Here is a 144,179-nt window from a genome sequence, read left to right on the forward strand (position 1 = left end):
ACCTTTGCACTGTAGTATATTATTATTGTACTATTATACACGCCCGACAGACGATTTTCCGGTGCGATTCGTGCGAAATAAAGGCACCCCACCCATATGCAACACCGAGCGATGGTTGTGCCACGTCGGCGTCGACGGCGATGGAGTCCTATTTTGGGAACCAATTTCCTATATTATACTATAATATTTTATTAGTCATATTATTATAGTCATTATAATATTATATTCATGCGTTGTATTCGGCCGTTTCGTCGCGTGTCGCTTATAATATTATTTTGATTGTTGTGTCTTGTGCTATATTATTATGAGTATACAGTATATGCATATGTAGGTAGACACATTATAATATGAGTACAAGTGAAAACAGTAAAGACCGTATAAAATAAAAAAGGATAATTCAAATAATTTAACACGTCACAAAATTTTGTTCAATATGTAGGTTTGGATTGTTTATTTAGGTTAAACTTGACCGTGTACTTTGGTACCGAATTAAATTAATTAAAATCTACTATAAAGTATGCGTAATAAACATAATAAATGAACCAGGAAGTTGAATAATGTAACTTTTTTTACTGGAGCTCAGGTGATTAAAAAAATAAAATAAAAAAATGTTCATAAAAAAAAAATCGTCCAAAATACACTGTTGTACATAGGATATACATAGGATGTAAGGGATCTTATATAAATATATGGAAACATATATATAGATATCTACTATCTAGAGTTCGGTCTGCTTTGCTCCTACTTTACGATATATTTACCAATAAAATATTTTTAACAAAAACACTTTGTTCTTTTTTAGTTATTAATTAAATATTTAATATACCTCATATTTATTTAATTAAAAATAATAATAGGTAGGTATTCAAAGTAATATTTATTATTTAGTATAATTATAGCATAATACAGTTACTACTTTAAGTTAAAATTTGTTTTCTATAGTGAAAATGTTAAAAACTTATTTTATAAGTAGTTTATATTCTAAAGAACTTGTACATTTTTACTTCGCTCTGTTCAAAATTTAATATTATTTTAAGGGTGATATGTTCACGTTCACCCCTTCTCTATGCAATGTATATTGATCAGACTATAATAGTTGCTGTGTTTATCTTTGAGTAGTTCTGCGATGATCGTTTCAAGCACGTTAATTTAAAATAACAATATCTACTCTACGAGTTAGGTATTTTAGGTGATTTTTTGGGGGTGTCTAAAATAATCCATAATAACTCTGTTAAATTTGAATAATTCATGGATGTTTCAGATTAACTGAAAACTTAAAAATATACTTAAAAACATATAATCGGATCTAATTAAATTAATCCTATTTTATTGCAGTTTGGATATAGATGTTTTAATAGTCATGAGTATTCTAATACATTTGGTTTTTTTTAAGTCAGATGGTTTACAAACGTGGAGGACATCTCCTGCCCTCCAAAAGCAAAAATAAAAATATATCATTGTACCTGAGTTTTATAATCCGTATTTACGGTTTAATGTTTTTACTTCTTTAAAGTTATAAATATATAACCGTTAGTTGTTCACATAAAAAACAAATTGTGCGCCTAACTATTTGATTAACATATGGATTTAAATAATGTAAGTAATGCATATTATGTATTATAATAGGCTTTGAAATAATATACTTGAGAGAATTTCAGTCAACAGGTGTAGTTATGTACACAGCAGTATTATTTTTTAGTATAATACCTACTTATGTACCTACTACCAGAGACTAAAATTGTATACAGGTAACCTAGTACGAAATACTAAGTGTGTAATATGAAATTAAAAAGTGTGTAAATGGTTTTTACAGTTTGTTTCTTCATTTTATTTTTTATTAGTCGATTTGTATGATACATTTGTCAAAATTATAAAAAGTGGTAAATTATTTTGTAGTATTAACTATAAATTTTAAACTATAGAAAATAGATTAAAAAATTATTTTTTAGATTTTAAAACAATGAAGTTTAAAATTTAACAAATCACGATATTTTAACGAAAAATATTAATATTTTTGTTATTTTGATGTAATTTATAAAATATCAATCGTAGCGAATTGAATATTTTGCATATTACACACTTATTAGTAATTTTTATGATACACAATGAAATTAATTAAAAAGAAATACATTCGAGTATTGTAAAATATCTATATTAAACATAGATTATAGGCTATGTTTTAACTCAAGAAGCAAAGATTTTAGTCTACCCACTCACCAAATACTTTATCAAACATACAAAAAAGATGTGTACATATTATATTAAATAAAAAAAAAACACCGTACGCCTTTAGAGTTAATACCACGAATATAAAATATAATAGGTACGATAATTTTTGGTTTAGACACATTGATAATAATAATATACTGATTTTAAACTTATTAACATTTAACAATGTACTTCATAATCAGATTATTATTATTTTAATTTATATTATAGTATTTCATTAATTTTAGTATGTACGATGTGCGTGTATGATAAATTTTAATACTCACCCACTCAAAATTTTTGAGGAGCGGCCGCTTCTCTATACCTGCTTTACCACGCCACTGGGTATAATATTAAACATATTATTATGTATCATTGACTATCTAGTTACATAATTAACAAAAATTATGATTTACGAGTATATATTAATTAGTAACTATATTTTTGTGGAAATATATTATTTATGAATAATTTTATATCGTATATCTGTATAAAAGCAAGTAGCTAAAAATATTTATGTGAGTTAGTGTCCTTTAAATTAGGAGTTAAAGTGTTCGAGAAATCGCCATTTCATTACTATTACAGTGGATTACTGTTTAATATTTTTCATTAAAATTGCCTATATCTAACTCCTTAAAACAATTATTGCCGTAAAATCTTTATTATTTTACTTTTTTCGTTAGTAATTAATTGATGATTGAGATTACGTATTTATTTCAAACTTGGAGACTAGGAAAATTTTATTTTATATTTATCACTTATGTAGTTATGTGTTCAAACATTTAGTCTTCAGTACTGATGAGGCTCGACTAATGATTAGGCTACCTGTAAACTATGATATTATCGGTGGTTATAGTTATATACTTATATCTAATACAGAGCTGATGCTTCAAAAAATTCTCCAAGCCTTACTTTGGTATCAGTATTAATAAACTATACGCTACTATGCTTATTTCTCACATTAAAAATAAAAATGAATCTATTATATTAGATATATTATATTAGTTCCGTATAATAATATTTTACTTTTGGACGTTTGTGACAATAATAATAATATTAATAATATAAAAATACTTCTTTAATAGTAAATAGGTATACAAATATAAAATACAGCGGTGTAATAATAGTGTCTAATAAAAAATATGTGCTCTCTATAGAACACGTATAGATAGCAGTTATAGTTTATTTTGATATTTCCTTGTTAGCCATAAATTGCCGACTTAATATCATTGTGTTTTGATATTTACTTCATACATTTAATCAAATTTATCTATATTGAGAATTAAAAAAAAAAGCGGGTAAGGGGGGTACCGCTCTGCTATACATTACGTGCCGTGTGGATCACTATTATATATTATAGGAGTGTTAAATTTGAATCCAATGATAGGTATCATTGTATACGAAAAACGATTCTGAACGAAGATGATTTGTCAGCCTGGGATATAATTTCCAGTGGTTGGTGAAAAAGGTGATTTATGTTTTAATGACCTGAATACACCAAAATTTAAGTTCTTTTATAATTATTAAAATCTAAACTTATGGAAAATCTTATATTAAATTTTTAACTCTTGGCTACTTATAGAAAAATTTTTATGAATTATATCTACAAAATAATTTGCAAATATTCATGATTTTGACGAATTTTTGTCAATATTTAAAATTCAAATGCTAATAAAAAAAAATTGTGCCTATGTATTTTTATATTTTTTTGATCACTACAAGAATAACTTATGAGGAACTTTGTATTAAATTTTCAAATATTTTGGCTCAGTCAAAACATTTTATCGACACTTCAAAAAAAAAATTCTCAAAAATTTCGAAAATTTTAGTGGTCTATAAATAGCTCAAAAAAGTCAAAATAAATATTTTGAAAATTTAACTGTATATAGATAACACTAATATAACATTTTGTGAAAATTTTAAGTATTTACAGTTATTAGTTTTTGAGTTACAATTATATAAAAAAATCGATTTGGTCGAAAACTGGTTTTGTGTAAAAATTCCACTTTTTTTTTGTTTTTTCTTGAAAACTGTTGAAAAATGTTTACTTTTGACCTGTATAATGCACCAACGATATTCATTTTTCCATCGGAAACCACACTCCATGTTTGAAATTAAAGCATTATTTCGACTAGTTATGCTGTACAGACATCACACACACACAAAAAAAAACACATACACCATTGAAAAATCAATACATTCATCACTTCATTCAGAATTTAAAATATTTCATAAATGAATTGTATATGCATTGTATGTTGTATTTTAATATAAATTTTTTTTTTAATGTTGACTAAATAGCAATAAGCGTTTTAAATCAAAAATTGTATACTATTTAAGTTGAAATAACGATAGCTTATTCATTGAAAAAAATTATTCCTGTTCGAAATCTTAATTTTAACTAATAATCAGATTAATAATAAAAAATTATATGTCAATATGAGATGGTAAAGCTATGTCCTTATATCATGTATGTTTAAATACTAGTATTGAAAACTAGACTAATAGTATTCGAAGTTTATGGATATATGATTGTATGTATAAGTATAGTATACGTACAAACAATTAAAATTATTACACAAATGTCAAATGGAATAAAACTCAAGGAAAGAGGAGATGGATTTACAGAAAATATTTTTTCCAAATTAGTTTTGCACTGCAATATTTAACGAAATCGAAAAACGTCAAATCCTATCCTCTGCGAAACTATATGGTGTCACAACAAATCAAGGTTATTGCCCTTAACATCTGCTATATATCTGCCTAATATCCGTATCTTGTTCCACTTTTTTTAACACAGCGACATACTACTGTGACTTCGATGACACTTGAAATAATTTATCAAAATAATATTTTTAAATGTGCGATAATTATTATAATTTGGTTATTCTTATTTATCGATTTTATATACTTATATATATATATATATATATAAATAGTAAGTACAGTACACATTGTATTTTTGTACAGATTACAGTTAAATAAAATTAATTTTTTTAGAAGCATATTTACTTTAACTATACATTTTACTCATCACCGAATTTATTTGCCTTATCTTGGGATTCATTGAACCTAATTGTACTTAGTAATAAAACGTCTAATTTCAATGTTTACGTTAAATTATATCTATAATCTATATTCTATACTATACAGTAACATTTGAAAACAACTCAATCGATAAGTCAAAGGTAAACTAAAGTATAAACCAACACATTTACACATATAAATGCGATATTGAATGTCAATATGTATGAAATCAACATTGGATCTAGTTCGTTATAATTTAATTATATTAATGCCTTAATAGTTGTTGCATGTTAAATAAACTAAAAAGTTATTGTTAACATTTAGCAGACTGCGTATGATTTTATATTTTTTTAACTGTATTTACTGAAGTAAGAATTTAGTGTTTAAGTATGTCGTTTTCTTAGCCGTGTAAAATTTTATCATTTATAAATTAAAAATAACACGGTATTGACAATTAGACAAATAACAAAATATAGTGTCAAATTTGAATGGCCTTGTAATAATGATATTAATAAAAAATATAGTTTAAGGACATAGGGAAATAATTTATTTGAACAAGAACTACTACTATAACCTATGTATTATGACATAATTTCGAATTTTGATACAAGGTTTTTTTAAGGTCGCCAAGAAAATTTCAAAAAAATATTATATTGTTATTAGTGTTATGTTATAAATTATAATAAAATATAAGTACATCGAAAATATTATATTATATGAAATGATCTAAAACATTTTTATTATTAAGACATATTATGATTAATATTATACACATGTTATTTTGTCAAAGGACTAAAAATTCCAAAATAATAATTAAATAGAATAGATTTTCTAAAAAGTGATACTCGCAATCACCTCCACTACAATACCCATAATATACTTCATTGTTTAAAGAGAATATCATCTATGAGAGATTCACAAAATAATTATTTAATTTTAACACTAATTATTATTTAAGAATACGTATTAAAAATTAAAATTATATACATTTCTACGCTATATAATATATTAAAAATGGTATTGTTTTTTTCAAAAAAATATGCACATGACATATTCTAAAAGTTAATTTTATACTTTTACTCGTATATCATATATCTTTAAATTAAATGATCAATAACGAAAAGACAGGTAAAGATAGATTTTACATTAAATTATTATCTTGTATTTGTATTTATATTGAAGTTATCAAAAAATAAAATGGAATAATATATATTTATTTAATTTATTTATCATTATCATTTTTGTGGAGTATAATTTAATTTAATAACATCATAACATTATCATGACATTATATTATATTTATATCCATAGGTAACAAATTATAAAATAATACTATTAATTCAAATTTTAGCCTTGAACACCTAGTTATTGATTGTTTATTATCTCATTTAAAGACTTATTAATAATAGTCATGTGAATCGTGAATGTATTTATAGCTTATACAAATTACAAAAGATCAATTGTATATGAGCGCATACGTGATTTTAATGATTATTGATGAGTATACAGGATGATTCACAAAAAAGATCACCCCTATTTTTTTTAGGCAGTTATTGAAAAATCCATTTTCGGAATTTTTATAAATATATTTAAATATCGTATTTTTAAATTATTTTGATTTTTTGTTTAGGTACTTTTTAAAGAGTATTCTATGAAAATACAAACTTCAGGTTTTCAAATGATTATCCATTTTTATACAGTAGGTATAAATTATTATTTAGCAGATAATTTTTTTGAAATTGTTGATTTGTCTTAATCAAAATTTGAACGAGTGGTTTTTGAGTTTTCAACTTTATATAATAAGAATAATAGGTTTATCATAATTGGTTTAGAAGTTATGGGGAATAAGATAATTTGAAAATTTTAGTAATTTATATTTATCTATCAATATAATATAATATTTATAATTTACAAAACAGAGAAAGAAGTAAAATAAATACTAAATCCAATAAAATATATACTATATATTTTTAAAGATTATTATACTTAATATTAACATTTTAATGACTGAAAAACTACTCCTTGAATTAGATATATCAACATTTTTAGATTTCAAATAATAGTTACAGTGCCAATTTTAACTCGCTATAATGCATATAAGGGATTTAATTACAAGGTTGTGTGTTCGACTTCTACTATATGTTAATCGATTTAGGGATATCTTAGGTGTCACTTTTGTATGCAATAAATCATCGTAAGAACGTGTTGGAATTCAAAAAAAAATAATATACTTTTATAGTATTGCGTCGTAAATTTTGGGAGACTATTATAGTTTATAATGAGACCGACGACCGACGAAGAACTCTTAATAAAAATTACTTGATATTACCTCCATAATAGTAGTAAGCTGTTTTTAAGGCATAAATCATCGCATTAAAAATATAAATTGCTACATAAATCATGGTATAGTATGAATAGGTACTATGATACTTTAGTTAGTATAGGTACCTACTAAACCTTTTAAATTTTTCTTTTGCTGTCTTATCGAGGCAATTATATTATTCACTGTTATTGAAAAAACACATTGTTTGAAAAAAAATACGCTTTGCCCTTCCGTGTAGAGTTCAAATATATATTATAATGTTTAGTGTTCAGGTACAGCAGTAGACATTATTATATGCATATGCGAATGTTTACAATGGCCTAAAATAATAATAATATAAAGAAGACCCTGAGTTTCTTGATGAAAAAAACATCTGTATTATATTAAAATCCTATAAATTATTTAATCAGTTTTATACAAGTATAATATGAAGACAATTAAACACTTGTGGATGATTATTTATGTATACTCGAACCTATACTCAATAGTTGTTTGTCAACATTGTCGTTGATTAAAAACGTAGTTTATTAGTTGTATATATTATATATATTTTTGATTATACTAATATATCTACCTAATGTATTATATGTTTATAACAGACATAAAAATATGATTTCAATTTTGATGCCAGTTGGCAGTTACTAAGTTTAAGGTTGTAACACTTAAAATACTTATTAGTATAATAGTATTGTACTGTTAAGTTAAAATAAAGAACGATGTTGGGACACAATTCAACAATTTATACAATTTTAAAATATATACAAATTTAAATTAATATTATGTTAGAAAATAGAAACATAGTTTCTTAAATGCATAGAAAAACTATACTTTAGAAAAATGTTATCGCATTAATGTGATTTCGTAATAAAAAACAGAATTAAAATAGATAATTAAGTTGAATGTTTATAAGATAAAACATAAAAATATTTGTACAATAACAAGATATTACATACTTACATTCAAACAAATAAGAACAATATCTTTCTGAAAAACTATAACAAGTTCAACAAGTTCATCGCAATAATATGTACTTACATATAACTTGCATAGGTAATTTTAAAATGGTTTTAATTAATAAAAATTATATACACCTATATATATATATATAAGTATAATAATAATTAAGTTTAACTATTAATTAAACATTTTATTTTTCAACTATGAATTTGAATTGGAGAGAAAAAATAAAAATTAAGCAATATTAAGCAATATTAAGCCACCCTATAGAGCGAGGTTTGAGGCTAATATTTTAAAACAAAACAGGTAAGTATAGACATATAGTAGGTACACAGCACTATAATTACAGTACACAACTTCATTATAAGAGGATATTCTAACATTTTTATCTGTTAGGCTTAAACAGTGATGGTTATTATCATACCTTCAAATTAGATACAGGTTAAAAAGAAAAACACTATTCATAATTTTTTAAGTTTTAAGAATTAAGTTTTTCTGTATTTACTTTATTAAGTACAATTATCATGATTTTGGGCATTCTGTCACCAAGTTATTGATATTAAGTTTTCCTTACACATGTCACATGTTGGGACTGGTTATTTGGTTATGTGAATGTGAAAGGAATAGGCTATATGTGTGTATCTTATTCTGAATCGGGTGATTATTTAAAAAAAAATGAATTCATTTGAATTACTTAATAACCTTCTCAATAGTTTTAAATTTGTTTATATTACAATACACATAAATTATTTTTTAATATTATTATATATTTATATTTTATATATATTTTTAATATTGCGCGTTATTGAAACAGTAACTTTTTAATATATTATTTATTAAATTTGAAAAACAGTTCTAAATTAAAATGTGCAGCTTTTATATTTAAATGCTGTGTAGGTACATAAAAAATAATAAGAAATTAATAGTATAGTATGTCTTATGAATCATGAACATTTTTAATGGCGTTCATACCGAAATATTAAGAATTGTGATTACATTGGTTAAGTGATTTTTATTTGTTATGAACATTGATAATATTATTACCATTATTATTGATTCATTTACTAGGGTTATACCTAGTAACCAGCAACAGCTGTAGGTGCCCTCTACTTTGAATAGTTTCCCATTCTGGGATGATTTATGACCTCAGATTTCATGTGAAAACAAACACACCACAGCTCATACCTGCAGAAGGCAAAAACAATAGTTATTATTCATAGCCTAAAAAAATAGTGTGACGTGAAACTATACCTACAGGTGAAGTTATATACTTATTATAATATATGAGTCTTCCTGCGCATTCCTAGCCTTCGTCGTACAACTCGACTTAGGCTTTATTCAAAATTATACAAAGACTAAGACTAATATTATATGTACGTAATTACTAATTGCTATAATAACAATAAAATATAACTATTGATATTATAGTAAAATCATTTCAGAGCAATTTCATTTATCGTAAATATTTGTCACAAAAACACACTAGTTCATCTAAAACTAATTGTTAAAAAGAAACTAGAAGTAGACGATTTTACTAGTGATGTAGATATTGTATTTTTGGGTATACTATATGTCTCCATATATATATATATTTATATACCTATATGCGGGTGTACAATATTGGCGTAGGTGTGTTGTTTTGAATTTGAAAACGATGAATCATCGCGTTCGATAAACTGTTCTGAACGGATTGTATAATATTTATATTACTGTATATTTAAAAGTATAAAAAGGCAAAAAAAATCCAAGTAAATTTTTATTTTCAATTCTACTGGGAACTTGTGTTTGTCACTTAAATCAATTTCAAAAATATTTATAAATTAATAAACTAAAAAAAATTACCTTCACAAATTTCAGCTCCAAAAATCAGACATAGACAAGTAGTACAACATAATATTTTTTAAATTTATTTAAAATTTAGTACTTTAATAGAAATTTTGACTAGTATATTCATATTAGAATCATATCTGATTATGTATATTTATTGCAATTTACCTAATTATAAATATAATTCTATAATAATAGAATATCTGTCTTGTAATAAAATAATAGTTTTTTTTTCCGTGGGAACTTTTATTTTGTTTTGTATAATGTATATTGTATGCTATTATATAATACGATGTTATAATATTAATATACAATTTTATAGATGTGACGTTTCCATATTATTATTAGCTGAGTTTCATTTTTTTTTTTTTTTTTTGTTATTCAAATTTCAATTTAACATTGGAGTCTCATACAGTTAGTTGTCAGGAATTTGGTAAAAATACATCTTCACAAAACTCGATTATACACGTTGTTCTTGAACTGACGTTAATGAAATTTAACACTCAACCACGCACATTTTTAAAGCAATATTATATTATAGTGATGAATTATTTTGTCGTTGAGGTTTTTTTTTTTTGGAATTTTTTATAATATTACTGAACACTCAACACTTTTTGAACGTAGGTCGATTTCATTTACACCTTAATATACGTTATTTTATTATTGTCAACCGGACAGTGCCTTATTATAGAATTTATTTACAAGACATAATTTGTCGTTATTGTGACTATTGCAGCGTTGGATAATACTTTACGCGTTATATTGTGCTCTATTTTCTATAATTATCTGCTTAGTTTTATTCGTGTACATCCAAATCGTTTAAGTTAATATTGCAGCTATATAAATAGTAACATTAAACTTATATAAACGAGAACACTTACGCGCTGCGGGCATGTCGAATTGTTGATGCACAGCTTATTTTATTCAAATTTAGCGTATAAAATGTTTTTTTTTTTTTTTAATGAGTTCTTGTATTAATTCATTAGCAGTCATTTTTTTTTGTATTCGTTTTTATGACTTTCCGAAAACAATGAGAAAACACAAAAATATTATCTGTGCAGTTCGCAGATGGTTTCTGTGGTACATGTGCTGAATTCAATAACCTTTTTATTACCACGAAAAATGTTTTTGTAAAAATAAAATAAATAGTTATAAGGATAGTATATTAATGTACTTGTAAAACGATAATTTTAGCTCCCTAGTTATATCCCAAAAATAATAATTGCAGACAATTGGGACCTTGGGAGGGGGGGGGGGCTAGTGTCCTCGGGGTAATCAGTAATCACTAATAACTTAACCAGCGAACCCTTTAGTTACAATATAGAGATCAAATACGTATATGGTGAATAAATATCATATACTGCTAATTCTGTAAAAAAAAAAAACTATTTTCGATGTTTTGACTAGAAAATTCCATTTTTGACCAATTTCCAATCTTCAGTATAAATGTTATTAATACAACTTAAATAACCATATTATATTATTATATAATATACCTAATGAAAGATTATGAGCAACGAAACGCACTTAATTTATTAGCACGACTAGATTTCTCGCTTGGCCCAGAAACTAAAACTTACGATGCATGTAATATTAGCATAATATTTCGCATGCGATATAATACACAACGCATATCATACGAGATAAGCTGAAATAACTTATAATGAGAATGACGTTCTTTTCAAAAGTTGTTAACATTAAGTCTATAGTTGTTTACACCATTATTTTTATTGTCAGTGATTTTTCAAAAGCAAATTTTCTAATTATCTATGTATGAATAATTGCAATACGTAATACAATATAATTTAATTTAATGTCACGTCGGCGGAACACGTCATATAATAATTGAATACGAAAACAAAATCGATTAATACTTACGCCAAAATATAATTTAATAATATCGCATAATAAAGTTACGAATAATAACAGTAATGCCGTATAAATATATACACCGGCCGTTGAGAAGTTTTATGAAGGGTCCCCGGCCGTGGTATAAATATTATTATAGAAGACATATTATTACTATTACACACATATGTATGTGTATATACGTTCAGAAGGGTGCCAAACCCTCTCTGCAGTACATATAATAATAATCTTTAACGGACATTTTCCGTTTATTATTATTATTCCACGCTCACAGCAATCCTGTTTGCAATAAAATTCAAACATCTAATTATTATTACGTATAGTTGCGAAATCACTTCATCGTTAAATTTTTCAAAGCCAAGCAACATGTGGTCTGGTATCAGCACACACAATAATATTTATAATAATTTCTCACTAATCCTAATAAATCCGATTTCGTACGTTTACAATTTTTAATATGTGCACTTAGACGACGTGTGGGCTTAGTAAATCTGTCCAGTAAATGTGTATAGCGTGCAGTACGAGCGTTGTACCATGTAAGACCGTTTTTTTTTTCAAAAATGAGAAAATATAGTTTCCCGATCCAAATATTATAGTCATACATTGGTTTTTCAACATTAAAATTATTTATTTTACGTATATATGCAATGTCAATCGATACCAAATTATTTTATTTGTATTCTTATAATGTTATAATGTATCATAACGTAAATTTATATTGATAATAACTATATATTGTATATAAAGTTAATTAAAAAATTTACGATGATATATATTATTTGTATATTATACTAATTTAATACGTTTTATCACAATGATATCCAATTTTAATTGATTACCAAAAGATAATATGCGTAAAAATATATATAGATATGTGAAATCAATCTACGGCAATTATTTTCGTATACAATTTTTCATAGTGACGTGTAAATTCTACTTATAATTTTGCAGTTATACGATTTGGCTGAAAGTGCTCATATGCTATATATTTTACTGGATTGCAAAAAATAAAAAATACCCCCTGCACACAGCCGTACGATTATTACAATCGAAAATAATTTGAATTAATCAATCAGCCCAAAACGCTTGCAATGCGGCACTATTTTTAATTTCCTGGTTGTGCCTAATTTACATAAGAATATTTTAATATTTTTTTTTAGATATACTATCAAGGCATTATTCTCGAAAATTTAAAATGATTAATATCACTTAGGTACACTCTACGCGTACTATATAATATTTAAATTCAAATTATCGATTCGTACGATATATATAATATGAATTCTTACTAAGACCTTTTTGGGCTTATGGTATGCAAATGGGGTATAGTACCAAATCGTTATCCCAAATCCATACCACTCAGCATTCACAGTAATCGATCATTGTTCGTCTTATTTCCTCGACTACCTTAGTATGTACACATGACGAATCACGTGGCTCACTTAAGCAGATTTACAAACATAGATTAACTATAGCTAAAAAAGACTGGATCGATTTTCATTCTAGATAACAATATTTTCCTAACCTTCTTCAGTTTGTCAACTATATTCTGGTTACTGTTTTTGAAAACCCAAGTAGCGAAAGGACACGCTTGGCTATCGTACATATTAATAGATCCTAAACATAGGCAGACCTAATGACACGTACGCAAAGTTTTCGACTTATATTATATGGTTACGATTTTTACATGTTGTAGTGCGAGCAAAGGAATTCGACGCACGCCAGAAAAAAAGCCGAAAACGAACTATCTTCTACGGAATACAAAAATATGTGAAATAAGCTGTTTCGATCGCCCATCGAGACTGTACAAATGTAAATACAGACAATATCAATTCAAATAAAAAACAAAACACGAAATATACCAAAATATGTAAGTAATTTAGGGCAGGTGAAGTTGTAACTATGAACATTATATATACATACCGCGTATTATACCTACGTTAGCGTCTATTTAATATTACTTAAATTACTAAATATTACATACGTTATACGTACTGGTACAACTTATTGTCAAACATTGGAACGTTTTACGAATGTGCTCAATATTTATTGAAATTTAGGGCTTTGGCGTTGTACAGTTATACATTATATATTCGTTACTAGAATGCTGTGAGTGACGTAAGTCAAACGTTTTAAAACATTAAAAAAAAAGCTCACATTTAACAGCTATACGCATACGTGATTATAATAATTGTCTATTGTAATAAATAATAACATACTCTATAATAGATGACGAGTCTGACGAGAACTAGTTAAATCGGTAAATGATTGTAGTATAAACACATAATATTTGTTATTTTACAAAATGGAGACATATGTGTCATCTACTCGTACCTAATTTAGAATCGACGGTAGAGTTTATAGAATATTTCGAGGTTAAGAAAAATCAAAGAGAGGAATATGAGTAACACGGATACGACGTATAGTACTGAAACAAATATAAAGATACATAGGTTTCAATTTCCAACGTCCATTTGCCTGTGTATTTTATTTACACATGCTTTAACAACGTTTTGTTAAAAACACGTGAAATAGGGACCTCTATATACATCATGTAATGCTCATTCGCTGAGTGTAGCCTCTGCACCCCGTACCCTTTTTATACTCATATACTTGCCCTATGGCCTATATACAATACCTATCAACATTAAACTGACCCTAACATTAAAGCTAGTTGACATAGAGTATATATTATGTCTGTCAGTGGACAGTTATCACAACCTTCTAATAAGTGAAAAATGTTGAAAATTGTCTATAAAAATATAAAATTATAAATGTATAGTATAATATTAATATTAATATAATATTTATTTACATTGTATACTCTCAATATTCTATGCCATATATTTTCATAAACCCGTCGCAGAACCGGATTTAAAGCTCATATATAGCTTCATAAACCTACAAATGATGCACATACTAATATACTTATATATTAATATTATATCGTAATAACTATGCTACGATCGAACTTTCCAGCACAAAGACTATTGTCACCGCATGTGTATTATATATATATTATACAATAGTATATACGTCATATACACATATTATATGAAACTTTACGGTTATCCGACCTTGTCGTTATAATATTATATAGATGAATGTTTAATAATTGTTGTCACGCGGAAATTACGGATCTATGTGTACGTTTAAAAGAGCTTATTATACCAATCTGCAGTGACCAGCGTGTTTACTTACTCATCCAACGCATTTATACTCTTGGCAAAGCTATGTGATAACCTTATACTCACGAAATTATACGTACCTACAAATAAGGTCTCGTATTTACGATAATAACGACTACGTGTCCATAAAAAAAAAATAATAAATCACGTTAAATAATAATTTAGCGTACGCACTGTAAACAATGTAGTAATAATTGTATTAATACATAGTTGTTGTAATCAATATCATTAGCAAGCGCCAAGCATACTTAGAAATCGATAAAATAGAATTAATCGTGCGTACGCTCTGTGACCGAATATTTTGAGCATACATCATATAGGTACTCAATAGTCCACCTATATATCTCTTAAAATGGTTTTAAACTATATTTTGACGTCAAATCATTGCAGCAGTTGTGAATAATTATGATTGGTGTGTCGATACCTACTCACTCACGCCTATACCTATATTTGAATGTGTACGTCGTGTCCGATATGTATATGTAAATTTCCCGAACGTTTTATAGTAGATATTTTCCGGATTCCTAACCTTGGCAAACACAGTTCAAGGAAGTTTTTGGCATATTATATAATAACTTGCAAAGTTAATATAATTAAGATATAAATATTATTAAGATGGTTAGGTTAACCAGATTTTTTTATATAATATTAAACTTAACTCAGTAAATGAAGTGGCTTAGAACAAATGGTGAGTGAGGGGTGGCTAGAAATTTGATAAATATCAACAACTTGCTTGTTAAATACATTATAATGTGTAATATGTGGTGTGAATTTATTTTATGGCAGCTTGGACTTTGAATACAGGATCCAACCGATAACTAAATGAGTATACTTGTGAAGTATGTATAATGTATTAAAATATTATAAAATAAAAATAACTTATAGTTCATGATATCTACATTAACAATCGCATAGATAACTGCATCGATTGAACGTATAGTCTTTAAAAAAAAATATGCACACTGTATTATTCTACGTATACCTACTTGAATACTGCCTGAGGTCTTGCATCTCAATGAGCATAATCATAATTTATTATAATTTATAAATCTACGACACATACGCACGCGATAAACGTTTCGACATTTTGATGTAAACGGTCAATTAAATAACATATTAATATATTCATTTATTATTATTGCTTTCCATCAATTGACCGTTTATGTTTCACATATTATTATAGAGTAGACGATCACCAGTGGCGTAATTTGGAATTGGTTCTGGGGTGAGATTACTGAGATTGGGATATAAGTTTATACTATCGTTCTAGTGAGGCTATGCCCCCACACCCTCCTTGACCATTAAATCTCATAAATCACAATATTATATTAATTTAATATATTACAAATTAAATAAGTTAAATGGTATAATAATGGTTTTCTGCAAAGACAATATAGTAAACAATTGAATTAAACTAAATATATTTTTCATAAATTATAATATCAAGTCAATTTTCCTTTTTGGTTTTTTTTTCGCTAAAAAAAGCGTCTGGGGAGGATATATCCTCATACCCCTCCATAATTACGTCATTGACGATCACTAAATAAATAATGTTAGTATATTAATATAGTCGTCCGATATAATTTACGTATAATATAGGTATTATAATATATTAACCTATTTGAATCTGAAATACACCAAATAAATTGTCATTTATTGTTGGTAGGCACACTCTGAACTGATTGAAAACATTTTCGTATACACATTGAGGAGCCAAAATCGCATATCGTTGTAGTCAGTATAGTATCAAATATATATTTATATATTACGACACAAGCTTTTCAGCATTCAGGGTATTAAATGACGCGCGACAATGCGTTTACGCGAATATGATATAGTTAGTGTTTACAGTTGTTGTATGTACTATATAGTATATAATATAGATAGTATAAGATTTCCTAAATACCATTGAAATGAGTAACTATATATTACGTTAAAACTAGTTTACGATTAAAAAAAAATCATTTATTAAGGTCAAATTAATTAACACACATAATAATTGTTTATATTTTTGTTTGAAACTCTTCCGATGTATATAATACCTGAATAGTATAATACCTATAGGAATATCATGTTATTATAACTTATAAGTTAAGTGATTGTATTTTAGCGATAAGTTTAAAAGTTAAACGTATATTTTTTCAAATTCGGTTTCTAATTTTCCTTTCACCCAAAAATAACTTTCTATTTTTCAATTAAATATTAAAAAGTAGTTTCCTCTATCCTCTTCTCACCGAAAAATAATATTGTATTCATTTTGACCACTTTTTCACGTCCAACATTTTGGAAAACACTGTCTCAAATTTATTTGTATTTTATTTTTTCTTATCCTACTGCTGTGTGTATGAATTGCGACAATCTTGTCTGTGTATAAATCTGATATGGGAGTATTTAACGGAAGTCTTTATCTTTAAACGGACTGTGTAATAAATTATTTTACATCATGTGTGTTGTCATTATAATACGAAATAACAAATAACATGATCAATTTATTTCAGTTATAGTACATCGTTCCCTTTCATGCCAAATATTATGCTTGCTTTTTTTGCATTGTTTTATTATGGTAATTTTATCAAAAACTAACTAACTAAAAGATAAATTTACTTGTTGGAGTTATGTATAACAAAAACATGAAATTTGAAAATATACACAGATAAACGTATGAAATTTCTTCAGCGATTAAGGACGTAATCAAAATGAATTTGATAAATCAAATATTAAATACTAAGCAAAAACAGAATGTATAAACAAAAATCAATTGCTGATCTCCATACATGACTAAAAAAAAAAATTATGCTAAAAGAAATTATTCAAAAATTTTTGGGCAATTATAAATGGTTTTGTGCTGATTTTGAGACATTACTTTCTGAAATGTTGAATATGAAATTTGGGGAGAATGAATGGAATTAGTTTTAGGTGAAAAAGAAACCATTTTATCATATTTGGTTGAATTGACGACTAGGACAAAAAGAAGAAAGTTATTTTTGGATGAAAAGAGTTGTACCCGAATAATGCGTTTTTTTCTTCAAAATAATCTAATTTGTTGAGTTTTTACGGAACTGAAGTAAACTACTGTTTTAAATATAAATGTCGTAGAATGATATACAAAGACAGAGCGTCTACATTTTTTAAAAGATTTTAATGTTTTGAAGTTCCATTTTTATCGTTTTTATTGATGTATGTGGAGTGACCCGTAGGTCGGTAAATCGTACACATATATCAAGTGATAGTTTGCCATAAATTTTTTAAGACAATTACTACAATTGTCAAAGGGAATGCAATTTTTTGGACCATTATTTTGTGATAGAGATTATGGTTCTTAAATTTAAATTTGCGATGGAATACAAATTAACATTTACACAGGCGTATTGATCCCAACTTCTCAAAGTAAAAATAATATGTTGAACAATAATTTTTAATTTTTTATAAATGTATAAACTCTCTTTTTTGTAACTCAAACGAAGTTTAAGATATTTTTAAATATGTAAAAGTCGAATTCAGTCACGCTAATATTGCTGATAAGTGATAATAATATGTTAGATTATCAACACCGGGTAAAACGTTGAAAATCCGCTACTGCAGCAGATTAGCGTATGTGATAATATAGCGTCGTCATCGTATCTGCTGTCGTAGTGACAAATTCTTTGCCCTGCACATTATAAATGCCAATATTATAGTAATATTATCATATTATTATAATGATATGCAGAAAACAATTAAAGAGACTGTTGCAGTATCAGTGAACGACTACGGTTGTTATCGGTATTGACGGTACAATATTATATTTTATACGACGGTTAATAAAATGTTAACACGTAATCTCGGTATAGTAAAAAAAAAAATATCATATCCGAACAATACAGCATCGTTCACGAGAATACAAGTTCCAAAAGTCTATACCGACGCATATATCCGCATAAAAATATTAACGGATCAGCCGTCACTATAATTACATAATGCAACACGATATAATATTGTTATAAATCGTATTACATTATTATAATATTGACGGTGTTATTTAGGATGGATTTCATAATCAAAACGACGTCGAGTAATAGGTACATGTTTGTGTATTATAATAATACACCGATAAGTCGATAACCCAACCACGTAGACCGTACACGATTAAAACGGTATTATTATATTATCGGGTCCGACGCGTGATGTATATTACAATATTATTATAAGCATAATATATTGGATTGTTTAAAAACTATAATATGGTAGTCCTACAGGGATCACCAATACATTTTTATTTTTGAAAGCCGCACTAAATAGGAATCCAAAAAGTTTTTTTTTTTTGGTGCCATCGAAATTTAATGTATATATTAATGTCCAAAGAAAATCAAATGAAAATGAACAAAAACCTCTTTTGATTCACCACACTAAAATTAAATTTCATATCCACGAGTCACCCAAATTTCGTCCACGGGCCATTTGTCAACTTCTGACTTATATAATATGCATACATATTATAATATACAAGTAGAGATCGGTGGAAGGCCGCGGCTAAGACATCTTATACCTTAACACACTATACCTCTATAATTAAAAAATACATGGCGAAATCGCCAATGACCGTCGGCAATAATAACATTATTATATTTTTGCTATTATATGAGTATAATAATGACTATAGCTGACGCCGCGTCAAAAAGGGAAGTCTCGTGAGCAATATTCGCGCGTTTCGAATCGTCACGGTGAAATCGCGGTAGGTACTAAAATATAATATCGCATGGATAAATATAAGTCGTCAGTGTAAAATATAGAAGCGGACATTTAATTATATTATAATAATGCAATATTCTTAACTCGAAATCGATAATAATCAATATTTAATAGTTAGTAAATAATAAAATTTAATAATTAATAATATATAAACAAAAAAATGTAGCTGCAATATAAATATACTACATATATATAGTATACATAACTCGAGAATTCAAGTATAATTAATACTTAATAGTTATACATATTAATTACTTTTAATTTTTAATTTTAGAAACAATAATAACATCACTACTAATTGTATAATATGTGTATACTATTAAAATTAATTATACTCAAATTCTATTCATATTATAATGACATATTGTTAAATTTAACACTGATAAAGTTTCGGCCACGAGATACTTAGTCACATAGGCGTACTAAATTGTGGTGTCACGAGTTGTAATTAGTTATTTGATCAATATTATTATTACATTTTAGATCGGTTTATTTATACGAGTTGCAGCTCTTTCCCGGATTTGATTCGATAGATCGTTCTAAAGTCCTAAAAAATCTAAATCGTCTTCAGACTAGAGCTCGAATTTTTATGTAAATACCCACAGATTATTTTACTGTGACTTCATAAATTAATTTAAACACATGATACATTGGTTTTACGTAATTTTTAATTAAGTGAGCTATATTTGATTTTACACATATTATGTAAATATTATAGGCACTAAGTATTTTTTTTATAAATACGTGTTTTATATTATATTTCACAATAAATTCTATTTTTTTCACATACCTACCTACTTAGACTAATGTACTTATATATATTAGATTAAATTTCATAGACTAAGATACCAACTATTTTATCGAAATTAAATTAATTATTAATCTATTACAATCAAGATGACTAAATTGTTTTTAAGTATGAATAAATGTGTATCTATTTTTTAATATATTACTATTACCACTTTACCTTTAAATTTTAAATTAAACGTCAGAAAAGTTTTTAATTTATTAGATGAATCATATACTAGTAATTAGTATATTATTATGTATATATATATAATATATTTATTATTAGATATTATTGTAAGTTTATTCACACATATTTTACTATTAAATATTAATCGGAAGTAAAAACTAAGGAATACATTACAATTTCAGCAATATGGTTAAAATTTAAAACATTAATTAATTGTATTAACCCTATAGGTGAATTCTGCGTAGCTATACTTTTTGGTCTCTGCTTTTTTAGCTATAATTTATTAATTATGTTTGCTTAGTGTTAAGTAATATCATAACAATATCTATTATAATTAGACTCCAGTTATGCGTTGGAACTTGGAACCCGAGATTCGAGCCATGATCCTAAAAATTCTGCAGTAGAATTATGATATTCGTTATTAAGCCGATCACGATAAATTATGACACTTGTAAAATACAGTCAAGCAACGTACGTATTATTACTAGGATTATGAATTTTTACGTGTACATTACTGTATGGGTCGCAAATAGCAAATATATAGTTTCCATTTTTAGCTATTTACGCGGTTGTAGTCTAGAACTGAACATTTTGTTTATTGTAAAATAGGCTTTTTTTGCAGAACATTTAATATTCTGAATTTTATGCTGTACTTCCCTATGCATGTTATTTTGTGTGTCTATGATTACTCTTAGGTAATTTAAACTCATTTACTTGCTCAAAGGATGAGTGGTGGTCGCCTACTTTTAAAGTTGCCTTGTCAATCACATCATGTCTAGACATTACTATAGGTAATCACTAATTAGTTAAGATTCGTTCCGTGGCTAGACTCAATTAGTTTGTCTGTGATCCAAACTACCGACATCGTTTTCGGAATCTCTATGATGTCTGTTGTGAACGCAAGTGTTGTTACCATTTAACTCAATTTCTTGAGTTTCTGATATGATTAAATGTTTGAGTGCTTAAACAGTACATGAGTCATATGAGACAATGCAACTCTCTGTCCAAACATATCTAAACGTAAGTTTGAATTAAGCCTCAAATTGTGATGACAACTCCTCATAGTATTTTATTTTATAGTACCTATGCGTTTTAATTACGTATTTCAACCATTTTGACTATTTTCTGCGATTTTAACGATTTTTAACGATATTTATTGATACTATATATAGGTACATATACTGGTATAAAACGTCAAATCTAGTATTTTTTTTCTCCAAATACTCAATAAAAATATGTAAAACGTGACTATATTGTAGCATGTATAATATAGTGTGTAAATTAAAATGTCGTGTTTAGAATGGTGAATAGTAGCAGTGATGAGTTGAATTACATTCGTATATAATATAGCGATAACTATCATTTTTAATACAAAATTTAATTCGCCGATCTTTGCAAAATCATTAAGCTCACAGCAATGATGAATTTATTACTTTATCATCGACGGTCGTAAATTTCCCAGATCACATAATTATGTATTTATAAGTAGAAATTCACCGTGTGAATCACATCGTCTGACTGGTCGAATATACGCGAGTGTAATATATATATATATATATATATATATATATATATATATATATATATAGTAATATGATGAGGACGATATAAAATATAGGTATATAATTATATTATATATATATATATATATCGTGTGTGCAAAAATCATTACGTCACTGTTGATTCGTAAAAAAGTGTAAGTATACATCACGATATACAATTGATTTCATGACCACGTCAACGGTTGACGACGAATGTCATAAAGCAATGAGAAATTTTTAACACGTAAAATAACAAATATTACGTACGCCATCGGTGTATGTCATGATGATATTATGCCGTGTGCAGTATGCCCACATATTGTATAAAGAGTCATATTTATTTGTAATACGGCACGTGTCGCGTTGGTCTTCGAAACGTTTGTACACGCCGGACAGTCAACAATATAATATAATATATTTATTTGAGTATACACTGTTGTTATTATTATTATACATAGTGCTTAATAATCCGAATATGTTTGCGCTTTGAATACTTAAAGTTTAAAATATTTAAGATGTTACATATAATATTTGATACAGGCGAGGTATCCGGGTGGCCGATTGAGCGTCACGAAAAAATTATAGGCGGACAAATTTTCATGACGTCAACATTATATTATTAAAACGATCGGACATGATGGTTAAATGATAATTTTTGCTTTGCGCTCCTTACTATACAGTAGTATTTGGATTCTTTTCTTCGCGTACCTACTATAAAACATTCCTAGCTTATGAGCAATTTACTCTTGCTATGTACCTATATAAAAAAAAAATATATGTATAAATAGAAGGCCAGAGCGGCGTTTAGTGAATATGCGGTATAGATATATGTATTTATAGAAAAATTTCTGTTTTTTATGTCACTTTTTTTTTTTTAAACTGGTGGCCTAGTTTAATTGGGAACATTTTTTTATTATCATTTACACATATGTGATTTTCTATACAGTTGTAGTTATTATGACGTTTTAGGAATAATTATCAGTAAGCCCGTATAGTATAATGTATTTTTAAAAATATTCATGCTACCTACTTAAAAATATAATACCATAAAAAAAGTGGATGACGAATACATTTGGCTATAGGGGTAAAAACATATTTTTTGGGGGCGGATATCACGCCGTAAATCAGTCGATGTACGTTATGTATATAATACACGTATTATTATCGTCTAGCGCGTCCTGTTGTACGAGAAATATTATATGCATATTACATGATATAGTCGTAAGGCTTAAAGGTAGGTACTCCGCTCGAGAATTCGATACGTAATATAATATAGCTGAGCAAAAGCTACTGTATTTTCGCGATTTTTAAACGGTCACGCGATCGCCGTACCGATCCCCAAAGTCGGTTCGAGTTCAAAAAATCCAAAAACAATAAAAACATAATTAATATATCCGTTATCTACACAGAAGAGTCACGTATAAAATATATAATACGTGTCAAAAAATATAATCTCGACATGGAATAATAATCGTCAATCAAAAACCGATTAATTGTCTAAATATATTAATACTGCAACACCGATGGTTAAGGCCTTGGGTACGTTAATTCATGTGAGAAGACGAACGCTGTATACTATGCGACCGACGGAGTACCGGTAATTGACGGAACAACGTCCAAAACAATAAAATGTGTACCTTTGTCATGTTAATTTAATTTGTATTTATATATTTACAATTTACACACTAAACGTAAACTTTTTATCTAAACGACGCGGTCATTTTTTTTTTGTATACAACCACAAGTCCACAATATGACGTAACATAATTATTAGACCTAGGAACTTATATCATTTGGATGTTATCTTGTTGAATAGTTAAAAAAAATTGTGTTTTACTAAATGTTTGTTTATTAAAATATATTTACAAATTATTTTGCTTTCATCGCTTTTACTTTAACTATATACCTACTTTTACTATTCTGCAAGAAAAAATTGTTCATAATAGTATAATTAAAATTAAATAATGCAAATATTGCTGTTTCCTGTAGTATTCCAAAATTGTGTAAATATTTATGATGCTGTTCACTGCCAATTAATTTGGAATAGTAATTTAGTTAAATTAAAAGAGAAAAATTAGTGATACGAATAAAAATATGAAACACGAATTTCAATAATTTAGTAAACATTTTTTTTTAGTACATATTTTAAATTTTGGTTGAATTTGTTGGTGAATATCTGATTAAAAACTATATTTCCTTAATATGCTTACATATTCTATTCCATTTCACTCATATTATATGATACTGCAGATAGTATATATATATATACTTTGGATAATAGTGTGTAATATTATACCTAAAACCTATACCGGTTGGTGTCCACCGATATGATATCAAATCAAAACGTATATTAAAGTATATAGAGTTTGTTTTTTGAATCAATTGAATGTGAAAATATACGAACGTATAATAAATTATATGTAATAAAAATTAGGCCTCGTGCAAGTATAATTTAATTGAATCCAATTAAGTTGTATGTGCTTAATAATAATTCGATGTACGCATAACCCACGTTAAAAATTAGTCCAGTTATTAAATAAAATCACGTTCCTATTCATAGATGAAAGAGGGAAAAGGGTTTATAATGTTTATAAGGTTTTATTAAAGTGCGATTTCAAAGGGAAACCGGGCAAGGGTATAGCTCTGCTGTATAGTAGTATGTGTCGAGTGCATATCTTGTCACTGAGTAGTGTTGACTGAAATGGATTAGGTATGTATTAAATTAAAATTCAACTATGAATCATTATACACGAAAAACGATTCTGAGCTGTGACAGTACGTCAGAATCATTCTTGCTGTTTTATCTGATTTTTTTCGAATACCTAGTTATGTTTTTCCGTTGCAAATCTGAGATGAAATCTGAGATCGTTTATTTGAAAATTATTATTTACCACATTTCAGTTTTAATGATAAAACGTTTTTTAACAATAGCCAATAGTTATACTGACGATCTTTATTTAATCAACGTTTATAATAATTATTATGGGTGTATATATTATTGTGCGTGATTTAAGAAATAAATAATCAATTTCAATATTATACAATTATACAGTAGGTACATATAATTGGTTTATACACATACAAGAATACAACATACCTAAATGACAAATATTATAAATATATATTATGTGTATATCGAATACATTTATTACGTAAAAGAAAATTACACGAATTAGTTAATATATATTATATTACGTAATAATAATAATAAGAGAGTTTTGCCAAACGATAATTATTTAACGACTATCACGACGCAATTTCCCGCGAGAACAACAGATTTGCCAACTTTCAAGTTGCTGCTGCATCGACATTATTATATTGCATTCGTGATTGTCGCCGCAGCTTACGAAAACGGCTTAGACATAGATAAATACTGGTCAAGAAGGGGGGGGGGGAGGTCTGTGATCGTCTCCCCGTGAAAATGTCTAATCAATGGACATATTATAATAATAAGTAGGTATCTACTATAAATAATTATATGTAATTTGAACATCATGATATTATATTATGTAATTATTGATATACATATATATGTTATAAAGGACAAGTTTTTAGATTTACTGATACATCGTGTATTTTTCCCTGCCCGATAAAAAAAACCTACTGCAGACGTATGCGTAGTACATATAATACTATAATGTACATTCGGTATATCTCAAATTGACAAAAATGGTGCAATAATAAAATTTTGTCACGAAAAATATAAAAGATCCGGCAATAAAATATTATTATAGATATATCTTTCGACAGCTAAAATCGCAATTTAACAAGTATGCAGGCTCGTTTGTATACTGTTTATAGACATAACTCGCGTAACTGCACGTGTGGCGTGGAGCTGAAATACTATTACGCGTACATTTCAGCCCAATACAACGCAATAACGAACACGGATAGTGGCGCTTAACGTAATTTACGTGTAAAACGATTATTATTGATTTTTTTTTTTCAAATGACACATTTTAGTTCTGTGACGTGTTGACAACGACTTTTTGATATCGCTCACCACGCACTGCGTGTATAGGTACCTATTATAGACTCAACCTACTTATATAGTTATGTATAGTTATAGATTATTAAGTACGTGCATGCGTGTTCAGTGGAGCACACTAAGTTTTTGTGATGGCTGTCTAGAACATTTTTCAATTACATACCCTCACATCGCCCTACGCGCTTATATACAGAAAAATGAAGCCAAGCATACTTTTCACTTTGGTTACTTCGCTTTAAGTGATATTATCATAAACATCCCAGTCCAGATTTTATTACGACACTCAATAATTTCCCGAATTGAACAACGCGAAAGCGAAGCCTAACATGTTTGACACACTACACGTTTTTGTTGTCATTATTGGCCAAGAAAAATAAATTAAAGACTGTGTTTTTTCTCCATTATTCACATTCAAATCGCGTGCTAGTTTTTCGACAATGTTGGTTAGACAGTTAGAATCGTGGCCACGAAAATCATTTTTTTGATCTACGTTGATGATTTTATCACAAACGCTTCACTAATATAAGACTCGTAATAATATACAATCGTACCTAATAAGGAAGACAGGTTAATTGAGTGGTAAAAGCATCATTAACAAAGTAACAGCCAGGAGGTTATAAAGGAATAACGATCGAGGGATGCAATTTCACCACCCGACTCACGCTCCGAAAATAAGATCACGATTGATTTATACGAATTTAATAAACGAACACCTACGAATTCATATCTATTCTTATTAAATAACGACTTTTACGATATTGTTGCAGGTATCAAACGATTATATTTGGTCGGGGGCGAGTCCATTCGCGTTAAAGTTGTATTTTATTCAAAACTGTCGTACAAAACTGGCGAAATTATAAGAAAAAAATTGTCTAAGTCCATTCGAATCAAAAGTTTTTTGCCATCGCCGCTTGTTTATTGGTATCTATAATATTATTATCTTTAATACACTTTTTAGATATATATATAATATATATTATGACGTATATGGTATATACGTATAATATTTGTATTATATAGCGAATACACATCATACATAAACGCGCGTCACCGGCTTTAAGTCGGACCGTGTGTCAGTCTCTTGCGATTTATCGTCATTAGTCATATTATTCTCTTATATGTATATTTTCGCCCTCCCAGCTTTGTACGCTGCAACACACACACACACAAATATCTACTGCATGTAGTCGACGCGCGGTGGATGATGTCATTCAATCCGCTGCCCCGTATACACAACCGACTATATATGTATATAATGTGCCGTTGAAGTGTACTCATAATAATAATAATAATAAAGAGGAAAGCTGCAAGATGACTAATAGCCCGTACAAAGGGTAAAAAATATAACGCCGCTCGCACGGTTGTTTGAAAAGGGATTTTTGGTTTGACTCATCATCTCCCCTGCTCAATGATTCGCCGCCGCCGCAGACCCCCTCGCGGCGGCGGCTGTGCACCGGTCTGTAAACGCGGGATTAAAACCTGTCGAAAATCAATCGCCGGGGACTTTGTGTACGTATTATGTGTAAATCCGCCGTGAAAATTCGGAGGGCCAAACACCGCTAACGCACACACACACACACACACACACACACACACACTTAAATACTCGACATGTGATATGTATATATTGTGTTTATTGCGGTGCACTAAGGAAATGAATCGCGCGAATCGTGTATCAAAATAATGATATACGCTCGTTATATGTTAAGGTTAGCGTGTTAATCGGTTACTTATAAATGGGTACTAGGTATATAAGTATTAAGTACAATATATATATATATATATATATAATATGGTTATGATGTAATATTTGTGGTTCCTCAACTGTTGTAATGAGTCCGTTGTATATAAATATATATGATATATTATATGGTATTTGTATAGTTCATTCAATACGCGTGTGAAGTCGCTTTGAGTGCAAATCTCGTATAATTTTATTTTCAAAGCTAATAGCCGTTTCCGTCCGAGAAGGATTTCTATAAACTTTCCAGCCGATCGCATGACATGACGAATAAATTTCGTAGGAAAATCACACCAAACATTTGTCAACGTCGCCCAACTTATTTCTGTTTTAGCCGAAAGTTAATGATAAATGATAATATTATTATGTAATCCAACCTATTCACAATAATGCAAAAAAACTGCGTGCAATAACTGTCAAACGAATAAAAATAAAAATACATTAATACGTTTTACGGTCAACAATATTGTATAGGTTTACAAATAAACAATATGAAATACAGAAGTATAGACATTCAAAATTTAAAAATAACAGCTACGATGATTAATGTAATTTATAACAAATTAAGTGATGCCTATATCCTATAATATTAGATAACCGTTAATTGAAGAAAATCATTCAAAGAGCCCACCAGTGCACCACACACAATTTTTCAACGCCACGTTTAATTTTTTTCGATACCTATCTTCTAAAATACCTACTATACTTAGACCAATTTTTATTAAAACTACACTCTCCAGAACGAATATATCGATAAACTACTAGAAAGTACAAAGCAATTATTTACCCTTATTTGAATTTTCAAAATTCTTATTATATTTTCCGTAAGTAATAGAACTTTTGAATCTATCCTATCCCCATACCTACATCATGTCTACACATCTATTAGGTACCCGCAAGTTCAATCAAACAATTGTTGTGAAATGATATAAATATAACAATGATTCAAATTGGGGGCTACAACGGTTTCGTAATACAGTTAAAATATTAGATGATGCAAACTTCTTTTATACTTTATTATAATGTTTACAAAATTCCCCTTTTCTCAAATGACCTCAATCGTCTGATACAAAAATGTATACAAAGGGTCAACAAATTTTTTCATAAAAACATTGTTAAAACTAAAGCTATAACTCATTCTGAACTGACTACGAATTATATTAAACTAGTGTATAAGTATAATATGTACCATTAAATAAATTGCCTAATAACGGTGATAAAGAACAATACTCAATTAAAAAATTCACAAACTTGAATATTTTTGGTATTTTGAAACAATAATATACTTTTAAAACACCCCAATAATTAGGTCACTAGACTATGTAATATATTATCATATTACAAATGATCGCACAAAAAAATCAAATAAGTAGTAGACCATATCATGTAAACGCATGAATACACGCGCTTTGCTAGAATTTGTCGACCAAGATTTACTGTATCGCGTGGGCGCGTTTTCGGGTAAGATGAAAATCTGGGCGGGATTTGCAAGCGCCGTGATGCGCGCGAATTTCATCCGGAAACGTTCGGGGGCGGCGGAATATCGACTGCGACTGCCCACCACCGTAAAACGCTTAAAAATATTAATAAAGGTGCTCAAACGCTGAACGATTTTGTTTTATTTAAACTTTTCATGCGTATAATTTATGAGAAAAATTATTCGTTTAATTTTAATAATCTTACAAAATTTATACTTTTAAAAAAGTATTCTACTCCAGATTAAGAAATTATAGGTATGAGTTGCAATTTAAAATATATTACGGGTTCAACAAAGCACATATTTAAAGATAAAAAATAAATGTACGATAAAATGTTAAATTTAAAATAGTTGCTTTAATCAGATATCCAAATATGTTAAATTTCCCAAAAAGTAAATTTTGAAAATAATAGCTGCTAATATTTTTCGAAATAACGGCGTTCGCTGCATCAGCTGATACTTTAAAATTACCATTTATATTATATTTATACAATGTACATAGAATATATATAGTATATACCTATATACATTTTAATAATTTAATAATTTAAGTATGAATTATTTAAAACGACATATTATGGTATGTACACGACGTTATGTTATAATGTGGTTGTTTAAGATTATCACGGCCGTTGTTGGATTCGTAGCTGATAATAAAATTTAGGATAGCTCTAGAATTTAATGTTTACAAATTAATCCATTAAAACAGAACGTTTCTTTTGGTGATCCAGTGCTAAGGTGATGTATATGGTGTATATCTCAGCATTTTTTACCGACTAAGTCATGTACTTACAACGCAAATAGTGAGTATTGCTACGAGAAAATGGGTCATAACCGTAAAAATGATGCTTCTCACCGGAGTCTATGGGTGTGCTGTTAAGTCTCCAACTATTCATACAGCAGTGGAACAATGACGGGATGGCTCGAGCCGAAATTGTATCCGTATCCTTACCTAATTGAATTCGTGCGTATGGAACGTATCGCTTAGCAAATGTTTTCTTTATTGACACAATTGTAAATGCAGTTTATACCTAGTTACTTATAATTTTATTATAACTGCAAAAAAGTAGCTTGCCAGTTATTGCATTATTGCAATAGCTTAAAAAAATGATCAATTTTCTTGGTGACTAAAACAATAATAGGTACTGATATTATTATTATTACTATACCATTGTGTTAATCTTAATAACTGGTCGAAAACATAGCAATTGTATTATACAGACAAAAATACTTATGAAAATTAAATCCCAAGTCCATCTTTATACACCTTCAAACATCTCATATGGCGTATTAATGTATTATGGTATTATATCGAATTTTACTGTTGGAATTCCAAAATCGTTTTAGTACCGGTCTTCTTGACCTACTTTTAGCATGCTTAAGAATATAAGCGTATTAATAAAAATACAAAAATTATCTCGTCATCAATAATATAATATTATGTATTTAAAAACATAATGTATGAGAAAAATTACATTTAATTTCGTTATACTCATCTGTTTGTCTTGATCGCGTAACATTCGGCATGCAATAGCAATGTGCACATGAGCTGTACAAACGTTAGAAGTCGCTGTTATTCCGAGATCCGCTCCACTAGCAGCCACGGTATTAACCACACAGGGCATACTCATTGTGTTGCGCTTTGTCGATGGTTTATATAATTTACGTGTACTAGTGTATAGCCATTTTATTAACTTATTTATTAATTTATAAATAAATACAAATTTTTGTATTATTTAGTAATTATAAATTAAATAAAACTACCTATAATACATTGCGGTATAATTGAGCATTCCCATACTTTGGAGTCAGCATTCGCCACTGGTATATACGAAGTGTATGCCGGAAATACTATATAATACGTCACTTTTGTTAACACGGCTCGTGTGAACGATATTTTTTACTTATCAATTTAGTGATGTTATATAAAATATATTGTTAAGATTCACTTGGTAGAACATAAAAATAGGATATACATTTAGGAAAATCAAATCAAAATATTTTCACTAAGGGATGTATCAATCGTGACTTAGTTTCATTCCACGAATACACATCGTATCCACGCTTAGGTACATTATAACATAACGTAATATAGAATATAATAATAGGTACATACTTTATCATCGACATGGCAGCTCAAATATAGGTCACGATTGGCGAGTGTATACGATCAAAATATAACGATATTATATTGGTGTATAATCACAAGCGAACATACGCCGCGATACAAGACTGTCGTTGCTAGCAAATTTGATTTTTGATAAGTGAAATAGGCTACATCAATACACCGTAATAAACAAAAAGTTAGAGTTATGGGTCAATGAATAATAACTTATAATTTAGCGATTTCGACGAAAAAGTGCAGCTGTCTTCAGGCTCTTCTCGGAGAAAAGCGACGAATAATCTACAACACTGTAAATAATAATAATATTTATTATTACAACAATAAATTATTATTAAATAATATATTCGCAGTATTTCGGTTTAAGTTTGCCGACCTGGGTTGACGGCTACGGCGGACGTGTCTGATGTCGGTGTCAGTGTACCTCGTTTTATGGACAAATCCGACCGAAATGGAGAATTTGACAGTGGATTCGCGATTTAATCGGTTTACGCGTAGCTTCATCTGCGTAAACAAACAATTTTAAAACGCAGTACGTTGTTTACAGCTATAATTTGTAGTTACACCAGTTTATATAATATGGACTATATGTAATCAACAAAAATATAAAATAATTTTTTTCAAAGCCAACCTGCAACGAGACGTATTTTTAACTACCTACTCTCTAAATTTTCACGGGCGACTCTCAAGAACAAACTGAAAATTTTCGTTAAAATCGATCGAGTAGTTTTTGAGTCTATAAATCATAATACACATTATTCTTTATATTTATATTAGAATATTATATAGACTGAATAAGCCACCCTCCCTCTGCCCGCCCACAATAATTGAAGTAGCGACGCCACTCGAACACAATATTATATTATGACGACTTTATTCTATTATTATTATCTATATACTATGAGCTGTAACTGAATCAAAGTATTAAGTGATAATCAGGAAGTAGGCATACGTATATACCTAAGTTCTTAATTTGTTGATCCATAACAGCTTTTATTGTAATTCTATTGATTCGAATAGTATATGATATCATTTGTACTCGTATACGCCAATAGTTATATATTTATACGAAAAAAAAATTGTTTTTAAAAGTTGATGATTTACCTACAACGTTTAAGCGACACGATAATAAAATAGGTATAAATTGGCATTTTGATTTAGTGCACGATTAAAACGACAACAACAACAACAACAATATTCTTTATAAAAGTGGTTTAATATCGTAACCGTATTATGTGCACGATTATTCAATATTACTATATCATATTCGCCGCGGATGTTTGGGCATGATTGCGCAAGACGCGTGTGACCGTCATACAGGCACGCATCTCGAATAACCACAACGCCACTACGCGTCAAATATTGAGAATATGATTTATCAATAACTAATGAAAAAAATAAATATATTTATACTCATGAAAATTATACGTATATGCTGTGTTATAAGTACATGCTTACCGAGTACCTTATATTATTCATACATAATAAAATAAACAATTAGGTAATCGCTGTGCTATATACAGTGAGTGTCGAATGTACCTCCTAAAGTCATTGAAGAGTAAATCACAGTACCTAATGTACTTGTAAAATTTGAATTCAATGATAAATAATAATTGCAAACGAAAAACGATTCTAAGCGAAGACTAGCTACGTACTCTTAGTATATATTCTAAGTATGTTTTGTGATATTATAAACACGTATTGCTATTAAAGCAATTTATTTCACTGTTAAAGTAATGCGATAGTAATGAATTATTTTTTGCCGAAAACATAGCAACGAATCCCAGAATAACGTCAAAATACTGACTTTAAATGTTTATAAAAAAATGTCGTGACTTCTATACATATTTTTGATAGTGCATTTAATTAATAACTACCATTAATTTAATACCGCCCAGCGAAAATTTTTTTATTGACATCAATAGAAAAAATGAATAAAAAAATTGAAAACGCCAATTCACAAAAAAAAAAAATTCTTCGAATACTGTAAAGTATTCTGTTTTTTTTTTATATTTTTTTGTTTTTTCCGATTATTTTGAAAATTATGAGAACGCTACACACGTAAATATTGATATTTTTGATTTTTGATCTCCCACTGTTTAGGTACCAACTAAGTAAAATTTAGAATTAGATATAAACCTCGTACATATTTAAAAATCAAAGCATTTTAACTGTCCTAAAGGTGTTTAGTTAACAACAGACAGAATAAGTTTAAACGAAACAGTTCGAAATATAAAAATACTCATTGTTATTGTTATGTTAAAAAATTGCATATAATTGGTTATTTTCACAATTATTTTTTTCATATTATGCTCATGTGATTATCCTATACGTCATAATACTTGTAATTGTCTATTTAAATTGTATTTAAAAAAACTATGTACGCATTAATATGTTTTACATACCAACTATATATTCTCTAACACGAGTTTAATGCCTAATAGTCATTAAATTGTATTAGTATTTTGTAAATTGTGAAATGAAAAAATATTATACAAAATAATTAGTTTATAATTTTCATAATAAATAAATAAATAAATTATATAATCATGTATACTTAGTATGGTTGTAGATGATCTACAATATATATATGTATGAATACTATATTGCAGCGGTTCCCAACCCGTGGGCCGTAGTGAACCATATAATATTAAATATTATATATAAATATATATTATATGCATATGAATACGAATATATGTGGGCCTCACGATTTTTTTTACAAAATTGGTGGTCCGCACAACTAAAAAGATTGGGAACCGTTGCTATACTTTTGTATTGACGCTTTATGTATTCCAATCTAGACTAATATTACATAGATTATATAATGTTAACGTATTATATAGTGAATTATTATGAAAAAAACAATATCTTCCGAACCGAAACAAAAAATGTTCGAAGCACCAGTGTGTCATGCTATTATCACATTTTCATTTAAAATTTAAAAACCTTATTAAGGTTGTCTGAAACTGCTCATGCGTTTTAAAACTCGGGGACGCTTTAATATAGTTGTCCCTATATCACATTCTTCGCTAGTGGAGTGTATTGTAGGGACTCTCGACGTTTATTGTTGTATCGCATGTAAATCGTACCCCGTACATCACGACTCTACCGAAAACGATAGGCGAACGAATTAAATATAACGAATACACGGTGCTATGACCATGTGTGAGGGAACTGGGAAGGAACGAGGGATTCATGTCCCCCCCCAATTATTTATGTACCGCGTGTATTCAAATTTAAAAAAGTTCATTCAAAAACTTTAAAATTCTTAATTCTACAGAAATGAACTATAGAGAATAGTGTATAAACAGCCCTTCCTCGACAAGCTGAAAAAAATCACCGAACTGAAATCTATTGAACATATTTTTGCCGTAAAAGTTCCAGCGTCTACTGCGATTACTGGACCGAGAAAAAAAATTAATCGTAAATTAAAATCTTTCGCACCAACATATATTGATACCAATAAGTGTAATATAGGTATAACATATAGCTCTTTTTGAAAACTATATAATCATTATGAAAGACGTGTAAAAAAGTAAAACTAAACATCATGAATAATGACTTGTTTACTACCGAATATTTACTATTTTATATTTCTCCCCTCCCTCAACGGTTCATAAAAAAATCCTAGACACGCCGCTGAAAACATTATACGTACATATCTATACATAATACCGATATTGAAATCACTATACTCGTAATCGTTCATACACACACACGCAGTTTAAGGCGCCCCATTACGCACACCTATAATTGTTATAACATAATTAATTATAATGTGATGCACACACAATATATGATTCACTGTCTACGGAGTGATCGTGTGATTCATGCGCAGTTAGCGCGTGCCTGTTGTTCGCGGTGTCGCGCCGCGCGTATTGCGTAGACGCGTTTATTATTACGGCAGAGGTACGACATCGGCGCAGTCGCGATAAAAAATAAGCAATAATTTCCAACGTAGTTCAATAATAATATTCAACAACAATAATGCAACACGTTATGTTATTTTTTCAACGATTTTGTTTTGTATTTAGACGGTCAAATATAAAATACAAATCATCATAATATGCTACATATATAATATTGACTCAATTTTAAAAAATATGTGGGGGGGGGGTACATGATCATCATCAATTACAATATATTCTATGATAATATCTACAAACACAGCCTTTAATTTTTGTTTAAAAAAAAAACATAATTTTTACATCAATTTTTTTTTTACATATTTCATACATAATATATATATTATATATATATATCTATATATAATAATAATAATAATAATGGTGTACATTTAAAAAAAAAAAAATAGTAGTAGTCTCAGCGAGTAATAATACGTATATTATATCATATTATATCTTATGTACAAAATTTGCAAGACTAGATAATGCTCGTTTTTCTCGAATCGTGTCAAGTCTGCACCAGTATATATGATGCAGCGGTGTCATCACATCGTGTCTAAAAGTTTTTATATACCATGTATTATGTAGCTGCGAATAAATCGCCGTACGACAATAATAATATACGTTCGATGTACCTATCGCGAATTCACACGGGCACAGTTTTTTTTTTTTTTTTAATTTTCTTATTCATAACATTACAAAACAACAATATATAATAATAATAATAATGATGATGATGATAATGATAATAATAATAGGCACATACGTTATAATATACAAACACACATACATATATATATATATATACTTTCACATTCTTAAACGGATACGTACGCAAGTTTATATATATATACACATATAGATATAGGTACTTTTATATTATTACTATCATTTCGTTTTAATTATTCATTTAATATATATATATATATATTTATTTTTTAAAATATACATTTGCGCGAGAATGGAAAAACTAATTATTAGGAACACATTATATAGGTTGGAATATCTCGAACGCAATTGACACAAACAAAAATGTTATACAGATACTTAATACGTATATATATATTATACATATACCAATATTATAATATTATCTTAGCATGCCCGAAGCGGGGACATGGTACCTTGTCTCTGTCCTGCGCACGCGCGCAAGCACGCGCACACACGAAAAGCCGCAAACGAGAGCACGTGTGTGAGTGCACTCAGTCGTCGGGCGCGGCGGCCTTTTTGTTTTTTTATGTGCTAAACCCTGGCGACAGTTCGTCTGCGGCGGACTGGGCGGCGACCCAAGACTGTCCGCAACGCGGTGGCTGTTGTTGTTGCTGCTGCTGCTGCTGTTGCTGTTGTTGTTGTTGCTGTTGCTGCTGCTGGTGTTGCTGTTCGTACTGCTGCAAGCTCTGCTCGAGCTCCAACAGCTGGCCCATGAAATTGAGGTTAGGCGATATGATCGGCCGGGCGGCTTTGACCATCTTGTACGCGTCCACCATGGACGTGTTCCGGTGGCGCATCACGTACGCGATGGCTATGGTCGGCGACCGGGATATGCCGGCCTGGCAGTGTATCAGAACGCTTCCGCCGGACTTCCGAGCGCCTTCTGTGAAAACCAACGAAAGAGATCGCGATCAGTACAATATAATGATAACAGTAATGGCACGCGATTCTATAACGGTCAGTGGTGGTGGTGGTGGTGGTGGTGATGATGGTGGCGGTGGAGGCGAAGGGCAGATATGGTAGTGGAACTTGGGCGAGGTATTACCGGTGCGTGATTTATGCTATTTATTGTGTATATCGGTTTACTGTCGATCAAACATATTATTTATATAACGTTGGCGCGTGGTCGTTTTGTACGTTTAATCCCGACAAATCAATATTGGCAGATATTATCAATATTTTTTACACACGGCAGTAGCCATCATTTGTACACAAACTACACCACGTCCATCTCTGCCGAGACATGACTCATCGCCGTCGATAAATGGCGTTATACCGTGTGTTTTGAGGTTAATTTTAGCAGACAACCGAGCCAGAAATAAACAAGTCGCGAGCGGCACCCGAATTTGGCTATAAAAGTACAACCGCGGTCAGAGATCTGGTAGACGTCCAGCGTTAAATCAAATCTCGGTGTGCGTCCAAACTGACGGTTTTAATTTTGGCTCTAGACGCACTTCTAAACGCACTAGTCTATTTCGAGTTATACATACGTTATAACTAACATAACACACCGACACAACCACCCTACCCGTCGCACGACACTTCGCTTATAGTGTCATAATCGTATAGGTCGCATAAGCGAACGATCTAATTTTGAATTTCCACGCTCAAGTCACCGCCACCACAGGATCCCACGGTTTTATTGAAATTAATAGTTCTGCAGGACTATATAGCTACTGTTCTATACAGCTGTATATTATGAGTGTATAAGAGGGCAACAGGAGAGCTTCCGTGACGTCATCTATTGTGACATCAACGGGTCTAGTACCCTCACGAATATCATATAGGGGTTCTCGCCGCGTGTGCGCCGCGGAAAGGGGTGACAATCACGGGGCAATTACATTACGTCCAAGAACATATATGAGTCATTAGCAGTAATAGTTTTTTGGGGATAGGGGAAAGTGGTGCATCGATGACGGGTAATTGGGAATAACTTAATATATTTATATATTATATACATAAATGTATATGATTCACACTGCAAAAAACAATGACCAAAACGAAACGAATAACGTCTATCTATAGTCTGGACGTTTACAACTTCACGAGACGTACGAAAATATATTTTACGAGCGCGTGCAACTCGAATAAATATCATAACAGCAGTGGTATCGGTGTGAACAGCTCCGCCGCGTATACGGCGGATACGTCGTATATTCATGTATAAATATATATATATAATAACACGGTGTGACTCACGCGAGAGGTCGTGCGCCGATGAGCTATAAATGGCTAAACACAACCGCACCGGTGCGCTCGTCTAGAAATCCGCTCGCACTAACATTTCCCCGGTCTCGCGTAAAAACAATATAAACATCGCCGACGTGTGTCGGTCGTCGGAGGTTCCACTTATATGAAAAAGGGATTCTGGGCGCACCCCACGATACACCTAATAATACACGTAATTGTGTTTGCCGTTAATAGTTTCCAAGTGCGGGTTTTAAATACCGGTCGGACTGATGTTATTGTTTTGTCAAAATAGGAATAGGAAGGGCGGGGGTGGGTGCCGTGTTTCCGGACGGGTGTCCGCGGACGACGTCGTTGACAACACGATACATATAGAGGGAACCACCACCGCGGCTGTCGTTGAAAACAATACAAACAATAAAACTCGGTCAAACGCGGGCGATGACGTCACCTATACGTGTACTATCATAGAGTAGTTCTTGTACTATACAGCTGCCACCGTACTTTGACATGACTCACGGGTCCATGGAAATATAGGGGAAACGGCTTCTGTTTTCCCGCCCTTTTTTCGCGGGAGAAAAAGCGACCCCCTATGAGCATGACTACCTAATCTATATACACTACTACCGTTTAATAACAATAACGAACACTACGTACAATGTATACATATTCGTTTGATGCGCAATTACGTGTCACAAACGGCAGTATCCTGCAGCGGTTTAATACACGGCGAAAAAAATAATTTAGTGATCTACCTATACATTGATCATTGTTTAGCCCATAATAATAATAATAATATGAACCAGATATGATGGTTTTTGGGTATAGAGCGCAGAATATTATATGGTAAACACTAAACAGTGACTTACCGATAAATTCGAAAGCTTCCTCGAAGTACTGTTTGAGGTTGGCATGCCCGTTATCTAAGACGGAAAGCCGCTTATACACGACGCCTGAAGCGCGGTGGTCCATAGTCGGGGATGGTGACTGTTGGCTTGTAGTCACGTTCAACACACGCGTCACCCCGATGGCGGTCATGCCATCCCGGTCGTCAGCATCCTTGCTGTTACCGAGGTACAAGAACGGCAGCACCTTGGTCAGAGGGTGGGTGTCCATAGACTCGCGGTCCACATCTGGAGGGCAGCTGGCGCTCAGCGGCGCCGGCAACAGGGAGTTCTCGCACATGTCCTTATGCCGGGAATGGAATTCTTTGTGGCCACCTAAACGAAAAATTAAAAATAACCGTGTTAAAAAGACCATCTGACGCTTATACCACAATCGGTGGAACTATTGAGGGCGAATGGGAGAAGATAAAATTATAATAAGACGAGAAGATAATATTTCTATTAGGTTAACACGGATCGACTATCATAGCATTATTGTAGGCAGGTACCACACTACAGTGCTATACGTGATACGTATCATTTGTGATTGATCAGTATCTATCAATAGACACATTACTAAATGTATAGCCAAATCCTAAAATAATTGACTGATACATACGAATATCATTGATCTAGATGATAATTATTATGTGTTCTATAAACAAAATCGAAATGTTTGTACACGTGATAATAACTTAGAATTGCTTTATTTACAAACACGGAATAAAAGTTTTAAAAACAATCAAGTTGTTAAAATATGTTTATGCTGAGTTAAAGTAAACAGTCTCGGTTTTCGAGTTATATTTCGTTTAGGTAAACAAGGAAATAGTAATTTGATAAGTCAAGAGAGTAAAATTAAATACGCGTATTGGTATTAATAAGTAAAAGCGTGAATCAGCTTTGTTATATATATATGTGTGTGTACATTAATTACAATATACCTTACCTAAAACAGAGTATTATTATCTGTGCATTATTTTTAGCGAGATACGAGTATTATTGGAACTATGACTAAACTTATTACACTTATTATAAGGCTATTGGCTTATTGTAACTTTCTTTTTGATTATTTAAATTATCCCACATGTGAAGTGTGTAAACCGTGTGTGCGAGTGTGTAAACAGTTCTAAATATATTTTCGTTTTGTAATATCGTACATGATTTCTAACCATCGTTGGTATATTATATCTCCATAAAATACCAGTAAAATAAAACAAATCAAATAGATTTATGCGTACGCGTTAGGCAGGTTGATTAAATAATAATAATATACATATATATTGTAATAGAATGTAATATCGTGATAAGATCACGATTACTAGCATATAACATTAGTGTGGGGGGGAGGGTTCGAAACGATCGTCGTCCATCCGTCGATGGTTATTTGCGTACCTGAACGGATTCTGCTCCAAGTGGGACAAGCGTCTAGGGAAAGCTTGAGCTTAAGCGTGAGTTTCTTGTGTCCTATTGCTGCGGTCATCTTCGCGTTTTTCCGTAAAAGTAGGTTGTATACGATATAACAACAATCGGAAACGCGAACACAAGTATGTATATTCAACTAATGTTATTATTAAATGTATATGATTTTCGTATTGTAAATCGTCGGTCGAGACACGAAACACGGTATTCAATAAAAAATACGACTGTTGATAGTTTATAAACTCGAAAAGCGTACTGTACGTTAATATTATAATATTATATTATAGTATTATTAAATATACATATACATATATATATTTATCACTGATGAATACTACTATAACAACGTCTTATATTATTATAATATTATTAAACTGTGCGAATCCACCGGAAAGAGTTCGGGAACGAAGAGGGAAAACGTTTGCCCGCGGTAGGCTACGCACAATACGACATGTTATTTTGTACCACTACACACATTTTTTAATACTTCGGATACGCGGTAAACGGTTACGATCAGCTGCTGCGTGCGACACGTTACACGACTACTAGTCGAATGACGGCGACTGGCGACGTTCGAATCTGCGAGCGCGGTCGCACGCGGTCCTCTGGAACACGGAAGGCGCACGGGCCGGGAGGGGCGGACGGTGGCGCGGTGAGGGGCCAGAGAGGGGTAACGCATAAACACATCGGTACTACAACTGCGCGGCGGACAAACCGGCTGGTATAATATAATATCGTAACCTCTCTCGCGCCGCGCATTAGTCATCCGACCTTGTCTCCTCCCCCTTCGGCTCGCCCTCCCCTCGGTCCCGCCAACGCCGCCGCCGCCGTGAATGAGTAGAGCGTACACATGACATCCCCCGCGCGCGCGCGTATTATACTATTATTATTATTATTATTATCATTACGCTTTTCGTAAACAAGCGCCGCCGCGGCCGTCGCCGATATATTTTTCGCGTCTCGACCGACGTAATTAAAATAATTAAATAATATAACATTACTGCGTATTGCGAATTGCGCACGATGTATCACCGCCGCGAACATAGGGTACACTCATCATTTCGTAAAAAAAAAAAAAATAAATAAATAAAGATCGTTTTTGCAATTCACTGTTATTGTTGTCGTCAATATCGCAATACACCTATATGCCTATTACTGAAAATCGTTGCGATTCCGCGGCGGGTGTCGGAGAAACGAGGAGCTTGGTGTGTAATATGTATATAATATTATATACTATACGATGACCATAGTCTTACGATATTAGTACGTGGCATAGGGTAAACGGTAAAAATATCCCAATAAATGGAAAAAAAAAAGTACTTAAAATTAATATTTTTTTTTTTTTTTCATTATAAATTACCTACACACAATTATTTGTTGTTTAGTCATTATTGTTAATTAATAATAAGCCGTACATAGTGGTAACAAATAAGTATGTTATACTCTTAAGTACCTACTACCTACCTATAACGTGATTATTATAATTATAGAATATACTTAGGACTTGGAAAAAATGTCCATCATAAAACCAATCATTCACATAATATAACGCATCGTCCGAATAGTAAAAATAATCGTTCGTTAAAACCAAGTCTACTACTTATCCAATATTTTATAAAGAGCGCGTTGATTTTTAAGGTAAACCTTGTCATCAGTAATTCTAAACTCGGGTAAGCTTTTTAAGGATTTGCTCGAATTTTGCAATTCACTATTCAACAATAATGTTCTTTTTTACCGTCGAATTTTTTTTTTAAGAAATATTTTAAGTAGAAAAAGAAATGTTCAACGTTATTTTAAAGTTTCAATAGTCCAAAGTATATTGATGATTTGAGAATGTATTTAATTTACTTTCCATTTAATTTTTAATCGTTTAGTTGTATGATAGTCTAGACAGTAGTATATGGGACACATTACGTACTACGAGTACCTATTACAATCATATTATAATATTTAAATGTTTGCGTTATGTCCACTGTGTAATGTGTTAACTATATTTAACTATTTTAACTTATTTTAATTCCAAATTCATAACGCCCTATGATGCAAATAATTAATAACAAATATTATTGTATATTATATGAGTACGCTATGATAATATTAACTTATAATTTATTTTTAGGTATAAAATACATTTTTATTCATTGGACATTATGTTAGTGTACCGTTACGAATGCGTGCCAAAAACCGGAAACGATTTTTCGATTTTTCCACCCTATTTGACAGACCGACGGAGTGTGAAATCAAATTTTGTTCGTAATGATTGTCAAACGTTGCTGCCGCGTCATATCATAATTTAATATTATTATATTTGTGAAACAGATCGCCACCCTTCAATTTATTACCAGTTGTGTTAGCCTAAGTGCAGTGTATACGATACTATATAGTCTGTTTCACTTACCGAAATTTGATCGTTTATCTCGCGAAATACGAATAATAATTAACAATAAAACCTACGAATGGATTGATATTCTGATTTTTAATCGAACCGTCAACAACATTAGTCGGCGTGGCACGAGAAAAGTACCTATACGAGATATAAATGCTGGTAAAACGATATTATTTATTTGTTCTGAACAAAGTTTAATACTGTAATCGAAAAATATATACATATATATGTAACAACGATTTATATATTACTCGTCGGATATTTAATGGGCCTATAAAATATATTGTATACATATACACGAATACGGGTACTTAACAACTGACGTTTTTTGATATATGAAACTACTTAACGATAAATAAAAATAAATTGGTATAGTATTTTCGTATAATATATTATATTGTTACAAAATAATATAATATCCTCTATACTATACGCGTTAAACCCTACTAATGACGACATCGTATATTTAAAACGCTGCGGTATTGGGTTCATCTGCACTATATAACGCCATCGCATTTGACGTAATTGTTTTTTTTTTCAAATACAATTTTCGCTCGTTTTAAATATTCGTCGTACTTAAATTATAATTTATAATATATTCATATACGTAAATGATTTGAATAGATATTATTGAAAAAATTAAATACTATTAAACGATTATACGATACGATTGTTTAAATTTCAATGAACCAGTTATAAATACAAATTATACGTAATAAACACAATAATGCTTAAAATGACGAATTCAAAATTATTAAGTATTAATAATAATATATTTCAGATATTTAGATAATATTATATAGTAATGAGACGATGTCATTAAACAAATATTGTATTTTTATCTATATATTATTGACAATTTAATCAGATCTGAGTTCAATTATAATATTTGTCATTTACTATACACAATCAATTTATATATTATTAGGTACATTAAGTATGAGTCATTCGACTAAATCATATAAATGAGACATTGAGACGTACTTATTTAGTATAGAAATACACACACGCACACGCGCGCATATATACCTATACTTATAATATTACAAGAATTTTCAAATGAAGAAAAAAAAGTACTCGCGAGTCGCATTTACGATGTTTTTTCTCCGTTTCGTCTATGATGTGAAAATATTTCTCCCGAGCAAAATAATTATTAATTATCGTCGGCTGAGTAAACGCTAATATGCATCGCTAAATCACATCTCGCGTATAATATAATAACGATCGAAAAACCGGTTATACGATAGAATGACAAAATTGTTTGGCCTTGATATGCTGCGAGACCTTTATAATATGATATACACACGCGTTTCCTCGTTTCTTCCTCGTTGGATCTGAATGACCAATCATATCGGAAGAACAACGAAAATGAATGTACTCAAAATATTAGCTATGTAAGTACTAGTGTTGTGATATAGTGCGGGGTATCCTACCTAATATGTATCATGTGCCCGTACAAGCAGATTATCGGGAAAACAGTTGGCGACTTGGCGAGCATTTATGTTTAGGAGGGCCGAGCTCGAGGAAAATATGACGAGGACATTATAATTTTATGACACAGATATTATAATATAGTCATTAGTTATTACTTATTACTTACGGTTTAAATATTATGTTATCTCAAAAACTTTCGATTGCAGTTCAATAATAATTAGTAAACTGTAGAACGAGAGACTTTGCGCGGATAACTTATATTATGCACACATACTGCTTATGTTAAATGATGATTATGCGTATAGTATCAAACTATTTTAAGAGCACATTGTATATCTAACAAACCAACAGAAAATTCAGATATCTACAGTAATAATATTGTTGTATTATATATATTTATATGGTGAAGTAGATCGAACGTGTGAAAATTATTGAAGTTGGGTGCGGCAACTCGTGTAATATTGTTAGTATTACCTAAACCAAATTTGCTGCGGATAAATGTATAATAATATATTGTTGTTATATAACATTGTATTTTACATAAAATTATGATAAAATATTTTGTAATACATTATTATAATTTATTATACCTTCTAATTTAAATACACATTTATATTTCAGACGTTTACACGCGCTACACTTCGGCGTTGAGCAATATTGTTGATACCTAGACTATATTATCATAGATCCGATCTAGTATACCTATGTCGTATATAACCGAACATAACCTATAGCCTATAGGATATTATTTCCTTCGTTCGCGTAGGATAACTGATTTTTAGATTATAACGTCGTATGCTTAAACATTCTTATTTGTGAGAAATTATCTATTGGAAAACGGAGGCTGCGTACAGACATCGACTTCAAATAAATCTAAGACGAATGTCTTAATAGATACTGTTCTTAAATTCATCGCGTATAAAAATAAAAATAATAATTATCACTAAAATTTGTATGCATTGATATATTATTTTATAAATTTAGTAATAATAATGTTAAAGAATCACCTCATATCGATACGTATGGCTTATTTTTTAAATTTATATGCTTTAAGTATAATTCATATGATTGCATAATATAGCATGCCGTTACATATTTAAAATACAAGTTCAACAAATACATGCTTTATTGTATATTTAAACAAAATTAGTGCACAATTCTAAATGTTATATCATATTACGGTCATAATTTCAATTTCATTTAAAAAAATTTAAATATCGGTAAATTGAAATTACCTACCTATATTTTATTATAATTTTTTTTGCATATTTTAGCATATCTTAATGAAATTAAATACATATACTTTACTAATTTATACAATACATATAAATCCTAGCCCTAATAAAAATCATTGGTTATCCTTAATTGCCGTTAATCTAACCAATCGAAAAAACAAATACTAAACTTAAATCGTCAAAGCTACTTCAAAACATCAACTCATCGACTAATCGTATGCACTTCAATTTTTAGTTTTCTCTTGGACACGATGTCACCGCATGATATTATATTTACAATAGTTTATTGTTTGACTTCAAAAACTAAAAATCGACGAAGATAATTGATAATTTGATATCGATTATGATGAGAAAATAATTTTCCATAGTTATAATGTATTGTATAATTATTATATTACTGTAAATGTTTATTGTACATACTAAGTTGTCCATTAAAGATGTATAATGTCTTATTTTCGAGTTTAATACTTGAAGTGAACGGTTTGTTACAGTTGATTTTTAATTTCATAATAACATTAGTATACATTATAAGTCTTTTAGTGTTTTGCGTATATAATTTTTAATTATAACTATATTAATTATACTCGATTTTAATTTTTAATAAAAATATTTACTTAGTGTTATTAGGCAATGGAAGACAAATATTCCTAGTTTATTCGATATAATATTATGTTAAAAATCACGATTCGACTATTATATGTTTCCGAGTAAAACTATGTATAATATATAAAAATATAAATACGTAGGTATTCGTAAAAATGTGGCATTATCGATATCTCGAAGATCGGTATAATAATAAGTAAAGCCGAGAATAAAAAGTTAACTTGATAGTTGATAGAACGAACAATAATGTTTGACGTATTACAGGAAGAAATCAGAAATCGACAAAAATAGCATATATATATTATATACCTATATAGTATATATATATAATAGGAGGTACTACGTCAAAACTAAATGTAGAATGATTACAGTGTACACATCATATATTTACCTATTTGATTTGAACTAAATATAGTGTCGGCGAAACAGAATAGAAAAATATCATCAACGATCTATGAGTGTGATTTACGTCACATACAAGTAAATTACACGAATGATAGCAATAAAAAAAAATGTTCTAATCTGATTTATCCTATGCAAAACTACTGCGACGAACGTAAAATTGAAAAAAGGTTCGTTATTTTTTGTCTTGCCAGAGTATTGTATTATGTTTTGTATACGCGTACAAAATTTGTAAAGAAGTTCCCCCATGATCCATGACGTAATATTTCCAGCATGATATCATGTTCACTATTTTTACACCGTTATTGCATTTCATTATTTACCACGATCGTCATTGTGTGCATAAGCGTGTATCTTTTATCAGTATACTAAATGTATAGAGAAAATCGCGGATAGATATAAGTATAACTAAGAGTATTTTGACAATTTCGTTACCGAATTACCAAAATAATTATACACGCACATAATTCATAGATGTCAAAAATCATAAATCTCTAAGCGATCACTATTATTTACACATGTGCAACCATTTGAGTACAAATTTATTTTTCACGTATTAAATATATAATTCGTTATATTTAGATAATGATTACATATATAATATAGGTAAATATAATAATAAAACAATTATGCATATTCGCGTGAAAAAAAATGATGTCATCTAATAAAAACAAATGAGTGTTATTGACATATTTTTTGAAGTATTTACATGAATGACTGTTTTGGAAATGTTAGGAATAGACTATACGTGATTATATGCTTAACTTGATTTTAAAAAGAATATATCCATATACCCTAATTATATCCCCTTACTCTTATATCGTCAACCTAAAATTATATTATGCCAATTTTTAGGTAAAATAATTACTAAAAATTATTATATAAAAAAGATTATATTAATATTATACAATATAAATTATATTTCAATTGCAGCTTATACTTTAATCTAAATATTACTCTTAAGTTGTTCTATTATTTAACTAGAAATATTTTTTCTCGCAACGTACTTTTTACTTTGAACTTTTCACATTCTCTAGAAAAATAATATCTTATAGATCAAAAAGTTTCATGTAATTTGCATACTCTAAATTTAATACCCTGTTATGTTTGCAGGTTTTTTTTTTTAAGAAAAAAATGGAATTATTTGCCTAATAATTGACACGACTTAACGTTACGACAAATAGGTATCACATATCAAGGGCTACTTTTGCTACTCCAAAAAAATATTTGAATTTTGAAAATGTATTAATTAGAATCTTAACAAAAATGATTAGTTTTTAAAGTTGTAAGATGTGGTTTGAAGTATTTTATTTTTCATGCAATAGGCATTAGGTAAAACTATTTAAGAACGTTCAAACCCAAATTTCTGAAAATTGTGTCCATAATATTTGTGAACAATCATTTGTTGTGTTTAGCTTATCTACTTGTATAGACAATATTATGTAGTAGGTATTTATAGGATAAATTAATATTTTTGAAGTTATATAAGTAATATTTTTGTGTTTTATATGATATTTGACCATCGAATAATGTCAGTTGTTCATTTACATAATAAATAAGGTTGTAAAACATAAATAACTCAAATAATTAAAATTGATTTAAGTATATATTATTTCATTTTACTTAAGAACTGCGATTATTATCTATATTATATGCTTTAAAATTCATTTTTTACGACTTTAGTAATAGCACAATTTTTGTACCCAACCATAAACCAAAATACCTAAAAACGATTACTATTATTTTATTTATTATTCAACACATTTTGAGAAATTCACTACACACATTATTATATCAACATTCAACCGAAATACAGATCTTCGGGCCCCAGACACGAACCCAACCTACCCTATTATAGTTAATATACATTTTTTAGTTTGTCTACTCAAAATATAAGCTTCTTATTACAAAAGTCATACATTCGACCATCGCTTTATTCCCGGACTGCAGAACTAGTTACAGCGGTCATTCGATCGTACGGATACCGTATACTTAAAACAATACAGTCGCAAGCGACTGCAGGAGGTACAATAATATAATAACATACGCACTATCTATATAATTTAATATCCGTACTTGCGACTATTATTGTGTTCGTTCTTATTCGAACCGCTTTCACGACGCAAAGCGGCTATCGTAATAGTAATAATAATAATAATAATAAGGATACTTTTGTAACGAACAGAGATACGTATAATACGTATACAATAACCCTCGTTTGAAAACACTACAGCCTTTCACCTCAATCCTCACCGTGATTTACAAAATATTATTTACAATTTACTGTTGCCTGGACCGAGTGGAAAGTGGAAACTGCAGTACCTATACCTACACCTTAACACCTGCAGTATTAGAATTATTCTATGCGTTAACTGTTATTTATAGGTAGCCACTGATAAAACGCACTGGAAAAAGAGCGAACAATTACTGTCGTTTTAATAATCGGCGTTGTGCAGTAATATCGGCGTCGTGTGGTCATTTCCCAGAAAAACCTATTAATACATAGACAGTTGTCTCATAGACAATGTCTCGCCACTCCTTTATAGTTCTGCGACACTGAATCATCCTAAGGTAATAATTTAATGTGGATAATAACGTATGAATCACAACGTTTGTCATTAATTTTATATATATAGGTGCTTACTGCAATATAATAAACATTAACGACATTGGTATTTGTTGCGACGTTAGACGCAAAAATGACCTATGTCAAATCTGTACGCACGTAAAGCATACATAATATATTATTATATATTAGATCTTATCGAAAAAAAAAATGTTAAACGAAATCATTTGAAATCACTTGACAATAGAACGGGGTTGGAAATATTGAATTTCGAAACGAGCACAATATTACGTAATGCGGGCTTTCTTATTTCATGTTTATATTCAATAATGTTATGGTAATTTTTTAACTCTTATACCTCATACTATATATACGTACGACGTAGGTACGTACATATCGTTATAATACCTTTCGTATAGGTATATTATACCTGTATAGCTTTCGTGTTGAATCTGTTTTAGTCACTGTGCATAACAAAACGTCTACGTTTTGTTCAGCAAAAACCATTAGAATAAACACAAAACGTCTTTTTTTCTCACAATCTATAATCTGGAAAACATTATATTATGTCGTTTACAATAAACATGAGTCAACCGCGTGTTCGGTATGTATTATATTCTTAAAGCATTTGGAGCGCTCACAAAGCATATGAAAAGTCCGATAAATTTAAAATCTGTATGACTCACGCATGTTAATGAATCGATTAAAATGATTAACTCGACAAACGCATTATTATGTGTTTAGGATAACCCTTCCGAGTCTGAGCAATAAAAAAAATATAGAAATCTAAGATAGTTGAATTGCGTTTTAATGACATTATAATTAATATGAACGACTGTGATTCTGTTGAATCAAACGTTCATTCAAATTTTCAATTCTAATTTTCGTATTAAAAACTAATTTAAATATTACTTATTTTGAATTCATAGTTTCATACATAAAAATATGAATATAATTCGGCTCTTATCAGCAGTATTAAGAAATCATTAAAATTGTTTGATGAATAAGAAATTTAACAGTAGATATAGATTAGGTTAACCTAACAAATATAATAGTTATTACTGTATTAGGTATCATCAAGTTATTCAATTTATACTCAACAATAATGAGTACTTTCATATATTTTTTTAATTCTACAGCTCAAGCCTTATAGAAAAGAAAATTAAGATAATTTCAGTTTCAAAATCAAAAAGCATTTAGATAAAAGCAAGTAAGTACCTAAACATTTATTAAATTATTTATTCAAATAGATTTATTTTAGTGCAGTTGTACGTGATTTTATTTCACTTTATTATATTATGTATTAATTATCATAGTTTATTATTAAGTGTATACTATATAATTTACAGTACTGTTTTGATCCTGTTATTATTTCACTTAAATACAAATAATAGTTAAATGATAATCATTCTGACCCGTTTAACGTTATTAATTGGCTCTATTGAAATAGATTTGGACGGTAGTTACTGGCGTTACCACATGATATAGTTAAGGGCAGAAAATAAAAGGGATACTGTATCGTTAGTCATCATTGTATACGTGAGTATATAATCCATTGGGATTTTTCAATTAGGGACGCACACCACGAACGCGACAACCCTCGTACAACAAACCAGATGTTTTAAGTTTTATAAAAGCCGATGGTTTGAATAATTTATAAATCTGAAACAACATTTTTCGTACAATAGTTGAATAGTATAATAGATCGTTCCCTTTCCCTCGATTATAATACACTAATATTACGGTATTTATTACAATTTGAATTGAATTATTTTTTCCCATAATATTGTTATTGCTAACATTTTTATAGTATGTTTGATAGCAAATTTATTTATTTTCTAGTCATAAATTGTAATTAGCATTATAGTTGCACGTACATTGCGTTTAGAAATGTTTAGAATTGGTATTATAATAACTTGATAAAACAATAATAATGTCATCGTAGTCTAGATTATTTTAGACTAATAATTATAGGTATATAGGTGGTGTAAAGTAATTATACGTCTCATGCTACCGAGTAATTTATTTATTTCAAGGATATTTAAATGATTCAGCTTTTTAAGGCGATACCGAACAATGCGCATTGTGGGTATAAAAATTGCAATTACCCAATCGTCCATTTTTCGAAAACAACATAAAATATAGTTAAATGCACATGTGGCATAAGTATAACAACAATACGATGTGTACCCTCTGTGAACACTTGATGACACATACACAACACTTGTAAGAAATCAGAAGGGTTGCTGGTTGGATAACTATTGTTTATTGTTTCCAGAACAAAATACAGAGCACTCATCTAGGAAACCCCACGGCAAAAGAAAGCTACCCCTATAGAGTAGGTCTTTTTATATAATTTCCCCTCAGTTTTTTTTTTCAAATAAATCTGTAACATTACGAAGATTAATATATTTAAGTAGTTCGTGTTTCTAATACAAATAACATGGGGCATTACAGTACCGTTTAGAAAAAAAAAAGTAATATAGTTAATAATTTTTGGAAAAATAATTTAGGATTATTCATTGTTAAAAATGACCTAATATATTAAAATTATCCAATGTTATTGTAATAGTATAAGTATATAGTATAATTTTTGAAAATAAATTTCAGTAACTTTTCATGGTTTTGTATTTATGTCAATAATGATATGGATGAAAAAAAATTGCAAGTAGAAACTAAACCTATATAAATACATCCGGAAACGTGTTCTTATGCTCACTGAACAGATTTACATATTACACAAATAATATTTTAAATTATGAAACAGCTGATACTAGTCAGTAGTCACGAGTTGGTGTGGATTTACAGGGACTTTGTTGAGTATTATCTGCGGAATTTCTTTGTACCATGGTAATATGAATATGGTATTATATATTATGCGCATCGCGCGTCGCAATGTCTGATGTTCAAATCACGTCATGTATTCCACCTGGTAAGGATGATCTTTGTCTACGTACCGGATAGCAGATGTTTCACTTCGTTATGCCAATGGTTTCTCTAAATAAAACACATTTTTTCTTCAACCGTCAATATTGGTTTCAAGTGTGTAGACAATTATAATTGGTGTAGGTGGCACCAAGTGCACTAAAAATAAATATTTTCATTTGGTCTTGTCATGTATACTTACTAGACAGTGGATGTTCATTATTAAATGATTATTCCCCGTTAGTCTTTCAATCAAATTTGCAACGAATTTAATATGCGCAATCGTATATGATAAGTAGTAAATATAATACAGTGTGTTTTAAATGTTTGAAGTAGGTAAATCTAAGCACGTGGTGGTCCACGTCCAACAAGGAGCCGCTATTGTAAGTAAATAAGTTTTAGGATTACATTAGTTAAAGCTTTGCCAACAGAAAACAACAAAATAAAGTCCCTACATAATATTATACAGCAATTAATACTTATATTATTACCTATAATAACCATAACTATAATGATCGATAATGTTTTCAATATTATTATGGGTTCGTCGAGAATATAAAGTTCAACATATTGATTCATGTATAAACGCATAATGAACAATTACGTCATACTATGTTTTTCACCTAAATATTTTTATTTTATTACTATTTTTTTTTTTACTTATAATTATTACATATCATATGTTCGATTATACTGATAATTGTATGATGTTTCATTGAAATCTTAATACACTTATTAATAGGAAAAAATAATAAAATATAAAACGTGAATGCGATAATACTGTTAATAAACTCAATTTCACAGTTGTAAGTTGTAAATAAATAATTTATACAAATCATTATTGTCATATTTTGTTTTAATTCCAAAAAATTTTCAAAAGTTGACTGATGATGATGTTAGTAGTTCTATGCGACAATTTTTAGAACACAATTTATAGGTATGTTTATAATTTAAAATTATTTTTTAATAATTCGTAAAAATAAATTTGATAGAATGTATATATATAACTAAATTAAGTGGGCAACTAATAATTAATACTATGAATGATAACCGAACACGGGATGGCGAATTTAATGGCAGTTATAATATGTATTCATCATGACCATTCCCTCCAACCCTTAACAGAACGAACACCAGCATTGTATTGTCTCCAAATGGCACATACGAACAACAAGCACATTGGTCTTCAAGAAGTTCTCATTTTGTGTAGTAATAGTTTTAATAATAGAGTATGAATTAACTTAGTATCAAACTTGAACATAAAAAATTATCCGTTTTCTTATATGCTTAAAAAAAATATATATTATAATGTTTAAGCAATAAAACTATAACAATTTTTAAATTGTAATATTTTACATGCTCATAACTCGCTTAAAAATTTAAATATTGTATAAAATTCAAGGGTTTTCTTAATATATAACTGTGGTAATAATTTACTTTAATTTGATTAATTCAATGTTACTATAATAATAGAATATAAAGCTATGACAAAACAATATATTTCAAAAGCTTAAATTATTATCCATTATTAGCTCTCATAATAATTCGGTAATTTTTAATAATTGTATTGATTTAAGATCATGCAACACGATGAGATACATTATTGTATTATTACGTGATAGAAATTAGGTCAAAGATAAAATTCTGTAATAATATACGAATAAATGAATTAATAAACAATAATAATGTATATAGTCTCCTCAGTCCTCATTCCACACTTTTGTAATAACTTGGTAGGTACTATATTGTTTATTAAAAGTCTATACGATATAATATTATTAAAACAACATACAATTTTTTTTACTTGTTATGGGGATTATAGTTATAAGAACTTGGTGAAACGAAAATAAATATTTATAATATATATATTAACAAATGCACATAGTTATTTATTTTTTTGAACAACAGACAGTCAAATAGTCAATAGTATACAGTATAGTTGATTATTAGTTAATTTTAAGTAAGACAAAAATAACTTAAGTTATTATTCGTTAAAATATCTTATTTTGACAAAATTTGTTAAATTGTAAGCTTTTTAACTGTGTATAAACATTTTTATTGGATTTTGCAAGGAATAAATTTGAAATGTTCAAACGTATAAATAGCGTATTATTAATCTAAACACTTAGAAAATTACACCGTGTACCTAAAGCAAATTTTAATTTAAGAAATAGTGGAATAGTTTAGTATTTACGATTAATATTTTTTTAAATTACAACCAATGAACTAAATGAGAGGAAACCTCACTATTAAAGGCTATAATTTATTGATAGTTACGTTTAAAAATCTAATGTCAACAATTTAAACTTCAAACGCCAAATGTATGAGATTTTATTTAAAAACGATATTTTAACACTAGTAAAAAAAAACTAACAAGAAATATAGATATAAGATACAATAGAAAAAAGTATAGTAAATGTATCTTAAAGTAACTAAATTTTAATCTTATGTTAAATCTCGTATATAAAAAATATTATAACCATTATTGATGATTAAGAATTTTTAAAAGCTACGGTCTTATATGTGTCGTAACTATCTTTTGAAAAATATTGTATATTTTGTGTGTTTGCGGGTATCGTATACCAGATACAAGCTTATAGCTCATTTGGTATACATAACAGCTTTTATTAATGTAATTTAATTAACTATGTAACTGTAATTAATTTGCCTATACAAAATAAATAAATGAATAAAAAAAAATATATATTAAATCTATTAATACTAATCGTTAATTTACGTGTGAATATCAAATTTTATCTAAATTTTAATTTTAAATACTCATATAAAACGTATTTGATTTGAAACATCGATATATTTAATCAAAATTCATGTTTTGATTATTCTTTCAAAGTGAATTCATAGTGTTTTATTGTAATTATATGTTGTAAAAATATATATTATATATATTTTTAAAGGTTATTAATTTGTAGTATGAATTCAAATTATTTAAAATAGTATTTTAAAAACATATTTTATACTTCTCGAGATTATAAGTACTAATTGTTAAAAGAATCACATTGTATAAGAATAATTATTGAATAATATTTTGTCCAAGATCATAATCATAAATTAATAAATCTAAAGTACTTAAATATTCTTATATATTAATAAAGCTTATACAAACCTTATTAGCTATATTATATGTATTCATACTTAGATAATGGTTTAATATTATTATTTTTATGGTAGTATAATATCATACAGATACAATAATACTAAAATTATCATTATATATATTACATCCATTTTCCGCATACCACTGCATATAAATAGAAAATTATCATGTTAATTTACTCAGAAAACTATTTAAATAATAATAAAAACGTTGTAAAAATGTACATATTTAAATATTTTACTAGACATTTTTTTTTAGTTATGTGTAGACTAAAATCATTTATTTAGAACGAAGTATTTTGTTTTCTGAAAATGCAATGAAATTAAAAATGAAAAATTTAAACTAAAACTAAAGTTTGGTTTCAGTCTAAGTTGTTATGCATCATTTTTAATAGATTATAATAGTAATAGGCTTGCTAATAAGTAATAACAGTGTATAATACCATAGCGATTAAATATACTATAGTATATTTAATCTATGATAATACTATGTACTAAAATATGCTATAAATAGTAAGTAGTAACCATATTATAAAAAGTAGATTTCAGAGTAATATTTATTTTCATTTTCATATATATGAGTAACATAGATAAAATTCATGCACATAAAATAATTTTTAATGATTTTTTAAGTTATCTCTAAAGAGTATTACCTATTAAAAAATGTATAGAAGTTAATATTTTAAGGGTTTAACGTTTAACGTATCGGCTTTAAGATTTATTATTATTTGGCTTTGTATTCAAAATTAAAAATATTTATTTTTTTTGAAAATTTAAATGAACATTAAATTGTTTTGGACAATATCTAGACAATAAATCGATTTGACACATCCTAAAAAATATTTTTTTTTTTTAATTTTTGTAATGTGTAATTTTAATCTAAGATAATTCAAAAACATAAAAAATTATATTGTTTGTCTGAATTCTTTTTGTCTATGTACCTATATTGAGTGTGGGCCGGAAAGAGGTTTGTATGTTTTATACAATGTGCTGATATTATCCTCATATAACAATATCTAATGTTATACTTAAACAATTTTTTTTGATAAGTATAAATAATAATTCAATATTATACTTATTATTAATATTATGTCAAGATAATTTAATTTAATGTGACAATTATTGCCACTTGTAAAGAATTGAAATTAAATATATTTATTTGCTTTTCATATTTTATACTACCTATACCTACCTACGCAATTTGTATTTATCTAACATGTCGGTTTAGTATATTGCAACAGATAATTTTATGAATACTTTATAATTTAAGAATAATAAGTGTATAAAATCTTTACTATTGCAATGTAAACGCGCAGATGCATGAAAGTTTAAATTATTCAAAATAAATATATAATATACTATAGCCTAATTAGTTCTAAAGGCTCAAAGTATAGTAATAACCGTGCTCTACAGTTTAGTGACTTACCGATAAGAAACGATGGTTCTCTTTCATCGTCTACTAATGAAGCAAGGATTAGCATCAGAGGATGGTTATGTGGCACTCTGTCTAAGTCTGTAGTCGAATCATCATACACCACAATTTCTCTGTAACCACGTCTTTTTAGAGCGTCTTTGGCGTCCCTGGAAGATGCTAACTCCACCAAAGTTGCTTTTCCCGTTTGCAATCTTCGTCTGTTAATTCGGTCAGCGACATTTACATTCACAGCACCCCTGATATGGCTGACGTTATAGCACACAAAAGACCGACAATCAATAGCCAAGACTGCCGGACCAAAAAGTTCCAGTTTTTGTCTAAAATAATCACTGCTCATTCGTTTTACCTATATTATAATAATACAATAATTAACTTTGGTATAAGTAATAAAAATTACGATAATAAATAATTATAATAATACAAAATGTAATAGTAAATATAAAAAAACGAATGACGTGCCATTTTGCTGATGTATAACATTGCAGCAGAAAGCAGATCTATAACCCGACCAGATATATTCAACCTTTTGACATTATTATACACATAGAGATAACATAATACAGGCGTTATATTACGGTATAGGTGCCTATAGGTATCAAGTTTTATAATATTTATAAATATGGTATATTAAGTCATTCCTCGGTGAGTCAGTTTATAGCTGTGGATATAGATCAGCGATTGGTAGGCACAAATAAATACTTGATAAAATATAATATAATAGGTTTATATTATACCGACAAAATTTCTATATATATGTGTGTAGAATATTATACTCGAATACGCATACCTTGTTGAGTACTAGAGCACCGCTTAAATTTGTACCGTCGCAATTGGGGCTAGCAGGTAAACTAACCGGTAGACTAGGTATCGATTCCAATCGAAATCGTTTTGAGGTTGTCGGTGTAGTAACAGTAATCTGTGGTGATGCTGGGCCCGGCTCACTGATACTCCTGTTCAGACTGAGCCTAAGCCCAGCTCGGGATCTACCGCCGACTCCACCCTCGTAACAGACGGCCGACATGGAGCAACGTTGTTGGTGAGCTTTCAAACTGCAAACTAATTCACAACAATTCGCATAAATTATTGAGTAGTATAAACAGCTTTAAATGTAATATCCAAAAACAACTATACACTTGTACAATATTTCTATCTATTTACTCATACAGGCGTTTATAATAGTATCATAAAATGTGAATTATTTTAATATTTTGTTGAATTTGTTAAATTTATTTAGAAAAAATCATTCGAACTTAATATGTGTATTGTGTACCCATGTATATTTACGATGGTTATTTATTTACATAATTTAAAATTATAAATCGTAATTACGTCAACCATAAAGCTCGGGTTTCCTACAACCAGGGCTTAAGGGGTACATTAGAATAAATATATAACAAAATATATCATAAAATGAATATATAACATGTACTGTGTGTATAAATGATTTAAACGATGACATTAAAAATCAATATTACTTAAATTTCAAACAACATCCATAAAAATTAATTTTAAATAAATTATAATTGTTCAACATAATTATATATTTAATAAAAATTAATTAATTGATTTATTTAATGTGATAATACAGAATAACTAACTTTGTTTTATATTTTTCTAGTAAATGTTGATGTAAATACACTAATATAATATATGCAAAAAAAATAATAGTTTTCCAAAATAATAAACTTTCAATAAATTATATTGATAGAATATGTTTGATGAATATGAGAGCAATGGTTTATAACTCAGTTTTAAAAATATAAACGTTTATTTTTGATATATATATAAATAAATAAATAATATAAAATATTACATTAAATTAGGTACCTGTAATTAATAATTTTAATATTAGCTAATAAGAACCATGGTTAGACCACAGAAAATAAAATATTGTATTTATATAAATTTGTAATTAAAAATAATTGTATTTTCAGAATAAACTATGGTTAATTAGTAGGTAAGCATTTTAATAATTAATTTTAAATTAAAGATAATTGTTTTTTTGATGAAAGGGTAACATTGCAAGAAGGAACGTATTTAGAATACTTGTGTATTTAGTATTTATTTATTGTAACGTAGTAGTAATTTTTTTTATAAATATACATACTTACGAAACAAAAACGAAATAATGTTTATTACGTTTCAGATGATAACGACCGATGAAGCGGTGAACTATCTTTGAAGTAGTAGACATTTTATTTCTATACATAAACATGAGTAGTTGTAGAATAAGTACTTGTACTTGAAGGATTGGAGGGAGCAACTAATATAACTTAAATTTGGTGATATAGGTAATTATATAAATGACACCATAATAAATTGTACATATTATTATGTACTTTTTTAAGATAATACACAATTCACAACTTTTTATCTGCTTATTAACATTTTATTTTTTAAACTAAGTGTTAATAAGTGGATATATATTGTCAAGTACGTTTTATACTTTGAAACTTAAAAACGGTATTTTTACACTTGGTTAAAATAAAAGTATCGGTACCGTTATTAGATACTATAATTCTGAATTTTTTTATTTTCTATACAATATTTTAATCATTTACTTGAAAATCTAGATAATGTACGGTTTCTTACAGCACTGTTGATATAAAATTAAAATATTGAAGGGAAAAACTAGCTATGATTGAACCACTTAATTTCTTATTAAATCTCAAGTTGATGTAATATTTTATTATAATGTTATTTTTATGTAGGTATAAATCAATAAATTATTGACAATATAATAATAATAGTTCTAAAATATTAGTTCTACGCATTATTGTTCAACTTTTATATTCTACCATTTATTTAGCTTTACACGCTACCACCCCTACTGGTTTACACTCTCGCCCCACAAACAATATGCAATATTGTAACACAAGAATTTAGTATTAAATAACCAATTATTAATATTTTTAATTTCTACGTAAGTAAAAATTGTATTTTATTGCTGAAAATATGAGAATTGTTTTCTCGTCGGTTATGTTCACTCTGTACATTTTAAGGAGTAAAGTAATAATTATACTATATAAACAAATAATTAATAGCGATAAATTCAATGACTTATTATCAATTAACTTATTAATACTGATAATTTAATGTATATATATAAAATATATACAATATATATATATTAAACTGTATGTAATGAATTTAAGATTTTATTATATTTTATTAATATTTATCGGGCTCTAATTTTCAAAATTATCTGCGTAACCATTTCTTAATGGTTGTAATTTTGCAGCTGATGTTGCAAATGTTGAAAATTTGGTATTTATCAATCCAGAGCAATGACGCTGCAATTACATAAACGACCATATCAAAACTCCTTCAAATGAAACACCTACACTAGAAATGTATGAGTCACCTTATTAATATAAATTATAACGTGTTGAGTGAAATAAAAAAAATCAACCGATAAACGATAATAAAAAAAAGATACTTAAGAAACTTGATGCACCGGACCTTATATCAGTTATGTTCAAGTCTTAATTAAACAAAAATGATGAAAAATATGTAAATTCGTTTAAAATTGCACGGATCACGTGAAAATTTTGAAATGTTGCCAACGGTTACAGCATGAACCTACTATATACGAACGTATGTGTAAGAGACAAGAGTATAAAAATAAAAACAGTTTGATAATTCTCAAAGGCAAAGAGAATTATATTGTTTTCACACCGGTCGCTCGTAATTATTTGGTCAGTCGTCACAGCTGAAGAGATCGAGCGTGTTGCAGCGATTGTCGCAATAACGCAGAAATGTGAGGTTTACGTCGATCGACGGCCGTACCTATATAATAACTATATAGGTAACGCTGGCGTAGGTACAACACGAAGGATCTGAGGAGGAGGCATGCGATTTTTTCTCGCCGTATCGTCCTAAAGAATTTCTATGTGTACGTCGAATGTCATCGCATGGCTACGGTTGCGTAAAAATAAAATGAAATATTAAAACGAACGGACGACACCTGCAGTAGGTACCTGTACAACGGCGGTATACAACATTATATTATATTATTATAATAACGACGTCGGGAGATTTCGCGGTGAAAGTCGACTGACCGAAAACCGTTTCGAAAAAAACATAATATCCTCGCGCTAATGCAGGTACCTACGATTACACACACGTATACACGCACGCACAGATACGCACACACACACTCACACACATTATATTCATATACATAATACACATATATATTATACGCACTCGTACAATAGGCATATAATATTATGATATATACGGCACACACGCGCGACTCACTTACCCCAGTCATCCGGTCAGTGGGAATTCGATCAGTTTCCATAGGAATATTCCCAGCAGCGATCGACGGCACCCATGTCTCGTCGTGTGCGCTGTCCGATACGTTTACAATATGGCAATATATTATTATAATATAGAATCGCGTATAGATACGACCGACGGCTCGAAGATTTGACGAAAACGAGATGAGACAAACCGTTTGCGTCGTTTACGCGATGTTTACCAACACTATATAATATTATACTAAATGTTATCGTGTGTGGGTCACGGCCGAGGGCCGGATAAAAATTCAAAAATCCTTTAAATTTCGGAACATCGCAGTTGACTGTAATGAAAAATGATAATAATATAACGTTATACGTTGCGGTGCGCGGCGGACCTTACTCGACGAACCCGTGTGTGGATGGCGCGCACGAGTTTCGTACAGTGTCCGTGTATCGGTATTAGTCGTGGTCTCGGTGCGGTGGTAGTAGTAGTAGTAGTATGGTAGTAGAAGTAGTAGTAGTAGTAGTAGTAGTATAGTAGTAGTAGTAGTAGTGGTAGTAGTGCGGCGGCGGCGGCGGCGGCGTAAAAAAAAACTCGCGGAGAACACGGCGCGGGCGCGCTCGCGATCAATCGATGTTACAGTCACGCGGCTCGTCGTCGTCGTCATCATCGCCGTCGCCGTCGATTTCGCGTTGTATTCGATTCGATATCATTACGTCGTGTATAACCTAACGACGAGGAAACTATAAATCGCGATATCGTGGCGGTAAACATCGAGCGCAGTCAGGTACGACCAACCCCACCGCCGACGATGAGGAGGTTATCTACACGCCGGGGGTTGGCGTCTTGGCGGACGATCGTCGTCGAATAAGCCGAAAAGAGAAGGGGCCGTTTACCCCGGGCACCCCCCCGTCCGCCCTTTTGACGACCCGAAAAGTATAAATTCGTCCACCGTCGACGGCGGCGGACAGGTACGACAAACATCGATACCAATACCTACTACGCGGTAACCGGTGGCGGCGGCGATAGTTGCGCGTCGTGACGATGCGGCAGAGCGAGGCGTGCGGCGGCGGCGGCGGCGGCGGTCTCGACGATGAGTCATCCGATCACATGCCTATACACACACCATCGCACACGTACACGCTCACGCAAACGCACACGCACACGCGGCCCGAATCGACCTTACGAAACCGCTGCGGTGGCACTATTATAATATTATAACTTTACGTGCACAGTGCACACGCGCGCGCGGAGCGGGCACTGGGAGGGGACGCGGCTGCGAGCGGGGGGACGGACCGACTGCAACCTTGCTCACGGGCCGCCGTGCAATAGTGTGGTGCATTGTATAATAATGATAATAATAATAATATGCTAATGTATATAAATAAATATTATTATTATTATTATTATGTAGCACGTAGCAGCCGAGCCGGGGCGGGATTTTGACCGGTGAAAATTGTTCGAAAAAAAAAAGCCGTATCCGTACTGTCGTGCATATTGTATATCATATACGTATATATGTATATATATATGGCGTGTTGTGCGCTTATCGCGCAACATAATAATATAATATTATAATTAATGCAATACAATTCAACGATTGGTCAAAAATTTGAAATATTATTCGGGAACATCGTAGCTTCATGATTGTTATTATAATAATATAGTATTTGATTTGCACACTTTTTGATTGTATTGACAACGATTTTAAGCATATTCTGCAAAAGCGGATACACGTTTTACTCGAACGGACTTGAAAAGTATATTTTCGAAAAAAATCGGACTTATAATGTTATTCTGATGGTGAGTACATTAAGTCTGCAGGGTGCCAGGGTATATAGATACAACGACGAATAATTAACAAACTTTTTATACTGTGTTCAATCACGAAACTATTGTCTACTTTTCATGCTGATGCATTATATTTTTATATCAGCGTAGTACCGGGTTAAGTCAGCCTTTAAGCAATGTTATCTTATTTGTGCTATATAGGTACGTATACGAGACGCTGTACCCAATATTCCACCTTACAATATCGAATTAGAATATTTTTCGTGACGACGATTGTGTCGATTACACAAAAGAAACTTTATTATCATTATTATTACTCAGGAGGTATATTATATAATATATCGTCGTTTAAGAACTCGCATTTGACTTCCCTGCTCGCTTGTTTCGAATTTAAGTAGGTAGTGTTTATCTTATTATTATTATTATTTTTTATTAATATAGGTAAGGTGCTGTAAATGATGTCATCGGCCGTTATGAAATAGAAGTAAATCGTATAGGTACATTTAGATACGGTGGTGCATTCATTCAAGATTTACGACTATATATACAGTTTTTTGTTCTTAATTCTTATCGAATGTATAAACAAAAGGTCAACAGTTCGTATAAATGACGATGCGAGACCACAACATTATACACGAGTAATGAATTTGTTCTATTCGCTAAACAATTTATTTTGATTATCATTTCCAATAGGTACTATTAATATCCTGCTACAATTCGAACACGAAGTACTTTTTTTTTTTGCTTACCACGCAAATGATTTCAAACAGTTTGCATTTTTATAAAAATGTATTTTTAGTAGATATTTTAATAATATTTTAGGTTAGTGTAATATTGTAGTTTTATTTAAGAAAAATAAACCAACAAATTACAAGACAATAGACATAGATAAAGTTATCAATTTATGATTATGATTATCAATAATTCAATATCATTGAATACATTAATTATTACATAATATAATACAACTGGTACGTAGGTATGTTTAATAAAAAGTTGCTGTTATTATATGCCTCATCATTTTATTGAAGAAGTTATAAAATTTGAATTTTAGTAAAATGTAAAATGAAAAAAAAACGCTTTAGATGTTTTTGAAAGTTTGAAAAACACAAATGTAAAATAATACACATTTTAGCGCGTATATTATAAAAGCAGCATATGACGGTCATAAAGGGGGTAAGAGAATATGGCGCGTGACTCACCTGTGACTGTGTATATTGATCTTTTGTTTTGGGGAGGTGTCTTTTTGGGTTTCTCTCTATTGTATCGTCGGACGATTGGTAAGCTTTTACATATTATCCCGTATAATGTAATAAATTAATTTTCGTGTGATGGACGTATAAATTTTATGATCGCGTACAATAATTTTAAATACAACGCAAAAAATGTACATTACTGTAGCAGACACGAGCGACAAAATACTAGCGAATTTTCAAGGTCCAACTTTACATTATATACTCATGCCGTTACGCTGCAGCAGTGTATACTGTACAAACCTCGTTTGTATATATGAATTTGAACGTATAAATTATGACTCACGCCAAGAACTGACGTATAACGGCAAACTTCTGATTGGTCGATAAAATACGTACAAAACTTTGAAAAAAAACAACAGCGTTAAAGATGCTCATCGTAAGTTATTGAAATTTGAAAGTATGATCTTAATTTTATCATCTTACAGTAGACTAGTACTCTTAAAGGGGTATTGTGTATGCAATTTAATAGCACGGCGATAATGTTTTTTTTTAATTCAAAGCTTGAACTGTTATTCGTTCTAACGATTATGTTTTTACGTATAGAAATTATCACGATCTCTTGCATTAAAATAAATTTAAAATACCGACTTAAAAAATTATTACACTTTTAGATTATACTTCAACAAAATTTACTTAAATTACTAGAATTTTAAATTGAGAAGTTTCACATGTCCAACCGTACGCTATCGTATAACCATAGTAAGGTAGTTAGGTGTAAAATATAGAAAAAATTAAAAACAAATATCTAATATAATATGATACTATTTATAGCAAAGTACAGTGAATTATTCTGTTATACCATACAAAATTCTCCCTAAAACAATATAGTGAGATATAATTAACTTATTAGGTATACATTATATTATATTTGCCACCGATATCACACCCGTCATACCACAATATTATATTATATTACCTATAACAGATTCTGAAATCTTATTATATCATATATTTATACTTAATAGTTTTAATGAAATTGAAATTTCCAATGAATTGAATTCATAAATTATACTACATTTTACTTACAGCGGTCATGCGTGCTGTTGGTAGTTGGCATGGGACGTTTCCTGGATGGCGAACGAACATTTAATCTAGGTACGGCTATTCCCATCATGTTCAAGTCTGAAAATGTAAACAATAAATAAACAACAGCTTGAAATGGTCACTTAACTAAAATACAAAATATGGCAGAAAATACCTTTTGAGAAAATATTTTATATGAATACAACAACGGGATTTATTAAAATAATAGATATTTATAATCTTAATTAATGCTATAATAATATTAAGTATAATACACGATAAATAATAATGAGTACGATATGATCACATTGAATTGGATTACTATACTTAACTATGTTCTAAAAATCTTCATAAAAACTTAAACACCTGTCTTGACATAATATTAGCTAAGACACAATACTTGTCATTCTACATAAAATAAAACTTTCATAGCAACTCATCAATAAAACAATTATACTCCTTCTCTAAAACTATATTTGTTGTAATTAAAATGGTACGAATAGTACACTAGTACAGCTGATAATATTAAGAGGATGGGAGGATGTCTGTGTTCTTTATCATTGTCTCGAAATATAATTATATTTTGTCACGTGAACGGAAATACTTAATATGATTTATTTTTAGTTATAATTTTTTTACCTAATTTGTGTTATAGTCGTCTTAACTGTAATTGAATATTATGTTGTAAAAAAAAATTTGTTACGTATAAATATTAAAATAAGTAGGTAGTTGCATAGATAATTTTAAAGTTGATGAATAATAAAAAAAAATGTACTTATGTAATAAAAAAGTTAAAATAAAAACTGCATTTAATCGTTCAAAAAGTAAATGAATTCAAAATTAGAATTATTCAAATTAATTTGTGAAATTTTAGTAAAATTATTTTAAAATTATAGAATTTGTTTCACGATTGTGTGCCATACTATAATGGTACACCTAAGAAACCTTATAAATGGAAAAAGTTATAATGCACTTTAGGCCCAGTATTATTGATTTCTATTACTGGTCGATATTTATTATAACAATATTTTATTATTATTACTATAACAGTTTTAACAAACGCATGAGTATGACGTATAAATAATAAAACTCTATAAAAATAAAAATCATAATAATAAACTTTTTATGAACAATAACAGAAAAATCAATCACATGATAAAAATTTTACCATAAAAAAAAAGAAAAATTTCTAAACATACAATTTTAAGCCAAAATTTAGTTCAGTGCAAAAAAAAGCCATTAAATATGCAGATACAACCATTGGGTTGACGTTTCACCCTACACATTCACTCGTATTCGAAGTCAAGGACGTTTGTTTTTTAAATAGAACAGACAGAAAATGTGCTTTAATTCGTAACACAAGATAAATTTACACCTAAATTTCTTGTCCAAAATTATACAATGATTTAATTTTAAAATTATACTAATTTTATTATGGAATGTTAGTTATATTTATACATAGAGTAAAAATATATAATATTAGTAATAATGCGTAATCTTATTTTTCACCATCATGATATATTAACTATAAGTATAAAATAAAATAAATAATTCAATAAGAATGGAATTTCAAACTGAAACTGAAATATACTTCTAGTCTTTAAAATATAAGAATGATATGTGATAAGCGTATACATTCCTTTTATATTAGTGTTATGCATTTGTTCATACTCGTTATTATAAATCCACTAATCGAGATCGAAAAACTATATCAAATTATAAACCCTTTATAGGAAATCTATAAGCTTAGTGGATAACAAACTAAAAAATAACAAAAAAATCAAATAGGTGCCATAAACTTAATTCTTCTGAGTTTTTAAAATATTATATTGGTAATTAATTATAAAATTTTTATTTTTTATAGATAAGAAACCACGGAGCAACTGAAAACACGAGGTAAAATGGAACATTTGACAATGATATTAACCGTATTATAACACATTCTATCTTATGGAATGATGCTTACATTTTATTCTTGGTAATTAATAAGTATTAAGTTATTTTGTTTCTTTTTTAATCGAACACGAATATGTTATATCGAGTTATATGTGTCTTATTTTGTTTTTCCAATTATTTATAAAAGTTTTATAACGGATTATTATAAATACATTTCTTATTTTTGTTAAAACTAAGTTGAAATAAACTAGTTAAAACAAATAATTTGCATCAAATAATATTAATGTACCTATCATTGATCGCCTCGTTATCAGTAAGCATGGTTATTTATAAGTGTTTACCTAGGTATACCTTTTTTAGATAAAAAAAAAAAAAATTGATGACATTCAATTATTTTTAATCGTGAATAAGAATACTGTCATACTTTTAAATTACTTTTAAAAGTTTATAATTATTCTTTTTAGAATAATTTCAACAAAATGTTGAAACTTATTTATAATTATAATTGCTAAGTCACACTTAACTTTTTAGTGTAATAATAACTTTGGCTTAAAATAAATTATTATTTAGTTCTTACTTTAGGTTTGACTGGTTAAAGGTGAACTTAAATAAAACCAACGGCGATTACGGCGAAATGGACGACGTGAAGAAAATAACACAAACAATAATTATTGTACTACTAAGTATTAACCCGTCAGGCAGTCACTGTTAAACTGCATAAAAAGAAATGACGCTGATTTTCCGTCACCGTTACCGCGTGAATACGCGGGCTGGTCTATAATAACCTTGAGACGACTACACCACAGTAATAATTGACCTTATTGTTATAAAAATAAGATTGTTAATAATAATATTAAAACCATATTAAAGGCGGAAGGACGAGCTTTAATTAAACACAATATCCATATGTATTAATCTTTCATTTTTATTCCCGTTTTTCCTTTTTTTTTTTTTTTGTGATCATACTTAAATCTGAGCACAATCTAATTTCGTCCACTATAGTATAATAATATGTGGAGGGTGTTAAATCGTCATAATATGTGTATATTTTGAGAAAGAGTAGAAATCATTAAAAAAAATGTACTGCCTAATAATATAAAAATATTTAGTACATATAGGGTCTTCTAAATTTGGCGAGATAAAAACCGTGTGGATTACCTGTTAGTTACACACGATACACATCATTTTTGTCACTCGAAATTTGGAAGACCCTGTATAACAAAATTATTTTAATATTTAACGGGCAGACGCCCAGATACATCAAGTATATATATTACATAAAAGATATAACAGTTATATAATAATTTTAAATATTTTACATATATTTTTTTACTTAAATCTGATACTTTATAAGTACTTAAAGCAGTATTTCTCAATATTCAGCAAATACTTAATGTTAAAAAATATATGATTGTATTATATTATTTAATTAGATGAATGAGAACTAATGGCAATGCAAATATAATAAATTTAAATAGATCCACCGTACACAAAAATATTATATAATATACTTAGTTGAATTTAATACTCAGTAAATTATTAATAAATATGTATATATATTTTAATTGTAAAACTTTGCACAAATATACTAATATTTACCAATAATAAATGTTTGTGTTTAATATTTTCCATGTTCTGGTTTATCAATATTTGATGAAAAGCCATTTTACGTAATATCGTGTAATTGTTTTCGTGATTACATATTCATTACCGTGAGCTATTTACTATAATAATATTACATTATATTGCTCTAGTTATATACATAATATAATAATATTATACTATTTAGTAGGTACGGCTGCGTGTGTCGTTTAACTCATGCGCATGGCGCATCCATTTATATTTTGTATTACAGACACTGATTCTCACGCAATTCGAAATGTACTTAAATAATATTAATAGGCATTCTAATACGCTATATCGTGTCATTAACCTTACGAGTGGTACCCAGTATAAAATAATAAATTTAGGTAATTTACAAGTATTATTTTTTTCTAAATAATATTAGATCAACATAATATCTTATTTTAGGTACCTAATGTTCTTGTCATTATAAATAACGTATGTACCTATTTAAGATTTTTTTTTTAATTAATGATAGTATTCGATCTTGTATATTATATAATCGAAAAATTTGAATAAAACAAAGAAGGAAATCACATTCCATATGCATATACAATAATAACTTCCTGACTTCTTTGTAAACACAAGTAATTTATGAGTCTTCAATGGAATACATACGTATGTAAATAACCTAACCGTCATAATCAATTCCATCTAAGTCAAATCGAGTTCAGATATGTTCAAAATAATATTACTTAAACAGTAAAACGGTAACTACTAAATACTAACCTTCACGTTGAAAGAACACAAGATAAATACTTGCGATAAATTATACCTGATGTACATAATATTTCATGAAGTGGTGTGATGATATACAAGTATGACGCGTCTATACATTAATAATTATGAACATTATTGGCGGTTATAATTAACTATGTATTGTATTATTAATTCAAATTTCAATAGCGACAATAAAATAGTAAATTACAAATAATGATACGAATCAAGAAGTGAATCAAAAAATAATAACCATATGAAAATAGGTAAAATGGTATTGGTAAATTTATTTGCATATATGATGTAAGTACAAAGTGAAAACCACAAAATTGCTAAAAGATACTATACATAAGAACATAAAGGTATTATTTATAATATGTAGCTACTTATTCGCATGAAAGCCAGTTAAAACTGTTCTTGTATGATCACAATCAGTCCCCATTTAACAACTTTACAAACACGATTGAAAATACCTATCTTTCGATTTAGATTACTACACTAATTAAAAATATTACCTTGAGGTTTTTTTTAATTTTTAAATTTTTAAAAAAAATTACATTTATCATATTATCTTTGCTTTTTATACTATATAGTGTAACTGCAGTTAAAATTCAGATGACTGATCAATACAATGGCATAATAAATACGTCATTGTTAACTTTAAAGTATTTATTAGGTATATTTGTTTCTAAAATAAATAATGTTAAAAGATTAGAAACTCAACAAATAGTTTATTAGACGCTTGATTTATTATAAAATATCAACCTAAATAAAACATTATAAAAACGTCAAAGTATCATCGATTCAAAAAAAATATTAACCGATGATTCATAATATAAGTTAGCACATTGATATATGCATTGATAACAATATTGTTGTGAATGTTTTCACACAATTTTAAGACGATAAGACTTGATATTTTTATATGAAGTTTGACAGATTTTGTTGTCAATACTTCATTGCTCAACTTTCGTAACAATAATACTTGTGTTATTTTAAATAATTACACATCAGTTTATGATGCAACGATTTATAAACAATAACATCACATGCTATACATAGAAACAATATTTATTATACATCATAGTCCATATGACTATATATATGTAATATACCCAATAAGATAAATAAATGAATAAATAATAATAAAATTACTCTTTATACAAGTTATATCTATATGTAGGGATATGCAAAAAAATACCCCAACAATTATCTTTCAATCATATTTTAAAATATAGATATTAACTAATAACTATAGTAAAAAAAAATAGATAACAACCGATCCAATATTTAATATTTTGTTTTATAAGTTCAATAATAGAATAATATTGCAGGTTAGATTTTTTTAGGATTCGTTAAGTTTTAACGATAATAAACCTACACTCTTATTGGAAAACTATTTATTTTAGTAAAAAATGTATTGATTACCCCCTAACCTAGAAGTTTGGAAACTTAACAGTTCACATTAAATTTAAAAAATTAACAAACTACATAATTACTAATTAATGACTATAGTGTTTTATTATATTAAATTTAAATGTAACAATTATTGATTCATCACAATAAAATAGATCATATTTTTAATTTATTGTTTAAATTGTATTTTATATTTGATATTTTTACAGCCTGTTGAAGTAATTTATCACACCCATAAAATAAATGTTGTCTTCGTCTTACAAATGCACAATATAGTAAATTTGAGTCGGCAAAATTAATTTTGTTTTGTTAGTTTTCATATTAGAGTGAATTGACCTATTATAAAATTAAAAGATATACCTACTTATAAATATTACATCTGTGTTTGTAAGACGATGACAACTACACATGCGGGTAAGACGTCATCTAACTTAAAATTAAAAAAACAAATAATTATAATTGAAGTCGAGAGAAAAGCAATATTATAATAGGTATCTTCCATAAGTAAACAAGTAAATAATTTTTTTCTCCTTCAAGTGTTATAAATAATACTCGTTTAAATAGTACTCGTTGTGTGTTTAAATAATTATAGTATTAATATCAAAATTAAAAAAACAAATGAATTAATAACGTAATACAATGACTATTTAAATGAAAATTATATCACTATTATTACTGATTACCTTTAAATCATAAAGCATGATTTCGAATCCTTCAAGATCTAATGTCATACAAATATTAAACTTGATAAGACATTTTGAATTTCAAATTCATTAAATTATTATTTATAATATATTATAATAATAATTGTAAATCGGTTTAAATAGGTACTTAAAATGTTATAAACAAACAAAAAAAAATGTAACAAACAATAGGTATTTACTTTTAAATAACCAAATTTTATAATTTAGTACGATATTGTTCATGCATTCATGGCGTCTATAAATAATAATTCAATAACATCTATAACGACTAATGACTATAACAATGATCGTATTTCAATGAATGTTATTAATATTTTAATTATTAGGTATATAATAGGTACATAATATTATAATATGTAACATTAGGATAATTGATTGTTGTAAATCAATGTTTAAAATTCACTAATTAATATTAGTTTATATTATTTTACACGTGACAAACAATATTGAAGAATGTAATATAATATACTTTCACAATTATTATTTATTACTTATGGTTATTCAATTTTGCATTATAAATATAATATTATTATTTATTACCTTGTTCGATAGTTTCGTGTGGTTTCAAACGTCCCTTACCAAAACACATTTTTAACGTCTTCATTCCCCAAGTATTTCTGTGCTTATTTCGAATTGAACACGGTGCATCACGATACATTTTCATGAAAAAATATGCTATTATAATTTGTATTTATTCTCAACTGCACAATAACACACGTAGTAGGATCATATGTGTAAATAATATCTCAAAGAAAAAAAAACTTTGTAAAAAATTACAAAAGAAAAAAAGAACGTACATGCGTTTTAAAGCCGGTTAGGTTAAGTTTTTATATTAGTTTTAGCTAAACGTTGTAATGACAAACCGGTGCGATTCACTATTCCCATCGCGTTGACTGTACGATCCACATTTCACGTACCCACCTATCTACCCAACAAATTTAACCAGTCTGTAAATTAGCGATAAGATAACTAAACAAGAAGATTAATGAAATTACCCAGATTATTTAGGTTTTTATTCAGGAGTTAAAAATAAGTTTTAATAGAAAACAAATGTGTTGGATACTTTATAAAAGTTTATAACGTTATAGTATAATTATTATAATGTATATAAAATATTGTGGTAATAATATATAATATATTGTAATATGTCCAATTTATTAATATTTTAATACTTAATTTGAGTAAAATATTTATTTTTTCAAATATAAATTTGTTTATTTTACTTCAACTGAACTGTGGCAAAATGTATAACATTCAATTTTAAAATTTATTTGGTAATATACTGATCGGTGGGTAACTGGATTGGTTTTTAGTTGTATTATTAAATTTAAAAGCAAAAATAAACCATTATGTTTGGTCGTTTGGAAAAAAGATTCGAAAAAGATTTTTAATTAACTAATTAGAACAATTCAAAACTTTGGTTTTAACAGATTTATAGAAATAAAATATATAATTTGAAAACCAATAATACTAAGAAAATAAAATAAAATTAATACAATATCAATTATTCATTTTATTAACAAAATATATACACAATAAATATATATATATATATTATTTATTTATATTTAGGTTTAATTATTGTATAGTGAACAGTAACTAACGAGCAATTAGCTCTCTTAATTTACCATTGTACAACCACGAGATTAAAGAATTATAAAAGCGAATAAAATAAACTTGAATACATAAATTAATAATCATATACTTTGCCTTATCCAATGCTATGCAAAAGGTATACATTATAAGTCACAGATGGTAATTTAAACCAATTATATAGTACACAACAGGAATAAAAATTAGTATACATTTAATGTATGTACCAGTAAAAAAGAAAACAAAAGCAATTGTATGGTGTCTATACAATATTATTTAAAAAGATATTGTAAATTAGTTCTCATACTAAAATAAAATTAATTGCGTAGCAACTAGCAATATAAAAACATTTTATTATCATTAAAATAAAAAAACTTAAATGTTTATAAATAAAAACAGCTAAAAAAAAGTCAAAATATATTATTAACATTTACTTATTAAAATAATACATTATATTTATATGATATTAAATTATTATTATTATTATTAATTTTTCAAATCAATACGTCTTTACCGTAAAACAGTGTGAATAGATTCTTGGAATAAGTATTATCTATAAATAATCTATATATTTTGAAATTTTTATTGTGTATAGTAAAATTTATTAAATATTATGTAAAAGTTTTAAGTCTCCAAAAATAATATTTACTAGCAATTAGCAATTGTTTACCCCCATCCCTCATCAAAATGTACCAACTAAATTCACTTTTTCACAAGATAAGATGAAGTTGAAAATCTATAAGCTTTATTACTACTCCAAAAGATGCTGACATAAAAAAATAAAGGAGCACATGTCATCATTGTGAATTTAATACATTTAATATTGATCCACTCAAAATCCAAAATTAATATTTTGAATTTTCACTAAAGCGGAGAATTCGTGTCGATTCTAAAGAGAGACTTGAAATTCTGGACTGTATAGTGTCTTATTATGGATACTGTGTTACGTATAAATCATTATAATATAGCGTTCGTATAAAGGGCTTAAGGCAGCGTTTAAAAATTAGAATGACAAACGAAAATCGCACTCGAAGGGTAGACCTTACCTAAATACATATTATAGTATGTATGGGGGAAACATATTTAAGCCTAATGCGCTGTGTTTATCTTTAACCGGCGGCAGTCGGCGGTGTTGTTGTTTTTCCAGCCCCTTGTTTTCCGCGGGATCAGATCGCGGATTTGGGAGGGATGGTTGTTGTGCGATATACTTTATATAGCTGTGCGCGTGTGTATATGATAAAAAAAAACGACACCGGCAGAGAGGGGTGGGCGTCCAAAATAAGACGGAAATATCGTGAGTCATCGAACGCCGTGCCGACGGCCTGCCGGTCTGCGTATTAATAGAGAACGAGCGCGCAGGGACCTCCCACACACATACATGCATATACGCAAGACACGGTGCGACGTGCACATAAATGGACCTCTTCCGGCCGGTCCCTCGGTGACAAAAACAAAAGGTTTTTACAGCTGGACAGCAATGTTTTCCACTTCTCTGTTTAGATCCCTATTCACACGCCCCATTTTATTATTTTAACAATATACGATCACCGTACTTATTATAATGTATTTAAGCGTGATTAATTCACATAATATATATAAAGCGCTTGGAAGCTGTTGTCCTAAAAATTACGTTCTTAGTCTAAAAACACAAAAAATGTCATAATAATTTAATATAAATTCCCTTAAAAACTATTAAATGATCTAGAAACTTTATAGAATTTATTTTTACATTTTTAAAATAATTATTTGTTTATTTATTTATTTTTTAAATTAATCATTGCAACTTTTAAACGTTCATAATATGCGAAGACAGTTATAGGGCAAGTTAACAATCATTAACAATCTAAGAGGAAACTTTTGAAACCTAATAACTAATAAGTGAGATATGTAACTACTAGCTATAGGTATAATGAGTTTTGATTAAGCAGTCATTTAGAAAACGATAGATACATAATATAATTGACATTTTAAATGTTTATTATTTTCTAAAAAACATATGCTTTTAAATAAATATAATGAAATATAAATTATAATTTAGTACAAAATAACAATTAAACAGATACTGTATATACTATACTGAATACTAAGTACAGCATACATGTTATAGGTACGTAATAAAATATACCTATCTATGTATGACGAAATGGCTCAGATACCTACTTACTTCGGGTTATTTAGGAAAATAAAAATTAGATCATAAGATTCATAAAGCAATTGATGGAATATCCACACGCGTTATGATAACTGAGTCACCCATATTATTCTAGTATATTTTATGTATGCTTACAATTAAACGCATATTTAAAAAGTTTCGAAAAAAAATAATATATTGTGGGAAATTAAATGTAGATTAATATCATGCTTTACAGTCTTAGGCAACATAATGAGTTTTTTAATACAAAAAATGTGAACCAAAATGATGTACCAAGATAAAAAAATTTTATAATAATATATAAAATATTTGTTACAAATAGACAAATAAACATCCAATAGTAGTATTGCAACGTCTATATATAATAATATGTATAGTTATTAGTTATGTATAGTTATAGACTTATAAGTTATAATACACAGTTTGTTGGTCTGTTGGGTGTAATTATTTAGTTTGTTCAGTTTGTCGATGTGTCACTCTCATTGTTTTATTTTAATAAATTCCGAGAATAGAACATTCGTTATTGGTTATAATTAAGTAGGTATTTAGACATTATGCGTATGTAAACGTTAATTGTATCGTTATTAAGTTATTCTTGTAACGTGTTATAAATTATAAGTTAGACTAATACTTTTTTCTCAGTTAAATCAACGACGTTTCGGAAACTGATTGCGCATTACTTCCACAAGTTAGACTAATGCTTAAAAATTATAATTACAACTTAAATAAAATATTATTTTATAAATATCTTTAAAAGAATTATTTAATGTTTGATTACACGATCTTAATTAGACTCAATTACGTGTTTAACGATTTCCGAACCTTTGCAATCAAAAAGTTTCATTTAAAATACAAACACATCGTCATGAAACTAATTCGTTTAAAGTGCCTTGAAATTAAAAAATATTGAAGTATTTCTTTGTATTTTATATATTTTTGAACAATATTTATAACTTTATAAGTAATCACTTTTGGGTATATCTACATGAATACAAGCATAGATTATACGTCATGTATTGAATTCTATTAATCTTTTAAAAAAATTTTCTGAAACGAATCGAGGGAGACACGAATTTGCACTTAACACCACCCCGACTCTTATTTGTATTTTATTGAATCCTTGGACAAAAAACTACCATGACTTATGAGCGATATTACATCTCAATGGTTTTTAATTTTTAAAGGGAACCTTTTGAAATTTGATTTGATGCTAATGAATAATGAGTTATGGGTCGTATTAAAGTGTATCACATATTATTATGGTTATTGTCTATTTATTATTTTCTTCCATACATAATCTATGTTTAAAATGTTTAAATTTTTAGTAGAATAATATTTTTTTATCGCGTATACATGAATTCCACAATATTCTATAATAACATTTTAGAACTACTTAAGAGTTTTTGATTTGGTTCAGTTAAGTTAAGAAGTTAAAACTAAACTTTTACTAAAATTTAGGTATAGGTACGTATCCATAACTAATTAATACTATATTTATCTTCCTCAAATCCTCAATGTTGTCACAAACTTTAAAAAGGTTAAATATTCATCTATTGGCTACATCGCATAACTTAACATATAAATATGTATCTTATGTATATATACTCTTATAGTCTTATCAACTTCCATGCATTACATGACGACTACACATGTCTTAACATACTATAGTGACATGTGGCCAGGGAAAGCTAAATAAGCAGTACATACTCGGCCAAAAAGGAAGAAATAAAAAGTTTAACATGTATTATGTTAAATGATAATGCTATTTATACATTAAAATGACGACTATTTATTAATTTTTATTGAATATTCGATTTATCAGGTTTCTTCAGAAGAAATTAAATTACCTAATTTTTTTTGTATAGGCAATTTCTTTACAGAAGCGTTCGTATTTTAGATTGCCTGTCCCGTATCGTCATTGTAAGAATAATCGGTTTTGGTAAAGGAGATATTCACGTTATTATATTATGGCGATTATAAGCTCTGTGCCGGACGCTTATCGATATTTTTAAATATGTAATTCCAATATTTTGCCGTTGCATATCGGATTATTTTTATTATCAATACACTTTTGTTATACTACACCGGTAAATATTGACAAATGACAATATTACTTTGTGGTCAACCGAAACTTCTAGACGAATGGATTTTATCTTTAAATAAACTTTAGATTGTAATTTTTATCAATAAAATACCATTTTCTAAGTTTTGACTTGAAATTTTATTTTAACGCTTATTCAATATTAAATATCACTACACGCCACTATTAAAATATACTATTATTACGAATATTTTATTAAATTGTCATGAAAATGCATTAACTATGCAGTTATAGGTCATATAATTAAGTGAAACTATTTAATTTGAGTATGATTATACTAAGTATATAATTGAGTACAAATAACACTTTTTGTTTTTTATAATAAATTAAACTTAAATAGGTACCAATGAACTCGGTTTATACATTGATAATAATTAATTTGATTTTAATGAAATGGACTAAAAAGGGCATTAAACTTAGATATTTTAGGAGGCGGTTCGAGTAATATTATAATGTCTTATTATAGCAAAGACAAATTTCATTGGCACTAGTGTCCCTGTTATACATATTACAAGTATCAAAATAAAAACAGTTATCGGAAGTCAACAAAATAATATAACAAGCGCTCAATCATGCTTATCACGTGTGGTCTGCACTTTTAATTCGAATTTTCCTTCTATACATAATACACTAGGCGTATAATATTATCTATTATATTGTAATATTTCTATCTCCGGTGAAGTGTGCGCAGACTCGTATTATAAATTATAATATAAAGTGCGCAATACACGCAGAAAATTGTACCTATATATCGTCTGTGTGTTTATCTGCGGTCGGATAAAACATAAAAGTGACACGACAGCTTTTTATCGCAAATCGTTCTTTGTGTACACCGGCGGCGGTGGTGTTGAATACACGCGCACGTGCCAGTTTGTCTGCACGTGTAAGCTCTTCGCCGCCAGGCGACAAATAATGCGAGCCAACCGATGATAATGAGTCATCCTGCAAACTCCTGGGTGTGTGTAAATAGGGAGGTTCGACTTTTAAAAATATCCTCAGCGCATGTGGCGAGTAGAATAAAATATAATTGTGTGTAAGTATATAATATATATATATTTATAACATCCGAGCTAGGTTTAAATGAAACGTGTCTATAATAATGAATAATGATTTCTATTATTAATATGTTATTATTTCGAATACGATTGAACAATTTGCTCCACATGTCGGTGTCTATAATCTATTTTTTGACTGCAAGTCTGCAATTCTATGTTTGAAATAAATCGGATACTGTTACGATAAAAAAAATAAATCGGAACAGTGCAGCAATGTTAGCCAAAAAAATTTATCAAATTTCCAATACATTCTAGCTTAACATTTACAAAGGAGTTAAAAGTTAATTCGTTTTTTTAGTAACTAAGTAATTAAGTAATTAAGCAATTTAAAATTGTTTTTTTTTTTTAATAACTAAACGATTTTGTTAAAAATTGATCCTATACTATTCCTTCTTACTATACACACGAGTATAATATAATAATATTATATTGTATAACGTGCTAAAATGTAATTATGTATATAATATAAATTATATTATATTTTAACTTTACAAAGGAGTATCTACACTATATTTGCTAGATATATATGTATATTAAAAGTATGATATGGATTTTCAAGGGAATTCTAAAACTAGGTAACGCGCGAATGTTGTTAATAATGATAATATTTAGAAGCTGTTGGTACTGAATGATAAGTTAACTCACGTCCTCAAAAAAATATATATTGCAGTCACTTAAAAAATCTCAGAGGCAATTGCCTTTGAAATTACTCTTCACCACGCCACTACTGCAGTGATTATTAAAAATATAGTACCATAGTATAGAAACGTTCTAACAAAAAGTATTCTCGAATATCTTAGAATTTAGATAATATTTAACATTGATTAATTTTATAACTAACGTTACTCGAACTTTCTCAAATACCTATCAAGTAAAGGTTAGTTACCACACTCCTACACACATACAAAGGTTGTCAAACTAAGTTAAAATTGATTGTTATTTACTTTTTAACTTATCTAGTTAGTAAAGTTAATTTTCTAATTAACTTAATCACTTATAATTAGATTAATATTGTTTATCATTGTAATAACTTAGTTTTTTTCTATTGGTTTAAAAAATAATAAGTTAGTACCTATACTGAGTTTAAAATTTAAATTATGTTCATACAAATCTGTAACCATGTTTAAATAAAAAAAAATTAATAATAAATTATTTTGTTTTATACTTTTTTCAGTATTAAATTTAAATTGTTTAAATTAAATATATTGTTAAATGGTAACCATACTTAAAGTTTTGAATTATGAATTGACTTTTCTAACAATTAATAATTTTTTTCTTCAACTTACTCACAATTACAGGTGTATTATGGACAACATTTGAAATTGGGAAAATCTCAAAAATGACCGAATAAAACACTTGGTGCTCACGACGGATGTTCAGATAAAATTTAAAATTATATCATTCATTGGAAAAAAATTAAATTTAAATATGATAAAATAATCATAGATAATTAACAAATTTACGTTAATTTTAATTAAGTATAATTATTAGTATGTATTGTGTATTTATATAGTAGTGTATTACTGTATTAGTGTATTGTCAAATAAGCTATCTAAACTCAAAATAAAACTAAAATAAGTTATTTTTATAAAAATTTGATTTTTGGTACATTTTTCTGTTTTACTTGTATTTTTACATTTAAAAATCAAAAAAATTACTGGAAATTTCCCCTCCCATAAAATATCAATTTGTTACCAAAACTACTAATTCAATGTCAAAGACTAAAGAAAATTCTTCTCTAAACCGTGATGAAAAACACATCATTAAAAAATTAATACATTACTAGGACTGCTTAAAACCTAATACGCAAAAAAATTGATATCGAGATTATTATAAATCAAATTTTACTATACGATATTACAATTTACAAAGTTAGTATTAAAGTTAGATGATTGATATTTTTTTTAAAAGTTATTGAAAAAAAATTTAAATCAAAAACAATCTATTTAAAAGTCAAACGATTCTTTTAATATAAATAAAAAAAAAATATATTTAAAATATTAATATTTTAATATTATTATATTATTTAATATTTTAGAAATATTTTCGTTTACATAAACAATAATAAAAAAATGTGTTGTTAATTATTAATTTAAATAAATATGTATAAAATGGAAATATACTTATAATATAGTCACTAAAGTTTGTCCGAAACTAAATATATCACAACGAATTTTGCTGAAGTATATACATTATATCGCGTTTGTCCGGATATTTTCAAGGTTAACCAGTAACGCTTTTATTATATAAACAAGAATATTAGATATTTATTTATTTGATAATTTTAAATTTTAAAATGTATAACATAATACATTATAATTATAATCTAAGTCTCTAAGAAGTTAACATATTTTATTTGTTATGAAAATTTCATCCAGACTGAGCATTATTATTATTTTTTTTAAGTCCGTTAAAATATATTGTTCAAGCATTTAAAAGTCCTTTAATATTATGTAGCAAATCATATGCTAGTATCTAGTGATTCTAGTGTAATCATTGTGACTTTTGTAGATTATTGAGCACTTATTTTTTTATTAATTTTATTTTATTTTTTTTTTGCACCATCTCCCCGTTATACTTTACTGCTTGTCCATTAATCATATATACGTTTCTGTGGTTGATTTTTGTAATTTAAAAGCTGTACATTTTTTTACGAGCACCATATCTTTCTTTATGTATAGCTCGGGGGTCATAATTCTATTATGAAGTCATCCACCCTTTCTATACGATGGTGCCATAGTTTGATAAGGGTGAATAATCCCGTGAAGCAAGGCATATGACTAATGGGCTATGTTAACACCCACGAAACCCCAACAACTGAGCCCTAATTTTTAAACACTCCATTAATATGGCCGAACTGTATATAGCGTGCATATCTCTTACCACCGGGAATCATCCCTGGAGAATTGAACCATTTATTTCAGATATGAATACCGGATTTGTTTGCATGGACTATAATCTGGACATTTAAATGTAGATTTATGCATATTCAAAATACGCCGTCACAATTATATAGGTATACTAATTCTTTACAGTATTTTAAGCTTAGATAGTTATTCGATTTGACTATATAATATATATATGTATTATATTTCTTTATTATTTTATAATTGAATATTTAGTTTCAATTTAAAATTATAATTGCATCCATACAATATTATTGTGCATTATACCAAATAATAGTTTATTGTATTTATTATTCATATTATTATTATTTTATTGTATACTAATCCCATAATCGTGTTTTATGTTTTATAGGTATCTGCCTATATAAATATGATATCACCACACTTAACAAATTGTTTTATTATTTTTGAAACCACATTAGGAAGTCCGTGGGCTACCATGGATACAGGGGTTTTCAATAAAAAATATAAAACTCATATTGGACAGTGTCAAAAAAAAACAGAGAAACACAATCTATACATCAATAAAATAATTATCTATAATCACATGTAAAAGTTAAATTGTGTAATTTAAATCCCTCCGTATATTATCAATATAATGTTGATCCATATTGAATTTAAAGTAGCATTAAGCATACAGATGTAAAATCGTTAAAAATAGATATTCAAAATGTAATAATAAATTATAAAATAAAAAATAAATAGTAACAATTAATCTCATTTAAATCAGTACTATAGTAGGGACTGACTAGTATTTGCATAAATATAAATAAGTAAATAACTATATAATGTAATCACAACACAAAATAAATGTGACCTGTTAAGGTTAGCTATAAGTCATATTTTAAGTTTAAACCTTCACACACATGAATACTACTTATCTATCGGCAAACATACATATAGTATGTTATTTCTTATATTATTAACTATTATTAAAAACTTGTTTACTAAAAACAAAAAAGTAATGAAGACTGAGCATAATTAAATTAATTTTAAATAATTTCATTATGCTAAAAATAAACTATAGAGAATTTACTACAGTTTCATTGAAACTCTAATTACTGATCCATAATTCTGAATAACTAGATTTGGGGAATGACAAACAATTCATAGAAACACTGGCCTTCGAATAGTTTTTACGCAGGAATATTATACTAGATAATTAGGATAATTATTATCCTAAAACATAATTTCAAATGTATAATAACTTAACAAATTGGACAAATTAAAATATTTGCAACAGTATTGATTACAATAAAATTACAGGTCCAAAAATATGTACACACTACACACGCGATCAGTTTGTCTATAAATATGTAGGTTGTTCCGAAATTTCGTACAGTTACTTACAAGTTTTTTGTACGTTATTTACGAAAATGGCATACAATATACACATATCTGGACCAAAAATGATTATGCATAACAAAACTTTAGCAGAAATGTTTATAAATCAATTGAATAACAACGAGGGTCTTTTCGGAGTAAGATATTTGATGTTGTATGATGATTACGGACATACATGCGCAGTTCTTTACATTTTTTAAATTATAATATACCTTTCATGTACTTTAATATTTATGTTTATCGTGTATACAGATCGACTGTTCGACTGGTAAAGAGTACGGTTATCAAAAATTGAAAAAAGACGTTTTAGCAGTGACTACTGCATTTAAAAAATATGAACTTGGACATGGAGACGTCGTAATGATGACAGATTATGGTTCGTACGAAGGACAAGTAGTTATGTTAGCTGGAATTTTGATGGGAACCACTATAGCTGCATTGGATCCCAATTTAAAAAAAAGTAATAGTAATGATATTATTTGATTTCGAACAATAATATCGCTTGATTTATTTTGTTTTATTTATTATTAACAATGTTTTTAGGTGTCTTGATAGAGCTCATTAATGAGTCCAAGCCAAACGTATTATTTTGTAATACGTTTAGTATAAATATAATGACAGATATTTTAAATAATATCACAAGTCAACCGATATTGAAGATTTCTACTATAGTTTGTGATGGTTTTACTACCTATTCAAGTATAGTGGTTGCGGTGGAAGACAATTTGTTTATTCGTCCGATAAAATCAAAAAACCCAGTTGGCCCATGTGCTATTGTATATTCGAGTGGTACTACAGGAACTCCGAAAGGAATTTATTTGTCGGATAACGCTTTGAAATCAGCTTTAATATCGTTCAAGCAGTGAGTACATAAATAACTAATTAATAAATTGATCAATCAGTTCATGGATTTAAAAGTTAGGGAATTTAGTTTAATTTTTTAATGACATAAAATGTTTTAAGATCGTTGATGGAAGAACCTATTGAAAACAAATTTATGATGACTTCACCTATATTTTGGTACACGGGAATGTTATTAATGATGCTCAGTGTTCATTTTGGCAAACCAAGATTATTCTTCTCGACAAATCCGACCACTGAACAAATACTTTGTTCAATAGACAAATTTAAAGTAAACAATAAACTCATTTATTATTTATTACTTGAAATTTTTTACTAGGTAAACGATAAATATTCACTCACTGATTATAATTATAAGTTTAAATATTGTATGTGTAAAATTAGATTAGATAACTGTAAATGAAGTACATAATATATATAATATATATGTTACCTAAAAAGATGGTATTTAGTTAATGTTGACAATGACTAGTCAATAACGATAATCCCTAATTTAGTAAGTAATTAACGTCAATATCTAGTCATTGATGATAATTCCTAATAAAAAAAAGGCATTGGTGATAAGTAATAATATTAAAAGTTAAGTTAAAAAATAATACTTATTGCTTATTATCATAAACTTAATACCTACCTATGGGCTATGTTTCATAATCAGATCGATCACCGATAAAGCGGTGTTGATATTTGTTTTGATACGGATTTATAACATTGTTTAATATAATACAGAAATGTTTATAAAACTACGAAAGATCCAACATTGCCTATCCTTTAGAGTCATTGTCGACAAGAACTAGGATATCACGACAATTCCTGAATTATCATATTTTCCGGTAACATTTATATACAATATACATGCATAATATAGTATATCATATACGATATAATTAACGTAAGTTTATGTATTATAGCCAACATTTTTGATGACTGGTGTAGCTGCAATCAATAAAATGATGTTTTGTCAGATAACAAATGGTCACAAATATAATATACAAAGTTTAATGACATGCGTGGTTGGTGGGTCTCCGATGCGAGCTGATTTACAAAAGACAATAGTAAACAATTTACTGCAGGGAAGGATACCGATTAAACAAGGGTACGGTGCTTCTGAACAAGGTATTATAGCCGTTTGGTCTATGGATTCAGATATAAGTACCGTCAAAGACGGATCTGTTGGGAGACCAGCAGCTGGTATAGAAATCAAAGTAAATAGAAAAAAATGTTTATCGTGAGTATTAATTAATAATTATATTTTAAACATTGTTTTTTTAGATTGTTAACTTGAAAACCGGCAAATGTGTTGGTCCCAATACTGAAGGCGAAATTCGTATTAAGTCGGTGTCCAACATGGAGGGATATGTCAACGATATGAAAAAAACGATTTGTTCGTACGACGAGGATGGTTGGTTCAAAAGCGGCGATGTTGGATATTACACGGACGACTGCTGTTTGTTCATTGTCGGGCGGATTAAAGAGTTGATGTTTTACAATCACAAGAGGGTACGATAAAATATTAATCGATTTTGAATTTCGTTTTAGACACTTGTGATATTCTTAGCATCACGCTTTACGCAGTTACATATATACTTAGGTACATACTATATAAAATGAATGTCCATAGATCGCACCAATTGACATAGAAACCGTTTTATTAAGTCATCCTGCGGTACTCGATGCCGGAGTGACGGGCAAAAATAGTGTTCACGGAGATTTGTTGATAGGAGTTGTCAAAGTCAAACCGGGACAAAATATCGAACCCGAAAAACTCGTATCGTATGTCAATGGTGAGATTATACAATCATGGATAATAATATGTTCCACCGCAATTTGTTTAGTTTCCCGTTGTAAAATTGTTGATAAAATATTTTTCAGATAGAGTGAATGACCACGAGAGACTACGCGGTGGTATTATATTCGTAGACGATGTGCCTAGATCTCCGGCCGGTAAATTGAAACGTGAAGAACTTCTAAATCTCATACAATAATTGTATTTACATACAATTTAGGTATTATCAATTAAAATAAAATGTAATAGGAAAAAAAATATATAACTAAACTACTTATCATTTTATGACTAATATAATATGTAGTTTGGTGAGAGTAAAAAAAAAGACGGTTCATTAAAAATTAAGCAAAGTTTAATAATGTATTAACCCAGTTAAGAAGAAAAGTGGTTTTTCCATACTTTAAAATACTTATTTATTTGTTTCCTTAGCATAATATTTTGAAATATTTATACATTTTGAAAAGAGAATAACAATTAAATTAAATTTTAAACTAAAATTATAAAAATTTTATTTCGAGATAGACTTTTGCAATTGTTTTGAATTTTAATTACATTAACGTTTTTACAAAAAGTTGTTACCAACACAAATCGAAAAAAAACTTTAAAAATTCAAAAATGGTTCTGAATAATATATTAAATTCTATCATGTCTAGAAATATTAACATTTTGTGAAAATTTCAAGTATGTAAGATTAGTCATCTTTAATTTAAGTACAACGAAAAACAAACAACCATTGATGTTTGTCAAAAATTGGTGTTGCATAAAAATATCCGATGTCCATTAAAATATTTTCTTTTTTTGGTTATTAAAATGTGAATTTTTTACTTTTGACTCTGTCCTTTTCCTAACTACTATCCTAATAGTAACTAGATCCAATTTTGGACCGAACCGTTCCAAATCACTAACTAAGTTAAATATTGAAGCATTTTTAATACACCAAACGATTATAACAGACACTTAGATACTAAAAAAAAACAACATAGTACTCATTGTAGAATCAGTTCATAACTCAATCAGAATATGAATTTATATACAAAAACCATCATTGTATAAAGCGATTCTATCCAGCGACAAAATTGTACAACCTGTAGTATGTACGTATAATTACTAATAATTAAGATTCGATAAATTAAAATCTATAGCCTAATTAGTTTTTGAAACATAATATTGTACAATAAAACAATTGTTGGATTACAAGTGATTAAGTAAACATAAAACAATAAAAAAATAAGTAAATAAATAATACTCTAACTGTTAGAGTCTAACAGTATAATTCTTGGCTCACCGATAGCACACATTTCGCTAACAATTTTTAACGTTTTTATGATTTTATTTGAAAAAAAATTTTCTTTACGAAGTTTAATAGTATGAGTTATCGTTTATTTTTATTATTGTATAATATTATTCCATGTTTATTACCAAAAACAGTTATAATTCGTTAAGAAATGTACGAAATAATTATTATGTAAACAAACCCTCATACTTCAGTCGGCGGCAATATTCCAATGACGTCAGAGAGGTACCGTTTAACGTCGCCTCTGAATTGTTACTTGTGTGTAATTGATTCGAGATATAAGCGTTGATTGCCAATAAGGGATGGTTTAAGACTTTTTAAATTATTTGTTTAAAAAAAAATAATGTACCTAATAGTAGGTATATTATAATAATGATAATGAAATAATAAAGTGACTGACGTATTATCTTATAGTATTCATTTAAATCATAGACCTTATAAGGTCTATACAACATCATTCTAGCTATTTATAAGTACCGGTCGAGAAAATTAAATTCCCTGAGATGAAATTCGCGTAATTACTAATTACCTTCCTCCTGATCGTCGGAGGATTCTCGAGGTCGTGATTCGAGAATGACCAAGTACGCCGTTAGTAAAATATATAGTAATCGTTAAATTATAATAAATTTAATAAGTAAAATGTAATATAAAAAATTATATAACTACATAAATATAGATGCGCATGCGCCTTACCTTATTGGCAGCTGTCTGAATACGCAGTTAACGTTATAAGACGGATAAAGGTTTTAAACACTCAAATTAAAATGAAGCAACACTGTTTAATTTCGATTTGAAAAAAAAAGGAAACGATCCAGTTGTCGCTCGCAATATCTGGTGTTGAGATGTCTTAGATGGTTTTAGGTACTCCTGCACTGGTTTCTTTGGCTGATGCTCATGCACTCGGCTCTTTGAAGGGTGCTCATGCACTGATGAGAGGAGACGATCTCGGTCAAGCCGGCCAGAGTCGCATCAAAGGTCTCCGTGCTACAAAGAAATTGTCTTTATCCCCGGCGACAGAGACTCTCACTGGACCATCTATTGTCTCCGGCGGCACACGAAATAGATCACATGTGTTGAGCCACATTATTAACACAACTACGTATATAGTATCCTACGTGATCAAATAATGTAAATCGTTCCTTTCATCGGTTATTTAAGACGTTTATTGGAGTTATAGGTTTTATCTGCATGCGACAACTTAACCGTTATTTATTTCACTAAATAAAAATAAGCGATTTACAATCATGATATCCGAGCATATCGTTACAGCTGCAGTTAACTCGAGTAGCCCAAGTCGTTCGGCGCGAATGCGTGATTACGTAGGTAATTAACTCCGTGCTACCGTTCGGTAACACATGGTTGTTGACTCCAGGTTAACCAGACGACCATAATTAAATAATCAGGTTATTTTAAATCCACTGATATCAATAGAGTTAACTCTACTTTGCCTACAACTCTAACGTACTCGACTCCGACCAATCATATTATCCGAACGCACACACCTCCGGTGGTACGACAACTCGGTAATGGCACAGATTACACACACTAATTTCCATTAACTACTCGCACAATGACACCGTTTAATAATAACTACCTAAATATTATTCTTTAAAACACGCTATGCACCAACCTCCTTAATTACACACACACACACGCGCGCGCGTATGTATACGCGACTTAAAATATAAGCGAAATTTCGATGATCGTCGTGAAGCTCGTTTTATATCGCTTCTGAGTACTGAAAATAGACGTGGCACATTCAACAACAACATAATATAGTAGATAATCATAAACCGTTATTATTGTCAACTAATGAAACCGATTTCAATATTAGTTCAATTTTTGTTATGAAGGGCGTAATACAAAAGTTGCATCGCTAAAAAAATACGACCAAACCGCCAGCGTTTTGTCAATGAGTGAAAATTAAATCACAGACGATAAAAAAAAAAAAAACAGATTCCCGAATCCCGATCGTGCCTATAATTTATTAATATAGTGCACAGATAATTTAATATAATATTAAGATGTAATGATATATCGTCATGCTCTCTATGATCGCAATCAAAACCGTATAAAATAAATTCTTGTGAATTTGTTTACCAATAGAGAGCGCTACCATGTAGTCAGATTGGCAATAAGCACTTTGAGGCCGTTTCTCGCCTATACATATTTATTGCACTCGTCACACTACCGTTATACTTTAATTATACTACCTTCGTGGCTTCGTGGTATTATAATATTCATAAATAATATTTTTATCTATACACTGATTGCACTGTTTAACAATTATTGTTCGACTCTTTGTCTTTGACGTCACATTCCTGTTCAGTAAATAACCGTTTTCTATGGTGACATTAGTGAAGACTATTATTATTACTATTCGTCACGGACGCTTTTGCGTTAATAGTACTCATAAAAGTTCCCCTTCAGATGCGTGACCGCCATACCTATCTATTTTATGTTAGGGACGACCGCTTTCTGCGCGTGACCAAACGATCCTCACAACATAATTTATGTGGGCGTGAGAATGAGAGCGATACATAATATTATATTAATCGACACAGCCTACCACTATATTGATCACAACTTACCTACTAAAAGTAAAATAAATTCCTTTAATAGCTATATATCAAACAATAAATTTAGTGAAATAAGTGGACAGACCGTCTCAACTTAAAATCGTTTGGTATAAATTGATGTTTAGATACCACCAGAATTTTTTTTTGAAACGTACTACAACGAGTTTAGCAAATCAGTATTTTGGAAGTAATGTCCTTCCAAAGTTTGGGATTTACAAGTTTTTACATATGCGCACAACGCTGTAGCCTATAGGTACTTTACAGCTGAGCACCACTTCTATAACGAATTTTTCGATTCTTTTTTTACATATTTTAATGGATTATGGATGATTGTGAAATTGTATCACAATTAATGTAAACAACAGATATGCTGGTGGTCTTAGGGGTGATTATTATTCTTATTTTACTGGTAGATAATGGATTACCTGAATTTACTTGATAAAATTGCTTGCTTAAACTAAATGTAGTTCATTATGGTTTTGCAGATCCACTGAAAAGATGTTACGGTTCAATACCTAATATTGTGGTATTATGGTATTGGACAAAAAAATTTATTACAATATAATTTACATACAATGAACAACAATATGAAAATAAAATAATTTCAAATTGCATTTGTTGTAGTTAGTAACATGTGTGATATTATTATTTACATATTAGGTACATTATACTATAAATGCATTTTATACCTCAAAAATATTTAAAATGGATAGATTAAATTGTAATGTTTATCACAAATAAAGTAATTTAATTGATTTTTATTTGATAATATTGTTAATAAAATCCAAAACACTATGTTAAAATAAACTAAGGCATAATGCATAAAAAAATTGTAAATAGATATATGTTTCCGTCTATCATATATATATTTTTAAATGTTACGTAATATTTTCATTTTATTTTATTACAAAAAAGTGCCTACGACTTGAGTCATTAAGATAAACAACATTAATGGTCATACCACACAATAAAAAACTATAATATATTATATAATAGGTACCTAATAGTAATTATGATAACTGAAAAGTATTAAATATCTATCATGAAGGACATACACTAAATTTATAAAAACTTACTCACTTTAAGATTAGTGTTAAATACACATATTATTCAAAAAATAATATCGATTAATTTGCAGCTATAATATAAAATTTTTACTTAATTATATGATGATTAGTGATTACTTTTATATGTAAACTAGAAGCATATAGAAAGAATATCAAAAAAATTGTCACTAAACAGACTTAAATGCTGTTCTATTAAGAACTATTTGTATAAGATATTGTCAAAAATACCATTCTAAGAAAAAAAATTTTTTTATACCTATAATTACAATAAAAAAAGACAAAAGTTGGTTCATTAGTTTAGATAGTTTAAACAAAATTAAAAAACTTTGTATTTCAATTACCAGTTTTAATGCAAATTTATAACAAGAACAGCTTTCCTCTATTTTTTTGAATCCGTGATTAAATGTCTTTTATAAATTTTAAAACGCGATTATCTATTTATTATAAAAAATATTAAAATAAATAATATTGATTTTATCAAGATTCAGTTATAATTTTAATTTTATACACAATTATACAATTTATTTTTCAAAAAGGGCTGAAAAACTACTAACTCAAACTGGATATTTTTAATAAATCAAAAAATGTAGCTAACATTTTGAAATATGATATAGACATAATAATAATTTATATTCTAATAAAGCTTTAAATTTATATTTAGTTTATTTAACTATTATTGGATAATTTTATTTTATTTCTATTTTCTACACATATTTTATAAAGAAATAATTGCATATTTTTAAGATTTTGTTGGGTGCCTCAAGTTTTGAGGACTGGTCATGAGATAAACATATTTTGTTTTGTGATTCTTATTTCTTATTAATGAGAGAAAATTAAATAATTATCTATTTTTTTTTATATGAACAATTTTCACCAAAACTGAATATGATTCAAGATTTTTAAGGAAGAAATTGGAGTGCTTCAAAACATATAGGTTCAAAATCAAGATTTAAGGGACCCGGTGCCGGGTTTTTAAATTTTCTGCAATTCTGTAAAATTTGAAAATCAAATTTTGTATTTTAGTTACTACTTTAATTATAATACTTTCTCACTTATTTACTACCCAATACCTATTTAAGGGGGGTTGATATGGTGTATTATATCAAAAAATGACTTCACAGGAATAATTCTCAGGCCTTGTAGAATTATCGAATTTTGGTAACTATATTTTTATTTGAAAGAAGAAGACTTCCTACAGACCACATCAAACTCCAATTTTTATTTTACTTAAAATAATAGTAAAATATAATTTATACAAAATTGCATAAAATTGTATTATTTTTGAAGACAGATTATAAAGTTTGAGATTAAAATATTTAAAAACAGAGATCAATGTGGCTTGTAGAATATTACCCTCTATTAGTTAAAAATAAAATTATAAAATTTGGTTGATTTTACAGAACAGAATCCCTATTCTCGTAGAGCAGGGGTCACCAATTAATATTTTCTGTGGGCCCCATTAAGAATTCAGAAAATTATCGAGAACCATAAAAATTCGAAGTACATAATATTTATTATAATATGCCGATTAGATTAGGTTATGTATTAAATTATCGGTTTTTTCTCTCCTTGTCTGCGGGCCAGTTAAAATTAATTCATCCGCGGGCCGCCATTTGGTAACCCCAGCCATAGAGCGTACTTTTGTGTACAAAATCCCACGGGTGCCTTAAAGAAGTTAAACTTGTAAATTCAGCAATCACTTGTATTGGACTAGGACCTTGACACTAATAAGAACATAACTGCAACCATGGTGGCACGGTAGTTAAATTTCAAATTTTTTTTCTTAAAAATATTGACGGTTTTCGAGTCTTAAGTTATAAAACAGTTTTGTTCTTTTGGCCGTACAATGATATAGTAAAAAAAGTCATTGTAATTCTTGACAATGAAATAAATAATAAATATTATTACATAACAAATGAATCAAATTATAAATTTATATTATTTTTAACGTACAAAAAATGTTTTTTTTAACAAATAATTACTTTCTTTTCTTTTTTAATTTATTCATTTTCCTATTTTCTTTTCTTATTTTAGATGCCATTTTAGGATTAGCCATTAATATATTTTTGTAACGTTTTTTAGTTGTTTGCTTGAATTCTGCATCTGCTAACAGTTCATCAACCATAGTACGTTTTCGTTCCTTATTAGTGAGACGACCAGCTTTACTTTCAAATGGTGAATCTATTACAGTACCAACCTAAAAATAAATAGCAAATACATTTTAGTAAAAGTATTTTAGAAATAAATATATTATAATATTACTTGGAAATATTTGGGATATGCTTCAGTTTCATTCTTTTTATAGAAACGTTTAGTATCTAATGCTGATCTCATGCGGATTAAGTCGAGATCATGTCGAACATCATCTGTCAATTTAGTTGCTGGTAAATTAAACCAACCTTTACCTTTGGTTTTTGCTTCTTCTTTCTAAATACAAAATATAAACCACACATGTAATTATTAAATTTAAGCAAAACAAAGTATTTTTTTATTAATAGTAAATACATTTTATCATATATAATTTGCTAGTCATTAATTGAATAATATTTAAACATTAATTTTAATACATTAGATTTTAAGATCAGGTACTAACAATAATTTGGAGCTTAATGATCTTTAAATATAAATAAAGTGAAACTGCTACAAAATATTTAATATAAGAACTAAAAAATAATAGTTTTCAGGATTTAACAGAAAAGTATTAAATAATATGATATTTATATTACAATTTTTTTAGCTTTTAGATACAGACTATTATGTTAATAGTAATTAATTACAAATAGTTTACTACTCATATTATAATGTTATAATAAAAAAATTAATAAGTTAAGAACTATAATATACTTGAATCATGAGTATAATATTGACAACCACCAGAAATATACAGTTATTAATTATAATGAACGGTACTATACGACCATACGCAATAAAAAGCTTATATACCTTTTTATTTCTTTTGATGATCTTTGAGCTCTTTTCGTTAACTGGAACCTTGTAATTTTTTTGGAAACCTGGTTTCAAAACGCTTTGACTCAGCAGTGCGTCGACAGCATCCATTGTTTTATAAAAATAACGACTATCTATCTAAATAATGAAAAAAATTGTTTTTATAAGTACTAAACAGTAAATATATAGTTAATTTTCTAGTCACATGTTGGAAAATCAGCATACTAGTAAAGTTAATTGTTATTGTATTATTGTTGTTGGATTCAAGATTGAGTGATAAGTGATAACGATAAGAAATTTCAAATACCACGGTTGATGTATAATATTATTAATATTTCATTCTTACAAAAGACCATCAAAATCATCAAATATGAATTCGATTAATTTTTGACTGTTGTTATGGACAAATTAATTCTATTTTGTACAATTTTGTTGTCATACGAAGTATGACTCAACGACATTATAATAATATATATACGACTATTTATCAATAAACATAACATTTTATTTTTCTATTACCATCCATTCAGTTGATTTGGGGACTTTAGGTTTGAGATACAAACCATCTAGGCATGTGCCGAAACCTGAAGTTAATTAAAATGTTGTTCTTCATGTACTACTAATGCGTAGAATTAATATTTCAATCACGATTTAAGGTATACCCACCGATGTGGAATAATATATTCATAGAATACTGCATGAATTAAGATATACATTGTTTTAAGTTAAAGAATTTAAGTATCTATTTAAGTATAATTAAATTATTTAAAAATTGTAACTCATTAAAAAATTTGATGTGTCTTAATATTATTCGTAGTCCGCGCCTCCGTGGGTTTATTTTAAATCGTAATTTCAATATTAATTTATATACATTTTTGTATACTATAGGGATAAAGAAGTTGTTTCCTCCATGATTGGGAATCAAAATGGTAGACCAGAGTACCACAGTCGGTGTCACAATTTTTGTATAACATACAAACCATGTATCATATTGTATGATCATCATTTCATTTTTCATAGTTTTTTTTTTAGAATTTCAGGTATAAATATTCCGATTATTCATCTTTAATTCGAATAAATTATTACTTGATGTATAATGAATAGTGAATGTTAAGACGTCAACTTTAGGAAATGTTAAACGATATTACAATTAACTACCGATCGTAATTGGTTAGGTAAATAGTAAATACTATAAAAACGATTTATTTAATAATATTATAGTTCTATATCATATTTTGATGATTATTGGAACTGTTAAAAGATCAATTATTAAGTCTACACTTCTTACGTTTGTCTTCACAATTTATTTAAATTAACTGTCAAATATTCGGTTTGATAAAAACGTAAATGTTTATATTTACAACATCAAATGTGAATAAATTTTTCAAACGGATTAGTATATACCATGAACATGATATGTTACAGTATATATTATATACTGTTACTTACGTATATTTTTAGAATTTAATAATAAATAATAATTCTTTAATAGTAATAAAGTACACAGTAATGTATTGTGGAGTTCGGGTCTCTAGTGGTGGCGAGTGGCGACCATAGAAAAATAATGATATATTAAATATTTATAAAGTGGGTATGCTTCAGCATGAAGTCTTGTCACTGACGAGCGATAGTCGATAACGCAGAACTCGGTCGGCATCATTTAAAGACTATACTAATATCATTATCCTTATAAAATCGCTGCATTATTTTTACTTACAACGCAGAAATTATAATACGATACGATTATAATTTATAATGATAATATAGTACCTATATGGGTAATATATGTTTAAAAAAAAAAAAATATGTAACATTTTCTCACAAAACGCTGCCAAGGCGTGCGCCGATCCAAGTCTTGTTGCGTCGGCGTATCACGATCGCATAAATTGTAAAACGTTGAGCGCACTTCAATAAGTATATAATATGATAATATTACGGGTAACCTAACGAACTACAACGATAATAAAAAAAATTACTTATGGCATGTGGGCGTTAAAATATGGTGACTTTTAGTGAAAATATTTAAAAACAAAACCAAATCGGAAGAATACCGCTTACGTATTTTTTTTTTTTTTATAGTTGTCTGGCTACCGATTTTTAATAACTCGAAATTCGTCATGAAAATATGTCGAAATACGTATAAATTTATTTATAATTATAATGTAACATGGATCTAGATAAAATTCTGAGAATCGAATTCTTTTCGATTTGATTTTTTGCTCTGTCGGATTTATATTATTATAACTTAAAAAAACTGAGTTATGTACCGACGCACAATGGCTGTGTAATCGCCGTCGTTCTCCTCAATGGATTTCTATGCCATTGTGCACCTACTATTCTATATATTATATACTTATACAGTTATGTGTACACTTTCGTGAACTCAGTTCTCTAGGTCGTTAAAACACATAAATTTCGTTAATATTGTTCATAAGACGGTTTCAGTATATTATATTACTATTTTATTGTACATTTGTACAAGTTTACAACGTATTCATTTTGTTTGCTGTCAATAATATTGTCCGCGTTAGACCGCGTATGGCATTATGGGTTTGTAAACACTAAACAGAATACCTACGTGCACTAAAAATTAAATATTAATATTATGCTTCAGAGTACTACCTACCAACCCCACTAAATTTTCTACGTGGGAAAATGGAAATCGTGTACAGTATAATATAGTATAACATTATTATGTACTTCGTAGGTTAGGAATTACAATTTGAGAATTGGGAGGCAAAAATGTGTTTCAGCTTTCAGGGAGGGTCCTGTATTCGTACGTAGCACCCTCTATTAGTCAAACAGTAGTACTCGGCACCCTTCGAAAACGTGCTGAACTTGTACTATACCGTATTTACTATTAATTTGTATAACCGCGATGTAGGTAAAATATTCGTTTAGATACCGTTTCATTAGTCGGAGAATCGAATTTCTTTACTCCACTTTAGGAAAATTGAAATTATCAAAACACAGTCAAAATAAACCAGTCTTACGGGTTTTCCGAGTTGTTGTTTTTATTTTCGAGGAATAATATAATTTTAACATTTTTTGATTTCCTTATCTAAATAGTAAATACCATTAAAATAATCTAAAGACGTAATACTGTAATATAGCCGCTTAGCGTAGTAGCCTAAAATAATAATAATATAATAATGTTCGGTTATTTCCGTTAATAAATCGATCGTCGGCGTTCGTGAGGCGTCCTTTGTGGTTTTTATATTATTATTACACCGCTGGCATCTGGCACGCGTCCTGCAGCTGCTCTGCCAAAGAACACGGTGTCGGTGTGTGTCACGAACACTTGAAAGACGAAAAAAAAAATTATTAAAAATATTGTAGATGTTACGACGGTCGTGTGCCGAATAACCTAACCTAGTGGGGATAGGCAAGAGGAGGAAATTTACTTTCTCGTTCGTTTCGTTATTTTGTACACCTTGCAAGCATTAACTAACGTATATATTATAATATGGTAGGTATATCAATTACCGATATAATTACACCACCACACCGGTGAGCAACAGATTAGCTTGAACTTGGGGAGTTTCGAACAAAAATAACACCTATTTAATTATAGCAGTAGGCAGAAAAATGATTTCGTTTATCTAACTATCTAAGTTTAGTAACCATAATATTATGATAAGATGCACAATTTCAGTACAAAATAATTGGATATAATATTTATCCGAGAGTGATTAAAGACCCATAAAATGTTATGACAATTCGTCCGTTTTTAATTCTCCTAGCACCAAATTATTTACGCTTCAAAAACAGGTACGACGGACGTACGATGAAAAACTCGAAGTCCGTAGAGGACATTTACACACGATGTCATCGATCGCGGTATCGCACAGTGAAAAAACCGAGAACGGTCATAATAATACGATAATATTATTATTATTATAAGGACCGAGTTCTGCCCATTAACGCGTACAATAATATATATATATACTACGATAGATTGGACGGTGGGAAAACCGTCTTTGTACTTATTAGTGTTTAGGTTATTATTATTTACTATTTTATTTTGTATTTTTACGACGATTGCACGAAGACGGGTGGTGTGGCGACGGTGGACGACCAAAATATGTCACGAGCCAAATGGCAAATATACCATACACCATAATAAACGTTATGTATTGTTGATTTTTCCCTTTCGTCATTATAGTCGTAAACCCGACCCACCAAAAGAAAGAGAAAAAAAAAACCGATATTGTAATGTATTATCCGTTTATGAACGTAAAGTGGAAGGATAGGTGGTAGGTATAAATGTATAATAGTAATAATAAAAAAAAAAAAAACCGTGCGGCTAAATAGTGTGGTGAGAAAAAAGAGATGTGTAAAAAGCGAGCGAAATTATCGGTCCACGGCGGAGGTGGGTGGTCGTGAACTCTTGATGGTCGGAGGGGTCGCGAGCGTCGTGAAAAAATAAAAGCCGACCGGAGTTGCCAACCGTAGAGTTGTTTACCGGGCAGCCCGTGCGGTTGGTCACGCCGCCCGGATATCGTTAGTCGGATTGGCCCTACCGATCGAGGTCACTGCGCGTGCGCCCTGGCGGTTCAACGGTTTTCACCCACGCCGACCTGACCCGCGGAATCGCTATCGATTGCCGTTCGATTTTCGCGACACGGAATTCGCGAAAACCGGCGAAAACGAAATTTTTCACCGTCAATGGCAGTCAGAAGTTCGTGTCCGTGGTTCCTGGCCCGTTTGCGGTAATTTTGAGCCCCGAAACGGGCCGGACGACCGGCGGACGCGGTCCCGCGGGATATCGATAGTTTCGGCGCGCGGTCGATTGTGACGGGTACGCGTCGCGGTTGGCGTCCGGCGGCATTCCCTCCATTGTTGCCGCCGCCACCGACGCTTCTTCTCATTCGCGAAACACAAACGCCGCGTCTCTTCCCTTTGTCGCGCTCGCTCCACGGTTTATTTATTCCGAGTCCGTTACTGAACGCACAACACAGTTCCTATTCGCTTTTCGCTTGCCCTTCTGTCTACGAACTCTAAAAATACCGCACACAATGGCCGACGTTGTAGCTGATGTTAGGTAAGTCTTTATTAGCATTATTAATTATTGTCAATATTATTATATTACTTTAACTATTATTAAGATTATTATTAGTGTTTAGAGTTAATGTATACTATTGTTGTGTATTGTCGCCGTCTTCGCGCCGACGCGTTGTGGCCCGCGGGTCCTAACGTTGGCGCTACCACGGTCGTGGGGGGCCGTTTTTTTCCCCGTCCGCCGCGGTCACGCGCATACTTGATCGGACGCCGACGTTAATGCCGCGCCGAGACGTTGGCTCGCCGCGAGTCTTTGACCGCTGCCGACGATCATTGTCTCCCTCGACCCGTGACGACTCCCCCGCCTGGAGGATGTTTGAAATCGTCTGCCCACCCTCGCCGGCTTTACGTTTCACCTAAAACTCAATTTCCGATCGGACATCCGGCTTTTGTCGATTGTCACGGACAGGCGTGGGAATCACATGGTCGACGGCGGACGCGGTTGTTATTCCGAAATCTGTCGCTTTTCGACCTTGCCCAACAGACGCCGCGTCGTTTTTTTTCCCGAATCACTGCGTCTTTCTGAAGCGATTCGCTTATCTGACAATGCCGCCGGCCGCACGCATGTCAAGACCCTCGCAAAAAAAAAAAAAAAAAAACATTTAATTTATCGATAACGTATGTTGTTTAATATGCAGTTACGCTCCATCAAATTACAATTAACCAGAGGTCAACCGTGTAGCACGTTGACCCCTTGTTTTTATAATCATTGCCCCTGTAATTGGCCCATTAGTTTGCATTAATATTAGTATTATAGTAGTTAATGATTAAAGTGTTGCCCTCATGTGTCTTCTCATTCTCATGTTTGTTATGTAAACAAATTGAATGTTTGATAAATACTCGTGTTAAATGCATTTGTTTAGTGTGGAATAAATCTAATATTACTTTCAAAATCCTTTCAAATGAATTAAGCAATTATTTCAATTTCAAATGTGTAGTAAACACTTGGTCTATTTATTATACTGTCACTGCCCACCTGCTAGAATCCTTTTATAACTTCTTATAATTTGTAGATTTTCTTCGCTTGTAGATGTATTATGATAATTGTATCAGATAAAATATGACGTTTATTTAAATTAATGTAATCGTTTATATTGAGTATTGCTTTTATAATGCTCTTTTGATTTCATTTATTTTTATTTTTTTTTAGTGAAACTATCACCACCCCAGAAAAGAAAGTAGCTGACTCGCCAGTGAAAGAAAAGAAGGTGCCAGATTCTCCAGCCAAGATAGTTGAATCTCCAGCTAAAGAAAAGGCTGCTGAAAATGGATCCGCAAAAGCTGAAGAGGAAGACGATGAAGTAAAAGAAAATGGTGCTTCTGAAGAAGAAGAAGATGAGGAGGATGTCGTTGAAAAGGAACAGAATGGTGATGCCAAAGGTTTGTTTGAGTTATATATATATATATTTAATTGAACAAAAGTTAATTTATATTTATTTATTTCAGATGAAGAAGAAACAGACAGTTGTCAAAAGGGTGTTAAGAGGAAATCTGGTGCTTCTGAAGCAGCAGTTGAATCTGCAGATAACGAGAAAAAGGCTAAATTAGAAGAAGCTGAAGAAGATCCAGCTACCGCAGAGCCCCAATTTGTCGAAGCGTAAACACATGTCCATGACATTAAATTATTCTAGACCCTGCCCTCCTTTTGTTATAATGATAACTACCATTTTGACTTCGAAGCAGATCTCTTTGATACATGAATTATTAACTCTCCATGTTCAATTTGTAAATGCTCCAAATTATAATATGACGTACAAAATGTTTCCTTTTCTCAAAACTCGACAGCTCCGCGGTACTTTGATAATTAATTAATTTTAAACTTAATTTTAAGTTAATGGTTTTTTTTTTACGTCTTAATAAACTTGGTCAATTTTTATTTTATATCTTTTTACTATAGGATATGGTAAAATTATATTATACAAAAGTATAGTTTTAGACAAGGGATGGTTTCTTTTTTAATTTTAATATTGAAAACTATCAATATTTCTCTAAACTACTATAAGTAGCTAGAAAATTAGTAATACCTGTTGTGGTCCCACTAGTAGGGTTTTTGTATTATATTCTACTTTAAATTTAAATAAACAATTTATCTATAAGTTCAAAGTGGAATACATTTTTAAAACTATGGTTGTAATTACAATTTACCTATTTAGGATAATACAGTTCTAGTATTAAATATACTTACCAATGGTAATTATATATTATATAGTCTATAAAGTCCTACCTATTTTATTTTTTTTACCCTTGTATACACCCTACTTTATTCAATTTTTCTTTGCATAAAATTGGTGTAATTTTTACGATTATTTAAAAATATTTTTCAAAGTCCTGTTTTGGTAATACTAAAAACTGTGTATCTTACACAGTTATAAATTGTACTGTACTGTATCTGTTTTAATTAATAAATTGTCTAGAATGTATACCTTGCATTTGTGATTTACTAGATTAACCAAATCCTATTCAAAACCATTTTTTAATTATACTTAATTTATACATATGATGTACCATATTATATGGTTATTAATTAATAGCATAAAAGAGTAAAAATTAACATCCTAAAATTTTAGTTTCTCATTTAATAATATTTTTTTCTTGTGCAAGTATATATTTTAATTTCATTTGTTAAATAGTCAAATTAAGAGAACAATTGTTATTTGCAATAACATTTTTAATACAATAAATATGAGTATTTACTTGTTAATATCCACGATGTTCATAGTCGTGATGGACTTTTTTTACTTGGATTATATTAATTGCTTAAATTAAGATAAATCAGAAAATCTTTTGATGATCAATGATCTTCATTAACAATATTATTGATAAAGAAAAAAATTCAGTTAAGAATATGAGCTTGCTTTTTTTTTTTTTGCATTATGATTAATTATAATATAATTGTTATTAGTTATTTATGCTCAAAATTATTCAATCTAGTTATATAATATAATTCAAATTATTTTTCTACAATAGTGGAAATTAAATGTATATGGTATTTTTTAGAGATTTAATACAATACTTGTTTTGATACAAATTTGTTTCATTTCTTGTTAAAACGATAAATTGAATTTTTTTGGGGCATTCTCTTATTTTGTATGTTACTCGTTGGGGCATAGATAATTTATATTATCTATGCATCAAATATTAAAAGCATTTCAAGATTCTATTGAAATTTTTAATGTATTCTTCTATCATTATAAAAAATTGAAATAGAACTTATGTTGCATTTGGAGTTTGGTCCAACTATTAAAATCAATGTAGGTAACAATGGATATAAATTATAAATGATGACCACTGAACACCACAAATAAGCGTAATTTAGCATCAAATCAATATCTACAATATGTGTACTAGCATATAATAAATTTTTTTTAACTTTTATATTATATTGTACAGTGCATGTTAAATTTTAGATTTTTATGGCCTATATTTTTGTTGTAACTAAAACTTTTAGTGAATTATTTTTAATATCTTGAGTTAAGAACTTTCTAAGATTTTTTAGGGGATCAAATTTCTTGCCTTTGTTAAATATATATTTTTTTTAAATATTTCTGTTTATTAAAATAAATATAATTGTTTCCTGGTAATTAAGTTGGTTATGTTGCATTGATAATTACAACATAATACCTTAAATGTGAAGTCAATAGTCTTGTAGATGGTTAATTTTGTCAGTGATTAGTTCTTGCATAATATACATAATGTTATAGTGTATAGTATATATGTTCCACTTGACACTTTTACAGAATAATTTTAAGACAAATTTAACTATCCAATACTTCTATTGTTCATACTGTGCAGTTTTGAGACAATATTTAACAATATTTAAGTCAATAAATATAATAGTATGATATTTAAATATTTGAAAACTAATATTTGTATGTATATACTTTTTTCTCTTTCAGTAATAATTCATAATAAACAACAAAAATATCAATTAAATGTTATAGTCATTGTTTAGTGCTCAATATTTGCTAAAATTTATCCTTAAAATAATACAATCGTAATCTCAAAAGTTTTGTTAATGTTATAGAGAGGGAATTTGGTTTAAACGTGAATTTATTATGATAATCTATACATACATAATAGTTTATTCCATCTTATTGACTTATAATAATAATAATAATAATATAATATTATTAATGCGAAGACTAGAAAGTAGAAAACGTATTATGCTTGGCTGGTTGGTAAGACAATATGATGTCGGAGTATATTATAATGTATGTTCATTTTATGACGAGAGCTTAGAGCCTCGTACCGTATTATAATTTACTTAATACTGTTAATCTTAATTTTCGATTGAAGTCGGTTTAGATATTATGTACGTTAATACGGTGTACGAAAAGTAATATTTCTCCACTGGCTCCATTCGATTATATTATTATACTTCACACTTGTTATTTGGGTGTATTTTATATTTCTTTTAGGTAGGTAATTATGTTATATTATTAAGAACGTTTGTCTTACAACTCGTGTGTGTGTGAAACACGCCAATTGCACCGGTTTTCGAGAAGACACAAAGAAAGATCAGTGGAGTGTGGACTAAGTAATAACTAATAAGCTGTACACGAGTACTTTTTATATTGTTATCATAATTCTTTTGTTGTTAACGCAGAACAAGAGAACGACACCGGTCGCCATTGTTGTCCTTGTTGGTTATTGCTGTTCGGCGTTTCGGCTTTCGCCGGCGTTGGTGACGTATCACGAACGTATCGTACTATCGTCGGTGCCCGGTGGTCGGTGTTGGCAAAACAGGCAACAGCGAGTTGTTGTGCTAGCAGAGGGCGGTGTGGAGAGAATTTACGCGGTGGCGGTGCAATGTGAGTTTTTTCTTCCCGGTCCCGGAAGTCGTCTCTTCCACGGCTAGCCCGCAGCTGGTCGATCGGCCATTTTGAGAATTTTTGGTCGGGGGAAAAGGAAAAATTCTTTTCCTATCAATTTTTTTTATTGACCATTTTGTTTATGTATTTTCGAGAATTTAATCCCTTTACCGATTCTTGTAAGTCGTCGATTAAACAATAAATTATGACAGTGCCCGATCGTTTGCGAATATCGCCGTCGTTCCGCCGAACCAGCCTCGTCCGATTTTGAGGTAAGCCCGTGATGATAAACTATAAGGCTTGATTAACTTGGCTGTACAGAGACGGTTTCGATTAAAACATAGAGTTGACCGTGCAGCGGACGTTCGGCGCAGCACGTTAAAAAATCAGCTGTACGTCGTTGGTTAATGACAACTCGTTCGTTGGGAGCCCTGGAAGGTAAAAAAGCGAACGCGATGGGCAACGCCGCGACGGCTAACAAGAAAGGCGACTCGGCTGAGAGCGTCAAAGAGTTCCTCGATCAGGCCAAGGAGGACTTCGAGGAGAAGTGGAAAAAGAACCCCACGAACACGGCGGCCCTAGAAGATTTTGACCGTATCAAGACGTTAGGTACGGGCTCGTTTGGCCGTGTCATGATTGTACAACATAAGGCTTCCAAGGAGTATTATGCTATGAAAATACTTGACAAACAGAAAGTGGTGAAGTTGAAACAGGTAGAACACACGTTGAACGAAAAGAGAATTTTACAAGCAATTAGTTTCCCGTTCCTCGTCAGTTTGAAATACCACTTCAAGGACAATTCCAATTTATATATGGTGCTTGAATATGTACCGGGAGGTGAAATGTTCTCTCACCTGCGAAAGGTTGGTCGTTTTAGCGAACCACATTCGCGTTTTTACGCGGCTCAAATAGTGCTAGCATTCGAGTACCTACACTATCTTGACCTAATCTACAGAGATCTCAAGCCAGAAAACTTGCTGATCGATTCGCAGGGCTATTTGAAAGTGACTGACTTTGGTTTTGCGAAACGTGTCAAAGGGCGGACATGGACCCTGTGTGGTACGCCTGAATATTTGGCACCCGAAATTATATTAAGCAAGGGATATAACAAAGCTGTCGACTGGTGGGCTCTTGGAGTTCTAGTATACGAGATGGCTGCTGGTTATCCACCATTCTTTGCCGACCAACCTATTCAGATATACGAGAAAATTGTCTCGGGCAAAGTACGTTTCCCATCACATTTTGGTTCTGACCTTAAAGACCTACTGAGGAATTTGCTACAAGTGGATCTAACCAAACGATTTGGAAACTTGAAGAATGGTGTCAACGATATCAAAGGACACAAGTGGTTTGCATCAACAGATTGGATTGCCGTGTTTCAGAAGAAAATTGAAGCTCCGTTCATTCCTAGGTGCAAAGGACCAGGAGATACAAGCAATTTTGATGAATATGAGGAAGAAGCATTGAGAATCTCTTCAACAGAAAAATGCGCCAAAGAGTTTGCCGAGTTTTAAGGTATGCAAACTGTCTATTTTATTTAGATACATTTATACATTTTGTTTTTGCAACCTCAGTACACAATTAATAATAAAATAGGAGGACCAAACTGTTTATGAGAAATTCTGCTTGTATCAATATTATTATGATTTAGTAGGTTTTTACTAAGATGGCTTTGTTTAGCCAGTGGCGTTCGCAGGAAATCAATTTTGTTCAAGAGTCAGAAAACTCAGAAATATTGTTATTACATCACTATGTGAATATACCATGTTACACTAAAATGATAATGGTACATTTCATACATATAAATATACTTAAGTATATTTATTCAATATCAAAATCTTGCTCTACCTTAGATAAGATACAATCTCTTTTTTCATTGATTTTGTTCTTTTGTTAACTTGTTTACAAAATCTGAATTCATATATATTTCTTTTGATCCTTTCTTGTTGTTAGATTTTGACAAATTGGGACTTTAGATACATAATAGATAATTGAAATATAGTTATTTGTAAAAAAAAAAATAAACATATATATATATATATATATATATATATTATAACAATAATAATAATAATAATAATAATAATAATAAATAATTATTAATAATTAACTAAATTAAAATATTACTAGTTGTAACTTATATCATATTAATATTATATAGTGTCTGACCTCTGCGTACACCACTGCCTAAGTTTTCTCAAACCTTTTTATTTACTCAAAATAATCAAATATGGTTTAATCAACTATTAAAATGAATAGAACAATTTTTTTAGCCAATAATTTAAGTGTATACGTAAAAAAATTTTCCTCATCATAATGTATTATTTTATGTTTAAAATCGGTGCCATTTGTATTGTATCACCATTTGAACAACAGGTATCTGATTTCTTTGCTTTAATTATCTGTTTAAACATTTTAAAGAGCTTGTCTAATATTAATTACTGTATAGTAATTATTATTGTTAATAATTTTTTTGTTTTTGTTTTATTTCGAAATTGGATAGTTCCTAGTGAAGTCACATTATAAATTTCCAATGTTAATGCAATTTTTTGTTCATATAATAATGTTGACAAAGAAATTAAAAATTATTCTATGTTCTGAATGATTAAATCTATTGTGTAAAATGCTAAAATTTTGAAAACAAATTGCATTTAAATAATATAATATTTACTTTTATGTTTAGTTTAAATGTAAAGTTTCTTAAAAACAAATTTGAGTAATTGTTAATTTTTGTATAGACATTTAAAGAATTTTTTTTAGCTTGTTATATGTTATCTACACTTGGATATTTTTGATGTTTTATTTGGAATTCACTAAGAACTATTCATTTTGTATTCTGTTTTGTTTTTCTTTATACATATGTATGTATTTATTTATTTATTTTTATTTTCATGTCGAGTGCAATGCTATAATGTGTTAAGTGGTTTTTTTTAATGTAGAGTTCACACTGAAAATATACTACATAATATACAATAATAATTAACATAATTATAATTATAGATTTAAACAGTTAAAGATATTCTAGATATTAGCATTTTATTAGGTTTCTTTAAAAAAAAAAAAAAACGTTTTGTCCCATTTATTATACCTGTTTGATACATAATGTTAAATTGGCTTCCCAACATTTTGTGACAGAATACTAATATCCATGTATGTATTTTTTGTTTATATATATACTAAGCTCTAACTGATATTTCATTTTTCGTGCGGAGTTCAGGGTATGTTTCCCGGAGTTAGAAGCATCTACATATTACAACTTGTACTTAACTTAAAATTATGTTTTTCTTTAGGTATCAGTCTTAAAATGGTGTCAGCTCTTATGATTTTAAGTTATAATAAAACTAAAAATAATTTTATTAATAATCGCTTTACTTATCTACTTATTTATTACACACCTACAGTCTTTTTGTGATTTCTCCTAAATTAATTACATTAATTATGTTTTATTTTAATTATTTGTTTGTCATTTTGTAAGAAGCACAATCTATGAAATCATATTCTTGTTACCAATATTTTACCATGTTTAGATTTTAAATGTGTAATAATTTAAAACTTAGTCTAAATGAGCATAAAAGATCCCTAGTCAGTATTTCAAACTAAAATAATAATTATTGTTTTATAATCTTTCACTTTATTATTGTTTAACTTGTTTTTCAATTGTCTATTTTTAGTTACAATTGATGAGTATTATTTTACATTATTATGTTTTTATTATTATTAATTGTGATGTTTTTGTTTTGTGTTTTAACAAATCATTAGGCTATATGATAAAATTATAAATAATATTTCTAATATTTTAGATGGCATTTAATATTAGGTATTGTTTGTGTATGAATTTATGTTGGTTTTATTTATATTTTATTTTGTAGTGTTCTTTTAGATCTATCATAATAATAATAATTATTATAATACTATGCTGTATATATATTATATTTTATTAAAATTATTTAAAAATAATATTTTTGTTGTTTTTATGTATACAATTGTATACCTACATTAATACAGGTACATAGGTACATCACAGTTTACCAGAAATTTGGATATTTAAGGTGTTTAAAATTAAAAACTCAGTTTAAAACAGGAATGTGCTGTATTTCGACATTAAATAAAATATGAGTTAAACATTTTAAGTCATTGAGTTTACAATTCAAATAGTCTAATTAAAAGAAATACGTACAGTAAGCAATTATGCTAATCTATAACATTTTATAATCTGTTAACATTCTACTGAAGGTGGGATAACATTCACAAAACAATGGATGGATTATGCTTAAAATAATCATTGACTTGTAATATGTCTATATATATATATTTATTTATATTATTATATATATATATAATTCATATATTTATATAATATTTAGTATATATTTGAATGTAATAGTTTGTAAATATAATTTATAACAAACTAAAAGTTTAAGGTGTAAGAAGCTTAGGAAGCATATCACTGCGACGTCGGCGTCCTGGACCACCAGCAAAATTAGCTGCTGCCATGCCCATTAAATGTTTTGCTGCTTGTGTGCCTGAATAGCCTCGGCTTAAGCCCAAATCAAGCCCACGCTTAGAACTGAAAAACAATTAAACAATTTTTAAAAATTGAATTTTTTCAAATTATTCTTCATTTGTACTTAGTTCAATTATTATTAAATGCTTGAAGAGCTCAAATTGATTCTCTACAATATTGAAAGGTCAAAGTATGTAATTTAGCCTCTAGAATAACTTATTATTAGTGAAATTTACTCAACACAGGTTTCACAGGTAAGTTGTATAATTATATTGTTATAAACTTTGGTTTATGGATAAAGTTGTTGTATCCCCTCAGGAAGTTTAAAAGTGTATCAATGTTATGCAATGTTGGACAATAACAGTGTACCAACCTTTGATACAACATTCAATATCTGTGTTTATTCTATATTATATACCTTGTTTTTTCTTACTTGAACGTTTGAAGCACAATATAATAGGTTTTATTAAAAAATTTATTTTGTATTTTATTTATTAAACCAAAATAAGAATTTCCACACATATTTATATAGTGGTTTATATCAGTTAATTAATTGTATTTATATAGTCATATTAAATTAATTTTTTTAACTTGAAACTTAAGTTGGCTTTCTTTTATTTGTCTTACTAATTTCTCTAATATATATTATTTTTACTATATATTTCTGTTTTTTTATAGTATATTGAATTTGCCTTTTATTATGCTTTTGGTATAGATTGTAAACATTCAGTATAAGAAAAAAAATAGAATTGATTTTAAACTAAGTTGAGTTCCTTTTTTCTATTTAAATTATAACTTACAAGTTAAAAAACAGATAAGTAACTTTTAACTAAAAACTAAGTTTATTAAACTTAACTTATTTTTATATTAATATAACTTAACGAGTTAATAAAATTAGTTATTAGTTAACTTTCCTAGTCTTGAGAAATAGTACCTACTATGTTTTTATAATATTTATATAAAATTATAATATTTAATTAATTATTAACTACTTTAGTCAATGTATAAAATAAATAATGATACTAATATACTATTTATTTTTATTTTAGTGATTAGGTTTTGAATTTGAGAATTCAACAAAAAAGAATTTATAGACAGCGAGTTTTGAAGATAGGTAGATATATCATATATACCTAACTATGATCTAGGTAGGTAATAGGTGGTACTGCACAATTATAATATTAAACACCTATGCGTATTTGTGACTTGGGACATTTTATGCATGGTCACATACAGTGAGTTTTTTAATTTGTTTACATGTTTAAATTAATTTTTTTTATAATTGTGTATTCGATTTTCAGTTTAGTGGTGGGAAAGGAGTAGTGTTAAAATATAATTAGATTCACCTCAAAAATTTTTTTTTGCCATGTGAGTACGAGTTGATTTGCAATTTGACTATTTGTTATTAGTGCAATGGGGAAGGTAGTGTAAAACCTCAATAAATTGTATTTATCCTGTACTCAATAGATTGAAAATCAATTTATGCGTTTCAAAAATACAATTAACGAATGTACAGCGCTGGTTTTAAAAATTTCAATCAAGCTCCATGACCCACTTAAATTTCCTATATATTTTTAATATACCTACCTACTCTTATATTTATTTAAATTTTAAAACTAACATGTAAAAATAATGTTCTTGAGATATTTTTTTAAGGGGAAAATATATTTTAATTTGTTTGAAGATTTATAATGATTTATTGATATTACATGATTTTTTTATCCTTCATCTTTCTTTCAATTATTTTCATTTATAATACCGACTAAAATACATTTTTCATAATGTTAATTTATAACATCATGTTTCACTAGGTTTCATGAATATTAATATATATTACAGAACCAAACAGTCAATACGGAGTAATAATATTCCCGTTATGGATATTGCAAAATTGAACAGACATCTCAGTTGTTGAAGGTTAGTTGTAGATATCTATCTGAGAAATGTAACTATTAATGATTGACCAAACTAAGCAATTTTTCCATATGAGATAAAAATATATTTTTCTATAAGTGCTATTTATTATTATCGAGTTATAAATCTAATATTACATTATACCTATATGATACGCAATTGGCATATTTCTAGTAGGTATTTAAGCATTTAATAGTTGTATGCTTTCGTAAAAATATAACAAAAATAGTTTAGTAGTACTCGAAACGTTTTATTTTTATATGATAACTTATAATTTTTATTATTATTAAATTAAAATTTCTGACTTTTTTGTAGGGTAATATTATATAGTAGGTATTTAAAATTTTTCTTGAAATTATTTTTGAAGTCACGAATATGCTTAAACAATTATTAGTAAATGATATTATATTTAATGATGTAATATATTATAAACGTTTTATCTTGAGATTTCATTTTTTAAATAAGGTCAATGTTTTGGAATTAGGTTGGTAAATTATATGTTGTCAATTGGACTAGGTTCAATCTAAAATTAACTGGAATTTTCGCCGAAAAAGACAGAAGAGAAAGAATCAAAAACTTAACTTTTTATTCTTATTCTGAAATATGAGCTGAATAATTTAGCTAAAAGAAATAAAAAAATAATAGGTAAAAAAAGAGTATATATATATATAATAATCACAATATTATTGTGTTTATTCGAAATGAATGTTGAAGTTGGTGTTGATCCAATGGACATAAGTACTTATTGAAATCATTTATTGAAAATATTTTCTCATGACTAGAACAACTACCTACTTAATTGATTAGGTAGAAAGTTTAATGCAGTTTGATTTTCATAATCTTGTACTACCTATTTGATTTGTTTTCTTGTTGGAAAGAGTTTAGTAGATTATATATGCAATTATATCATAAAAAACGATAACCAGATGGGCGTTTTGCCTTAACTTAATTTTTTTTATTAACGTTACTAGTTAGTAGGTAGTTTTTGATTAAACTTTTGTGTTATTTCCGATATGAATTCATGAAATATGAATATATGATTGAAAAAAATGAATTTTACATGTGAGCTTACTTTTTATAAATATTATTTGTACTGTTTACGACTTTCTAGAAATTCTTACTATAAGTAGGTACTAAAGGTACTTACTTTATAAAATAAACATTTTTCAAATATATTATATAATCACGACACGAGAAACTATAGTTAATAATTCAAAGATAAATTTTAAGTAGGTATCAATCTCTTTTATATTAAATATAAAAGATGATCGATTATCTTAGTTGGATTTTTGATAACATTTATTATATATGTTTTCTAAGGTAATCTTTTATAAGCATTTTTTAACTTAAATAAGTTAATTATAATTGTTAAAGTCAAAGTTAAACATAATAATCTTTAAATAAAGTGAAGTTAGTTAGGTAACTATTTACTTGTTATTTATATTTCATTATCCTATATGAGTATTAATAGTATTATGATTGCTAATCCATGGTTATATATTAAAATAAAAATTATTTACAATTCAATTTGTACCTATGTAAAAAAATAAAAAAACAAAAAAACAAAACACCAAATGCACCGAAAAATAAAATGAATTTGGTAGGTATACCCTAGGGATTAGTGCCTATTCGATTAAGTAATAATTGTTTTATATCATGTCATATTTCCAAGTTTTTTCATTGTTATTAACGATCTTATATTTTAATTTTTAGACGAACAATAAAAACAAATCACAAAATGTTTTATTTTTTGTGTCTATTACATTCTTGGAAATATTAATGGGATTTCTATGCGCAGATTGTAGATTACATACGTTCGATTATTTCAATAATAAAGTTTCTATATTTTAAAATACATTCAGCATTTACTCTTCCAGTAGGTAAGTAAATACAATCATAGTGATAATTATATGTTGTTGATAGTTGATAAATTATTGCTGTCGAGTAGTCCATTTTTGTTGGAATTTTACTTAAATAACTTGTGTCGTATACATACAATATGACTTCCGTGATCCCATTACTACAGGCGCAAATGTGTGAATCGTATATACGGTATTAATAGAATAATATGGCATATGAAGACCCCTTAGACCCACTGTGTCAACGATGTTCAATTGCAATCATCAATTGGGGCACGATATGATAACTATGCCTACGGCAATTATACTTTTAATAACTTATTTAAAGTTTTGATGAGTGGGAACAATATTTTGTCGGGTACCTACTCTTATGCCACCACTCTACAACATCAAAATTCTTGGAAAAATATTCCGTTTAGCCCTTAATCATATGAAAAATGATGTTTAATTGATGACCAGAGTCAACATTATAATTTCTGTTTGTGAAGAAAGAGATACCACAAGTGACAGTCAATTTACCAGGCTTAAATCTGCACTGACTAAAGAATCAGAACGTGATTAAAGATACATTTGATGTAGGTACTTACTGGTAAACTATGAACTCAAATATCTTGGTAATATGTAGGATAATGGATAATATATGTCTTTATTAAGTTGTTCATATTTTTATTTAATGAAAAACTAACTGTGCTTGGGTTAAATATGTATAAATTGTTATTATTTACTTTTACTCAGTTGTAATTAATAGTGGCGTAAAACTATAATTTACCATCATTGTACCTTATTCTAATGATAATTGTATCTTGTACTGCCAAATAGTTACAAACAATCGATTAGAAGGTACCACCTACTTAGTTAAAATTTGGTATCGTCGCGTATTACAGCAGGTATCTATTAGGGGTATATTATTAAATCCTATTAGTTTATTTATTAGGCTGTAGTATTAAATCTGAAAATGTAATTGTAGATGTAGCTATTAAAAGTATAAGATTCGAAGAATTGTAAATATTTGTTGTTAATCTGTTAAACTAAATGTATTTGATTCTCATCGCTTGGTATACCGATTTGGCCATCTTCAATTTAATTTATCGTAGGTATATTTTCTTTATCACTTTTGGGGAGTGACGAATGTCAAAACTTAAAGAATCATAGTTTCCAAAGTCTGTATTAATACCAAATAATAATAAAATGTATTTTTATATTTATATACAAAGCGGTTTACCAAGTATGCTAACCTCCTTTTATACTTCATTAATTTAATTCATTAATTAAAATTTCGATCTTAATAATTTTATAGTACGTTTACTTAAAGACCATATTTTTAAATACTAAGATTTTTATACCTTTATAATAAAATAACCTGTGGCGATACAAATTATTATCTTTTTTATGAGAACTACCCTTCTTCCCTATAAATTATTTACCAAATGATTTTTATGAAAATGTATTCTTTTAAATAAAAAAATGACTAAATAGTTTTTTAGTTATTAAAGTTTACGTAGGTACTTATAATAGTTTTTAATAATGATTAAACATTAAATAAATAAAAAATAAAATAATCTAATACGTAATTAGGTTAGGTAATACTTATTAGTTATTATACTTTGATAATTTGTACTAATTACTAACTATTTGTACATATTTTTAATAAACTAATAAAAATTATTATTATTTTAAAAATCTATAACTCCTACATATTTCAATCTTTTTGTTTTAAGTAAATGAAGGTTAATAACTTAGAAATTATTCGCTCGAATCTTGATTTATATCATACATTAACATTTAAACCTTCTTTAATAATGGTATAAAAATCTAAGAATTTGAAAATATGGTTTCTAAGTTAACTAATAAGTAATAACCTAAACAGTAAAATTTGAATGAACGTAAAATTAAATAAAAAACTGCGGTTGATCATATTATTTGATGAATCATCCTGTATATACTCAGCTGTTTGACGTTTTCATAGTCCGTATTTTCCACTATACAATTTTTTTTTGTGAAATCGTTTTTTAGCGATCGTAAACTATTTTTTTTTATCTATTTGACTGATGGTTTATTGAACACCAATATAATAAATACTAGCAACTTTACTGCAGACATTATGTCCGCAAAGAAAACGCGTGCAAGCGTGAATATAATATTATTATATTATAGGTTTTTTCGTTCAATCATAATTATATAATTGATAACATTCAGATATTTCAATTTTTTGACACTATTATTTTTCACTCAGTAATTAAAGATTTGGAGGCACTCACTTTGTAAAAAAAATATATAAAAAATAATTTACCATACAGAATAATTAAAACATTCTTAACATATTATATGCTTTTGTATAATATGTTGAACTGAACTAAAATAATATGTCATTGAATTTTCGTAAAATTTTTCTTGAATATCGCCAGAAATCTGATTTAAAATATAGTAATATTTAAATTGAAAAAATCTAATAAAATGCGCGTTTGCTGCAAAAAATATTTGTCTAATCGTATTTATTATAATTTTTGCAATAAACATATCTTTTATTTTGTATTGTTACGGTTATCTGGAAACTAACAATTTGATCAAATAATATTATTCGCGTAGTGCCCTGCGGCTAGTGCTGGTATATATTTTCAGTGCTCACGGTATAAAGCTATATTATCTATTTCTTTTATACTCTTAAAATTGAAAAATAAATTCGTTTTGGAAAAAACGACCGAATTTCACAATGTTGATGTCTTAATTCTTAATGTTGGCCTTACTTTTCCAATTCATTTGCTCTCATGATATTTTGGCCTATTCGGGCCAATAATTCCAACATGACTTCAGGGTCTCCGTCATTTTCTGATGACAAATACGCGTTATTTTGCCTGAAATAAATAAAACAGACTGTTATGAAATGTATTATTTAACTGTCACAAGTAAGATAACTAAAACTGTTACAATAACAAAAACAACAAAATAATATTTACTTTATATTTTTTTTTATTATATATATGCATTTTAACGAAACAGACAATAGTTATGTTTTACACATCTTCGTGCTATAAAATATATTTCAATGTATTGGAGCGCTTACTCAATGATCTCGATCTGTTCTATTAGTGAAAGGGTAGGTTATAAATTTATAATAGTTATAACTAATTTAGCTATTCTGGCTTAACTAGTTTACTATTTATTTTATGTCAGACAAACTTTATGCGTTTTAATTGTACCGAAAAATGATCAGGGTTATATTTGCAGATACTAATTAGTAATTAAAAATTGAAAATTTGTTTAGGTTTCTAGTTTGTACCGAGAAAGACAGCTGTTTCTAAAATATGAAAATAAAGTGAAATAAACAAATAATGAGTCGGTAGAAAATATAAAATCTCAACAAAATGTTTTAAAACTAAAAATAATGTCAGTGAATACTAATTATACTTAAAAATAGTTACCATATATGCATATAATATTTTATTATTATTTATGTTATAATATATAGTATAACTATAAATACATTATATACTATTAGGTATACACTCATATTTTAAAATATAATTAAATTATAATTTGTGTATGTAAATTTATATTTTATTTTAAAACAATATTTTGTTTAATGTGATATTTTCATTATTTATCTATACAGGTGTAAGCTATTTTTTTCAATGGTTATGTGTAGATAGGTACCTATCCATTTCCTTGATATTTATGCATGTGTATGTTTTGTGACTTCAAGAAGACAATTTTCAATTCACCGTCTGTCAGGTTATAATATGATATCTGAAGTAAACATCAAACTGTCGAAACATTGACGTTGGTCCCACGAGGTAATATATTTTAAAGATTGTGTATTCAATAAATGTAAAAAAAAAAATGTTAAATAGGTAGATATTAAAAAGTAAATAAAAGTAAATAAAAAAAAGTAAAGTTTTAAATTCTGTTTGTATTTTTGTTTTTAAAACATTTTTAATTAGAACATATTATTTTCATGTTTAAAAATGTAATGGCTAAAAAAAGCTTAAAGGAAAAAAAGATTTTTATTAAGTTTTGTATAGATGTAGGATATTTTACACTTGACATTAGAGGTAAGTGTTGAGTAAAAAATTCTTAATGATTAACCTGCAATAGTTATAGTTTGTAAGGACTGTATAGATGTTTTGTTTAAAATTCGTTAATTTTAATAAATATAATATTAATTTTATAAAGAAAATATAATGATACTTCAAAATATATTTTATAACTAATACAAATATATAATTAAACCAAATGAATTATCGGTGTGGTTGTTGTCTATCACTGTTGCGGTGTATATCGAAGTATATTTAAATAAAATGTTAATATAATATATTTTACTTAATCGATAACTAGGTAGCAATATGTGGAGCAAGTGATAAAACGAAACTGTCGGTAGCACGTTTATGTGAAAAACGAAGGATCATTATTATACATTTTGTAAAGTAATCAAAAATAGTTATACTTATATAATATGGGGAGGGGAGACTGTGATAATACAAAACGAATATAAGATAATATAACATATCTCTGGATATATATTATATTATGTACATTTTAATTATAAAATACAAAATACTGTAATGGTGTGAAAATTCTTTTACAATAGATTTCACCAAGTAGTTTTTTAATTGTCAAATATTATATTGTACTTATACCTAACATAAACGTTACGTAATTTTAATATATTTGTATCACAATGTGCGACGAATGTTAATATATATTGAGATTTATCAACAATTTTAAATTAACATTATTGTAGATATTTCACCCTTATTGACTTTAATTATTTCTTAATTATGGAATTTTTTTCTAACACTTACACATCTGTGTGTTTTTAGTGAGTGTCACGAAGATGCGACATAATAATCGAATTTTAGGTGATTAATTAACCATCAAATTTTCCCGATGACACAGCCTACAGTAGCAGCAGCAATAAATAAACGGACGATAATAATTCACAACTTCTGATATCACGGCTAATTTCCCAACCCCCTGTTCGTTCCATCATCCGCGGAGGACCTCAACCCCTAGCGTCAAGGGATCGCAGGGTAGGCGATTCGACCTACACTGCACGTATTATTGGCGCATTTCCGAGTGTGGCGCGCACACGGCATATAACTGGTATACATCGTCAGGAAATAAATTTACAGCACTGTTTTATGGGCAATAGTTTGGGCACTGGCACGCATTATTATTATGGATGAGAGCCATCGCTATGATATATACATATATTATATATATCTACGCGTGCGTTACACCCGTAAACAATCGTTTTGAACGAATATAGTCGGTGCACCTCTGTTGATTATCCGAACCTACGTAAACCCATATATATATATATGTGTGTGTGTGTGTGTGTGTGCGTGTGTGCGCTTAATGTATACACACATCGTACTGCATACTATAATATTGTATCACAGCACAGACAGTTGTGTAGTTATGGTAGACTTTTAACCAAACATATGACGCTCAAGGGATCCGCAATAGTTTTTCGAAACATTGATGTATTAATTATTAAATAATAATAAAAATGAAAGTTTTTTTTAAAAATTTCATATTTTCATTTATTCATAGCTTGTACCTATGTTATTTATGTTTTAATTTATCTAGTTTATTTTTGAAGTAAATTTAAAAAAAGGTAAATTTTGTTTGTAGTGATTCTGTAGAAAAATAACTGTATTATAGCTATAATACAGTTATTTTTCTACATAATCACCGTTCAAATCGATTTATTTTCATAAGAACAAATTTTATTATCAGTGCGTCGAAAAATTCTTGAACCAATTCCTTAAACCGCTTTTCAAGGTTTTATTTCACTTCTTCGTAGTTAGAAAAATGTTTTTCAGCTAAAAATTTCCCAAATTCAATGAAAAAGTGATAGTTATTGGGTGCATGATCTGAATTGTATGTATGGTGGGTGGCGGTTTTTCTTTCGAAGATACGAGATAACAAACAGCGATGTCACGTTTATATAAATTACATCTATTTCAACAGTGATTATGCACAAAAATAACTTAGTACTTATGAACTGTGGTACAATCTTTGTAAATTTCATAAGATCATAAAATATGTAGGTACTGTTCAATTTTTGAAAAAAATTATATACATATAATATATACTATATATATTATAGTAGATATATATTATGATACACTGGTACATAGTAATTACATATTGTTTTATAGTAGATTCGGCCTATCTCATTTTCAGACATTCAAAAATTCGAACTAAACCCTGAGACGGTTATTGGTCGCTTCATTTGCTTGGTATTGCATACCAACTTGCAGTTGGCGATAACATTTTTGTCATTAACCTGAATGATTATACTACTAATATTGTTTACGGTTTACAAAAAACACATAGTTAATCGCACATGGTAATACATTAGAAATATAAACTCATATTAAACTAAGAAGTATTTACATACTGTATTTAGTGTATTAAAGCGTTAAGTGAGACTTATTTCGTTAGCGTTATATATTTGTAGATATTATAATTTTTTTTTTATTATTATTATTTATCGTTTGAGTTGTTTTTTTTAACATTTTTCATATTTAGAAAATTACGATTACCCTTGTAACAATGGATAAGGTGCAGATAATGATGCTGGGATAGTGCACACAAGTATCACGACCAACAAGCCACACGCCACCGAAGCTCCCACCATCATGTTTCCTGTGAACATACTGTAAATAAATAGATTTTATTATGTATTCTATAATCAATATAATTTGACAGAATGCAGTACACATATTTTAAGGTAAGTAATATATATATGAATTTAAATACTAAAAAAAGTGTCAAAACTCAAAGGAAAGTAGAAAGTTAAATGTTATTATATGCTTTATATAATATGGCATTACAATGGTAAAGAAAAATATCTCATAGTAAATATGAAGATAAAAATGTAATATAAATCGAAATATAACACTATAGATATGCTTAAAATTTTCATTTTTTAATAATAATATTAAACATATTCAATAATGCCAACGTTGTGTAGAAAGTAGTCACATTTTTTGTGTTTGTATGAAATAAAATATTGAAGTTTTACCTACAAACATCATTAGGAAAAAAATGTTTTATGTATATTATATTAAATGCATTGAAGTTTAAGTGTTTCATCTATTGTTTTATTTATTTAGTACAATGTTATTACTTTTATTATTTGAAGTATATTGTAAATTAAAATAATAAAATAGTATAATGTGAGGTCGGGTCGTTGTTTGCCGTATTCATTACGTTCGCGTAAGTGTATCACATTTGCCTATTCTCGACGCCGTCTAACTTTTGTTAGAAATTATTATTCGTAATACCTATATTATAATAATAATATTATTATTCTCCAGTTACACATACACTTTGCGGGAATTTTTTTATATTTAAGCGGCGGTGAAGTCTGATATATTCGTTTGAAACTACTGTACAATATCGTAATTTTTTTTCCACCGTAGGTTTTAGTCTGTTTGATGTTTTTTTTATACATAAATACATAATATATGTATATAAAAAATCAATTTAAACCGTTCTTTAACAAAGCGATCCCAAATATAGAAAATATGAGTTTTATACCAAACAAGTATTCATAAAAATTTTTAGTATATTATATATATGGATGGTATATTTCGTGTAAATTTATAATATGGAATATCGTATCATAACCACAAGCTGCTGAGGCACTTATTAAGTTAAAAATACGTTTTAAATTTATGTTTAGAAATTAATAAACTAATAATGGTTAATCTAAATTTTATAAAAAGTATGTCGCACTTATTATAAACAGAGCGATTCTTATAAAATTACGTTAATTTTATCAATAAGTATCAAAACTTTATTTTTATATTATTTAAAGTCATTATAAAACATCATTTATGAAATATTTATACTATTATTTATATTAAGTTTTTACTTTTTTGAATGATAGAATATATTTTTAATTTAATATTTCATATAAAATATTTTTTCGGGAATTATAAAATACAAAAATCGGATTTTGAATGAGTAGTTAATAAGTTGAAAAAATTTAAAGTTTTGATGAGCAGATAGTGTTTTGATGGGTATAGTCTACCCTTGGGCTTTTCGATTCAGCTCATTTAAACTTTAAATACTTATAAGTCTTAAGTCATAACTTATTAAATACTCGTTTCTAAATTTGATTTTTATATTTTTAAATTTGTAGTATCCTATTTATTATGTCGTTAAATAAGTTTACTTGATAAAATTGTTATTCAATATTAATGGGGCGATCTAAAGTGTTTTTAATTATTATTTGACGAACGGGTTTTAAGAATTATTAATAATTGGTAATATGTGGTAATACATAATTTTGAACTAGTAATGTTATATACAGCAATTTTTACAAATATACAACAGTCTGTTACAAATGAATAATTTTTATAGTTATTATATAGTTATTAAATCAAGTTAAAATATTATAGTAAAGGTATACCTTTTACCTATATTATATATTCGTGTTATATTAAAGTATCATTTTTTTTTTGTTTCGGTGACTATAGCTATTGATTATTACGAACTAACATAAGTTTACACTTCATCTCAAATTAAATTATGTGTACATAATGATTAAATAGTTAAATAATTAGACTTAAATTAATTTGTTATAATGATGATTAGCGTATAAATTATCAAGTAAGAGATTAACAATATCATTTTCGATAAGACTCAAAATATTAATACAAAATAAGTAATAAGATTTCAGTAACAACTATAAAACCATTATTTGTTAAAAGTTATTTCATAAATTTATTTATTAATGCCTGAAAAATAATTTTATTTTTAGAAATTAAATGTCTGTTTGTAGTATTGTAAAACTCATGATTAGCCACATTTTTTCTCTAATAATACATTTATTAGAATTTTAATTTTAAAGAATTTTTGAATATATTAATTAAGAACTATATTATTTTTAGAATTTTAATATTTAATGTGACTCATTAAGTGGTAATTCAAAATTTTTATTATTAAATGAAAACTATCTTTTTTTTATTTTATATTATAATTATTATTATGGAGTTTATTTTTGTTGAAAATGGACCTAAGCCGAAATTTAAATGACTATTTTTTAAGTACTTTATTATATAATTATACGTAAGGTCCATATGATTGTTTTAATATGGTTGACGGTAACATAGTTTAATAACGCTGAAACTACTCATTAAAATTTCAGTTTAAAAATGTTCAAAAAAAAAAAAAGTATAAAATAATAATTTGCTTCACGATTTACACTTTAAAAGAGCAGTTAATTTAGAAATTATACGAGTTTGTATAGTCACAATACATTCTTTAAATGGAAAGAAATCTAAATATTTGAAAATGGTATTTAGTGTATTTAAAAATTCCAAGAACCGTAATTTTAATAAATACACTATGGAAAGATTAGATGAAGATGATAATGTCTAGTTAATAACCTGCAGTACTCAGACGATTGGATAAAAATTGCCATTGTGGGGGTCTGAGTGATGTGTAAATATTTAGTTTTTATTGCGGTAATAACGTGTATAATTATTAAGAATCAATCAAAACTGGTGTCATTTATTTTATTTGTATCATTACCAAAGGATTTAATACTTTTCATCTTATTAATGTAGTCACCTAATATATCAATCACACTGTTCTGTTAGATACCGAGGAGGTCATATATATTTCCGAATAATTATACTTGGAATTCGTGATTCACGCGTGTACCGCAGCAGTTGTTACGCGTTAAACTATTGAAAAGTAAACGCGCGTAACCGACGCATTGCACAAGGGCTTAGTCAATATCGTATAGTAATAATATAATATTATACGTCGTGTGTTTTCCCGTTGCATGGTTAGGCGTCTGAAAACAAAGGTCCGCTGGCTAATAACATTGTAAATATTAAAGGGCCCGAGGGATCAGTGCCGGCCACATTCAAGTAATTAATATTCCGTGCCACATATAGCTGGCTCGAAACCAGAGAGTCTGTAGATAATATAACATTATTATATTATTATATCACACGTTTTGTTGACAACACGGCTATGGTGTTCATACGTTAAAATACAGTTGCACAGGTAGGTAGATTGGTAGGTATAGGTGATATTATTGTAAAAGATCGGATTTCATGTATAATAAAGCATTCACGCGTTATTATAATTAAGAGAGATAATTTTGCGTCACAGTGGCGTAAGAAAATTGTATGTTTCTTTGTGACAAATAAAATGACAATTTTCAATTTTCAATTTTTTGTGAACATTTTTCACGTCAACTACAAATATTAAATATTCCGCTTAATTAAAAAAAAAAAAAAAAAAAAAAATGCTATTTTGTATTCCTCTTTTTTCTAATGACAATTTTTTATATAAAAACATTATTTTATTTGTATTGTTTTTAACTTTTATCGTCAATTATTGAGTTTTTCACGTTATTATTCAATTTATATTTAAATACCTACATTATTTACAATTGAAACACCCATATCGTTATAACTAGGTATATCTTTACCTTATATAATTTATTCCATTTATTCCACTTATTTCTATGATTTTTTTATTTCTTGTATTTTTGATAAATCTCGATAGTTTTTTGTTTACATATTTATAATGTTCTCATTATACGTTTATTATTATTATTATTATTTTTATTCATTCGGTAATATAACGCATACATCTAACACCTTTTGTTTTCGCATTTTGATAAATAATGGCGATCAAAACATTTCTATTCACATGGGTGGTCCACAAAAATTAATTATTATGATAAACATAACAAACGTTCATGTAACATTAGTTATTTACAACACCCATTCCCTCTCATGCCGTTACTTGTTTGGTCCGGGTACAACTGTGTTTAACGTGTAATTGCCAAAGGCCATTAAAACTAATGTGAAGTAAGAATGGATATAGCGTAGGATGCATTTTTAAAAAAGTATTAAGTTGTCATACAATATAAATGTGTTACATAATAGGTTGTAATAAAAAAAATAAATCATAATAATTAATATTTTTTTAACTCAGTCTAGTTAATTTGTTTTCCATACCAACTGTTTAATAATGTCTTAAATGTTTTCTAATTTTTGAAATTAAACATATTGTAAAATATGAAAGTTTAACGTCGACTTAATTCGAATAAACTGAAGTTAATTTTTTTTTATTATTATTTGTCCACCCTTGAATTTAGCCGTACGAGTTAGGAATCTGTTTATTAATAAACATCATACATTAACGCTCTAAAACCTTTACTGCTTCATCAACGACAGATAGTCCGTGTTTGTTTACAAAAAACAAACTATGTTGATTCAACTGGTCTTAATTTTAAAGAGTTCAATGTATTACCAGTTGACTTTGTTTTCAAAAAAATGGCTATTATGTGGGTGATCAAACACTTAGATCAATGGGTAGAGAAAAATGAAATTAGTAACAAAAGAGCTTTTCGATCTTTTGATGCTAAAACATCTCTTTGTAAAAAATCAGTTGGTCAAAAATTTGTTGATTATCTAGGTCCTATATATTACAATTCTATGCCTTTCTCTATAAAGAAGAATGTTAATATTAATTACAGATATCATTACGCTAAAAAATTAATTAATGATTGGCTACATGCATCTCTAAATGAAACTTAGGTTAACCCTATTGTATTATATTTTATTTATCTCTTTTTGTATTGTATAATTACTCAATAATAGTGTTTTAGTTTTTAAGTTGATTTGTATCAATTATAACTCTCTATCTTCGCCACAAGCCTAGCTTACTGAAGATAGATAATTCAAATGTACAATTAATGTAAAACTGTATATTTGTTTATTTTAAATAAAAAAAAAAAAATTAAAGCATCGTTCTTCGCTAAAAAAGCAATATACCCATAATCAAATTATTTTTTTATGTATAACGTCAAAGACATTTGAAATGAGTATTTAACTAAAGATCATTTGGTGGCAAGCAAATAATTTATATTGTCTTATTTTATAAACTATTTAATTATATATTTCTTAATTAGTGCAAACATTTGTTTTGTCAATGTACATAAGAGTAATAAAAAAAGTTAACACCAAAAAATATGTTTAATAATAATATATTTGTTAAAAATAAGAAAACTAAAAAAATGGAATTTGTATAATCTAGTATTACTTTACCGATATAATTTTAAATAAACAAATTAGGTCATAAACGAATACAATGATTCGTTGTGTTTGTATATACATAATATGAAACTATAGAATAAAATTAAATAGATTAAAAAAGAAAAACCCAGATATAACATTTAATCATAAATGACTGTTTTTAATTAGCATTTTAAATTTCTATTCAAACCACATTGATATCTGATTGTTTTAAATATTTTGATTTTAATTTAATACGAGTTTTAGTTATCATTATACAAATAATTTTATCAAAACGCATAACATTAATGAAAATCATGTAAATGAAATGACATATCTGTTGGCCAGGAATTACAATAGCCGTACTTATATGGTTTTTATATCTGAAGATAGATTTAACATGGGTTACAAAAAATTGCAGCGCAAAAATGAGTTTTTTAAGTTTTACTCGGGTTAGTAAAAAACCAAAATGTATGTCAAATGACACTAATAGGACATGCACATTTAATATTAAATGAATAATTAAAAATGATTGCAATGACTTGTATTAAATGTACCTACTGATAAATTAATCGTGTAAATTATAGCAATAGATCAAATGACTACCACACCAGAGAATTAAGAGGATTATTAAGAACTTCGCAGTGTAATGTTTATTGTCGGCTTTTGTTGTAAGCATCCCATGAAAACCGTGAATTAATTAGTTCTGCATTATACATTTAATATATCAGTAGCGAAACCAAATGCCAAGAGAACGCTTGTACCAAAGGTAATATTATTTAAAGCTGTTGCTACACGTATGTTAGTTTGTTTAGCTTGCAGATAGAGCATAATATCTTCCTGAAAACAAAATAATTTTTTGGTACGTAATATTGTGTTGGTTCATAGAATATTATTTTATGAAATTATTTTATTGGAAGTGGAAAAAAAAATCGTACAAGAACCTTTCATAAACTGTTTAATCTTAAAACCACCATTATTCCTTCATTCCAAGTACGAGTATTATAATAAGTACTATTATAAAAACTCGCTATTGTGTGATATTGCCTATATTACGTTTTTATGTTGTTATTAACAAAACATTTTTTTTTTCCGAAACATAATTTGATAATATCTTATAAAACAATTAGGTGAACGCTTTATTTATTAATTAATATTAATATTAAGTATATTATTTTAATACAATAATTTGCTTACTAAAGGGATACCTCTGAAAGCATTTTTAAATAGTTTATCATAATTTGTTTGGAGATATCAAGTTTTTTTTTAAAATTAAGACAAAATATAGATAGTGACTAATAGTTTGAAATATTATACTATCTGTATTATTATGAATACATATTAATATACAGACCTATTGACTTAGCATGTTAACCCTATTTATATGTATTAAAATTAAGAGTTTTGAAATTTTTAAGTACATATTATGATCATATTTTCAAACACCTGTAATTTTTGCATCACTTGTAATTTCTGTACCTGTGGGCTGTAATAATATAAACTTTTTTTTGCAAATGAAAATACTAATTTTTCATTGTAAATCGTTAAGCGGATAGTGTCTTAAAAATACTTATGTATTCTTATTGATATTATTGTATTATATTTTTGAACTTTTAATATAAGTATTTTTCTATTTTATTGAGAACAAATGGTTTATTTTTGTTCCAAAAATGAAATTTAAAGAATATTATTATATCGCATCACTTAACTTATGTCTAGTTTTGAGTGGTTTTGGGTAAGTGTGTAAACTTTATAATCACAAAAACTTAATAATCATGCGTTTAAGTAATTTATTGCGTTAATTTATCAAAGTCAATCATCGGATAATGTAGATTGATTGCATTTAATTTGCTTTAGACTTTCCAACGAGTTTGACATTATTCATGTCAAATTAAATGTTTTTGACAATTTACTTGCAACAAAATTACTATTGAAAATAATGTTTTGCAAGAGTTTTCTTGAATATAGGTAATCTCGAGAATAACAATACTCTAAAAAACTCTTTAAATGATTTAGCTAGGTATTTAGTCTCTTGTACAGAATGGTTTGTGTTGTAATAATGATTATGTTTACAGTGTTGGTAATAAATCCTTCTTGTTTATATATATATATATTATGCATACATTTGTACACATTTATTATTTGTCTCGTGCCCAGTATTGAGTACTTACATTGTTAACAATTGTTGTTAGCGTATCCTTATTTTTTTTACATTTCATTGTTAATTAATCTCTCAGACGATAGCAATAATTATTCCACACCTTTCGTGAGTAATTAGACACGTTAAATCCCTAAATCCTATAGAATACAACACCTTCATAAATAACCATAGTTATTTTACTAAGTTAAAATATTTGAATTTATAAATCAATTATCATTAAATAATTTTATTCCCCCTCCCTTTTAAAAAGGTCAGTCGAATATTATATTATATAACTTTGTCATAACATATAATATATTATTATTTTAAGTTATTTATAAATTGGATTTAATCTATTTTTGTAGTATTTATTTTTGATCTCATTCTAAAAATGATAATTCATTTTTTTGTAGTCATAGAAAGTATTCTATATTTTATTATTTAATTGTAGTTTATATGTCTTATACATTTACGAATTAAAATACCTAAGTAATTTTTAAAACATTTATAATGATCACTGGTTATGCGAATTTCTTAATTTATTCAAAATACTTATAATTACTTAATTTAATTTTTTTTAAAAAAAAGAAAAAAAGGAAAAACCAGCAAGCTAAAATCGATTAAAAGTTTGCCTACGCTTGTCGTACTTGTTAACAATAATATTACAATACAGTTGTTTATTATATGTATTACTATAATTCCATAATATTTAATATTTAAAACCAGTAATGTACATATTACGGAATTGTTGCAGCGACGAACATTGATGGTAATAACTTTTTGAACACAAAGTACTGTGCAAATATGGGTACAACCGATAATCATATATATTAAAACCAACGTTGCTCGACTATTATAATAATATATAGACGTATTATATCGTTTCGGAATTGTGTTTCAGACATTATACGTACAAGCGAAATTGGTTGCTCACATATATAGGTATGTCTATATTACTATATATTATGCACGCACGCTTGTAAGAGTATCATAAACCACATTACTTAGCTCCAATGGTATTTGAATTTAAAAACGCGCGTTCACATGTAGCTAATAATGGACAGAACTGTCTTTATTATAATAGTTTATCACATTCTGCTGATACATTGCAATAAATGTAAAATATTGTTGCTGTTCGATAAGTATTATTAAGTATTATTTGTATTTTGTTATTTTATTTCAATATCTATATTTATTTTTTTTTTCATCAAACGTTTTAATAATTTTTTTTTGTACTTTATTCATCAATAGCGATAATTGTACAAAACTATATTTTTGGAAAATGTTGCTTTGGAATATTATATTAAAAATATCTGCTGTCATTAAAAAAAAGTAATAAAAAACTTAAAAATGATAATGAAAAAACATAGGTATAATTAAAAAAAGTTTTTTGCAACAATTTTAAATTATGTAAAAAACAGTATTTCTTTAAAAAGGTACAGAGTATCGATAAAATGGTTATTAACCTATAAAAAAATTACTTTGTATAAAAGATAGTGTTATTATTGGCGTAGAATCAGATATACATATGGCCATGTCACTAATTTTTTTTTAGAGGAGCCAAAATTTTTTTTTTTAGTTTAGTGTACCTATGTTGTATATATTTGTAAAAATTGGTTAAACTTAGAGTTGAGTTACAATATTAATAAAAAATATTTTGATTTTTAATTTTGAAATGAGCTTATCGTTTTAACCAAAAATTAAATTGACTTGACCATGAATGTATTAAGTGGTAGTTTAATAAATTATTCGATTTTCCTTTTTCATAGCGATTAGATAGTTAAGTATAATTGTACGATTGAAGTACTGAACAGAGAAAATTAACCAAAAGCCGAGTATAGATACATTTAATAATATACCTAATAAATTACTAACCATTTAAATAATTTCTTCCATAAAAATAAACAAATGAAAAACATAGTATATGGTAATTTTTTTCTCGAAAATTATGTTACTCATCATGATAATTTACTTTACTTTCTTATCGTTCCCTTTGATTATGTTTTATTAAAAAAATCTTGATCTTATCACCAAAATTTTAACAGTATAGATATGAACAGCTCATATCATTCATTTTATTTTAATACATTTATATAATTTCTTTAAAATTAAAAAATATTTAATTCATTTTTAATGTTTGACAAATAGATTTTAATTTAGAAGTGTAAAAATTACTTTACAATTAAAATATATTTATATAACTATATAAAATCCAATCGATCTTAAGTAGAGTCGCTATAGACCCCTCTATAACGTCATTCAGTTTTTATTGTAATTTTTTACAAAAACCTGCAGTTTTTTCATGATCACAGCAATATTTATTAATTGGCTTGTTTTTTTTTTAAATATCAACCAATAATTGTCGTTAATAAAATAATAACGCATGTATTGTATATGTAATATTGTCTACCAGGTATCTATATAGCTATATTATACCTAGTACACTTAACACTAATCCTCAGTTTATTGTTTTAGGTATAGTATTTGTGTACTTTTATACTGTGCTTTAAAAACTGCAGTATGCACAATGTTTTACTCTTTATATAATACCACATTATATCGATAATATTTAAAAAATACATAATTTCTTTTTGGTTTTTTATTTTTATTTTTAGGATAAGCTTCGGTTTCTATGCTACTAACTGGTTTTTATTTTTTATTTTTCTGACTTTTATTACATTACATGAAAACGATACGATACCTCTATATTAACGTAGGTAATATTATTTCCATATCGGAGAGATATTATTAAAATCATACGTGATTGAGATTTTTTTTTATAGTTGTAAAACGTGATGAAAAAAAAATTGTATATATATATAATCTCATATTAGAATTAGTGATGGGGAAGGTGATCGTTTGTGGAGCCATTGTCAGATAATCGTAATGACTAGATTTACATAATACAAGTATTATTCAGTAATTTTAGCAACATACCTTCTTAAAGGAAATGCGATCCTGATTGTTGTTAATTATTAGGAGGTTAACAACTTATACGTAATTTTATATTATTTTATCAATAATTTATGATTTTGTATTAAAAGAAACTTAAAATCAATGATTAATTTAGAAATGTTTTTAATTGATTTAATTATTATTCGATGTTAAAATTGAGTTTTTAATGTAATTTATAATTATTTCTAAATAAATGGTTGAAGATTTATTATAGATATTTTAAAACGAACATTATGAAATGAGTACTTACGTAGTTACCACGCCTAGTTAAGCCTAGTTAGATAAATTATCAATTATTTGTGCTTGTATGATGTTAAATTTAATTCCGTAATTTGATCTTGTTATACTATTAATAACAATCGAAGGACGGTATAATAATAATAGTAGTTAGTACAGAAGTACTTCAGATTATTTAACGTGGAGTTTCCGTTTACCGACTTCAGGATAACATAATTCATTAAATTAAGTACAATGTCTATCAAGTAGAATTGTCCGATATGAATTTGTATCTATTCAAATGAATATTTTACACAACTAACTACTGTATGCTGACAAAATAACATTAGCTTTTCGAGTCAAATAATATCATAATGTGCTTATACTTTAAAGGTGTAAAAGTTAATTAACTTAACCGATAAGGTTAAGTTTATGTAAAATTGTACGATTGATGGTACTGTAGTAAGCGTTTAAAGTCTTTGGAGCATACGAAGTCTAAATAGATTTTTGCACCTGCAGCAAAGCAGAAAACTCGGTGATGGTTTTACGGTAACAAATAGATCTTACACGCATAAGGACGAACACATAAGAAAACAATTTCTACAAGAACTGCAGGTCAACACTAAAACTACCGGAAATCGTCCGAAATGTATGAAGCCAGTTCCTCGTGGATATATCGAAATATGCGTATTATATTATAATAGTCATGGCAAACCAGCGGTGGTCGCGCGAGGTCTCGTCGGCATTGTGTTTATTCTTGGGAATCACAATTACTATTCCGATTTCAGTGGCGATATCTGTTTACGCCATCCGCGGTTCGTTGGTGTTTTTTTCACCGAAATTTAGAACATGCCCATGTTTATCCCTCGGGATTGGCCTCGATGGTCATTGACTGATATACCGGAAAAAGACAATACATATAAAGCATAGAGTCCTGAACGAAAAGAAAAAAAAACTAAAAGTAACATGTACTGTTGTTGTACTGTATGTGCTCACGTAAGTACGATCGTGGTATATATATTTTCATCATTTCACCGAAAGTTTTTATTACAGAAAACTTGCCACTACAATAATAGTCACAGCGATTTTTTCTTCAATATTGCACGCGTGCGTCCGCCGATTTCGTGGTTTATCGTGATATACGAACTTGTATATACGGATGCTGTGACCGGAATTATTTTCACACGTCATGAAAAAACCATTTTTTCTCCATTATGCTACGCGCGGGAACACATATCAAAAGTCAATGAGAAATATTACTTAAATATTGAGTAAGTTAATAATTTAAGTAAAAGTTTAGAACATAATAAGTATTAAGCTATAAGTTCAGAGTTAATAAATATATACTCGTATTTTACTAAAAGTTTAAAGTTAACACGGAGAAATATATTAACTCAACTCAGTTAGAAAAAAGTTGATTACTTTTTTCAACGATTGTGCAACTTTCAAATTTCTTAAATTATTTAACATTTTGTTAAATATTTGTAATAATATTCCTACTTATTGCACACTGATTTAGGTAATTGTAATTATAAGTTTATGTCTACTTAATTATTAAATCAATTCATTGTTTATAGCTCAATTGAATAAACAATTAATACTTAATTTAATTTTACCCATTTCAATTATAAATTTGTATTGAAATGTTTTTTAACCTACTGCATGCCTATTATTTTTAAAATGAATTGAAAAGACTAAGTTAATACAATGGAAATTAATCTAGTGAAGCTATTGAGTTTATTAAAAATAACAAAATAACTTGTAAGATAAAAAGCTTAAAAAATTAATTTTTAACTTAGTTTCGATTTATGGCCATTTCTGTCATCATTATCATTTCACCGAGTATTTTTTTTTCAAAGGCTTACTGCTGTTTAATTTTCGATTCGTTATACGTATAATATGATATTATTTACTAAATGTATTAGATATTCTAGTACTTGGTTAGATTTGATTATACTCTTTTACTCAAATTATTATAATGTTATAAGTAATAATAATAAACATTTATGTCAATAAAAAAATTGTTATAAAGATAATATGCGAAGGTAAACGTATTGTAGTATACAAATATAATTTATAAACTACCTATAAGCGATATTGTAAAATGTTACAAGTGACCAAATGTACACTATTTAATGCAAAGGTTAAGTTACACCAATATTCATTTAGACGAATTTCTACAATTTGCATTTATTTGTTCAATCAAAGATAATTTAAATATCTAAAATCAAAATATCTCAAAATTGTTTTATTTATGTTTTGTAGTTATTTATAATAGTAATGTGTAGGTAATGAATAACTTTATCTATTTTATTTTTTAAATTTTTATCTTTTGTTTAAAATAACCATATTTTATTTTGAATTTATAACGTCGTGATGTAGTGTATAAATAACCATGATAAATTATTCAAAAGTTTTTAAATCCAAGTTAAATTAAATTGACATGAAATGTTTTGAAAAATCTATCAGACTTCTAGCCTTTAAAAACACAAATATCAAACAGGAAACCTCGTAGAAGTTATACTCTGCTCGGAGAACTTAAACTTTTTAGAACAGTTATTACCCGAAAACTTTTTCAATTCGTTGATGATAATTTATTTAGACGTACACTGTGCAGTGAGTAAATTTTACTTAAATATAAGACTTATTGAAAATAGTAACTATATGAATTGTAGCGTTCAGTACATGACCTCACTTTTATCCCAAATTTTAATACTAATTTATTATTCTAAAAAGTAATCATATACACGTGAAATTAATTAAATTTGATCAACTTCAAGCCAAACTGTTTTTTTTTAAATTATGACAAAAAAAAAAAAAAGTAAATTATGTATGAAATTTGTACAATGTATTTATATACATTATAAAGGCATAGATCGATAGAAAGTTAAACAGTCAAATTTATTGTTATAGTTGTATCTTCGTTTTTATCCAAAAAACAGCAATCAAGTTCTAATAACAAAAAATACAGACTATATAAAAATAATTCTCAAAATGAAATTTCACTGTTAAATAAAATTATAACAACAATCTTAATATTATTCGCAAAATGTATTGAGAATTATTTATGACAAAACAACTACAAAACTTTTCTAAAACTATTAATTTTCAATATTTAACGGTCGTTATAGCGATGATTTTTCAGTACATTTTCAAAAAAAAAAAAAAAATTGAAGATTACTAAAATATTTTATAAAAGTTAATATTAGTTAATATTTCACGTCAATTTTTCAATTTAGTATTTATGAGTATACGAGTATATAAAAAATGTGTTACATCGTTGTCATATTAACTAAAAAATAATAAAATAATAAAAATTGGATTACGTTCTTTAATTGAAATCTAAAACAAATTATATTGGATAATTAATAAATTACCTAATATTAATAACTAAAATTTTTGAATCATAAAAGCTCCCATATCTTAAAAATCCATTAACATGGTATTATTGTTATCCTTAATATAAAAAGTTAAATAACTTAAAAACTACTCGTTTCAATTTTGAATTTGATACTTCAATATTTTTAGTAAATGTATTTGCTAAATAATTTACAGTAGAAAAATGGGGGTTGTCATTTGAAAAACAGAAGTTTGTACCTATATTCTTTAAGTAGTAGGTAGAAAAAAATCCAACTATTAGATGTTAGATAACTGTATTATTGAAGAAAAAAGTGGTGAGTATGCTTGGTAAATCACATTATTCATACACTTATAACCATGTCCAACTTTATATAGGTACGTAATTTTGTTATTGTTCATTCATAATTTAGACAGTTGTTAAAAATATAGGTACCTATGTAATTAAAATAATGTAAATATATATAACACTAATTACCAAGACCAATTAGATAAAATTAAGAAAAAAAGTTTTTTCAGTCTGTAGACTGTAAACTTTTTTAAAAAAATTTTTTTTTTTCAATATTGAAAATAAAAGTTTTGTTTTTAATGGTCTTATTAAATTATTACCATTTTCTTTGTTATAATTTATAAATTATTCGAGTACAAAAAAAAAAACAATTATACTTTATTTAAAAGTGTATTTTATATGTATGCACCTATACTAAATTAACGTAATAGAATGATTTTTAAAGTAATAAAATTAATTTCGGAATTAAATCCTATATTTAAATTTGCCTATCTAAATTTGGCAAATGTGTATTTTCAATTAATAATTTGACGTTATCATTACTTTGTTAACAATCTAATAGGAATATGAGATAAGTCAGTTTAGAACGGAAGTTTTAAAACGTATTTGTTTAATTTGGATTAAGTTTACTCTCGTGTCGTCTTTCTACATTTAACTTCTTTTAAGTACTAACTTATTAAAGCTGAAGACGTATACCAAATTTTAATTAAACTACATCCTTGTTTCCTACTTAAATTATTTTCGATATTCAAAATAATAATATTAATTACAAAGAGTATATTAATTTGTTAAGCGAACAATCATGGTTCATGGTTTAGTAAGTGATTTCCATTGTATCAATAAAACTTTAACGAACACACTTACTGTGAGTAGTAAAAGTTCAAGACATATTAATATCCATTAGTATTATATTTTAGCTTGACATTTTCGTTGTTGAGTTTTTTAGGTTAGATATTGGTGTAAGCGTGATGTGATGTTGGAATAAACGAAATTCAATAGATTATATAATTGTAAACATGATATAATATTATTCCTTAAAAGTTGTTTTATAGCAATAAAAATGAAATGGAATAACATATGTGATGTCGTCTTATTTGTTAATCGTTTGAAATTCAAATTGTCTATCTCTTTTGCTCAGAATCGTTTTTTAGTATACAACAATTTATCATCGAAGTCAAAACTACTATGCAACAAAAGCGAACTCCCCTGTTTTTATAATTTATTTTTAAAATAATGACAGGCGGTTACCGTTCACTCAAGAGGTTCATTGAAATGATGAATTTTTTTTTGTCTAAAATGTGTTCACTTTTACTAAGAACATGTTCCATACATAGTGGTTTTTTGTTGATATTTGATACAATATTCTCAAATAGAAATATAACCGTTATTGTTTCATTCGTTGTCAGGGGTCCTAGGAAGACTTAAAAGCTCCCAATTTCTATAGAACGTGGCATGAAATCCACTGGTTATATGGGTAAAAACTGGTCCTGAAATTTTTTAACTAAAGACACGATGAACATGAGTTGTAACGAGAATAGATTAAGGATCGATGATAAAATTGTATTGTACACAACAGCAGTACCACCGTCGTCGTTTTATTTTATTTGATGTTTTATTCAAACGATTACGCGTGGGTTCGTCGTCAAAAAGGTTGCCGGCTTTACTATTAAGCTATATATGTGGTACAGAATCGTTCTTGGCGCGCGCGGACGAAATTGGATTTGAGTCGGGCGCGCGAAAAACAAGAAAATATATTAACTATAACTACTATACCAACGGGGGAGTGCTTCTCCTATATAGACGTGCAATATGAAACGTCGGCGATCAGTCGAAATACAATTTATCGGACGTTTTGCAGACTGCCACCTATCACGTTACATTCGTATTTTATAGAAGGTGATTCTTTCTTCAGTTAATATAGTCCTTTTATATTTTTTTTTGTAAATTTGCTTGTTTTTAAAATTCTATACATGGTTTATAGTCATATATTACGACATGGCATTTTTGAAAAAAAATTCTATTTTTTTTATCGTTATGGTTTGTTTCACATTTTTAAATAATAATACGTCATACATTTTTAATTTAGTATTCCAATATAGAACATTTTCCTGAGAGTTTTGATTTATTATTCAAATCGAATTTCAAACCACTATAGTTAATTAGTTGTATATTTATGAGCGGAGTAATAGGTACACCAACATTTTTCGAGAATAATAAAAATTTGATTTATTTCATTAAAAATATTGTGTTGTAATGATTTCAAATATAACGTAAGAAAAATGTAAAAAAAAAATCATAAAATATCAATTCTATAATGAAAATAAGTAATATAATTGTGTAGGTACTCATAAATTACATATTATTAATATAACATAATATATGTTATAATAATATAACATAGAAAGAGTATTAAATTAGGATAAATGATTTTTGAGTATAATATCCTCTTTAAGCTATAGAAATTAACTTATTTCTACGTTTAATAGGTTAATTTTAATAAGTTAAATATTATATTATATTACATTTAACTATTTTTCACGAAATTTGAATGGTTATTAACTGAGTTATACGTACGTTCTAACAATAATTAATTGTACCTTACTGGGTCCTGCTGTTTCTATAAGTTTTATCAGGTCTTTACGATAGTAATTCTTTATTTAACACATGCAGTTATATACCAAAATCGGATTACAGTAAGTGATTTCTTATTTTTTGTAAAACGCTATTTAATTATTACCCAGTTATTGTAATGATGATAATATATAAATGCAATTTTTCTCCATTATTATTAATAATTGTAATTTGTATTATTTGCGTAGGTAAATCTGAAGTTCCGGACCGACAGAATTTGTGTGACATCTTCGAAACCGGAAGTAATACGTTTCGATTATTGACAGATGATATCTCCAGTAGTAGACATTTTTTGTGAGTATAAAAATAAAAATACTCATCTACTTACTCAGATAGCACCCAAACATTTAGTTGTCTTTACTGATCAAAGTCAAAAATTAACCGATTTAGTAAAATGTTTCGTTTTCACTGGATTTGTTTCCATGGTTTAACTTTGAAAATCGCGAACGCCATCAAATCCATCATTAATTGTGTATATATTTTGGTGTGTAGCGAAATTAAATAACAAATATCAAACTAAAAAACTCGTCACGTTTTACATTATTTGTAAATATTTCTCGTTGTACGTTATAAATTAGTTTGCATTTTTCGTAAACGTCGCACAAATTTACTTTTACAAAATGTAAAAAATCAATTCGATCTCTTAACCTTTCAGATTATATTATGTTTGGTCTGATAAACACATGTTCATCAGCAATTTTCCAGCACGAAAACCGTGAAAAAAAACACGATGAGCCAAGAGATGTAGGCAGTAGGCACCCAAATATACTGAATAAATTTTCTGCGCTCTAATGTTTTGCTTTACCATCTTTCCATTGAAATGTCGATTATTGAAGAAAAAAAGTTAGTTGAATAAAGACATACAACTCAGAAAAATAAATAATTTTTACAACCACGTTTCAACAAAAAGATAGAAATAATTAAATTATATAGTATGTAGTTAATAACTATTGAATAGTAGAAACAATAAAAACAATTTATGTAATAAGAATGTATTTTCTAACGGCGAGAAAATAACTGTTCGGATCCAAATGAAGGTTAAACACTATCTTTGTTTTATATTAATATTTATGGTTTTTATCACCATAATTAAAAACACAAATATTAGCTAAAAATGTAGTTAGTGTCAATAAACCCTTCCCCACAGCTATTCCTAAAAACATTTCGAGAAAATGCGATATAATATGTCGTATATACAGTTATATGTTTTTTTCTCACTTTAACTGTTATTTATTTATGTTAACTTACAGAAAACAATCTTCTGCGGCGCATATACGAAATCAAAACGTATGTCGTCATTTAAAATTAATAAAAACTTGAGACACGATTAATAATAATAACAGATAATATATTAAAAAAATATTATTTGTTTTGTTCAAAAAATCAATTCATCTAAAAATATTATATACCTACTGCTCATAGCGACCAAAAAATCACGAACGCGGTAAATACAGAATTCTGAATTTCTATAATGCAATATAAGTGACACCGTAATAGTGGTAAAACCCCGAATGAATAGTTTTGTTGTTCGAAAAATAAACTATTTTTGTCCGTACACGTTTTTGAAGAGGAGTCAGTCACACGTAAGTACGCATGATACGTATATACTAAATGTACATACATATTATGTTAGGCGCACGGTCCGTAGTAGGATCGTTACTGAAAAATCTCTGGAGACCGTAAAATACGCACTTAGACGATATAGTCCCAACATTTTTGGTGCGATTCGCAAGCCGCCGTTGAATACTGGCTGTTGCGTGTATAATATTATAATAATATTATTATTATTCCTGCCTCGGGGCCAAGGGAGAAAAAACCTTCGAACACTTAGGGGTGTGGGGGAGGGTTGACGGAAAAGGAATAACCCATTTAAGACGCACGAAATTGATTGAAGGGCCTTTTAATTGGTTTTGGCAGTATAATTATACAATATGCTATATAATTATATTAAATCCCACGTTTGTTACGATGCGTATGCAATTCATATCTGTACCTACCTCGTGTTATATATCATAACACGACAAATGTGTGTGGCTAAAGAGTATTTCGCATATTTCGACCATCGCGCCGTGGTCGCCGATAAATGTTATTATCTTTCCGTCTCTCTCAAATTTAGTAGGAAATGTTATTTCGATTATTCAAGTATTATGCGTTCGTATTATAAATTGAGTCCGACGCGAAATCTGTGCGTATTTGGACAACTTAATCGAAAACCGCTGTGGCGTCTGTACCCATTTGCATAATATAATACTATGTTCGACGTTCCTATGTAATGGTAATACAACACCTCATTATAATTTAAGTAATAATAATAATAAATGTGCGGAATAGGTAGGTACTGAAGGAACTGAATATTTTCTATAAAAACTCGCAATAATGATATAATTATATGTATGATAAAAAAACACTATGAACCCTCGTCGGTCATCTCGCAGTAAATATACCAAAAATTAAATATGAAAAAGAAATCCAATCCACATGGTCATTTGGTCGTATATATATATAATTTTTTTTTATATAAAGTGTTAGTATCATCTGACATTTAGTTTTATTGTTTAAACTTTCCTATATCAATATGTATAATGTATATGGTGTCGGAAATTAAAAATTAAAATAAATCTAAACGTGCTATTAACTGTAATTTTAATTAAATTTACTTATGACCGCGTAAAATATAAATTAACATAATGTACTTGTGTCTTGTATTATCTAAAACAATATTTAAATATTATACAAAAAAAAATTATTGAAAAAAAAATATCTTTAGACGGTGTAGAGTTGGAGGCACTCTATTAATTTTAAACAATAACTGAAAGTATAATATAACCAAGAGCCATATTCGATTTAATCCAAAGTCTCAAAATATTAAATTTGTTATTGTAATAAAAATGATAAGAAAAATATTGAATGCTTAGTTCGATCGTTCGAGTTTTTAACGAAGACAATCTATCAAAATATAACATTCACGGATCTTACCTATTTGATATAGCATAATATATTAATATCCCCATGTGTTTTGTATCATTCTTTTTGAACTTTTTTCATTTATGTTACATATTGTTTATTTATGTACAACAGATTTGTAATATTTATTTTAATAATTCAATGATAATAATGATAAAAAAATATGTAGAATATATGATGCTTATACAGATCTCTTACCAATATTTGTATGTTAGTAGGTACGTTAAATTATACAACTGCCAACTTAAGTTTCCCGATCTTGTCGATCAATCGTAATCAACATCAACTGGTCATATACTTACTGCAGAGAATACCATTTCCAAATAGTAAATACGGATATGAAGCCACATCCTTTTTCGACCAACTAAGCGTCTAGTAGAATAATCAACAAACTTTTTGAGAACCAGAAAATAGTTAAGAAGTATATTAATTTCAAAAACGTAAGGTTAGTGTTTTTATTTAGTCGTTTTTAATATATTTAAATTCTATATTTATATTAAAAAAATTGCCCAATCATTTATAAAAATCAAATTTTTTTCAACTAAACTATTTTATCTATATAATAATTTTTAAAACTGATCTACAAAAAAATCAAATTATTTTCGTAAATAAAAAAAAATAAACTATGCATTTCGTAGGATAGAATAAGTTATTTAATTTTCGAGTAAAATCATTTTCATTGTTAAAAAGATTATACTTAAAAAGAAAACGTATTAGATAACTAATTATTCAGGAAAAGATAATTAATTAAGTTTAAAAATATATAATTAATGAAACAGTAAATTGGTACTTTTTTATAACAGTGATATTAAAAAAAAATATATATGAAAATTACGACAATGTTAATACTCTCTTTATTATAGTTGTTGTTTCTCGTGTGAAACGGTTTTACGGAAATAATTTTTATTTAGTTTACGGAATACGTTATCAATACCTATCTATCGAGTTAAAACAAATGTCAAAATTTTATATGACTAAAAATAAATAACCTGCAAGCTATGGATTTTAATCAGAGTTTATTAAACCCTAATTTATTATGATAGTTTAAAATTTATGTTTGAAAGAAATCGATTTCATTTTTTTTTGCAAATAAAACAAATTAAACGAAATATTTTACAGAATAAGGTATTGTGTGGGGTTATTCAAACAGACAGTGAATATTATGGTGGATTGAATGGAAATATGGGTCACATATTTTATAGTAATTGCTTACACCACCGATTAGTCCTCAAAAAGTACAAACAAAATATATTTATATACTTAAAATAACCGTAATACTATCACGTAAAACACGGAATAATTAAATTACACACCACGTGGTTGATTTGATTTTGAAAACGTAATTAAAAAAAAAAATGCTAAAACATTTGAAATGGATATATCCAACAACAATGGTATCAGCCTTTTCGAGTATATATTTGAATTATACAATACAATATGTACATATTTATCATAATTTTTCGCAACATCAATTTACACTTATATAGGTACTTACATAATATTTGGGTTCGCTTCGTATATTCCTTTGTGGATAAAAAAAAAAAAAAATGCCAAATGTTTAAATTTATTTCGATTTTTTTGGGTATAGTTGCTCATTGTATTATAACTTGTGATCAGCCATTTATTACGACCACGAGTTTAACATTAAAATTACGATTTATAACTTTGAATTTACCATATTTAAATTAAACGGTACCGTATAATATTGCTCGGTAACCATGAACTACCGTAGTACACTACGTTAACAAATACGAATGAATAATTCATCTGAGAGAGCACATTTCTATTCATTCAACTACGAAACATTCATGTTACACTTGACCCTCCGAAAATGGTTTATGATTTTTATGGTATTTTTCGATAATTTAATAAAATATACGCGTCGTATTTATTTAAAGTATATAAATATATTTTTATTATAATATTGTTTATTTAGGAATTTTCGTAATACTATAATGCATCATGTTTTGTAGTTCGACGGTGTATTAGTCTTTTTCGCTGTAACTATAATATAACTACGACAATTTTTGTACCTTGTAAGTTTAGTGGGTCCGTGATAATAACTTTATAATACAAGTTCACGTAATATTTTAATGAAATAATGATATAATATCGTAGATAATTACACTAACTAACCGACTCGGCTAACACTCCGTGCTGCATAATATATTAAATAATTAATATAGTATCACCCGTGTGACCAAAACACATGATGGTAACTTTTTATTTATCTACCGAATTGATACCGTTTCCGTGGATAGTTTACTACCACGGTTAGCTAATTATATAGGGATTATATTTTCTCCATTACTCAACCCATAGACTTGGACTATTTTAGTGTTAGACATTTAATATCGTTTATCCATTGAATTAATTGATAACATGATTTTACATAAAATGCCCGTAATTAAAGTGCAAAAAATCACAGATGGAAAAAATGCAGGCAAAAAAAAAAAAATGAACATAAAAACAAATTTGCGCTTTATACCCATAAGCGATTACAAATAAAAATCATGTAAATAATTTAAAAAATCATACAATATAGCGTTATTAAGTAATTATGATGTTAAGAGTACCACTACCTATATATATGTATTATATACCTGTACGAGTTTTGTTATTGACAATTATTATAATAGGTAAGTTAATTTTATTTATCTCTGGCAAAAGGTTGTATAATTACATTATACAGCTGTAAAAACTAATAACACGGTTTACATAATTACAACCCAAGCACGGGTCTCTCGGAAAATGAAAAAAAAATGTATTATATTTCGAAAGTTCGGTAACAGCTTACTACTCAATAGACTAATAATAATTAATAAAATATATCCACGAAAAATCATCTCTTTGATATTTAAAAACAACGCACACGAGCATATTATGTTAGACTTCTGCAAACATTTTTAATTATAGACTGAAACACTAAACTACGGATTGATATATTTTTATAATAACTACGTTTTAAACTAAAACTCTAACGACATCTGCGATGTAAATGTGCAAAACGCTTAAATAAAATTCATTACGAGTGGATTCCCCCCCTTTTCTCTCTCATTTTTCAAAAACAAATGCTTAACTAGACAGTAGATTTTTTACTTTAAAAGTTCAGATTATTTTTTTTTACACCAAACGCACTTTTTAATCACGACGCGTTGAGTCCAATTTAATTTTGTTTATAGTTTAAATAAATGAAAACTAATGTTTGTTATTATATACGTATATCAGAGGAAATTTAAACGCGTATGGAAAACTTTACCATTTAAGTCCATTGGTTTTTGTTTTCGTAAAGACTCAGACGCATCGCATATATTATTTTATGCGCATTATTGTTAGTCTAATAAATTCAGATTTATTTCGGTCAACAAACTTATGCGTCTTATATCGTTTTAATCTTATAGCAATATGTTTTCTCTACTAGTGGAAAATATGTACGATGATTAGAACCGTTAAAACTTATGAGATTAGATTTCGGAAAACAAAAACATTATAATGCTAAGGGAGTTAGATAGGAAACAAGTTTCAGATTTAACGACAATGTTGACGAACAGAGTGATATTCGTTTGAGTCAAAATGGTCGTTGCCGTTTCTACCAAAAAAATATGTTGAAATCAATGATTTTAATTTTTAGCCATTATGTATAATATGACAATAATTTTTAGTGTGATAATGCTTTGAAGTTTTTAAGTAATTGCAAATTCCGTACAATTATATACAGCGATAACAGCTGATATATTTTTACGAGTTGATGAAAATCAAAATGTTTGTGATAGATCGATATCTGATTATTTTTTTAAAATAATAATTTAGTTGTATATAATATCACATCTGCATCTGCTATAATAATTAATAACAGAGTTGTTAACAAGTAAATCAATCTATTTTTGCTTTTTTTTTTACACATAGGTAAATGCTTTTATTGCTTTTTTAAATTATTTCAGCTGTAAAATTTTTATATGTTTATTATGCTACTATAGTAATTATAAAAAATTAAATTAATAAGAAACGAAAAAACCCAGAATGCGGACTAAATGGTTATAATTAATAATTGTTGGCTTGGGTTATTATTGTTTTCGTTATCGGCTTGTTTATATTAAATGTATTAAACGTGTAAATTGTCGATCTACATATTATAGCCTGCATTACCTATAGGTCAGTATACTTATAACATCGATATCGGCCATTTCAAAATTTAAGATTTAGTTTTGTAATTTGAAACCTCTTGTATGAAGTATGCACCGTTCAATTCAGTGAATGTAGAGGGTCATTTTATTATTATTTTATTATAAAAATATTCCGTCGGACAATATAGAGTCAGCTTCACTTCTGCAAATGTAGAGAAATGCATGGTAATTAATTTTTTTTTTAATTTAAATTAATTTTTCAAAATTTTTTATTCATTATTATTATTAGTTCATGTTAATTTTGGGTAATTTTTTTTTTATTCATTTTTTAAATGAATATAATTTTTTTGTTTTTTTTTTAAACAATTGTGTGCTTTTTTAGTTGCTTATTATGCTTTAAAATCCCAGATCCCAGTCCTAATAATAGTATACAATTGTATTATCATTTTTTTTTTTACTGTTGTGTTCACAAATGCACACATGATAATGTTACATTTTTTGCATCTTTATACGGTTTTCAAAAATTACTTAGTGTTAACGTCTTGTAATAATAAAAATAAATACCTAATAAAAAAAATTGCTTGGTACATTTTGGTGGAAACGGCATATTCGTAAATCAAGGAACTGGTTTTTTTTCGGAAAATTTAAAAGGTTGTAATTATTAACCGAGGGATTAAACAAATTTATTGAAATGTGTTTTTTTACTGCACAGCTGATGCTTTAAGTTTAGGTTAATAGTAAATATTAATATTCAGTAATAAATTAGTTTATATTTTGCAAGTGGGCGTAAGATGAATAACTGTTGTATTACATTTTTTTTTACTTCTGAATAAAAATTATCTCCTCTTTTTAATTATATAGTGATTTGTATCGAAAAATAACCGATTCCTTCATTTTTTTTTAAATTTTATTTTATATAATTGATTAATAAAAACAAACTTAAACGATTTTTTCGTTACATATCTATTTGATTTTGATTTTGTTTTTATACATATTTTTTAAAATAAGCTTAAATTTATGTTTGTTTGCAGTACTCGAGGAAATAATCAAAAACTAAAATCAATTTAATACTATGTGTTTAGTTTTAAATGTTTTAATTTTTTTAAATTATTATTTGATAAGAATTTTATTTCAATTTTTTCTTTTATATGTAAACATATTATTAATTATTTTGTACACACAAACACACACACAGATAAAGATGATTAATTGTTATCATTTATAATATTGTAAGTATAATATAATTAATAATTATAGAAACTATTCGTAGTGAGTCTACGCTTGGATATTTATTTTTGAATAAATTAGAGTCCAGTTAAAACGTAAACTGATTTGATATATGCGAGTAAACAACTATAAATCAATTAATTTATTAATAATTTACCTCCTTCGGGGCTCGGGCTACCTAAAATAACCTTCCTAGATTTTATTTGAATATTATCTTAGGGGAATTCTGTATATTAAAATTTAATAGGTATTTATAATATATATTATCAAAAAATATATTAATGTTTGTTCAAAATCTTGTTATTATCATGTGGTTAATTGTCGCTTTAAAATTGTAACGGTAGAAGCAAAAATACGATAGGTATATCCAAGCAGCAAGCGAGTCGTATTATAGTTTCCGATGATTATCACTCAAAATCTGAAAATGTACGGTACCTATAAAAATACAATATGTCTAACGTTATATTTCTTAGATTTATAACGCTGGTAAGGAAACTCAATAGATCATTATAATGTGATTATGAAGCTATAC

At 28.1% G+C, this 144,179-nt stretch overlaps 6 protein-coding genes and 2 long non-coding RNA genes across 11 annotated transcripts in view; 4 read left to right on the top strand and 4 right to left on the bottom strand.

Moving 5' to 3' along the window:
* Positions 1–9,408: 9,408 nt before the first annotated feature.
* On the bottom strand, positions 9,409–32,710 carry LOC114126145 (uncharacterized). The gene is made up of 3 exons (XR_007605248.1): positions 32,349–32,710; positions 31,963–32,262; positions 9,409–9,700 (listed from the first exon to the last, which is right to left on the bottom strand). It is a non-coding gene; the product is annotated as an uncharacterized LOC114126145 (long non-coding RNA).
* A 3,262-nt stretch (positions 32,711–35,972) lies between these two features.
* LOC114126148 (dual specificity protein phosphatase 10-like) lies at positions 35,973–72,743 on the bottom strand. Of its 3 annotated transcripts, none has more exons than XM_027990031.2 (6): positions 72,396–72,743; positions 65,503–65,598; positions 57,969–58,237; positions 57,173–57,527; positions 39,648–39,998; positions 35,973–37,474 (listed from the first exon to the last, which is right to left on the bottom strand). In XM_027990031.2, exons 1-6 carry the CDS (start codon positions 72,517–72,519, stop codon positions 37,116–37,118), a joined length of 1,554 nt encoding a protein of 517 aa, XP_027845832.1. In that variant the 5' UTR covers positions 72,520–72,743; the 3' UTR covers positions 35,973–37,115. The 3 variants fall into 3 exon arrangements, with proteins under 3 accessions (XP_027845832.1, XP_027845834.1, XP_027845836.1); XM_027990033.2 differs by lacking the exon at positions 72,396–72,743 and adding an exon at positions 67,973–68,119; XM_027990035.2 differs by lacking the exons at positions 65,503–65,598; positions 72,396–72,743 and adding an exon at positions 64,423–64,633.
* LOC114126150 (uncharacterized) lies at positions 64,713–68,271 on the top strand. The gene is made up of 3 exons (XR_003592564.2): positions 64,713–64,852; positions 67,364–67,477; positions 67,978–68,271. It is a non-coding gene; the product is annotated as an uncharacterized LOC114126150 (long non-coding RNA).
* A 10,247-nt stretch (positions 72,744–82,990) lies between the features above and the next one.
* Positions 82,991–87,263, top strand: LOC114126147 (uncharacterized). Its single transcript, XM_027990030.2, has 8 exons — positions 82,991–83,143; positions 83,259–83,466; positions 83,550–83,868; positions 83,970–84,138; positions 84,776–85,069; positions 85,137–85,364; positions 85,486–85,648; positions 85,737–87,263. Exons 1-8 carry the CDS (start codon positions 83,039–83,041, stop codon positions 85,847–85,849), a joined length of 1,599 nt encoding a protein of 532 aa, XP_027845831.2. The 5' UTR covers positions 82,991–83,038; the 3' UTR covers positions 85,850–87,263.
* A 5,243-nt stretch (positions 87,264–92,506) lies between these two features.
* On the bottom strand, positions 92,507–93,776 carry LOC114126143 (deoxynucleotidyltransferase terminal-interacting protein 2). Its single transcript, XM_027990025.2, has 3 exons — positions 93,534–93,776; positions 92,853–93,017; positions 92,507–92,787 (listed from the first exon to the last, which is right to left on the bottom strand). The coding sequence occupies exons 1-3, from the start codon at positions 93,645–93,647 to the stop codon at positions 92,569–92,571; spliced, it is 498 nt and encodes a 165-aa protein (XP_027845826.1). The 5' UTR covers positions 93,648–93,776; the 3' UTR covers positions 92,507–92,568.
* A 4,593-nt stretch (positions 93,777–98,369) lies between these two features.
* On the top strand, positions 98,370–101,017 carry LOC114126141 (nucleolin-like). Its single transcript, XM_027990023.2, has 3 exons — positions 98,370–98,580; positions 99,748–99,977; positions 100,044–101,017. The coding sequence occupies exons 1-3, from the start codon at positions 98,555–98,557 to the stop codon at positions 100,196–100,198; spliced, it is 411 nt and encodes a 136-aa protein (XP_027845824.1). The 5' UTR covers positions 98,370–98,554; the 3' UTR covers positions 100,199–101,017.
* A 2,244-nt stretch (positions 101,018–103,261) lies between these two features.
* On the top strand, positions 103,262–107,367 carry LOC114126142 (cAMP-dependent protein kinase catalytic subunit 1). The gene has a single exon (XM_027990024.2). The coding sequence runs from the start codon at positions 103,816–103,818 to the stop codon at positions 104,920–104,922; it is 1,107 nt and encodes a 368-aa protein (XP_027845825.1). The 5' UTR covers positions 103,262–103,815; the 3' UTR covers positions 104,923–107,367.
* A 112-nt stretch (positions 107,368–107,479) lies between these two features.
* LOC114126146 (diuretic hormone class 2) overlaps positions 107,480–144,179 on the bottom strand; it is a 44,533-nt gene continuing 7,833 nt past the window's right edge. Inside the window, exons 2-4 of one of the 2 annotated variants that reach the window (XM_027990029.2) lie at positions 118,237–118,350; positions 114,430–114,537; positions 107,480–107,975 (exon numbers count right to left, since the gene is read on the bottom strand). In XM_027990029.2, coding sequence (XP_027845830.1) covers positions 107,825–107,975; positions 114,430–114,537; positions 118,237–118,349 — 372 coding nt within the window. In that variant the 5' untranslated portion in view covers position 118,350 and the 3' untranslated portion in view covers positions 107,480–107,824. The remainder of the gene's footprint in view (positions 107,976–114,429; positions 114,538–118,236; positions 118,351–144,179) is intronic. The other variant, XM_050202847.1, reaches the window with a different exon arrangement.

This window comes from Aphis gossypii, chromosome 3, assembly GCF_020184175.1.
Source record: "Aphis gossypii isolate Hap1 chromosome 3, ASM2018417v2, whole genome shotgun sequence".
NCBI classification, from domain to species: Eukaryota; Metazoa; Arthropoda; class Insecta; order Hemiptera; family Aphididae; genus Aphis; species Aphis gossypii.

Excerpts from the sequence above, each read along its gene's own strand:
- LOC114126148 (XM_027990031.2), bottom strand. The coding sequence starts at position 72,519 with ATGAAAATGTATCGTGATGCACCGTGTTCAATTCGAAATAAGCACAGA. Across the intron at positions 58,238-65,502 it reads CAACAGCACGCATGACCGCT|TTTGCAGTTTGAAAGCTCAC; the intron begins GTAAGTAAAATG and ends GTTGTGAATTAG. Across the intron at positions 39,999-57,172 it reads AGAACCATCGTTTCTTATCG|GTGGCCACAAAGAATTCCAT; the intron begins GTAAGTCACTAA and ends TTTTTCGTTTAG.
- LOC114126147 (XM_027990030.2), top strand. The coding sequence starts at position 83,039 with ATGGCATACAATATACACATATCTGGACCAAAAATGATTATGCATAAC. Across the intron at positions 83,467-83,549 it reads GGATCCCAATTTAAAAAAAA|GTGTCTTGATAGAGCTCATT; the intron begins GTAATAGTAATG and ends CAATGTTTTTAG. Across the intron at positions 83,869-83,969 it reads GCTTTAATATCGTTCAAGCA|ATCGTTGATGGAAGAACCTA; the intron begins GTGAGTACATAA and ends AAATGTTTTAAG.
- LOC114126143 (XM_027990025.2), bottom strand. The coding sequence starts at position 93,647 with ATGGATGCTGTCGACGCACTGCTGAGTCAAAGCGTTTTGAAACCAGGT. Across the intron at positions 93,018-93,533 it reads TCATCAAAAGAAATAAAAAG|AAAGAAGAAGCAAAAACCAA; the intron begins GTATATAAGCTT and ends TTTTGTATTTAG. Across the intron at positions 92,788-92,852 it reads CATATCCCAAATATTTCCAA|GTTGGTACTGTAATAGATTC; the intron begins GTAATATTATAA and ends ATTTATTTTTAG.
- LOC114126141 (XM_027990023.2), top strand. The coding sequence starts at position 98,555 with ATGGCCGACGTTGTAGCTGATGTTAG. Across the intron at positions 98,581-99,747 it reads GACGTTGTAGCTGATGTTAG|TGAAACTATCACCACCCCAG; the intron begins GTAAGTCTTTAT and ends ATTTTTTTTTAG. Across the intron at positions 99,978-100,043 it reads ACAGAATGGTGATGCCAAAG|ATGAAGAAGAAACAGACAGT; the intron begins GTTTGTTTGAGT and ends TATTTATTTCAG.
- LOC114126142 (XM_027990024.2), top strand. The coding sequence starts at position 103,816 with ATGACAACTCGTTCGTTGGGAGCCCTGGAAGGTAAAAAAGCGAACGCG.